This window comes from Gopherus flavomarginatus, chromosome 2 (genome assembly GCF_025201925.1).
Source record: "Gopherus flavomarginatus isolate rGopFla2 chromosome 2, rGopFla2.mat.asm, whole genome shotgun sequence".
Classification (NCBI taxonomy): Eukaryota; Metazoa; Chordata; order Testudines; family Testudinidae; genus Gopherus; species Gopherus flavomarginatus.
In genome coordinates, this window is record NC_066618.1 from 84,059,165 (window position 1) to 84,203,343 (window position 144,179).

The following is a 144,179-nucleotide window of genomic DNA, read 5'->3' on the forward strand; positions in this document are numbered from 1 at the left end:
ACAGTCCCCCTTTTGTTAACTGTTGGGTAAATTCTTTTTAATTTGCACCTGCCTCTTTCATCACAATAAACCTTGTTACTCTCGGGTTCTGTAACTCTGTTATTGCTTCTTATTCCTATATGAATCTTGTGTGCTATAGTCAATGAGCGTATATAAAAAGGCTTGGATTTTTGTGGCACTCTGGTTAAGACTTTCTCTCCCGGTGTGTGATTAGGCTCTAACTGATTTAGGCTCAAACCCACAGTGCTGTCTGTGCAGGCGAATCCAGAAGTCTGCCTCTGTGGTCCTCCTGGCAGGACTGGAGCCTTACACCTGAAGTAACTGCTCATCTTGTAGAAGGAAGTGGATGGTCATTGTCTGTAAGATGAGGGTGACCATATGTCCTGTTTTGCCTGGGACAGGCCCTTTTTTAAGCCCTGTACTGACTTTTTTGGCAAAAGTGGGCATTTGTCCCATTTGCTCTTGCTGACTTGATCAGTTGACAAGAGCAAATGCCCACTTTTATCAGGAAAGTGGGGTGCAATGCGGAGGAATGTGCAGGGGGGTGAGGTGTGATGCCCGCTCCGCGCAGAGGGGGGAGGCAGGGTTCCAGTGAGCAACGACCGCTTCATGGAATGGGGGTGGCAGGGCTCAGGCGAGCAGCAACCCCAGCCTTGCGCGGAGGGCAGGCAGAGCTCGGGTCAGCCTCATGGGGGGAAGGGGGGAGCGCGGCAAGGGGTGACCTCAGGCTGGTATCATATGGTGTCCTGTTTTCCCTTTGGGAAATATGGTCACCCTACGTAAGATGCTTTTATAGGAAGCTGGTAGAAAAATACCAGTTATTCTTCACGGGGAATTGAGGGGGGCGGAGAAATGTATTTGTTAAAAGCTCCCATGAACATTTACAGTGGTTTTTTTTAAATAAAAAAAGGAAACCAAAATAATTTTACTTTTGAAAATCCTTTTACTGAAAACATTTCCGTTTCTGGTTTTCCATTAAGAAAGTGGCAAGTGTTGTCAAAAATGACTGTTTTCCATCAAAAGTTTTGTTTGCCAAAAAGCCATTTTTCATCTCAATTACTTTGACAAAAAATTTCAACCAGCTCTGTTGCTATATTTGAAGGAATTGGCAACTACCATATAATTACAAAATACTGCTGTAAATAGGGTGACCATATTTCCTTATGCTAAATATAAGATACCTAGAAAAATTACAGTTATTCAAGTGAGTTCAATAACAATCAATCAGAACCATGCAGTACAAACATTCAAATTAGTCAATTTGTTGAGCCCCCATTAAAGAGAAATACTGTATAGTTGGATTCTTTTTATTTACCTTCTATCTTTAAGGCTTTAGGGTTCACACAGGGAGGGGTGACACAAACACTCTCTACCTCCCTCCCCACAATCACATGGGGAAAGGTGACACACACACACTCCTGTACACCTGTGAAAATGACCAACCTGACCCATGCTATCTGCCCACCATGCCTGACTGGGCCCCCAGGATAGACCTGCCTCGCCTGGTACCATGTCTTCCCACTGCAGCACATGGGTGGGGGGCAGACAGGGTCACATGCCCCACTCCACAGATTTCTGTCAGGGTTCACACCAGAATGTGGCCAACAGCAACCTTTCAGCACTGCGTGGGAGGGAAGGGACGGGAACTGCTTCCAGCTGCAGGGGATGAGGAGGTGGGAAAGGGATGACCTGGCCTTGTCTTTGCAGAGCTCATCTCTCCCCTGGCTCCCTGGTGGCTGGAAGCAGCTTGTCCCTTCCTGTCCACACAGTGTTGAAAGGCAGCTGACACCTCCAGGCTGCTGTTGACCACCAACATAACCCAGACGCCTCCTGTCCCTGGGCTATAGAGCAGGCAGGAAGGGGTTAAGCCTAAGGATGCATTGTGCACCAGGGCTCAGGGAACCTGACTGCAGGAGTGTCAGCGAACCCAGACAGAAGGGGCTGAGCAGGGGAGGGTGCCTAGGGGACAGAGCAGCCCGTGCTCTCTAGGAGCAGGACCCAGGGCCAGGGTGGGGGGGAGACAGATGAAGAAGGTATTAAGCCCCTGCCTGGGGGCTGCTGTGGAGCCTGCAGGGTTAGGACACAAACAGGCTGGAGATTACTTCCCCTATCCCCCAGCTCCATAGTGTAGCTGAGGGGTAGGGAGGCTTCCCCATGCCAGCATGCTCTATGGGGCTTTGGCACATGCAGAGCTTGGCTCCTCCTAATTGCTGTGGCCAGTGTCCCAGGCCAGAGGATCTTGGACTTTCCCAGGGTCCTGGCCCAGCCAGAGGCAGGGGGGGAAGGAAGGAAAGAGCCTGCTGGCCCAGCGGTGGGGCGAGGCAGGTTCTCTGCACAGTGCTGAGAGCGGGGTGCGCCCTGCTGAGGGGGGGGTTATGGAGGAGCAGTGGGACTGGGCGTGGGGGTGAAGGGTCAAAGCAGGGAGAGGACAGTGAGAAGGGGAGCATGTAAAGGGCTGCCAGGTGGGCAGCAGAGGTGACACGTAACCGGCCACCACCAAGTACCTGCCCACACTCACCAGCCACCACAATTCACAGCCACTACTGGCTGGAAATGGAACAAGGCCCTGCTGGCTGAGAGCTGGCATGCAGTAGGGGGAGCGGCCCGCCCCATGCGCTGCAGTTTTGCCCTGCCACCAGCCTTGCACACGCATCCCCATTGTCGGCCACTGGACCTCACCACTCGTGGGCGGGCAGCTGACAAGAAGGGATCCAGCCAGCAGCAGGACCTACCAGTACTCATGGGTGGGGAGAGATAGAAAATACTGGACAATTTGCCTGTTTTTAAGAAAAAGTCAGGACGCCTGCAGGAGGGCTTAAATATGGGACTGTCCCTTTAAAAATAGGACATCTGGTCACTCTAGCTGTAAACTAGTTCAGTATTTAAAAAACAAAACCAAACCAACCATAGCTAAAGACCCACTCTCTTCCCCAATTAAATCTAGATTGTAAATAAAGTTTTTAACGGGCTGGGTCTTCCAGTCACACCAGCACAAAGAGTGTGTGTGCTGTCATAAAGCGGACTTCCTTTGACCCTGTTCCACTGTAGGGTATATGGAACTTACTGGCACAAGCTGGATCAACCCTGAGGCTATTGTATGTAGCCATTATCAGTCTGCCGTGCTGAAGTTTGTCGCTTACCTCAGAATGTAGTCAATCAGACCTCCAGCGGACTCTGCCACTGTGCTTTTAGGATTTCCTGTAATCTGATGGTGTAACTAATACTCTGCCAGAGAAAATACAATGTCAGAGTTGCACGGTAATTGACAATTAGGTTCTTTTGATCAAACACCTGCTTAGAAAAGCTACTAAAAATGTTGAGGGCTGTGCTGTCTTCTGGTGTGTTCTGTATGGGTGTGTACAGTAGAGGAAATGCCTTAAGCCCAGCTTGAAGCATCCTTCTAGAACTCAGGCTAAAGCTGCTCCTGTGTGCTTGAAACATTGTGATGTCAGGATACACCTGTGGGGTTCATTAATGTGACAATTCATACACTCCTGTGGTTATGCAGGGCAGATGCGGCTGTCTCGCTATCCATCTGGGATGGAGGACAAGCCCCCTTCCTACAAGGCCTCTGGAAGGGCACAGTTCAGGGGGAATTAGCACTCGGGCTCCACCACTTGGTGGGGTAGAGTAATCAATAACCTCAGAGCCTAGATCCTCAGGCAGCGCAGGTGTCATAAACAGATAGTTAAGGGTTAATAGAACAGGAGTACTTCATGTCTCTTTTGACTGTAAAGGGTTAACAAGTTCAGTGAGCCTGGCTGTCACCTGACCAGAGGACCAGTCAGGGGACAGGATACTTTCAGATCTTGAGGGAGGGAAGTTTTTGTGTGTGCTGTTAGTGTTTGGTTGTTGTTCTCTCTGGGTTCTCAGAGTGACCAGACGTGCAACCAGGTTTCTCTCCAATCTCTCTGATACAGGCTCTTATGTGCTCAGAATAGTAAGTACTAGGTGATAAGGTGAGTTAGGCTTATATTTGTTTTCTTTATTTGCAAATGTTTATTTGGCTGGAAGGAGTTCAAATTTGTATTTTGCTGAAAGGATTTTAATTTGTACTTGTATACTTAGGCTGGGAGGGTATTCCCAGTGTCTACAGCTGAAAGACCCTATACCTATTCCATCTTAAATTTACAAAGATAATTTTTACTGTTTTTCTTTAATTAAAAGCTTTTCTTGTTTTAAGAACCTGATTGTTTTTTTTTAATTCTCGTGTGAGATCCCAGGGGACGAGGTCTGGATTCACCAGGGAATTGGTGGGGAGAAAGGAGGGAAGGGGGAGAGAAAGGAATTTCTCTCTGTGTTAGATTACTTTCTCTCTCAGGGAGAGTCTGGGAGGGGGAAAGAGAAGGAGGGGGGAAAGTGAATTTTCCTCTCTGTTTTAAGATTCAAGGAGTTTGAATCACAGTAATCTTCCAGGGTAACCCAGGGAGGTGAAGTCTGGGAGAGGCAACGGTGAGGGAAAGGGTTTACTTTCCTTGTGTTAAGATCCAGAGGGACTGGGTCTTGGGGGTCCCCAGGCAAGGTTTTGGGGGGACCACAGTGTACTGGGCACTGGAATTCCTGGTTGGTGGCAGCGTTACAAGTACTAAGCTGGTAATTGAGCTTAGAGGAATTCATGCTGGTACCCCATCTTTTGGACGCTAAGGTTCAGAGTGGAGGATTATACCATGACAGCAGGGCACCAAATAGTTAGACTCTGGCCTGTAGTCAGGACAGAGCAGTGCTGTCTATAAGCTCAAGCCCTCAGGAAAGGCAGGCAGCAAAGTCTATATGCCCAGACCCCCAGACAAAGCAGGGCACCAAACAGTCAGGGGTCCTGGCTGGCTCTGGCAGACTGCCAACAAATACAGGCCTCTTGGCCTAGAGTGGGGAGCCTGCCAAACCCGGGTAGGGTGGCAAGGGGTAGGAGGACACAGGCCCAGCTGGCTTCACCAGGTCCCAGCCCAGAGCCCTAGCAGGGGCAGATTGTTCCGCCACTGGGTCAGCGGGGATCCACCCACAACATGCTGGCCAGCTGTCAGTCAACACCACAGCCAAACAATATTCAGCTCCCCGTGGCTACTTCCTACGCTTCCATTCAAGGGAGGGTACTTGGGTCCCGGGATCATTGTTCATCTCGCCAGGGTAAACAGCTAACAGCAGCCCCAACAGCTCCGGCAACCCTTCTAGGTCTTAGTTGCTGTAGTGGCCGCTGTTGGGTCCAAGCTCCAACAGTGCATTGGAGATATCCTCCTCCGGTGATCCCTTTCCAATTGAGCTGGAGGGCCCAACTTTTATATTTCCAGTTCCTGTCCTGCCCCTCTGCTTCTGGTGGGATGGGCATGAGTGTCCTGGCTCTACCCCCTAGGAGGCAGTCCTGTCTGTCCCTTCCTCCATCTGAGAGGTCATGCCCCTTCACTACAGGTTACTTAAAGAAAGGCAGTAATTGCAATGTGTGGTTCAGGCACCAAGTGACACTGATTGGCAAGAGAGTTCAGTAGGCCCATTTTCTTGTTTCCCTAAAACAATTCTGTATAATACTGTTTTTTAAAGCAAAATTTTTGTCATCAGTTCTGTAAATCCCTTTGTGCTCTCACAATTAGTTGAAATGTTTTGCATGATGACCTAATCCTTCCTGCTTTGCTGCTTAACTGTATGCTTTGAAATTTTGTGATTTTTAACTAGGTAAATCCAGTCACCTTTTGTATAAAAGAATAGATGCAAGGAACCACATAGCAAAGCTTTCGGGGGACTGTGAAAGGACTCATGAAGCCAGAATATCTATGGATCATGACAGACACATCAATGACAGGTTGTGAGGGTAAACACACTCCAAAAATTCTGCTTAGGTCACAGCCAGGGGGAAAGTGGATGGCAAGCTAAATACCCAGTAATCCAATCAGTTAGCTGCATAACTATAACCATAGCTGACCATATAAACCCTCCTCAGAAAAACTGATAGTGATGAGTATAAGAAACAAGAATTTGATATTGGCAGGAAAGCGGCAGGACTTTATTGAATGTGGATCATAAAAATGATAGCTCCAGTCACACTTTTTTGGCTATTCAGGGGGAAGATAAATCCCAATGGACCCATTTTTTGTGTAGATTCCAACTTCCTTCTATGAATTCCATGATAAAATAGATATAAAGAGCTAGACCTACAAAGGGGAATTAGGCTCAACATTACAGCACCCAACTTTAGGCGTCTTGCCATTCAACAGAATCCTCACTCCTGGGCTAGGCAGTCGGGCTCCCTGTATAATGTATGTGGAGAGTTATTCACCTAGGAATGAGATACACAAAAAGGCAGCACTGAGCAGGGAGCTGCCAGAAATGGAAAATGCCAAGGAGAAGGATATGGGATAAGATCTGCACCTAAAGAGGTTTAGGGCCAGATTTAAAAAGATATTTAGGTGCCTAGTGGAATTTTCAAACACACCTAGGGCAGTGGTCCCCAATCTTTTTACCTCACGCCCCTCTTTATTGCTGTCCATGCCCCCCAGGAGCCACGATTGGGAGTGAGGCCACAGTCAGGGATGGGGCTGCAGCTGGGCTGCGGTTGGAGCTAGGGCCACAGCCGGGACCCAGGGACCAAGGCTGTCTGCAGCTGGAACCACAGCCAGCCCGCAGTTGGGCCAACAGCTGGGGTCATGGCTGGGTTTGGAGCTACAGCTAGGCTGGGAAACAGGGGCTGAGGCCACAGATAGGGGTGGGGCTGGAAGTGGAGCTGCAGCCGGCGGCAGGTCTGGAGCAGGGCTGCTTTCTCTCCACTCTGTGGGGGCTGGCCCCACCATGCTCCCCCAAACATTTCTCTAGTCCCCAAAGTTTGGGGACCACTGATTTAGGGTGAAATCAATGGGTATTAGATGCCTAGGTGCATTTGAAAATCCCACCTAAATATCTAAAAATCTGGGCTTTAGGCAGTTATTTCCACTAAGGAGTCACAGTCATGAATCTTCTCTTGGAGTTTGGTACCTAAGCCAAGTCAGCCATTTCTCACAAAAAAACAACATAAAACACAACATGATGGTCATGCTCTCCTTCTATACTCATTTCACCAGAAAGCAAGAATAACTCTCTAGCCCAATGGTTAGGGCACTCACCTGGCATATGGGATGGCAAGGTCCATGGCCCTGTTCCAACTCAGGCAGAGTAAGGATTGAACTTGGGTTCCCACTTCCTGGCAGTGTGCACTAAGCACTGGAGTATAGGGTGTAAGGATGTATTTTGTATGGGGCCTGACCCAGTAGAGCTACTCTAAGGTTGGGCTGTGTAGGTGAGATAGGTGGGGGCATGCCTAATTTGTGAATCCTGCTGGGGTTTGGGCAAGGACTAAGCATCAACACTGAAGCATGCACACAGCAGCCTACCATCAGAAATGTAGGCACCATGGGGACTTTACTGGTGGAAACTTAGGACCTAGGACTTTAGACACCTACAAGGTTAGGTGGCAGCTGAGTCAGGGTTCTGAGGTTCTCTGCTTTATACTTCGGCACCTAAGTCCTTTTGTGGATCTATTCCTAAGTTTGCATGAGTCTAAAAGTTAGAGCATATAGTATAGAAAAATCATAAAATCATTTATATACAAATATCTTTATTTAAAAAGTTACACAATTCCAGAAGGCCATTACTACTATATATTATAAACATATGCCATAAAAAAGGGTACAAATTGTATTACCATAGCTGCCATACTTGTTCCCTAACAGTATTACAAATTCTGCAATACATCAGATAGGCTATCAAGTGGGTCTGACCTACTTCTACACTTCACGGCTATCAAGGGGGAGAGTATTGCAGAAAAGGAAGCCTTCATTTTCCACAAGGAATGAAAGGAGCAAGAGTTGAGGTCATCTCTAAAATTACTTCATCTCTGGAAAGAAGTGAATTTCCTGAGTAAGTCTAAATAGGGCAAGTCAACACTCTGTTTTCTGGAGGCTCATCATTAAAGGTTTGATTGCCCTTTTCTCTTCTCTTCCTGAAGAACTTAAAATAGAAGCTACTCTGGAGTATTAGGTTACTTTTAATTAATAATATCTGAATTTAAAATCACTGTCATTTAGGCCCTAGTTAATTACAGTAGAACCTCACTAAACTTTATACCCTATAGTTCAACACAAAAATGGTCTCTCCCTTCTTCTCAGCAAATATTTAATAGTGAAGTGCTGTAGTAAGGAATTGCATTACTAAGACTTCATTACTTATACAAAACATTACAAAATATTTACTGACACTATCAAATAGCTAAAACTAAACTAACATTTGTCCAATTAATATTGTGATGCATTATCAATACTCCCCCCTCCCCCCATTTTGAATATTCGAGTCATTTGCAACACATCTCCAACTCTTTAGGGCAACTAATGAGGTTCTACTGTATTCTTACAAGATGTTGCATACATTTAAAACTCTTGATATGGGATGGACTTCTGTTTGATAGAATTTTTTGTTATGCAGTGCTTAGACAAGTCAGTCAATGAGGTCATTTTCAACAACACTAGTGCAGAATGGTTTCTTGTCACTACAGAAGTTCCTGTTTGAAGCTTATTCAGTGAAAAAAAAAACATTTGTTTTGAGCACTTGAAATCCAGAAAGAGTGGAACAAGGGAAAGGAAGAAAATATTATGCCACAAGATTCCAAATATTCACAGTACTATTTACAAATCAATTAACTATTAAATTGCCATTCTTGCTTTATTGAAAAAAAACCTTAATATAAAACATGTATTTTTGAGCAATAAAGAAATATGAATCAGTTCACAACTTGACAAGTGAATTTCATCATTCCAGCATCAACATTTAGACATCCATAAAAACAACAGGCAGAAATTGTTTAGGTACTAGTTGAATTTGTACCAATTACCTTTCTACAAATTGAGGTAATGTGAAAAACCCCTAGCATTAAAAAAAAAAAAGAAAAAAAAGCATTGACCTGAATTAAAGTACAAAAGGAAGCAAGAAATAGCGAATGTTCCAGTGAAAATTAGTCATTTTTCCTGTACAAGCACAAAGTTGAAAGGAAAATCCTGCACCACCTATGGATAAAGCTGTAGAACAACTTCAATAAGTGGAGGGGTTAGAAAATTGGCCAGATGAGCTGAAGCAGACTGTTCTACTAAAAACCACCACCTGGTACATTACAAAGACTGAAATAATAAAATATCCTGAGTACATCTGATGAAGGGCTCTAGTTAATAGTGATGAAGGACAAGCTTTACTTTTTAGAACTCTCTCTTTAAAGTCTATCAACATTTTAAAATGATTGGTTTTGGAAATTTATTTGTTGTTGTGGCTGATCAAGGTTCTTGACATGATTCAGATTTTTTAATTTCCTTCAAAAAGGTATTTTCAACACGCAATTTTTCAACCTCCTGTAAAGAGAGAGAAATATGGTACTCAAAATTAGAAGAAAGTCTGTCTTCAAGAGATTATACTTATTCTAAATTGTAAAAAGAAAAGCCACTAAATGACATTAACAACTAATTTTTGCAAGCTGTACTACTACTTTAGTGTTTTATAACTACAGGAATAATTAAGAAAATTGAACAATACTGACATTGATGAAACTGACTAGCTAAGAATCAAACACTGTTGCATGGAATTGCAGGATGCCAGGAATAGTTAAATAGGGGAATGAGAATTCTAGTCTCCTGATCAAGCTTTTCTACCTCAAATCATTTATTTAATCTGTACTCTAATTTCTGGGACACATACCTCAGTAAGCTTGGCATAATCTTTCTTCAGTTTCACAAGATACTGAATCTTCTGGTTTAGGTTTTGGTGACCTAATAACTTCCCGTTCTCCACAGCAAGAAACTCTACTTGCTTCCTTAGCAAGTCCATCTCCTGTAATTAAATAATAAATTAAATACAAATGTGTGTCTTTTTTTGACATGTTCAGATTTTAAGAAAGCTGTTTCTTGTGAAATTGGCAATGCTGCTACCGTAGAACCTCAGCGTTACGAACACCTCAGGAATGGAGGTTGTTCACAACTCTGAACAAAATGTTATGGTTGTTCTTTCAAAAGTTTACAACTGAACACTGACTTATTACAGCTTTGAAACTTTACTATGCAGGAGAAAAATGCTGCTTTACCCCCTTTTTTAAAGTAGTTTACGTTTAACACAGTACTGTACTGTATTTACTTTTTTTTTGTGGTCTGCTGCTGTCTGTCTGTGTACACCCGGTTCCAAACAAGGCATGTGGTTGACTGGTCAGTTCATAACTCTGAGGTTCTACTGTATTTAAGTCTGTTGTAGCATATAACATAGCTGTCGGTCCATCCACCAATTGATACCTACTCGTTACTCACTCTCATTGGCTACTAGACTAGATTTCTCTAGAGGACAAGTACAGTTGGCTGATCTGTATTTCAGATCACATGTTTGCATAGAACTCCCCTTGGCATTTGATTACTACACTACGAAATACAATTGAAATAAAAATAATCTCTGAAGTAAAAAGCTACATTTTGGGAGGAAGTCCTGGATTCCTTTACTGTTTGCTGGTTAATTCACAATATTGACTATTTATCATGGGTTTGTCTCCCAGTCAATGAGGTTCCAGTGAATACAATTGGTGAAAGGAAGTCACACATTGCTTATAACCTTTTCAATTTTGTGTCTCTCTTCACAGGTTTCTTCTAGTTTTGATCTCATTTCTTCTTTTTCCTGGAATGTTTTTGACTCCAAAGCTCTTGTTCTTTCTATTTCCATGGTCATTTCAAGATAGGCATTCTCTGTGCTCTTAAGGGCATTTTTGGTCTCTGCTAATCTGCAGATATAAAAGTATTATAAAACACGTCAAATTAACCACGTTAATGCATTCACATCACTCCTCTATATCCCATCACATTCTTTTATTAAAAGGTCCTTTTGGCATACATGCCCTGGTATATGTTAATAGGTACTGTTTAACACTGGTACATAACCACCATCTTCAATTGCCTGATCTTTTAAGGGTATGTCTACACTGCAATTAAAAAGCTGTGGCTAGCCTATTCCAGCTGACTCAGGCTTGTGGGGCTTGCACTAAGTGTCTGTTTAACTGTGGTGTAGGCATTCAGACTTGGGCTGGAGTGCACACGCTAGGACTCTGCAAGGTAGGAGGACCCCAGAGCTCAGACTGCAGCCTGAGCCTAAACATCTACTCTGCAATCAAACAGCCCCTTAGCCTGAGCCCTCGGAGCCTAAGTCAGCTTCATGGCCCAACTGTGGTGTCTAATTGCAGTGCAGACATACTCTAGCTAGTGTCCTTCACTTGGAATTCAATGCTGGGCAGAAGTACTCCATTTCAAGCTTAAATTTCCAACTCTTTCAACTAAGCTAATGAAATTGGAAATGGAATCGTAGCCTATAAGAACTTTCTAGAGTGCACTTCACCCACAAAAATTCAGCACTCAGAAGGTGAACTCAGAGTCTCTTACATGAAGATTATATTACTACTACATTTGATTGCATACTGGTGAATCTCTCTTCACATACAGAATTTTGGCTCACAATTCATTCAGCCTGATGCCTTAAACATTCTTTTTCTCGATCACAAGAAGTGCTCAGGAAACATTCTGCTCTGCCAAAACCTTTCTAGCCCTGGCAGGTTGTGAAGTGTAAGATCTTAAAATGTATGTGTTACCAGTATTTCCACTGTTAATGAATATACACTTGTGAACCTATTAATGTTTTACAAAAACTTAATACAGTTTCACTTCTATTTTTCCTCCCCAGAAGTCTGAGAGTACCAGCGCTGCTGCAAAAAGCAGGTCCTGTTTCCACATTGAAGAGGAGCAACAAAACGCCTAAAGGTGAGAAGAGACACTAATAGACAATATCTTTTCTGTCTTTTGTCTGATATTTTCTCCACTTAAAAGATAACTTGCAAAGGTGGAAAAAACCAGGCCTCGTGTCTTACTGCTTCTTTATGATGCAATAAAAACAGCCTGAAAGGTTTGTTGGAAAAGGTGATTCCTCCCATCCCACCTTGCTTTTTTACATTAGTATTTCAGGTCTTTTCTACTCTAGAAAACTCTTTGGTGACCAGAGCACTAGTAAAATATGACACTCCAAGAGATAAGATTAAAAGCTGAGCATTAGAGAGGAGATGAGAATTTTTGTCTGACTGGTTAAAACACTTATTTAAATCTAGTGCTTAATGAACATGGGGGATACAAGGTGTCTTTATTAAGGATTCAACATTTTGCCTCTTCAATTTAGGTGCAGGTGCTCACAGTACATACCCTGAGACACTTACCCACCCAAGAAATCCTCTAGCTAAGCCGGGGAATTCCAGATTTGACATTCTCTATATTTCCAAGGTTAAAAACATCAATTGGGGAAAAAAATAGATATTCACGTCATCTTTATATATAAACAGCAAAAACAAAAAAAAAAACCATTTTTTAAAACATTCTTTGCCAGTCACCTTTAATTCTTTTGGCCCACTGACATTCTTCTTGAATGTAAAAAAGGAACTGCTGATGACAGCAGGCTGCATGGGGCTTTGCTGGAAGAAGAAACCACGGAAGTGATACAAATAGACTTTAATATTTAAACTCTAAGCAGCACCAAACCACTGTGGTCATAGGAACATTAGAAAACAAAACCAAGTTAAATAGACAAACTAGAAGTTCTATATAATGTTCAACAGCAAATACTGACAAAAATGTGAGGAAATGCATGGCTTAAAATCAGCTTCTTCCGTTTAGAATTTTGCTTCCCTCCCATTCCCACCATTTGAAATCTGATATCACAGGAGAAACCAATAGTCTCAAATTCCTAAAACTGCAGATTAATGGGGGGGGGGGGGGGGGGGCACCACGGTGGGCAGGAGAGTTTATGGCAATCAGAATGCTGATGTGAATGTAATGTACAATACTAATGTGACATCACGGCTAGGAACGAATGCTATACACATTACTGGAAAGCTTAATTTTCCATCTCTCTAAAGGTGTATTCATTTCTAGTACTAAAGACTCAAGATATGAACATTAAATGAAGCAATCTGCTTGGTTCCGCATACCAGCAGTGTTACTTTGACACTGATTCAACTCTTGGAAACTCTTTCTTTGTTTACATGAGCTCTGCCCTATTAAAGCGGATTTTGAAGAATATTGAGGCAAACTTGAAAACAGTTATTTGACAACTACTACATTTTGAGGGTAACAAAAAATTCCTGCTTACAATTAAAAAGGGAAACTGTCTGGTAGTTCAGGCCAAAATTTAGTTTTTAAAGACAGGTTTTAATAACTAATGACTAAATTCAGAATCGTTTCAATTTTTTACAAGTTTTATTTGCATGGAAAATATGCCCCTGCAGGGTTCATAGTCTAACTATTGCAGCACTGTTATTGCATGAGTACCTGAAGTGACATGGATTAGCTAATGATAATATCAGCACTATTTCAAGACCGATCTTCATCCATTCATCCATCCATCATGTCTTGACTATTGCCCATCCAATATGCAGCGTATACTGCTGAGTTTCTAGCAGCAGGGACTAAATATGGCTCCCCTCATATTTATATGGCATAGGGCAATCTAATGGCACTCAAATAGTAAATTGTTTATTTTCATCATTCATTGAAACTGACTGAAAGGCAAAAATTAAGTAATTAGTACAATAAATGGTGAAAAGTTACATTTTTAAAATTCTTCAGTTTTAAATCTAATGTATTGTTTTAATTCAAATAATCTAAAATAAAATATTAATTTTAACATGTGTCCCTAATAAGTGATAAGCTTTTCAAAAAAAAAAATTTAAGGCCCATATTGCAACCACTTTCTCATATGCACAGTTCCATTAAGATCAGCGGGGCTACTCACATACATTTTATGCTTCTTCATAGGACTGGCCCTCTTTTCTGAATCAAATTGACTCTGAAAAATCTTACAAATGAACAGAAAAACTACAGTTACCTACCCTGTCATAAATGTAGTTTCAAATTGTGAGGGAAATGAGGGAGAGTCAAGGCCACTCTGCTCTTTATGCCATCATATAGACCCAACGGAAACAACTATGAAAAAGAATCTGATCTCACCTACATGGACACTTGCATACCTACAGTGGCATCCACACTAAGTCCAACATACAAATGAACAGAAAAAAAGACGGTTACTCACCTTTGTAACTGTTGTTCTTCGAGATGTGTTGCTCACATCCATTCCAGTTAGGTGTGCGCGCCGCACGTGCACGTTCGTCGGAAACTTTTTACCCTAGCAACTCCAGTGGGCCGGCAGGTCGCCCCCTGGAGTGGCGCCGCCATGGCGCTCAATATATATCCCTGCCGGCCCACCCGCTCCTCAGTTCCTTCTTGCCGGCTACTCCGACAGTGGGGAAGGAGGGCGGGTGTGGAATGGATGTGAGCAACACATCTCGAAGAACAACAGTTACAAAGGTGAGTAACCGTCTTTTCTTCTTCGAGTGATTGCTCACATCCATTCCAGTTAGGTGAATCCCAAGCCATACCTAGGCGGTGGGGTCGGAGTGAGAAGTCGCGGCATGGAGCACTGCAGATCCGAAGGCCGCGTCCTCTCTTGACTGCTGGACCAGGGCGTAGTGGGAAGCAAAGGTGTGGACCGATGACCAGGTCGCCGCCCGACAGATTTCCTGGATGGGCACACGGGCGAGGAAAGCCAGCGACGATGCCTGCGCCCTGGTAGAATGCGCAGTCACCCGGCCCGTAGGGACGTGGGCCAAGTCATAGCAGGTCCTGATACAGGACGTTACCCATGAGGATAACCTCTGGGAGGAGATAGGAAGCCCCTTCATGCGGTCCGCTACCGCCACGAAAAGCTGGGGGGATTTGCGGAAGGGCTTGGTCCTCTCCACATAGAACGCGAGAGCCCTACGGACATCAAGCGAGTGGAGCTGCTGCTCCCTGCCTGAGGAGTGAGGTTTCGGGAAAAAAACCGGAAGGAATATCTCTTGGTTGATGTGGAAGGACGAGACTACCTTGGGGAGAAAGGCAGGGTGTGGCCTCAGCTGCACCTTATCTTTGTGGAAGACTGTATACGGGGGGTCTACCACAAGAGCCCGGAGTTCCGACACCCGCCTAGCTGAGGTGATAGCTACTAAAAAGGCAGTCTTCCAAGAGAGGTAAAGCAGGGAGCAAGTAGCTAACGGCTCAAAGGGGGGCCCCATGAGCCGAGACAACACCAGGTTAAGATCCCAGGTTGGAGCAGGGAGTCGGACGTTAGGGTATAAACGTTCCAGCCCCTTAAGGAATCTAGACACCGTCGGGTGAGAAAAAACAGAGCGACCATCCCCACCCGGGTGAAAGGTGGAGATAGCTGCCAGGTGGACGCGCAACGACGATATCGCCAGACCCTGTTGTTTGAGGGACCAAACGTAGTCTAAGATATTGGCCACCGAAACTTCCATAGGGCGGAGATCTCTCTCCACGCACCAACAGGAGAAACGCTTCCACTTGGCCGAGTATGTCGCTCTCGTGGAAGGCTTCCTGCTGCCCAAAAGCACCTCCCTCACCGGTGTGGAGCAGCGCAGTTCAGAGCCGGTCAGCCACGCAGGAACCACGGCGCTAGGTGCAGCAACTGCAGGTCCGGGTGACAGAGAGTCCCGTGCTCCTGGGTAATCAGGTCCGGGTGAAGGGGCAGGGGAACTGGGTTGGCTATGGCCAGGTCCAGCAGCATGGGGTACCAATGCTGCCTGGGCCACGCCGGGGCTACCATGATCACGCGAGCCCTGTCCCTGCGCACCTTCAGAAGGACCTTGTGAACTAGAGGAAACGGGGGAAACGCGTAGTACAAGTGGGTCGTCCACGGAATAAGGAAGGCATCCGCTATCGACCCGGGCTCCCTGCCCTGAAAGGAGCAGAACGCCTGGCACTTCTTGTTCCCCCCGGACGCGAAGAGGTCCACACGGGGATAACCCCACCTCTGGAAGATGGAGAGAGCGACGTCCGGGCGAAGGGACCACTCGTGCGATAGGAAGGATCTGCTCAAGCGATCCGCCAGCGTGTTCCGTACTCCGGGGAGGAAGGAAGCCGTGAGGTGAATGGAATGGGCTACACAAAAGTCCCAGAGTCGCATCGCCTCGTGACACAGGGGAGAGGATCTGGTGCCGCCCTGCTTGTTGATATAGTACATGGTCGTCGTGTTGTCGGTAAACACCGCGACACAACGACCTCGAAGCTGGTGGCAGAACGTTTGACAAGCAAGGCGGACCGCTCTCAACTCCCGCATGTTGATGTGCAACCTCACCTCCTGCGGGGACCACAGGCCCTGCGTTCTCAGGGTTCCCAGGTGGGCCCCCCAGCCGAGATCTGAGGCATCCGTTGTCAGGGACACCGAGGGCTGAGGTGGGTGGAAAGGGAGCCCCGCACACACTACGGACTGGTCTAGCCACCAGTCGAGAGAATCTAACACCCCTTGGGGGATCGTGATCAGCATGTCTAGCGGCTGCCTTGCCGGCCGGTAATGTTCGATGAGCCACAACTGGAGGGGCCTCATGCGGAGCCGAGCATAACCGGTCACAAACGTGCATGCTGCCATGTGGCCTAATAGGGTTAGACATGTCCGCACTGATGTCAAGGGGGCTGCCCGCAGTCGTTGAACGATCGCCGACAATGCCTGGAACCTCGGCAACGGCAGAAGAGCCCTGGCCACGGTGGCGTCCAGGACGGCCCCGATGAACTCCACCCTCTGCGTGGGGATCAGGGTGGACTTGTGTCATAAACAGATAGCTAAGGGTTAATGTCTCTTTCACCTGAAGCACCTGACCAGAGGACCAATCAGGAAACCGGATTTTTTCAACTTTGGGTGGAGGGAATTGTGTGTCTGAGTCTTTTGTCTGCCTGCCTGCTTTCTCTGAGCTTTGGAGAAGTAGTTTCTACTTTCTAGTCTTCTGTTTCTAAGTGTAAGGACAAAGAGATCAGCTAGTAAGTTATATGGTTTCTTTTCTTTGATATTTGCATGAATATAAGTGCTGGAGTGCTTTGATTTGTATTCTTTTGAATAAGGCTGTTTATTCAATATTCTTTTAAGCAATGGACCCTGTATTATATCATCTAAATACAGAGAGAACATTTGTATGTATTTTTCTTTCTTTTTATATAAAGCTTTCTTTTAAGTCCTGTTGGAGTTTTTCTTTACTTCAGGGAAATTGAGTCTGTACTCACCAGGGAATTGGTGGGAGGAAGAAATCAAGGGGAGATCTGTGTGTTGGATTGCTAGCCTGATTTTGCATTCCCTCTGGGGGAATAGGAAAGTACTTTTTGTTTCCAGGATTGGGAACAGAGAGGGGGAGTCACTCTGTTTGGATTCACAGAGCTTGTGTCTGTGTATCTCTCCAGGAGCACCTGGAGGGGGGAAGGGAAAAAGGATTATTTCCCTTTGTTGTGAGACTCAAGGGATTTGGGTCTTGGGGTCCCCAGGGAAGGTTTTTCAGGGGGACCAGAGTGCCCCAAAACACTCTAATTTTTTGGGTGGTGGCAGCAAGTACCAGGTCCAAGCTGGTAACTAAGCTTGGAGGTTTTCATGCTAACCCCCATATTTTGGACGCTAAGGTCCAAATCTGGGACTAAGGTTATGATAACTTGTCCATGTTGATCAAGAGGCCCAAAGTAGCAAACAGGCCGGTGATCACGCGGACATGGCTGCAAAATTGCAGTTCCGACGTGCCCCGAATTAACCAATCGTCTAGGTAAGGGAACACGTGGATACGACTGCGCCGAAGATGTGCCACAACAACTGCCATGCATTTTGTAAATACCCTCGGGGCCGAAGAAAGGCCAAATGGGAGGACTGCAAATTGGTAGTGAAGGGGGCCCACCACGAAACGAAGGAAACGTCTGTGGTGTGGCCAAATGGCAATGTGAAAATAAGCGTCCTGCATGTCGAGGGCGGCGTACCAGTCTCCCGGATCCAGGGATGGGATAATGGTCCCCAGGGATACCATGCGGAACTTCAACTTCACCAGGTATTTGTTGAGCTCTCGCAGGTCGAGGATAGGCCTGAGGCCTCCCTTGGCCTTGGGGATCAGAAAGTAACGGGAATAAAACCCCTTGCCTTTCTCGTTTTCCGGAACCGCCTCTATAGCTCCTTTGCTGAGGAGCGCCTGTACCTCCTGCCGAAGGAATTGCTCGTGAGAGGGGTCCCTGAAGAGGGACGAGGAAGGGGGGCGGGAAGGAGGAAACGATATAAACTGCAGGCGGTATCCTGTCTGCACCATGCGTAAGACCCAGCGGTCCGATGTTATTTGGGTCCACGCCGGGAGGAAAAACGAAAGGCGGTTGGAAAACGGGGGGGAAGGATCCGTGGGGGAAACTGTTACTGCGCCCTCGGGCGCACCTTCAAAATGAAGGCTTGGGTCCAGGCGGGGGCTTAGAGGAGCCTTGATTCTGCCCCCCTTGGTTCCCCGAATGCCTGCGCCTTCCACTCCTGCCACGGCGCCTATTAAGGCCCTGCCGCTGGCGGAACTGGGGATATGGCCTGCGCTGCTGTTGCTGCTGTGGCCAGAAGGGTCTGCGCTGCGTTCCCGGTGTGTGCATCCCGAGGGAGCGCATAATGACCCGATTGTCCTTTAGACTCTTAAGTCTGGGGTCTGTCTTCTCCGAAAACAGGCCCTGGCCTTCGAACGGGAGGTCCTGGATGGTATGTTGGAGCTCCGGAGGAAGGCCAGAGACCTGCAGCCAGGAGATACGGCGCATCGTTACCCCCGAAGCGAGGGTGCGGGCAGCCGAGTCTGCAGCGTCCAAAGAAGCTTGCAATGATGTATGCGCAACCTTCTTGCCCTCATCTAGGATGGCTGCAAATTCTTGGCGAGCGTCTTGAGGCAGCAGCTCTTTAAATTTGTCCGCTGCCACCCATGAGTTGAAAGTGTACCTGCTGAGCAGGGCTTGTTGGTTCGAAACCCTGAGCTGCAGCGCCCCAGCCGAGTATACTTTGCGTCCAAGGAGGTCCATACGCCTGGCCTCCCTGGATTTGGGGGCTGGAGCTTCCTGCCCATGACGCTCTCTGTCATTTACCGACTGTACCACCAGGGAACACGGTGTCGGGTGGATATGGAGGTACTCATAGCCTTTAGAGGGGGCCATGTACTTCCTCTCGACGCCCCTCGCCGTAGGGGGGATGGAGGCCGGTGACTGCCAGATAGTATTGGCGTTGGCCTGGATCGTCCTTATGAAGGGTAGGGTGACCCTGGTGGGAGCATCCGACGAGAGGATGGTGACAATCGGATCCTCGATCTCCGAGACCTCCTCGGCTTGTAGGCTCAGATTCTGAGCTACTCGCCTAAGGAGGTCTTGGTGCGCCCTGAGATCCAGCGGGGGGGGGGGGGGGGGGGGCTACTGGAGGAGGTGCCAGCCACCGCTTCATCAGGGGAGGAGGATGAGGAGACCCCCGGCAAGAAAGTGTCCAATGGGGGGTCCCCCTCAGCCCTCGCCTCTGTCTCAGGAGCCAGAGCGGAGTCTTGCTGCTTGGACCCTTCCTCTCCATCCGGGGAGGGAGGGGGGCGAGACAACGAGGCTTCCGGCACCCTGTGCTCCGCCGTCGCAGGCCTAGCAGGAAGCTGTTGGGGGCCCTGGGCTTGATGGTATGCCCATGGGGTCCAAAACCCCCACTGCTGTGGGCCTTGGTCTTGTTGTGGCGGGTCTGAAAAGAGCGCCGCCTGCCGGTCGGTGCCCAGCGCATACCCGCTGTCCGTTTGCGAAGAGACCGACGGCTGCCTAGAAGGCCACGGCGGGGCCGACCCTGGCTGGTAAGGGTCTGCGCGGGTCGGCAGCGACGATCTTCTCGGTGCCGGGGATTGGTACCGGGAGTCATAGTGGTGCCGGGATCGGGACCGGGACCGGGTTCTGTCTCGGTGCCGGGATCTGGACCGGTACCGGCCGCCGCTTCAGTGCCGGGATCAGGACCGGGACCTGCCACCGACGCGGTGCCGGGAGGTCGACCGGGACCGGGACCTGCCACCAGCTCGGTGCCGGGAGGTCGACCGGTGCGGCGAGTGACGGCGGGACTGGCTCCTGGAGTCACGGTGCCGGTATCGGCGGCTGGAGTCAGACCGCGACCGCCTGGAGGTCGATCGGTGCCGCGAGTGCGACCGGTACCGCCGAGGGGAGCGGTGCCGGGACTGCGAGCGGCGATGAGATCTTGACCTGCCGTGACGTCGGGACCTGGACCGCGAGCGCGAGTCCCGAGACGGTGCCGACATCATAGGCTTGCCTCTAGATGCGACCCGCACCGGAGGTACCGGGGGTGGCAGCTGAGTAGGCTCTGTCAAGGCAATAAGGTCCCGTGCCGAGGCGAAGGTCTCCGGCGTGGATGGGACCAGTATCTCAACCCCAGATCTTATGGGGGAGCTTGGCGGCACCGGACTCGACGGACCCGCCGGGCCCGGAGTTGACGGTGCCGGCGCCGCCGCGGCCGATGTTGAGGCCGGGCGCTCCAGTCGGGTCTGCCTGGCTGGAGTAGCAGACGCTGACGGTCTTTGTTCTGCACCCGGTGCCGGAGAAGGTCGGTGCCGGGGAGTCTTTCCGGTGCCGGTGCGATCCGGTGCCGGCGCCGAGATCACGGCCTGCGAAGCCGCCGGGTCAAGTGCCGCCTCCATAAGGAGAGTCCGGAGTCTTTGGTCTCTCTCCTTTTTTGTCCTGGGCTTAAAAGCCTTGCAGATGCGGCACTTGTCCGATCTGTGCGATTCCCCCAGGCACTTCAGGCACGCGTCGTGGGGGTCGCTGGTAGGCATAGGCTTCTTACAGGCCGCACACTGCTTAAAGCCCGGCGAACCAGGCATGAGCCCGGTGCCGGGAAGGGCTACAGCCCCCGGCGAACAACTATTTACAACCTATTTACACTTAATTACTTACTAACTAAACTTAACGATCTAACTAACAACTATAACAATAACGAGAGATAACAAGGAGAGCTAGGGACGTGGAGGACAGCTATGCCGCGCTCCACAGTTCCAACGACCGACACGGCGGTAAGAAGGAACTGAGGAGCGGGTGGGCCGGCAGGGATATATATTGAGCGCCATGGCGGCGCCACTCCAGGGGGCGACCTGCCGGCCCACTGGAGTTGCTAGGGTAAAAAGTTTCCGACGAACGTGCACGCGCGGCACGCACACCTAACTGGAATGGATGTGAGCAACACATCTCGAAGAACAACAGTTACAAAGGTGAGTAACCGTCTTTTCTTCTTCGAGTGATTGCTCATATCCATTCCAGTTAGGTGATTCCCAAGCCTTATCTAGGCGGTGGGGTCGGAGTGAGATGTGGCGGTATTTAAAACTGCTACGCCAAAGGCCGCATCATCTCTTGATTGTCTGACTAGCGCATAGTGTGCGGTGAATGTGTGGACCGATGACCAGGTCGCTGCACAGCATATCTCCTGGATAGGCACGTGCGCCAGGAAGGCTGCCGACGCCGCCTGAGCTCTCATGGAATGTGCCGTGAGGTGGCTAGAGGGGACACGAGCTAGGTCGTTGCATGCGCGAATGCATGCAGTCACCCAGGAGGAAATCCTCTGAGAGGAGATTGGCTGACCCCTCATCCGTTCTGCGACCGCCACAAACAGCTGAGGGGACTTCCGGAATGGCTTTGTTCACTCAATGTAGAAAGCGAGTGCTCTGCGTACATCTAAGGAGTGTAGCTGCTGCTCTCTCCGAGAAGAGTGTGGCTTCGGGAAGAAGACCGGTAGGAAGATGTCCTGGTTGGTATGGAAGGCAGAAACAACCTTAGGGAGGAACGCCGGGTGGGGTCGCAGGTGCACTTTGTCCTTATGGAAGACGGTGTAGGGTGGGTCTACTGTGAGAGCTCTCACCAAGAAAAGACGGTTACTTACCTTTGTAACTGTTGTTCTTCGAGATGTGTTGCTCATATCCATTCCAGTTAGGTGTGCGCGCGCCGCGTGCACGTTCGTCGGAGAAACTTTTACCCTAGCAACCCAGTCGGGTCGGCTGGGCGCCCCCTGGAGTGGCGCCGCCATGGCGCCCAATATATATCCCAGCCGACCCGGCCACCCTTCAGTTCCTTCTTGCCGGCTACTCCGACAGTGGGGAAGGAGGGTGGGTTTGGAATGGATATGAGCAACACATCTCGAAGAACAACAGTTACAAAGGTAAGTAACCGTCTTTTCTTCTTCGAGTGATTGCTCATATGCATTCCAGTTAGGTGATTCCCAAGCCTTACCTAGGCGGTGGGGTCGGAGAGAGATGTGGCGGTATTTAAAACTGCTACGCCAAAGGCCGCATCATCTCTAGATTGTCTGACTAACGCATAGTGATCGGTGAAAGTGTGTACCGATGACCAGGTCGCCGCACGACATATCTCCTGTATAGGCACGTGCGCCAGGAAGGCCGCCGATGTCGCCTGGGCTCTTGTGGAGTGTGCTGTGAGGTGGCCAGAGGGGACACGAGCTAAGTCGTAGCATGCGTGGATGCAAGCAGTTACCCAGGAGGAGATCCTCTGAGAGGATATAGGTTGCCCTCTCATGCGTTCTGCGATCGCCACGAACAGCTGAGGGGACTTCCGAAACCCCTTGGTCCTCTCGATGTAGAAAGCAAGCGCTCTACGTACGTCCAAGGAGTGTAGCTGTTGCTCCCGCCGAGAAGAGTGTGGTTTCGGAAAGAAGACGGGGAGGAAGATGTCCTGGTTTGTATGGAAGGCGGACACCACCTTAGGGAGGAACGTCGGGTGGGGTCGTAGATGTACTTTGTCTTTATGGAAGACGGTGTAGGGTGGGTCCACTGTGAGAGCTTTCAGCTCTGAGACCCGTCTGGCCGATGTTATGGCCACCAGGAAAGCCGTCTTCCATGATAGGTGTGTGAGCGAGCACGTCGCCAGTGGCTCGAATGGTGGGAGCATGAGCCTGTTCAGGACTAAGTTGAGGTCCCAAGTAGGGGCAGGGCGGCGTACAGGGGGGTATAGTCGCTCCAGTCCTTTAAGAAATCTGGTGACTAAGGGATGAGAGAATATGGAGCGGCCACCTTCGCCTGGTCGGAAGGCTGAAATGGCCGCCAAGTGCACCTTTAAGGAGGAAGTTGCTAGGTCTTGCTGCTTAAGGTACCAGAGGTAGTCGAGGATTATGGAAACTGGGGATTGTGTAGGGTTCACCCCTTGAGAAGCGCACCAGCAAGAGAAACGCTTCCACTTGGCCCTGTACGTAGAGCGAGTGGAGGGCTTCCTGCTGTTAAGAAGTATATGTTGGACCGGTGCAGAGCAGCTGAGCTCCGCCGAGCTCAGCCATGCAGGAGCCACGCCGTGAGATGCAGGGCTCGCAGGTCCGGGTGGTGAAGCGTGCCATGATTCTGGGTAATCAGGTCTGGATGGAGAGGAAGGTGAATTGGGGGGGCCACAGATAGGTCCAGCAAGGCGGTGAACCAGTGCTGTCTGGGCCACGCAGGTGCGATCAGGAGCGCCTTGTCTCTGCGCAGCTTCAACAGGACCTTGTGTACCAGGGGGAACGGAGGGAAGGCATACAGGAGATGGCGGGTCCACGGCAGGAGAAAAGCGTCCGTGATCGACCCCGGGGAGAGACCTTGAAAGGAGCAAAACTCCTGGCACTTCCTGTTGGACCTGGTTGCGAAGAGGTCTATGCGGGGAAATCCCCACCTCTGGAAGATGGAATGGATGACGTCCGGTCTGATCGACCATTCGTGGCAGAGGAAGGATCGGCTGAGGTTGTCCGCCAGCGTGTTCTCGACCCCTGGGAGAAAGGATGCCACTAAGTCTATCGAGTGGGCTATACAGAAGTCCCAGAGTCGAATGGCCTCTTGGCAAAGGGGAGACGACCGGGTTCCCCCCTGTTTGTTGATATAATACATGGCCGTTGTGTTGTCCGTGAGTACGGAAACACAACGGCCTTGCAGGTGACTGAGAAATGCCTGGCAGGCAAGGCGGACTGCTCTTAGCTCCCGGACATTTATGTGGAGTGACAGCTCGTGGGACGACCATAGGCCCTGGGTGCGAAGGTTTTCTAAGTGAGCTCCCCACCCCAGGGATGACGCATCGGTTGTTAGAGTTATCGATGGCTGTTGCGGATGGAATGGCATCCCCGCGCATACCAACGATGGGGTCAGCCACCAGTCGAGGGAGCGAAGAGGGTCGGGGGGCACCGTCACTAACACATCCGGGTGGTCTCTGCTCGGTCGGTATACTGAATGAAGCCACGTTTGGAGGGGCCTCATTCTGAGTCTGGCATGCTTTGTCACGTAAGTGCAAGCGGCCATATGACCGAGGAGTGTGAGGCATACTCGAGCCGAGGTGAGAGGGGATGCTTGCAAGCTCCGGATGATCGCACCGATCGCCTGGAAGCGGGGTTGAGGTAAGAAGGCCCTGGCCTGAATCGAGTCCAGGGTCGCACCTATGAAGTCCAACCTCTGTGTTGGAACCAGGCTGGACTTCTCGGTATTGACAAGCAGTCCCAGTCGGGAAAAGAGGTCCGTGGCGGCCTCTACATGTCGTCGTACCTGCGACTGGGAGGAACCTTTCAGGAGCCAGTCGTCTAGGTACGGAAAGACATGGATTTTCCGCCGACGGAGGTAGGCAGCTACGACGGCCATGCACTTGGTGAACACCCTCGGGGCCGTCGAGAGACCGAAGGGTAGAACTGTGAATTGAAAGTGCTGATGTGCGACCGTGAAGCGGAGGTACTTCCTGTGCGGTGGGAAGATGGCAATATGGAAGTACGCGTCTTTCATGTCGAGGGCGGCGTACCAGTCTCCAGGGATGGGATAATGGTTCCCAGGGAGATCATACGGAACTTCAACTTGAGCATCCACTTGTTGAGGCCCCGAAGGTCTAGGATGGGTCTGAGACCTCCCTTGGATTTGGGAATCAGGAAATATCGGGAGTAGAATCCCTTGCCTCTCTCGGCTAGAGGTACTTCCTCTATGGCCCCCGCCGCCAGGAGGGAACGAACCTCCTGTAGGAGGGTTTGCTCGTTAGAGGGGTCCCTGAAGAGGGACTGGGAAGGGGGGCGGGAAGGGGGTGAAGAAGCAAATTGTAGATGGTATCCATGCTTCACTGTGCGTAGTACCCAACGGTCTGACGTTAATTGAGACCACGCCGGGAGGAAGCGGGAGAGGCGGTTGTAGAAGGTAGGGAAAGGATCCTGAATTGAGACTGATAAGCCGTCCCCGGGCGCACCTTCAAAACCCGGACTTGGGGCCCGGTTGTGACTTGGAGGGCCCTTGGTTCTGGCCTCCCTGGGAGCTGGGTTGGCGTCTGCGTCCCCCGCGTCCACGCCGTCTATTGAGGTCTTGCCTCTGACGGGGTGGGAAGTATGGGCGCCGTGTTTGGGGCCTGAAGGGTCTACGCTGGGTGGACGGGGTATGCATCCCCAGTGAGCGAATAATGACCCGATTGTCTTTTAGATTTTGCAATTTTGAGTCCGTCTTCTCCGAGAACAACCCTTTCCCGTCAAAGGGTAGGTCTTGGATAGTGTATTGTAGTTCTGGAGGTAGTGTGGAGGCTTGCAGCCATGAGATGCGCCGCATGGTTATTCCTGACGCAATGGTTCTGGCTGCCGAATCAGCTGCATCGAGGGAGGCCTGGAGGGCAGTCCTGGCCACCTTCTTACCTTCCTCCAGGAATGCGTTGAATTCTGGGCGTGAGTCCTGGGGTAGCAGTTCTGCGAACTTACCCACCTCCACCCATATGTTGTGGTTATAACGTCCTAGAAGGGCCTGCTGGTTGGCCACACGGAGTTGCAAGGCCCCCGCTGAGTAGACCTTGCGACCCATGAGGTCCATGCGCTTAGCCTCCTTGGACTTGGGGGCCGGTGCCTGTTGTCCATGTCGTTCCCTGTCGTTGACCGACTGGGCCACGAGGGAGGAGGGGGGAGGGTGTACATACAGGTACTCGTACCCTCGAGAGGGTACCATGTACTTCCTCTCCACCCCTTTAGCTGTCGGCGGGATGGAGGCTGGTGACTGCCACAGGTTTTTGGTGGTAGACTGAATAGTCCGTATAAACGGTAGAGCTACTCGGGTAGGGGCATCTGCCGATAGGATGCTCACCACCGGGTCCTGAACCTCTGAGACTTCCTCCACGGGGAGGTTGATATTAAGGGCCACCCTACGGAGGAGGTCCTGGTGGGCCCTGAGATCTATTGGTGGAGGACCCGATGTTGAAGTCCCGGCCACTGCCTCGTCCGGCGAGGAGGAGGAGGAGACTCCGGGGATGAGGTCATCCTGTGCGGCGTCTCGTTGTTCCTCTGGTTCCTGCTCGTGACAGCCCGGTGAGTCTGGACGCGGCTGTTTGTCCGACTCAATCACGGGAGGTCGGGAAACAGTGGCCTCTGGCACCCGATGCTCTGCAGTAGTGGGACGTGGCTGAGGTAGGGGGGCACCCTGGGTCTGTTGGTAGGCCCATGGTGTCCAGAAACCCCACTGTTGGGCACTCGTGTCCTGTGTGTGTGGGTCTTGAAACTCTCCCAGCGGTACTTCGGGTTCGTAATAGCTACCAGCATGGGAGGATGCCGACGTGCCTCTTGATGGCCACGGTGGTGCTGCAAAGGTCGGTGCCGAGGTGCCGACCGACCTCACACCTCTGGATACTGGCGACTGGTGCTGGTATCGGTGGGGAGAGCGAGACCGGGACCTGCGACCGGCTCGGTGCCGGGAGGTCGACCGGGATCGCGAGTGCCGTTGTCTGGGTCTGCTTCTGTAGGCACGGTGCTCCCTGCGGTGCCGTGAGCTGGAGCGGTGCCGGGAGTACGAAGTTGACGCACGTGACGTCGACCGGTGCCGGGAGCCTGACCGGTGCCGGGAGCGTGAGCGGTACCGGGGTGATCGGTGCCTAGGCGATCGCCGTCGAGGTGATCGGTACCGGGACTGACGCCGTGAGCCTGAACGGCGTCTTGAAGCTGAGCGTCTGCCGGACCGCGACCTGGAGCGGTGCCGGTCTGTTACACTGACCGAAGTTGGTCTGGTCAGGGTCGGCTTGCCCATAGAACACAGGACCCGCACCGGCGGTGCCGGGGGTAAGGGCATGGGTGCCTCCGTAATGGCGATCAGCTCTCTCGCCGCGGCAAATGTCTCCGGGGTAGTAGGTGTGGAGAGCTCTACCACTGTGTGCACCGGGGAGCTACCAGGTGCCGGACTCGACGGACCTCGCGGGGCCGGAGTCGACGGTACCGGTTTGGGAGGTGCCGCGGTTGGTATCGGTGCCGGGCAATCCGCCTTCTGCGCAGGGTCTGGCTGCGGGGCGGCTGATGGTGAGACGATTTGTGCCTTCGCCGCCTTCGGCCTCGGGGAGGTGGAGCGGCTCTGGCCCGGTTTCGGTGCCGCCTTCTTGGAGGAGGTACTCGGTGCCGCGGTGCCCTTGCTCACCGGCTTGCTTGCGCTCTGAGCCGAGGGCGAAGGTGTCAAGGCCGCTTCCATTAGGAGCTGTCTTAATCTGATGTCCCGCTCCTTTTTGGTCCTTGGTTTAAAGGACTTGCAGATTGAGCACTTAGCAGTTAAGTGCGACTCCCCTAGGCATTTTAAGCAGGAGTCATGAGGGTCTCCCACAGGCATAAGTTTGTGACAAGCCGAACAGGGCTTGAAACCGGAGGAGCCGGGCATGGGCTCCGGCTCCCCGTGTGGGGGGGGGGTACCCCGATCCCCTCGCTACCACTAAAAACTAAACTAACAACACTAAATTACTGACTATTGATAACTATAAACTATCTATATACAATAATTAACTATGTACAACGAAAGCTAAATGAGCTGCTAGGGAGTGTGGAGATCAGCGAAGCCGCGCTCCACAGTTCCAACGACCGACACGGGCGGTAAGAAGGAACTGAAGGGTGGCCGGGTCGGCTGGGATATATATTGGGCGCCATGGCGGCGCCACTCCAGGAGGCGCCCAGCCGACCCGACTGGGTTGCTAGGGTAAAAGTTTCTCCGACGAACGTGCACGCGGCGCGCGCACACCTAACTGGAATGCATATGAGCAATCACTCGAAGAAGAAGGCCGTCTTCCATGACAGGTACGTGAGCGAGCAAGTTGCCAGTGGCTCGAATGGCGGGAGCGGGAGCCTGTTTAGGACCAAGTTAAGGTCCCAGGTAGGAGCAGGGCGGCGTACGGGGGGGTAGAGACGCTCCAGGCCTTTAACAAATCTGGCGACCAAGGGGTGGGAGAATACGGAGCGGCCACCCTCTCCTGGTCGAAAGGCGGATATGGCCACTAAGTGTACCTTTAAGGAGGATGTCGCCAGGCCCTGCTGCTTAAGGTACCAGAAGTAGTCTAGGACCGGGGGAATCGGGGCCTGCGTAGGGTTCACCCCCGAGTAGCGCACCAGCAAGAGAAGTGCTTCCACTTGGCCCTGTACGTTGAGCGAGTGGAAGGCTTCCTGCTGTTAAGGAGGATGTGCTGGACCGGTGCGGAGCAGCTGAGCTCCGCTGTGTTCAGCCATGCAGGAGCCACGCCGTGAGGTGCAGGGCTCATAGGTCTGGGTGACAGAGCCTGCCGTGATCCTGCGTAATCAGGTCTGGGTGGAGAGGAAGGGGGATTGGAGGGTCCACCGATAGGTTCAGCAAGGCGGTGAACCAGTGCTGTCTGGGCCACGCAGGTGCGATCAGGATTAGATGCGCTTTGTCCCTGCGTAGTTTCAACAGGACTTTGTGCACCAGAGGGAACGGAGGGAAGGCATACAGTAGGTGGCGGGTCCATGGCAGGAGAAATGCATCCGTGATCGACCCGGGAGAGAGACCCTGAAAGGAGCAAAACTCCTGGCACTTCCTGTTGGACTTGGTAGCGAAGAGGTCTATGCGGGGAAATCCCCACCTCTGGAAGATGGAATGGATGACATCCGGTCTGATCGACCATTCGTGGCATAGGAAGGATCGGCTGAGTCTGTCCGCCAGCGTGTTCTTGACCCCTGGGAGGAAGGATGCCACCAAATCTATCGACTGGGCTATGCAGAAGTCCCAGAGTCGAATGGCTTCCTGACATAGGGGAGACGAACGGGTTCCCCCCTGTTTGTTGATATAATACATGGCCATTGTGTTGTCCGTGAGTACGGAAACACAACGGCCGCGTAGGCGTCGTTGAAACGCCTGGCAGGCGAGGCGGACTGCCCTCAACTCCCGGACGTTAATGTGGAGTGACAGCTCTTGGGACGACCAGAGGCCCTGGGTACGCAGGTGTCCTAGGTGGGCTCCCCACCCCAGGGATGATGCATCGGTTGTTAGAGTCATCGATGGTTGCTGTGGATGGAACGGCATCCCCGCGCATACTAGGGATGGGGTCAGCCACCAGTTGAGGGATCGGAGAGGGTCGGGGGGGACCGTCACCAATACATCCAGGTGGTCCCTGCCCGGGCGGAATACGGAATGAAGCCACGTTTGGAAGGGCCTCATTTGGAGCCTGGCATACTTCGTCACGTAAGTGCATGCGGCCATATGCCCTAGTAGTGTGAGGCAGGTGCAAGCTGAGGTGATTGGGGAGGCCTGCAAGCTCCGTATGATCACGACGATCGTCTGGAAGCGAGGTTGAGGTAAGTAAGCCCTGGCTTGGGTAGAGTCCAGGGTCGCGCCTATGAAGTCCAACCTCTGTGTGGGGACCAGGTTGGATTTCTCAGCACTAAGAAGCAGGCCTAGCTGGGAGAAGAGGTCCGTAACGGCCTCGACATGTCTCCGCACTTGCGACTGGGAGGACCCCTTCAGGAGCCAGTCGTTGAGGTACGGAAAGACGTAGATTTTCCGCCGACGGAGGTGGGCGGCCACAACGGCCATGCACTTGGTAAACACCCTCGGGGCCGTGGAGAGGTCGAAGGGTAGGACTGCGAACTGGAAGTGCTGATGTCTGACCGTGAAGCGAAGGTACTTCCTGTGCGGTGGAAAGATGGCGATATGGAAGTACGCGTTCTTCATGTCGAGGGCGGCATACCAGTCTCCAGGATCCAGGGATGGGATAATGGTTCCCAGGGAGATCATGCGGAACTTCAACTTGAGCATCCATTTGTTGAGGCCCCGCAGGTCTAGGATGGGTCTGAGACCTCCCTTGGACTTGGGGATTAGAAAATATCGGGAGTAGAACCCCTTGCCTCTCTCACCTAGAGGTACCTCCTCTATAGCTCCCGCCGCGAGGAGGGAACGAACCTCCTGCAGGAGGGTTTGCTCGTGAGAGGGGTCCCTGAAGAGGGACCGGGAAGGGGGCGAGGAAGCAAATTGCAGATGGTATCCGTGCTTCACTGTGCATAGCACCCAACGGTCTGAAGTTAACCGGGACCACGCCGGGAGGAAGTGGGGAGAGGCGCTTGGAGAAGGTAGGGGAAGGATCCTGTCTTGCGCCTGGTATGTCGTCCCCGGGCGCACCTTCAAAAGCCGGACTTGGAGCCCGGTGGTGCTTTGGAGGGCCCTTGGCTTTGGCCTCCCTGGGAGCCGGATTGGCGTCTGCGGCCCCCCCGCCACGCCGTCTATTGAGGTCCTGCCTCTGACGGGGTGGGAAGTATGGGCTTCATGCTTGGGGCCTGAAGGGTCTACACTGGGTGGAAGGTGTATGCATCCCCAGCGAGCGTATGATGACTCGATTGTCCTTCAGGTTTTGTAATTTGGAGTTCATCTTGTCCGAGAACAACCCTTTCCCATCAAAGGGTAAGTCCTGGACTATATATTGGAGTTCCAGAGGTAGTGTGGAGGCTTGAAGCCATGAAATGTGCCTCATGGTTATTCCCAAGGCTAGGGTTCTGGCTGCTGAGTCAGCCGCGTCGAGGGAGGCCTGGAGGGAGGTCCTGGCCACCTTCTTACCCTCCTCCAGGAACACATTAAATTCCGGGCGTGAGTCCTGGGGTAGAAGTTCGGAGAACTTATCCACCTCCGCCCATGTATTATAGTTATAACGTCTCAGTAGGGCCTGCTGGTTGGCCACACGGAGTTGCAAGGCCCCAGCCGAATACACCTTGCGCCCCATGAGGTCCATTCGCCTAGCTTCCTTGGCCTTAGGGGCCGGAGCCTGTTGGCCGTGCCGTTCCCTGTCGTTGACGGACTGGACAACTAGGGAGGAAGGAGGAGGGTGGACATATAGGTACTCGTACCCCCGAGAGGGTACCATGTACTTCCTTTCCACTCCCTTAGCTGTCGGCGGGATGGAGGCTGGTGACTGCCACAAGTTATCGGCGGTAGACTGGATAGTCTTTATGAATGGGAGGGCTACCCGGGTAGGTGCGTCGGCCGAGAGGATGCTCACTACCGGGTCCCCGACCTCTGGGACCTCCTCCACAGGTAGGTTGATATTAAGGGCCACTCTACGGAGGAGGTCCTGGTGGGCCCTGAGGTCTATCGGTGGGGGTCCTGACGCTGAAGACCCAGCCACTGCCTCATCTGGCGAGGAGGAGGAGGAGGATACTCCGGGGATGAGGGCCTCCTGTGCGGTCTGCTGTTCTTGGCCTGGTTCCTGCTCGAGCTGACCCAGGGAGTCTGGTGGCGGCTGTTTATCCGACTCAACCACGGGGGGGCGGGAAACAGGGCCTCTAGCACTCGATGCTCTGAGTCAGTAGAACGTGTCTGGGGCACGGGGGGGCACCCTGGGTCTGATGATATGCCCAGGGTGTTCAAAAACCCCACTGTTGGGCACCCGCGTCCTGCAGGTGGGGGTCCTGGAACACTCCCAGCGGTACTTCGGGATCCTGGTCCCATTCATAGTAGCTACCCGCCTGGGAGGATGCCGACATGTCTCTAGATGGCCAAGGTGGAGCGGCGAAAGTCGGTGCCGAGGTACCGACAGACCTTACACCTCTGTGTAGTGGTGACCGGTGTCGGTATTGGTGACGGTGTTGAGAGCGAGACCGGGACCTGCGACCGGCTCGGTGCCGGGAGGTCGACCGGGATCCCGAGTGCCTCTGTCTCGATCTGCTCCTGGAGGCGCGGCGCCCACCGTGGTGCCGTGAGCTGGAGCGGCACCGGGAGTACCAAGTTGACGCTCGGGACGTCGACCGGTGCCGGGAGCCTGAGCGGTACCGAGGTGACCGGTGCCGGGAGCTCGACCGGTGCCGAGGTGATTGGTGCCGGGAGTCTGACCGGTGCCGGGACCAAGATCGACGTCGAGAGCATGAGCGATGCCTCGATGCAGAGCGCCTGCGGGACCGCGATCTGGAGCGGTGCCGGTCTGCTACGCTGACCGAAGCTGGTCTGGTCAGTGTCGGTTTGCCCATGGAGTGGAGTACCCGCACCGGCGGTGCCAGGGGTAAGGGCAACGGTGCCTCGGTGATCGCGATCAGATCCCTCGCTGCGGCAAACGTCTCCCGGGTAGAAGGCGAAGCAGGCTCTACCCCTGTGTGCACCGGGGAGCCGCCAGGTGCCGGACTCGACGGCCCTCGTGGGGTCGGAGTCAACGGTACCGGCTTAGACGGTGCCGCAGCAGGTATCGGTGCTGGGTGATCCGTCTTTGGCGCAGGCTCTGACTGCGAGGCAATTGGTGGCGGGATGATCTGCGCCTTCGCCGCCTTTGGCCTCGGGGAGAGGGAGCGGCTTGGAGTCGGTTTTGGTGCCGTCTTCTTGGTGGCAGCACTCGGTGCCGTGGCGGTGCCCTTGCTTATCGGCTGACTTGTGCTCGGTGCCGAGGGCGGAGGTGTCAGGGCCGCTTCCATAAGGAGCTGTCTTAATCTAATGTCCCGCTCCTTCTTGGTTCTCGGCTTGAAAGACTTGCAGATTGAGCACTTGGCCGATAAGTGCGACTCCCCGAGGCACTTCAAGCAGGAGTCATGGGGGTCTCCAACTGGCATGGGCTTGTGACAAGCCGAGCACTGCTTGAAGCCCGATGAGCCGGGCATGAGCTCAGGCTCCCGGTGTGGGGAAGGGGGGGGGGGTCCCCGATCCCCTCAAACTACAACTAAGAACTACACTAATAACACTAGATAACTGACTAACTACTAACTATATATATATGTAGTTAGTCAGGTTATTAGTATATATATGTACAACAATAAACTATAACTACTATATACAACGATAGCGAAATGAGCTGCTAGGGAGTGTGGAGGTCAGCGAAGCCGCGCTCCACAGTTCCAACGACCGACACGGGCGGTAAGAAGGAACTGAAGGGTGGCTGGGTCGGCTGGGATATATATTGGGCGCCATAGCGGCGCCACTCCAGGGGGCGCCCAGCCGACCCGCCTGGGTTGCTAGGGTAAAAGTTTCTCCGACGAACGTGCACGCGGCGCGCGCACACCTAACTGGAATGGATATGAGCAATCACTCGAAGAAGAACTGCCTCTGCCTGCAGAGAACTATGAGTATGAGTTTGGTTCAATCTCGTATGGCTTTGGCAATCACCCTGGGGATTAATGGGATTGGAGAGGCATACAGTAGCCTGTGGTTCTTTGGGCAGGGAAGGAATCTGGAGTGTTTCCCAGGCCTGTCCTGTCAAATTTCCTGGTTGCTCCTCTGATTCTGGTGAGGGGGCTCTTGCTATAGTTATGCTGAGGGGGACCAGGATATTCTCTTCATGAAGATATGTGGTGGGCCACAACTGCAAAACTGGTGGGATGGTGGATCCCACTATGACCAGAAAGGCCACAGTGGCAGATTGTGGGTGGCCTATCCGCTGCCAGTCTTATAGGGGTCAAAGGGATAGGGTGTTCTTAGGGAAAGGGTCAGCAACCTTTCAGAAGTGATGTGCCGAGTCTTCATTTATTCATTCTAATTTCAGGTTTCACGTGCCAGTAATACATTTTAATGTTTTTAGGTCTCTTTCGATAAGTCTATAATATATAACTAAACTACTGTTGTATGTAAAGTAAATAAGGTTTTTAAAATGTTTAAGAAGCTTCATTTAAAATTAAATTAAAATGCAGCGCCCTCTGGACTGTTGGCTAGGACCCGGGCAGTGAGAGTGTCACTGAAAAGCAGCTCACATGCCATTTTACCTAGACAGTAGCTTTGTATCAAATTTAGAAACTGTTACTGCCACCTATTGATAAAAAATGCTATGAACTGAATGTTTATTTTAAAAGGTAGACAGGATTTCTGGTTTGAAGCTTTTTTTGTTCACATCTTCAGTGTTAGTTGGAAAATGTCTTTTTTTTAGAAGTAAATTATTTTCAGTATTTAAAACAGTTTTTGTGATCCATTTTCAGGGTGATGAAAAATATTTAACTTACTCTGATCTAATTTTCAGTATTTCTTCCATCGCTTTATTCTGAAAAGATTCAAAATAGGAAGCGTTACAGTAGTAAAATTTAGAAGTTATGACAGCATTTATATACGATTATTTAACAGCAAGCTTCTTAGTCTTTTCTGACACTGAAATAATCTTGTAACACTGCTTGACTAATATTACCAACATTCACAGCTGACTATTAAGCGGTATGGTGTCCCTGTTATGTAAACATAATCCCCCGACTGGATGAACCACAACCAGCCAGTGCAGCTGTAAGACCGGGCTGCACTGTCTGGGAAGTGCATAGCCGAGGCTCATTCAGCACATGCCATGAGCAGCCTCCGCTGTAACTTAATATTGCTTTCTTTGGACAGAAACTTCAGGAGAGGAAAGCGGTACAAGCTGCAACTCCGGCCTTGTCTCCACTCCAGGGCAAGTTGACCTAAGTTACACTACTCCAGCTATATGTTTTGTTCTGTTTCATATCAATGCAAAATTTATAATTCTAGTGAATTCTAAAGGATACTGAGCCTGATTCAAATCTAGCATTGCTTTTACACTGGTTTAACTTGATTGAGTTCAACAGTAATAATGAAAAATTCACGGCCATGAAAAACGTGTCATGGACGGTGAAATCTGGTCTCCCTGGTGAAATCTGGTCTTGCGTATGCTTTTAACCTATATACTGTACAGATTTCAGGGGGGAGACCAGCGTTTCTCAAATTGGGGGTCCTGACCAAGAGGGAGTTGCAGGGGGGTCATGGTATTGCCACCCTTACTTTTGTGCTGCCTTCAGAGCTGGGTGGCCAGAGAGACATGGCTGTTGACCAGGTGCCAAGATTTAATGGCAGCATCCCACCAGCAGCAGCACAGAAGGGTGGCAAAACCATGCCATCCTTACTTCTGCGCTGCTGCCATCAGAGTTGTGTGGCCGGAGAGTGGTGGCTGCTGACTGACGGCCCAGCTCTGCAGACAGCAGCATAGAAGTAAGGATGGCAATACTATAGCATCCTTACTTCTGCACTGCTGCTGGTGGCAGCTCTGCCTTCAAAGCTGGGGTCCCTGCCAACAACCACTCCTCTCCAGCTGTCCAGCTCCGAAGGCAGTGACACTGCCAGCAGCAGTGCAGAAGTAAGGGTAGCAGTACTGCAACCTCTTCCCTCCCCCCACAATAACTTTGCAAACCCCACCTATCACAGCTCCTTTTTGGTTCATGATCTCTACAATTACAACACCGTGAAATTTCAGATTTAAATAGCTGAAATAATAAAATTTATGATTTTTAAAATCCTATGACTGTGAAACCGACCAAAATGGATCTTGAATTTGGTAGGGCCCTAGTAATGATGATTTACAGCAGAGTAAGAGAGGAGAATGAGAACCAGTGAGCTTGATTCGTCTACATTGGGATATGAAGGCCATATCTACACTTACAGGGCAACGATGCTGCCGTGATCTATGCACAACGCTCTCCCATCAACTTACTTTACTCCTCTCATTCCGGTGGAGTACCTGAGTTGACCGGAGAGCGCTCTGTGGTTGATTTAATGGGTCTTCACTAGACCCGCTAAATCAGCCCCCGCTGCATCGATCGCAGCAGTGTCAATCCTTGGTAAATGTAGACATGGCTTCTATGTCGTGGTGAAGATTAATCAAGCTCAGTGGATCTCATTCTCCTCTCTTATTCTGCTGTAAATCATCATTACTGTTGTTGAATTCAATCAAGTTAAACCAGCATAAAAGCAATGATAGATTAAAATCAGGCCCAGTATCCTTTAGAATTCACGAGAATTATAAATTTTGCATCGATACGAAACAGAACAAAACATGAACAGCAACACTTACAATCAGCAAGACAATTGAACATCATATAAGAAGATAATACCTTTGATAGTCTCTCTTCAGCAATTTCCTTCTCTCTCTCTTTTAGGTGCTGAATGTCAGAGTGCTTGTGACCACTGCAGAAGTCCAAGAATGAGAATTCATCTCTCTTATGTGCAAAGGGAACCATTTATAACACAAGAGCTGCACCAGAAAAAACTAGTAATAACTTGTAATTTTCTTAATGCTTGCTCAGAGTCTGATTACCATATAGTCACGAAATATAGTTCTGGAAGCAGTTTAAACTTTTATATTCTTAAGAGTTTTAGTTACCAAAAATACATTCTCTCCAAAAGAAAGATTTTTGCTATGGGCAGTGAAATCAGCATTTTAATTAAAAAACAGTTTCATTTGGTGTTGGTTTAAGAACAGAAGTGTCTAATACAGAGCTTTACTTGAAACCCTGAGGTTTATCATTAACATTTTTAGCTGCCACGATTTTGATACTCCATATAGATTGCAGAAAACAACTTCTTTCTAAGAGAACTCAAAGGTCTTGCTCAATTAAGAGGAAATGATTTTTATTCAGAATATTTAGAGACTTGTTTGAGTTTAACAGAAGATAACAAAAACACTCAAGAAACAGTTGGAAGAAAAGATAAACTATCAGAAAACAAAAAAGTGTTTATTTTTCTTTCATGAGTCACTTGTGATTATCTTTTAGATAATATTTTAGAAAAACTGTGAGAAGACATTTACATATACTAAAGGCAGGGCTGGCAGCAAGGCCTATTATACAGACTGCAGAAGATGTGTACCGGAAGAGAAAGGATTGTCTCATGGGGAAGGCAATTGAATCTTGCCTTGGAAATCTGAATTTCATCCCCGTCAGACTCCCTGTGTGATGCTAGTCAAGTTACTGACCTCTTGTAAAAAGTTTCTTATATATTCCTTATTTACTAGGTGCCTGATTTGAGACCTTGTGATCTGATTTGCAGAAGTGCTGAGTGCTAGCAGCTGCAATTAAAGTCAATGGAGCTGAGGTCTGAACATATGAAGTGCTACATACTTTGAAAAAATCATGTCCACGTGTCTCATGTTGGGCACCCAAAATTAGTTGGTACTTGACCTTCTCTTTGAGTCTCAGCTCCCTATCTGTAAAACTTTGTAATATGCTAATTTTCAATGCTTTCTAATGGAAAGGCAGATTCAAGTCCTAACTTATATCCAGTTGTAAGGTGCCACACCTTTGTATCTGACTTGTCCTTTATTACATTAAGCTTTTCCTTAATTGATTAATAATTAGTAGTGACAAAATCTCATATTACACTGATCTATGCTTCAAAACAACTCCATATTAAACATTTTGTAAACCCTCTAGGGAGTTCATCAAACAGAAAAACACCAGAACAAATGAAAATTTTGAGGGAAAAAAGAAGTCTAAAAGCAAGAGCGCAGCCTGCAGATTCAGACAAAGACCATACTTTCTACAATCTACGGGTATGCACCAGTTTGAAGCCTTTTCACCAATCTTTGCATTTTGCACAAAGCATAGAAAGTTATGTTTCTTACTGTCAAAGATGAGATGTGGAATTCTGACTCCATTTAAGTCAATGGGAAAACTCCAATTGATGGCACTGGGACAGTATTTAGTTTTGTCTATTTTTCTTAATATGGATAGTGTTTATATTCTATTACTTTTCCCAGTTAAAAGTTGCATGAACAGGTAACTAGGAGTTATAAACTTGTTTCTTTTATAACTTTACAAATGATTACAGTACAATAATTATTTCAAAGGCAATACTATTTACTGGCCATTAAAGCATACCATGAAAATAGGTTTCATTGAGTTTTCTTAGTTTAACTAGTTCTGATACTGCAAGTATAATATTACACACACCGTAAAGACGAGGAATTACAATTTAGTTTACATAATCACTTAAGGATTAGGACAGCTTTTTACCGGCTCTTCCTTTCTCTCTGATACTCTTCAAGCTGGCTCTGTAGGTTCCTATTATTTTCTGTTAATATCTGCATTTCCAGGCGCAGGTTTTCTAGTTCACATAACTGTCCCTAAACCAAGCAAGAAAAACACGTTATTTGAACACTACAACACAATTCTTGTTTTCATTTACAAGTAAACAAGAAGGAACAAATATTCTGAAACTGTTCAATGGAAGACATAATAAATTCTCTGTCAAGATCCTATCACAAGCATAATTTGGGGAGCAGGCATTGCCTCTTCGCCCCAAACGGCCAGCCTCACGCAGGCTCAGAATTTGCCCCCACACCCTACTCCACATGTAGCCCCATTGGCCTGACTGTAACCGCTCCCCCAAATACAGAAGTCAAACTACCACCTATGGATCCCATACCAATAAAGCGTGAACAAAACTTGCTTTGCAGAAAGCCAGGGTTGCTGGTAGATCAGCAACAGAGACTGCCACAAAGTGATACAAGAGACTATCTTTTTTCAATCAGCTGATTGCTCTGCTTCTTTAGAATGTTACCAGCCCAGGAAAGGAGATGATCAAGAGCAGCTTCCTGCATGGCAGTGCTGAGTGCCAAACACCAATCCACTAGGATAGTCTATATATTTCATATTAACTTTAACCTTCAAAACTACCTTTTCTGTTGATTTTACATTACCTTTAGCCTTAGGATTTCATCATTTTTAGCTGTTCTTTCTTCATTTAATTCAGATACAAGATGCTCCAGAGTAATTGCAGAAGCTCTCCTGTCTGCTATTTCCTGCTCCTGAGTTTCCAGGAATTTTGCCAGATTAACACCAAAATTAGGGGGAGTTTTTGGACTCTGACAAGTAAAAACAGTCATACTGAGAAGGGGGAGTCTTCCCTATACTGCATAAGCATACATTAAAAGATTTTACTTGTTCATGCTGTATAACTAGGAGACAAACATCAATAATGTTGTTTACTTTACAAAACAGAAATAGGATTTCACACATTATACAATTCTTTTCAATATACAGTCACTATTTCTGTACCCAGGCTAAAGATGTTTTCCCCACACACACACACACACAGCTTTGCTTCTTCAGTGAAGTAAACTACAGTACATAATTAAAATGAAATACTATACCTCTGGCAGCACTACTGCAGCAGAGTCCACGAAACAGTCTAATTGTTGCATTTTTAGTTCATAGTCACTTTTCCTCTTTTCCAGTTCTTCTGTTTTTTTGTCCAGCTATTATAAAGCCCAATCAATTAAAATTCAGTTAGCACTAAATGTCACAGAATGTTGAAAGAATTAAAGCAAAAACTAATAGTTTGTAAGTATGCAAGTTTACGCTATATATTCTGAGTACTTTAATATATTTGACTTCAGACTATGTTTTATCCTATCAACAGTTCTTCCACATTTACTGTACCTACGGTCTTGGTTCCTTGTTCCTCTCCAAGCAAACACTATTTAAAAACATTTAAACAAGGTACTATGTTAGCAGCTAATCTGCTTCTTTCTGGCTAGCATTCAGCCTCACTCTAGTCAGGGTACGTAAACGACACAATGAAAATCAAGCTGCGGTGCGTAGTTAACGTGTCAGTGAAAGGATCTGGCAGGGGAAGGCAGTGGGGAACCACTCTGGCAGTGGGGAGCTTCCAGAGCCTTTCCCTACTGCATCCTCTTGTCAGAGCCTCTCTCTGTTGCCAGAGTCTTTCCCTGTGGCGGGGAAAGGCTTCAGCAGGACATTGCAGTGTAGATGGGGGAAGCACTGTTTGGGCCAATGGAAACCTATACAAGGTACACAGAGAGTGCTTATGTGTCTCTTTACTCACCTAAACAATGCCTCACTATCTACATTACTACTTATACTCCTGTTAAGGAAATGTGCAGTGCACGTACTCTACACACTCCTGTAAGGAGCATGCAGGATAGATGTACCCTAAGGTAGGTGGATATTTGTGCTCCAAAAGATATTTGGGGTGACTTCAAATCACCCTCTTACTTTGTATCATTTACACCGTTCATTGGTTATCCACAAAAACCACCACATATGACAAAGAGGAAAAAGAAAACCCAGTTTTGTATTGTTCAGACCTCAAGTTGTCGTGTCTTTATTTCCACTCTCATGTAAAATCAAAGCCTTCAGAATTAACTCTTGTGCTAGCTTGGGACTCCCCATTAGCAAGGTTGTAAAGCTTATCCAGACCTTTGTTCAAAATCCTTTAATTTATTACTGTCCAATGCAGTGAGAAATATATTGTCAACAAAAAGCAACCAATTAAGGAGGTGTGTGTAGGTTGCAATGTATGATGTAAGTCTCTCAAAAAAACGAATAGCTGACTCTTTAGGAGGAACGTCCTAAATATTACCTGTTCTTTAAGTTCCTGAATTAAAGCTTCTTTCTTTACTAAGTCTTCTTGTGCACAGTGAAGCAATACTGCATGTTTTTTAGAAGCCTCTGTTAACTTGCTTAGCTGCTCAGTGGTATGGTTCAGGTCTTCATACAGTAGTTCTATCTGTTTTATTTAAATAGGCAAACAAAAGTAGAAAAAGTGAAATAAATAGAAATAAAATACCTGCTTTGGAGGAGTAAAGTGGTGTACAGTAATGGTTTAATAATTACAAGGGTCCCTTTCCCTCTACCTTTTTTTTGTTTAAATAAAGTCAGAACTAAAGTAAATATTCATCCCTAAAGGTAAACTTCTTATTTTGGCTATTCTTGATACGCAGTATCTTAGCCCCAGAGCAAAATTTTGTAACGAAGTTTTCAAAGGTACCTTAGGATATTTTAAAGTTACAGTTAAATTATTAGTCCATGTTTTCCATTATAAGTAGAGCTGCAGGTTTGTCATGGTGCAGAAAAAGTCATTGATACCATGTTTTCTCAGTTTGGCCATGACTCCTCTGTCTGTGTGTGTGACTTACTACAGGAAGGCTCTAAGTGGGTGTGTTGCCAGCCAAATGCAGAGGGGAGGGGTTTGGAAAATAAGCCCTCCCCACATTTATCCGCAGGGTTGGGCAGCCCCCCACCACTCTAGGCACTGTGCCCTGGCGGATTGGGTCACAGTACCACTCAGGTTAACCTACCCAGGACACTATGCCCGGAGCAGACAGCTAGGCTCAGCCAGCTGCTGCTGTTGCCTCAATGTGAGTGCAGGGCAGGTTTCTCTCAACCCCCAGGTCTAGTGCTTTCAGCCTGTGTCCCCCTGCCCCGTCCCAGGATCCTGTCTCCCTCTTCACTGACCCTAACAAGTGTCCCCACTTGGGCCCACCACCGGGGTGATAGTGAGCGAAAGAAGAGGTCCTGGCCCCTTCTGGGAGATGGGATGGAGAAGAGGTCCCAGCTGGGAAAGGAAGACATGCCAAGCCTGAGCCCTGATTGCCAGGGCGCAGCCCTGAGAGCACATTGAGAGGTACCATGCCACCCTCCAGGTCCCAGTGCCCTTGTTCATCATAGAAGACCTGGAATCTGGACTGCAGCCTCTCTTCTCAATGCTGCAGGGCTCAAAGAGGTCCCAGGGCCTCTCCTCCCAGACTTCTGCATTTGTACTTGGGCAGGGGCTTCCTCAGTTGGGCAGAGATGTGAGTACCCCACCCCATTATCTCCTGTGCAGGTAGTAGGTTTCTGGCTGTGCGGCCGCAGGCACTGCTTTCTAGGGCACATCCAATAAGGCAGGAAATGGTGGCTGCTGGTTTCCCCTCAGAGCCAGCCAAGGGAGAAGGGGAATCTCCCATCTTGTTGTGCTCTGGGTCTGAGGACGATGACAAAACTTGCCTCGGAGGTAACGCTGAACTTCATTTGTTACACAATTTATTTTTTTAAATTTAAAAAAATAAAAAATCAATCAGGGAGCAGTCAAGGTAAATTTTTTAGTAACCTGTGGCTTTAAATTTACCATGACTACATCATGATTTTTGATTAAAAAAAGTGCTGTGACAAATCTGCAGCCCTAATTACAACTATCTTGGGGTGTAATTTAAGCTAAAACAATCATGTTTTCCAGTTATACTTACCCAAATATTGCATAGTTTCAGAAGTAGGTTAGAGAGTTCAGTGTTTTTTTCCTGTTGCCTTACAATTACGGTTCGTATTACCCTATAGATACCCGAGTTGGAGCCTGATAAAGTACCTTGACCGACTGCAGTTTTGTAAGCAATTCAGTTCTGGCTTTCACCTCACAAAGACATGGTAATATAGACCCCAAATTAGTTAGGTCTAAAGCGAAGTCTGCGATCTTATACTATTCCCTAGATCCCTCATGTAGTGGATCTATTTGCAGAGAAAGGGAAGTTTGGGAGGTGAACAGTTTGTTCTGGTAGATGCAGAAATAACGCTAAGTTGCAGAATAGAGGTACTATGTATACTCCTGGAGGAATTCTGCGCTACTGTGTGTGCGCAGAATTCATGTCCCCTGCAGATTTCTTTGCTTCCCTGCAGAAAAATGGCTGACAGGGAAGCAAAAGGAACCTGCAAGAGCAGCCATGCACCACTCCCTAGCAGCACAGGTACATCATTTCAAGCACCCAGAGCAGCCGGTGGAAAAAGTTGATCACTGCAAGGCTGAGGACATCCCAGCCAGTGGTTCCTACTCTGAGCCAGGATCAGCTGCTAGTCCCAGCTGAGCTGGAGGCAGGAGAGGAAGGAACTTCCTCTTCCCCTGCAAGGAGTGGCTGGGGCTATGTCAGACCCACCCCCAGAAATCTGCCCCATCACTCCTCAGCTGCGGGAGGAGGGGTCACAGTACAGGGGAGCTGCTCCCCATCCACCCAACCCCCGTGCATCTGGACCTCCCATATGCAGACACCTCCACCAAGCCTCACACTGTACAACCAGAACCTCCCAAACTCTTCATACCTGAACCCCACCCCACTGAACCTCAACCCCTGCATCTGGAGCCCCCCTGCACCCAGACCTCCTGCCTCCGGACCCCTACCCCTGCATCCAGACCACCCCCACTGAGCTCCCTACACTTAAACCCTCACCCTGATAAGCCCCACACCCCTGCACCCTCCTGAACCCCCACGTCCAGACCCCCCACTCTCTCAGCACCCCCTTCTGAGCCCCAACTACCTTCACCTGGAAGCCCCCGCAGAGTTCCATTGCCCATGAACCTGCAATCCCCCACCAATGAACCTCTGTACATCCAGATCCCCCATACCTAGACCCCCCACTGAACTGACTGCACCCAGATTGTCCCACACAAAATCCTCTCACCCCACACTTGGATCCACTCCACACTTGGATCCTGCCTGCCCCACACCTGGTGCAGAGGGGCAGGGCCCAGGGTGTTTCTGGGGCAGGCCCAGGCCTTGTGCTGTGTCAGAGCTGGGTGCAGCTTCACCACTGAGTCCATGTCCCAAGGGTGAGTGGTGGGGAGGCTGAAGGGTGATCTCCCACCTTCATATAGCCAGTGGCCCGTGCTCCCACTTCCATGCTGGAGCCTCTGCATTTATTTACTAACAAATAAAGCTTTCAGAATTTTGCATAATTTTAAAATATTGTGTGCAGATTTTTTTATTTTTTTGGTGAAGAATTCCCACAGGAGTATATGTAGTCCAAACAGACTATTTTATGAAGACTTAAGTCAAACCTGAGCACCTTCCTCTGTTAGCTATAGGACATGCTCTAAAGAAAAAAAATGGGTATGGCAGTGAGAGACTGGATACAGAATATAAAAATAAAACAATTAAAATGGAAAAGATGCAGCCTTAGTCAAACTAACTATGCATGTTAAATTTCACTCCAGCGGGTGGAGCTTCTGGTTAAAATTATGGGTAAAGGAGAACTTTTTAACATAGCAACACAGAAAAAAAAATGACTCTGTTAAACGCAATATTCTTTTATCATTTTTAGTCAATTATACTTTAAGGACCCGAAACAATTCCCTTTAAACTCAGTTGAATGACTCTTACTAGCTCTTATAAGAGCTGGATCAAGCCTTTGGTATAGGATTAAAAAAAAAAACAACATCTTATTAAATATTTAAGAAAATATTGAAACAATTTGATGGTGTTTGCCAGGTGTTCCACTCTCAAATATTTGTACCTTTCTTTCCAACCAATGATATTTTGTACCCAAGTAAGGTTAAATTCCATGTAAATGCTTAAAACAAAAAAACAAATACATCCAACTCATCTGTAGCAGAAAATCATAATATGGTACTGATGTTAGCACTCTTACATTAACTTTATCAGCTGCCTCTTTTCTCTCCAAGGTTTCTCTCAACTTCTCAATCTGCCTCTCCTGATCCTCTATGATCGCTTTGTTTTCATCTTTTGCAGCCAGGGCACAATTATACTTCCACTAAGAAAACAGCAAAGTTAAGTTTCAGGACTATGACAATGCAAGCAAGATAGCTAAGAAAATTGCTACAAGCAACTCAGCTGTTGCATCCTGGAATCTTGAGATGACAGAACTATAAAATCATGGTTAGAGAATTGTCTGAGATAACAATACTAAAGGTCCAGTGAATATAAGTGTTACTGCTTGCTAAATCCCACACACTAAGGTTTTGCATCAGAACTAAAACTGAGATTAAATTCAATGTCATCTGACTATTTTAAGATCATATCTATTAGTGATAGTCATGCCTTGTTCCCCTTTCCTAGTTCTGTTAATATGCTGTGCGACCATGGGTCAGTCAAAGGCTCTACCTCTAGTATTTGTAAAACAGGTATGATGCTAACCTACCTCATAAGGGTGTTGTGAGTAAATGTGTTTGGAAAGTACTTTGAGATCTTCCATGAAGGCTGCAATGAAACAGAGAACTATTTCCCATAGGATAAGTGTGTATGTTGGGTGTACCTGATGTAATATGTACACAGAAAAATTATAGTTCATATTCTGAAGTTGTATGTTCATTTCTATGCTGGGTCCTTTTGGGTTCACAGTACATGTAAAATACTGCATGCGTTGCTGTATCAGTTTGCAATAAAACGAAGTATAAAAGACTGCAAGACTTCTGTTAAAAAAAGGCACACTAAAGAAGATGACAAAAAAGTCTCACAGCTTCAGTGAGAAAGCACGATTTAGTAAGTAAGGGCCCATCTCCTGCAAGTACTTATGCAAGCAAATAAGATTCTTATAATAAAGTTATTATGTCATGGGTGCTTGCAAGACTGGAACCTAGGAGTTGTCTCGTAACTACAGTTTCTTTCCTACAAATGAATTCAGTGACTTCGGCTTCATTTACTGATCTCTCAAACCACCAATTTCTCAACAAAATTAAACATGAATGTGTCGGCTGATTGAAGTTCACAGGAACTGAGGAGGTCTGGTAAGATAAACGTCTGTCTACTCACCATGCGGAAAAAGTTCAGTTTCCAAGACCACACTAGGAGTAAACTGCTCAGAAGAATACAAGAAACTCATCCTACAGCAAATTACGCTGTTCCACATTTATGATAAAATATGTAATTGAAAGTGTTCAGCCTGGCATTTCATTCCATTTTTGTGATACTCAACATTGCCCCACATCTTTTCAAAAATGGAACATACATTTATGTCCTCCAGCTCTCTTGTCAGTCCATCAATGGATTCTGTCTTGTGATTAATAGATGTCCTAAGCTCCTGGATTTGGCTCATCAAGTCAGATACAACCTCCTGCAAAAGAAGAAAAATGTTGAAACCCAATTTCACTGGACTTTGTCACTATTTAAATAATTTTTGCTTAGCCCATATTTCACTTTGAACCAAGAAAATATTTTGAGTGGTTTTTTAAATTACTTTGATTAGAGTGTGAAGGAACAGTACAATTTTTGAGGTTAAAAAACACCTCTCTTTACCCTAAGGTTTCATATAAAATGTTAAAGAGCTTATTTACTATTCCAAGATTAAAAGGAAAAAGACTAATTTTGTTGTACAAACTGTTTAGTCCCACTCTGATCCTCTTCTGGTAGGTTATGAATGTTGCTGTAAGAAGCAGGCGGAAACTTAACGGAGTGAGTCATCTTCAAGAAACTACTACTGAACTCTGGATTTATGTGTCAGTTCCCTCCAACCCCACCCAATCTTCCCAAGTTTTTCCTTTGTTATAAAAACAGAGCAAATCAGGAATTGATTGACCACCCATAACAATGAGTTCCCATATAATTTCTTAAATGTATGTTATACTCAACGATAAAAAAGTTATTCACCAAAGGAGCTTTCAGAAAACTGGTATAACTATCTTAAATGAAACACGGATTGATTTTACTGACAACAACAATTACAGTGAGATTCTTACTGTGTCATTCCTATGGTTTCTAATTCCAATTCCTCAGCAGATGAGCCTGACTGGAAACTCCCTATCAATCAGCAGGTTATAAGTTCATGACCTTGTGTTAGCTGTTTTGTCCAGAAGACAGCACAACTCCCGTTTGTCTTCCCTCTCCAGCTGTCCCCTTATATTTCCACCCTGTTTTCTCTGGTACTGTGCCAGCCTTCTTTCCCCACCTGTCTTGGAGACCCTGTGTCAGATGTATGAGAGTTTTTTTCACCTATTATCACAGTTAGGAAGGGATTGGCTTCCAGCTCTGCTGCAAATAAGTCAATTTCTTTCAGAACTTGTGAACCAACAATAAAAAGTAGCTACCTTGTCAGCAGTGTTAGTCTTCTCCAGAGAAGCAATAACCTCTTTGGCAGCAGCCAGATTCTGTTCTAATTTCTGCAACTTTGCTTCCTGGAAGAAACTTTATTTTAGTTATGGAAAAAGCCCTCACTTATCTCTTGTGTACATTTAGTATAAACCTCAACACTAGGAATAACGCAAGAGAGACAGCTGTACTGCTTAATATGCCGGAGGGCCTAGAACGTATCACAGTAGTTAAAAAGCAACTGTGATTCCTGAGACTTGAAAGCACTGAATTGGTTTTGCTATTGAACTTTAAACAGTTTAATAAAAGTTCTATTGCCATTAATATACAGGAAATCCAAGAAAACCCAGTTTTCGATTGTCAAAATGTGCTTTTATACCTGCTGCTCACATCGTGTCACCATTTCAGAGGACCGTTTTTCCAGCTGAACATTTTCAAGTACTTTCAAGAGTTCTCTAGAAGAGAAGGAATATTCTTCTTGTAAGAGACTTAATCAAAAAATAAGAAAAGACAGCTTGAAGAAGGAACAAACTATGTAGGTTGGCCTTGGGTCCCATTTAGTTCTAAAGGTTCTTTCACTACCAACTGTTTAATGTTATTCAAAAAACTAATGGTCCAGCTTGCAGCCATGCATTGCAGCTGATGCTAGACCTTTCACATACAAAAGAACATTTTTATAATGAAACTGTTCATTAAAAATAATTAAAAAAAAAAAGTAGTGCTGTCTTTAGTGGGTAAAGACACGACTAAAAATTCATCAAGTAATCATCTCTATACTGCCTGGGGATAAAAATCTCTAACAGGCTTTTCTGAATGGGTGTTTTTAGGTGAACTGAAGGTGTTACTGTTGCCTCATTGGTTTTTTATTGTTTTCTCTTTTTAGAAAGAGAACAGATATCTTAGATATTAAAACATTTTTCTCTTTATATTAAGAGATGGATAATGGCAATTACAAAATATATGAAAAGATACATCATGCATAGTGATTTCAGAGGTTTAAAGAACTCACCAGTCTTTGGGCCAAATTCATTCCTGGTAGTTAACTCAGAGGTGAATATTTTCCACAACAATGCATTTAGAAGGTTTGCATTTTTATTTTTGGGAAAAAAAATGTATTTTATGGCAAGAATTACAAAAAAATGAAACTTAGCATAGGATGAAACCATTGACTTCAACTGTAAATCAAACCCACAACAATACTCACTTTGAATTATGTTCTTTGTCTTCTTGTAATTGCATTGTTAGTTTTTGATTACGTCCTTTTTCAGTTTCCAAAAGTTCCAAAAGATTCTAAAACACACAATTTTTTATAACATTCTGTTTGAAGTATATTGATAAAAATATTTTAAACTCTCTTCTGTTAAGAGGTCTTTGGATATTTGGTACCAACATATATATACATACACATACACAATTTCTAAAAAAATAATTTAAAACCAAAAGATTAGAAAGGAGGAAGAAAAAATAAAACAACTCTCAAAATGCTACACAAAGCATACACAAAATAGAAAAAAAGACTTCTTGAACCTGGCCCTGAATAATTCTAAAGGTAAACTCTAGTGCATGCTGACAAGTCAGCAGTTCTAGTGCCAAACACCTCAGTTGTCATTATGAGAGATAGCAGTCCTATGGTTAGATAGGATCCTAAATTATTTAAGACTTAAGGGGCACAAATTAACACAATTTTCAATTTAGATTTTAATTTTTTCAGTAGTAATACTATAGTTATTTTTAAAAAGGAATTTCTAGTTTCCAGTCTGTCAGTTATTTCTTTAAATGCCAAACAAGAGACCTTGAAACAAGTATGCTGATCAGGTAGCCAGCATACAACACAGAAAGGAGGCAAAAGCATTTACAAAAGCCCTTGAGCAGCCTTGTTGCTGTGTTCTGCAATCACTGAAGTCTGTGAACGGTTTTCAAGGAAAGCAGCAATTAACCAGCAGGACAGTGATCTAAGGCCAAGAAGTAATAAATCGCTATGACAAGACCATTATTGCCAATGTATAAAAGCACCAACTTTCAAATATTTCAGAGATGCCACTTTTAGCCGGAATTGAAATGTGAACCCTCCAGGGTATTCCTCCCAATATTCATCTCAAAAGCAATGCCCAATTTCTTTACCAACTAGCCCATCTTAATCAAGCCCTGTCAAATGATAATGATTTCTTTGGTAGACAACAGAACTTTAGCAGAAGGTGACTGGATGTCTCTTATAACCAGTGGTTTCAAGAGTCAGCTGGAAAATTAAATAAACTTCTGAAGTAACACCTTCAGATAGGACCACTATCAAAATAGTGAACTTTTTTGGCCTAACATTGGTAATGTCATTTTAATGAGATGAGTTACATAATTTGATTAAATGAGAGGCGCAATTATACTGTGTAACAGCTTTGGTTTTCTTACATGAAGCTCGGTTTTCAGTACTTCGCTTTCTTGTTTGTTGTCTTCAAGCTGCTGCTTCAGCTGATCAGTTTCAAACTTCATTACTTCCTGTAAATTGTCATAGTCATCCTGCAGACTTGTTTTTCCTTCAAGAATCTTTTCATGTTCTAGCCTTCATAAATATTTTTTGACATTATTAGTAAACAAGAATTTGTACAGGACAATAAAAATAACTCAATTATATTTTAAAAGCTATAAATAATCCACAGAATGCAGTCTTGTTTTATAAGAAATGGATGTCATATCAAGACTTACAGGGTTTGGTTATCTTATTTTTTAATCACAATTCCCAAAATATTAAGTGACACTTCAAGTGTTTTAAACAGGGCTTTAGAGTGGAGCCCGGAGCTGGAGTGTGAACCAGTAGGTTTTTGCCTGGAGCTGGAGTGGAGCAATTCAAAAATTTGATTGCTCCAAATCCCTGGTTTTAAGGGGCATTGGTGGAGATGGTGGGAGAGAGGCTGTGATGTTTTGGTTATACAGCCACTGTTGCTTTCCTCTAAAATGAGCCAAGATTTACACCCTTCAAGGTTTTAAGTGATACTTCAGTCACCATCAGTCATTGTTTATCTGCTGATGGTAGTGATTAACATATTCACACGTTTATTCAGTTACATTCTCTCTTACCCATGTACAGGTCATTTGTCTCACAAGAGCTTTCTGCATATTATATAGCTTGATTTGTTTTCTTTTAAACTGTTGCCTTGAGGAATATTTAGGTCACTTAATACTTAAGGTTAAAAGTAAAAAGTTAGAGGGGCTATGCACCTGCTGACAAAGGTTATGAAACAAAAAAAAATACAGAGCTGGTAGATTGGTATTTACTAGAGCACCTCTAAAAGGGTCAGTCTCTTAATATTTAATTAGGGGCAACAGTGAAACTATGTCATCAGTTTTGATGCATGGTTCTCGGTCTTCAGTATATTGTGTAGAAGATGTCACATGCCACATAAGATGTAATCCCAATAGGATGCAATAATGCAGTCAAGACCACTTATCTTGCTTAATGGAAAAGATTTCCCATGCATTGAAATTGTGTTACTTTAGTGCAAATGGGCCTGTTTAATATCACTTGCTATTGAATGATAAATAAAATCTTACCAGTTTCCTGCTCCAAATAGCACTTAATGTCAATTACAGCATGTAGTACAGAAAGATTTTCAATCCTGAATTGCCAACTTTTGAACAAACTGGTTTTAAATGTATGTTTTCATTTTAGTTATATGGATTTTTCGATGCACACAATGTGAAACAGTGACATCGTGGGCAAACTAGAGTGAGGCTTTTAATTTTAGCATAAAAAGAATTGAAAAAAAAAAAAAAAAAAAAAACAGGCTTCCTCAGCAAATTCTGTCTACTTAAGGGAGGTCAGAACACTTACTGGGGGAAAAAAATAAATTAAAAAAAAATCACATTTACAGTAGAACCTCAAAGATACAAACACCAGAGTTATGGACTGACCGGTCAATGGGACACCATGTGAAACTGGAAGTAAATAATAAGGCAGCACCAGACCAAAAAAAGCAACACTGTACTGTGCCTGTATTGCATCTTTAAGGTAGGCACATTTGTGCTGCCTGTCCCCACTCCTCCCTCACGAGGGGCAGCCTCTTACAGCAAGACACTGCGGCTCTCAGCCCAAGGCAGTTGGAGCCGGCTGAGCAGGAGCAGTGCTGGGGTTTGCGCTTTCACCCTTGCCACTCCTCACCTCCACTGGATATGCTGTTTTTACACACACACCCTTGGGCTGGGAGGACGACACACTGTTTTTTCTCTCTCTCACACACACACGGGAGACAAGCTTGCAGATTCATGCCAGCACTGAGTTGGGAGCTCAGCTGCTCCTGAAGTTTGGCCTGGAGTGTCAGCTGCTGAGCCTGAACTGCACTTTGTTCAGAGTTACAGACAACCTCCACTCCTAAGGTGCCGTAACTCTGAGATTTTACGGCAATGAAAAAATGCTATGGGCACAAATGTTGAAATTAAGGGGGTTTTTCTGTAGTCTCTTAATTTCACCACCTTTTTTCCCTATCATCTCCTAAATATACAGGAAATAGTTGAGCCTGTAAAAGGAGGGGGGGGGGAAGAGAGAGAGAGAGAGAGAGAGAGTGTGTGTGTGTGTGTGTGTGTGTGTGTGTGTGTATATACCAAAATACAGTGCTTAACTTGAGCTCTGCTTTATAGGAATGATTATTTACAGTGAAAGTTAGCACAAGCACAGAATTAAGAATCTGGATGCACTCTCATGTGGAAGGCTTAGAAACTTCCACTAAGAAGGAAGTGACCACATACCTAACATTATCCAGTTGGAGTTGTACATCCATATGTCTCATAGACAGTTGACTCATTTCCTTCTCTTGTTTTTCTCTGAAGGTGTTATACTCCATCTTTACAACAGACAGCTCCTTGTCTGCAGACTGCAGGACAATGCGTAAGTCATGGACTTCACTTTTTAATACTGTCAAAAACATGCAGAAATGTATAAAGTTTTGTTAATTTATAAAACTGCTCACTTGCAGATGCAATATCAGAGATGTTATAAAAATCTTATGTGAAAGTTAAAAACTACACACAAAACTCTCAGTAAAAATGGTCATTTCCTCAAAAAACTGGGGGAAAAAAAAGTTAAAGAGAAAAAAGGAGGTAAAGAAGGGTCAGTGAAGTACTGACTTGTAGAAAAAGTGTACACAGAATCAAAAGGATGTTGGGGGGCGGGGGGGTATGTAATTGTAAGTCAGAATTGTAAACTAAATGCATGCTAACCCAATTTAATTTTATTGCCAGTGTAATCTTGAGGGTAGATTTAGAACTTGCTTATTGTTTAAGTGTTAAGTTGTATTTTAAAAAGTCATCTTACATATCTTTACCTGTTAACTACACTCACGAGTTTCAAATATTCTAAGCTAATCATGTATGAGAAGTATGGTGTAGTATGGAAAAAGAAAAGTCCAACTGCTTCTATATTAGCTATATCAGGAAAATGGGTTCAAACATTACTATATTTCTAATTGTCTAACCAATCTAACTGAAATGTCAAAAATACATAGGTATGCTATGGCTATGCCCTCAGAATATAATGCAGGCATTCTAGTAGATTGACACCAGTGGGAGTTAAGACAAGTGAAGACAATTTTTAAAACCTTAAAATGATAGAAGGGAACAAATAAGAATGAAGGTTAAAAGTTGCTCCTGAATCTGGGACTGCAGCTTGGTAGAATGATCGCGCGCCTTTTTCCTTTTTATTATTATTTTTAATTATTTTAACCTTCTAAAACAATATTCCATATTCACTTAGGATGAATAATCTCATTCCATTGTCTATAACTGGAGATCCTGTGATATAGAGGAAGTCAGAGTAGATCTGGTGGCCTTTTCTGACCTTAAACTCTATGAACAACTATGCAGGTTGATCAAGACTGGACAGGAAAAGTTAGGACAGAATTATATATATCTCATTACCCAACCAAAGCAATTATTCAGCATTTGTCATAGTAGCTTCTAAACATGAAACCTCTTGAGAAATTCAAGCATTTCAGTGCTACACAGACTTACTATCAGTCTTGCTCTGAGTGTCTTGAAGTTGTGTTTTGAGAAATGTTATCTGTCCAAGGAGCTCCTGCTGTTCTTTATTCCAGTCACTTCTTTCTGATGAGAATAGCTTTAGAAGAGAAATAAAATTTAAAAATGGAAGGGGAGTATAGGTGTGTATAAATCATAGCTGAAATAACAGAAGTATTTTTATGTGTTGTGTATTTTCCAGCTCTATGTAAGATGCATTTCTCTGTATGCTGAGAGAGTAATTTTGGATATTTATAATCAAACCAAACACATGAGTCCTGAACATTCAAGTGTGTTATGGTTGTGAATAGCTTAGTAAATTGGAAGCCCATAGAGCAAGAACTATTGAGGTAACTGAGGAAGCAAATTGAGATAAAAAAGGATCTATCAGCCTCACTTTAAGTACCTGTCACCTGACAATTTAGAACTTCATATCTGCTCCTGAGCTGAAGTAGTGGAAGCAGGGGGGAAGACTGATGCTCTTCTCTGTCAATCTCATCTTCCCTTTGCCAGACTCATCTTTTCTACCCTTCCATTACAACTCCCACTATACCACAAAGAGAGCATGTTATGGCATTACCCTAAAATCTATTCCTTAATTTTACTGTGAGATCACCATTTATAAGCTCTGCCTATCAACAAAAGTGAATTGTATAACTCAGTGGAATAATTCCTCACACCTAAATTGCATATTTTGTCTTCAATCAACTTTACAATCTTCCCAAACCCTTAATGATATAGATAACCACTTTAGGGAGGTAAGGGGGCTGAAGGGATTAAGTGACTCAACTCAAGGTCACAGATGGGGATGCTCTATGGTATGTGTTACATAGTGCATTGTGCATATATTTCAGAAAAATATTCTACACAACTGTTTTAGTTTTGGTTAGTTAGGCTGGGTAGATCCACAAATAGAAAAATAAAGAAAGAGGACCTGTAAGCTTTATATAGTAATGACAACTTTGTTCATGCACAGATAGAACTAGGAGTATTTTTAGCACTGCAAAATTTTAGGGAAAATATTTTTTGTGACAACTGATAATTTACCACACATGAAATTGGGCAAAACACACCACCAGTAGGTATCTTGGGTGCCTCATCATTTATACATTTCATCTATGATTAAACAGATTTAAACAGTTCAAAATAAGTTTTAGAAAGCACAGATGCTGGCTGTTGTCTAGCTGGTCTTTCTGCTCAGTTTTGGTGTTATAATTTTAACAGTTTTGCCTCTTAAAAATCCAAGTAATTCACTAAAGAGGGGCCAAAAAATAGATGCAAAATGTGATTGATACGTACTCTCTCACAAAAATCTGATTCACACAGCTACCTCACCTCCTGCATTTGTGCAGAATGATGCTCCAGTTTATCAATATGTTGCTGAAGTTTTATGTTCTTACTTTCTTCCTCATCTAGCTTGATCTGAAGAGTGCTCAGTTGTTCCTGTAACATGGCAGACATGCATAACTAGAAAGCTTTTCTTTCAGTTATTTTCATATGTCATAAGGTCAGACCGGCTGTGTACACCAAATACAAAAATCTTGACTATTTTAAGTCTTTATGGCTTGAAGCAAGGACAGTCAGAGAGATAACTATTGGTTTATCAGTACCACAGGGATATCCCTTACTCCCAGTGAACTTCCAGATCTTTGGGAAATCCCTCAAAGCAAAATACAAACATGGGACCCAATCCTGCAAACATGCACATTCTTAACTTTAAGTATGTGTGTATAAGTTTAAATGGAGGGGCCTGATCCATCAAATTGCTCTTCAGAATAGACAAAAATGGACTAGATTTCTGAGATATATGAAATGTTTGAGGGCAGTTCAGCAAGGAGTTCTATTATATAAAAGTTTTCATATTAATGAAAGTCAGAGCCACATTATCTCAGACACTTTGCTTTTCTCTTCTATGGCAAAAGCATCTCTTTTCAGGAAATTTAAAAGAAGGATAAAAGGACTGAGGTTTTACACAGTTTTTAAACAGGTTCTCAAATAATGCAGTCTCTTCTAGCTTTGAAATAAGCCACAGTTTTGAATGATGGTGGCCCTTCTGCCTGAGTCTCCCTGTGATTGAACAGTTTGGTTTGAGTATTGAGGTTTAAATGCCCTGGAGCATGTCATTTCTGCTAAACTAAGATTTCTCACAAAATATAAATGAATAATATGTAAACAGAGAAAATGCATAACAACTTTGAATTAAAATACCCAACTCTTAGTGGCATTTACACTGGAAATGCTAAAAAGGTGCATAAGTACAGCATAGCATGCTACTACACATCACAATAAATTACTAAAATATTTATTAAACATTTACTTTGGTTTTATAAGTGAATTGTTACATTAAAACAAAAGTTATTTTTGGTGAAAAAATGATATTTCTCAATGGACTATCAAAACATGCTTTTGTAAAACGAACAAAAACAAAAAAAACCCAATTACATATACACTTCCACTCTTATTCTGAAGATTTACCTGCACCATTCTGAGCTCCTCAGCAATGGCCTCATAAGCTTGTTCATTCATCTCTGGAGGAACTGGCTCATTGAAAATATTATCCATCACTTCCCGTGAACTCTGAATATCCATGGAATCACAGACAAAGATTTCTGGGCTTATTCGTGGCACCAGACGAGACCTTAGTTGGTAAGCCTTTGTTGGAGTAGTCATACTCTGTTGCAGAAATTATGAAGTAAGCATTGGTTTAAATATAAAATAGCCACAGATTATAGTTAAGGCTAAGATTTTGTCACAGATATTTTTAGTAAAAGTCATGGATAGGTCACAGGCTTCCATTAATTTTTCTTTATTGCTCGTGACCTGTCCTTGACTTTTATTAAAAATATCCATGATAAAATGGAGAGTCACTGGGCAGCTACGGGGACCAGCTGGGAGCTCTGGGGGCTTGAAGCTCCAGGGTCCTCCTCCACCCCACAACTCGGAGCTTTGGGGTCCCCTTCTGCCTGTAGTGGTTGGAAGCTGCAGGGTCTGCCTGGCACCTGTGGCAGGGAGGTGCTGTGGAGTCCCCCTCGCCACTAGGGAGATCTGTGGGCCTCAGGTGGCGGGGTACCCCAGAGCTCCTGATCACTGCGGGTGGTCGTGGGACCCTGCAGCTTCCAGCCACCTGAAGTCACGGAGGTCTTTGGAAGTCACAGAATCCATGACTTCCGTGACAAAATCGTAGCCTTAATTATAGTGTAACATATTTCATAATTCTATAAACGAAGTACAGGATAAAGTAAAACGGTCAAAGCTGGTCAATTATATTCCACACAACTGCATGTTTTTTCTGATTTGCAACTCAGTTACAAGCAGTAGTGCATCAGGAAGTATTTCAGAACAAAAGACAGAAATGAAGATATCACTTTAATCATATAGTGAGCTCATATACTGAAAAACTTGTCAGGAAAAATATCTTATACTCTGATTTTTACTAAAGAAATCTTTTGTTTCATCCAACTCAGATGTAACTATATACTGCTGTATTTACCACCTCTCTAACAGATTCCTGTACCTTAATAGTTTCTCTGTGCATTTTATTCAATTGAGAGACTTCATGACGTTTGTGTGCCTTGGTTGCCTCCAAAATATTTTCAAGATGCTGGTTTGCTTTCTGAAGGGATTGAAGTTCTGACTCCATTTCCAGATGCCTTTTCCTGTTTAGACACAAGATTTCACCACAAAGCCCAAAAGTCATCATGCACTCTAGCATCATTAGTCTGACAGTAAGGTGCTGTGTAACTGTCATACTGAAAAACAACCCCAGACACTTTCATCCAAGCCATTAAAATATTTCAATTTTTAGACTATGCTATTTCTAGGATCAGTGGACCCCATTAAAAGAGCTATTAAAAAGCTGCTTTGTGATCAGATAATTAACAAAATACATGCACACTTAAACATAGCCTTAAAATGGAAAAATCACTCCCTCCATTATCCAGCAACACCTGAGTTCAGAGCTTCTTGTTTTCTCTAAAGAGCAGATTGCATCTTCCATACCAAAACTTTGTGAATCAGAGACCTGAACTGAAGCTTGACAAGATTAATAAAAACCTCTAAACATTCTTTTCAAGTATTGTTAAGATAACATTCTTAAGTATTTATTTTTAACACGTCAAAGTAATTTATTAAAGGTAAGTAGAAATTTGGGAAGATCTTCACTGTGTAATATTTAGTAGTTTTGTATGTCAGTAGCGTGATAGCTGGCATCATTCACACCATTGCAGTGTCAAGAGTCTCGTGCAAGCATGGATTGTTTGTGAAACTGTTTAGTGTTATCACCATCCACTTCCCATTCTGATCTCAGAGTCAATAACAAAACTTCATAAGCATCAATAGGAGCAGGATCTCAGTTTATTGCTGCTCAGGACAGAGTGGAAACTGGTGCCAATGTATTTGCTGAACCATTAAGTTTGTGGGTAAAACTATTAAAGCTTTAATATATGGGTTTTTTAAATGCAAGTTCCTTCATGGCGCCTCTCCCCTGCCCACATTCTCCACCTACCAGACTGGAGGGAGGGGAGTTCGGGGCTTCTGCCCTGCGGCAGGGTGGTGGGGCTAGAGGCTTCTGCCCAGTGGGGAGGGTGGTCTAGGGGCTTCAGCCCTGCGGAAGGCATCTGCTGGGGTTCAGGGCAAAATCATGAAAAAGTAAAACACAATGGGTTCAGCCCTCCCTTCGTAGCCAAGTCGACTTCTACTATGTAGATAAGAATTTGGGGAGACTGCATACCATAAAGATCTGCTCTCCAGGGACTCCCTACATCCTAATGTGAAGAAGCAGGAGCAGGGTAAGTGGATCTCCAACCATACAAGACTAATGTGATGTCTGTAAACTGTTGCTCAATGGACTGTGATGCTATGGGGAGGATTGTTTTCTCTTTCTCCCCTCACTCTGGCTCTCTCTAGAAGACAAATTAACTTGGGCTGTATTCTGGTCCAGAATTTGACTGTAAAAGAATATCAATACATGTATATTCTAGCAAAAATATATTTTGCAGAAGAATATTAGTTTAAAACATTTCTACATTGTTTCCTCTCACTTGGTTAGCTCTTTAAATTCTTCATATTCTTGTTTTGAACTTGCCAGTTCACTCTGAGTATGCAGCAGGCGTGCTTTCAACCTTCCAAAAGACACCAATGAATGGCTTTCTGTTGAGGTAGTGCTGGAATACAATTGATGACCTAAGAAACAAACAAAGATATTCTCTGATATCATCCTGAACAACTCAAAATCATAAGCTCTATCAACAAAATAAGAACAATGTTTTGAACATTCCAGCAACTCAGACTAAGCCAGATGGACACTAACAATAGTCCACATGAACATAAGCACTATGTAATTTTTTTTTAAATTTGTATTACTGTAACACCTAGGCAGGAAGCACAATCTCACTGTGTTAGGTGCTGTGCAAACAAAGGGAAGGACAGTTCCTGCTCCAAAGAGCTTACAACCTAAACATGAAAAAAAAAAAAAAAAAAAAAAAAAAAAAAAGAGAACAGATGGATACACTCAGATTGATGGAGAAGAACAGGTAAACAGTTAGACAACATTGGTCAGTATGACAGACAATGGTTGCAGCACACCAGTTGTTTAGCCATTGCTAAAAAATTTGACATCACAAAAAAGGATGAAATAGAAAATGAATATGTATTGCAAACTACTACACAGTATTATCACATGCACTGAAGGGCACTTTTAAAGAATGTTTTCAACATTACCATGTGGTAGATTCAATTGATGAAAAGTTTAAAAATTAAAATGTAAGTTTTGCAAAAGTGTTTCACATTGAGATGTGTGCATTTTGTATTATGTTTAGACAGATTGCTCATGCAACATTTTAAGATTTTCATTTTAAAATATGTTAAAATATTAATTTAATAAAGAAGAATGTTAAACCATCAAATTCATATGATCACCAGAAGCACTGCCACTGAAAATATTTTAAATGCTAAAGAAAATACTTAGGGTTTCTCAAAAATACACTAATTATTACATTTTAAATGAGTATTAGCTTATGAAAGGAATATGTCATAGTGTATTTTTACCTCCGTTATTTTTCTCTATGGCTGAAGCCTCCAAGAAAGCTTTTTCTAGTTCTGCAATGGTCTGAGCATCAAGTTCTTGAGCCCTTTTCACTGATTGTAAGGAACGAAGTCGTTTGTTCTCCTCTCTGAGGCTGTGATTCTCCATGGCATACTTAGCAATTCGTGGGTGTTGTTCCATCTATGCATATGTGACATGCAGGTATTTGTTGAAGTGTTGCAAAAAAGCAAAGTAGTTTACAAAAAAGGCTATTTCACAGAGGAGTCAGTATATAGGGCTGCCAATTTGCCATCTTTCACAAGCATTAAATTGAAAAGGAAAAGGAAAAGGGGACTTTCCTAAACCACAGAGGACTTTTCAGATTTCTTAAAGAGCTGGCAAACTGGTTTTATTACTTCACTGGAATTTACTCTCAAAATGCGTATAGATGAGTAAGTAATGATCAAAGAATTCCTGCATATACTCGTTCATTAGCCTGTTCATTTATAAAAGTCGACTCCCTGAGATAGATAAGTAAAAACAGCAAGAACTGTACGAGTCTTTCATAAGCCAACTCTATATTTCAGGAGTTGGAAAACTTTGGCTCCCAGCCCGTAAGGGTAAGCCGCTGGCAGGTCCGGATGTTTTGTTTACCTGAAGCGTCCACAGGTATGGAGCACCTCAGCTCCCAGTGGCCGCGGTTTGCTGTTCCCAGCCAATGGGTGCACCACTTTCCGCAGCTCCCATTGGCTGAGAACAGCGAATCGCAGCTACAGGGAGCTGAGGGGCTCCATGCCTGCAGATGCTCCAAATAAACAAAATTACGATGTATTAAATATTCAATTCAATGATTCCATAGAGTTTAAAATCATCCAATTTTGGTGTAGACTCATTTATAAGCTGACCCCCGCTCTTTGATGCATCACTTTTTTAACCCAAAATATTCGGCTTATGAACAAGTATATATGGTAATCAGTAAATTCCATTTTTAAACATTCTGTAGTATTGCAGGAGGGACATAATTTTAATCCTGATCATTACATATGAGATTCTTTCTCTAGAAACATTAGGATCACAGTTTAGCCAAGAATATGTAGGCTCAACTACAGAATTAGTAAAGTAGTCTGTCTTTCTGTTCTATCTTTAACACAGGGCTGAGTTTCCTAACTGTAGCGGTAAGAGCTTTCCTTAACATCAGGAAGTCTATCAGTGATTTAAACCAAATAGCATTAAGTATAGTAATTTCATAGTTTAGAGAACTGGGTAGATTTTGCTTATGATCACTGTTGGTTCAAAGGTATCAAGGTCAGTTGTTTTGTTATCTTTTAACAGAAAAAAGCTCTCTTTTTCTGTTGTTCATTAGGTTCATCAGATTGTTTTGGAATGGAACAATACGTAAAAATATTTACCTGTTCTCTCAGTGTCCGCAATTCCTCCCTCAGTTCATCGATGAGATCATCTTGCTCTTTGGGCACTAAACTGCCATGAGCTTCTCTGTGTAATCTCTCCAGGCGAACTATATGGTCCTCCCGGAATTTAACTATCATTTTATTGGACTGAATGAATTTCTCCTTTTTGCCACAAAGATCTTCTAGTTGAGCAACTTTTTCTAACAAAGTCTTAAAACAATAAATACTGATTTAGTAGTTAGGGGTAAAAAGGACAATGGCAATCTCCAAATAGATGTATTTATCACAAACTTAAACAAGTTATACCATACTACCTATGACAATATTTTATGTACAAAATTAAAACATTTTATTATCCCATTCATATTTTTGTAAGTGAAACTGAACTTGTGACTTTTTTTCTTTTTTTAAATCAACTCATTATGGGGCACAATCTGATTATTAATCAAAAGTTTCCTATGTTTTTTCTTTATTAAACTTGGACATTACCTTAAAAATTCAAAATTCTACCAGTTTATAATCTCTCCTCCCAGTAACTACACTTTGCTGTCTTTGTAAACAGAATTTTTTATTTAACAAGGCAGGACAATCTCAACTGCAGTGGAGCTTCAGGAGGTTTACTCACCCTTAGCATGAAGCAAAAAATAAGCAGGATATGCTAGAAAAAAGGCAGTGAATTCTTACCTTCTTTTCACTTTCAGATTTCTCCAAGAACAGCATTGCCTCAAGAAAGTAGTTAATGTAATTTGTATTTTCCTGACCTTGTCCACGAGCAGCTTAATAGAAAGTTAAAGAATGAAACACCATATTCAGATTCAAATTATTTAAGTTTTCCTTCATGTTTAACAACTATATTTATAGCATTTCCAACACTTCATTTTTCCCAAAGTAACGTATTGAACATTTGTACAGGCATATTTACATTAAAGTTATAGAACACTCTCTAATGATACTATTAGGGTCTGTCAATTTATGAGATACAAAACTTTACTCACTCAAAATTGACATGCAAAGTTGTACCTAATAAGTAAAGGGTTTTTGAATTTAGCTTTTTCAAAACAAAACAAAAATTCATGTGTTCAACTAAGGAAGTTGCAAAATATGGAATTAGCTTCAGATGCCTTTTTAGCATTTTATAACATGAATTTGGCATTAATATTACATTCTGTGCATAATAAAGTGGACTATTATAGATATTTATGGGATACTAATCACCATAATATCTAAAGGGCAAAATAACTATCCCATTATGATTAGAGCTGAGTGAATAATTGATTTTTCAGCTTGGGGGCACAACCAAATAAGGTGAAAATATTCCGGTTTGACTCAAACAATTTTTTAAACATTCTTTTCTTCAAATAAAAAAAACTCAAAAAGAATGTTTCAAATCAACCAGAATGTTTCAAGTTAATTCAAAATTAATTTTTTTTCCCCAGGTTTTTCAATTAGTTTCAAGCTACGGCAAAATATTTTGATCGATTTGAAACAATCTTTTTTGCGTTTCTCATTTCATTTTGGACATTTCAGGTGTTTTCATCCTTGTGTGTGTTGTTTTTTTAAATTGGACAAATTTAAAATCAAAATGAGATTTCAAACTGAACAAACATTTCAACATGAAAAACTTGAAACAAATAGCTTCAGTTGAAAAAAGCCATTTGTCAAATTTGACGAACAGTTTCAGACCCTCCCACCCCCCAAAATCAAATCATCAAAAAAATTTCTAGTTTATATATATTTTCAAATGCCATTGCATTTTACAATCAACTGATAATGATATGCCATATCTTTATTTCTACAGCTCAAAATGCAGGCTAAGATTCTTAATTGCTTAGACTATGTCTATTGTGTCAGTTTTCAGACAAGATTTTTCTTTTCTTAAAATGTATATGATAATTTGTAACAGATTTAAAACATCATCTTTTAGTTTTTCCAGCTTCCAAGGTATTGCAACAGATGTGATATGAAACTATTGAGATTTCTGCCTATATCTAGACATGATAGCATGAGTGACTGATTTAATATCACATGTTAACCATTATCACATATTTTTATGATTTAAACTCTAATCCTGTACGTAACAGCAGATGTGTGATTTTTTTTTCCTTGCAAAAAACTGAGCAAGGATGTTTTATATTAGCCAAGTCTTTTAAATGCAGTAACTCCTGGAGCTGGATTGAAATCCCTTGCGTCTTTAGAAGATCAGGCCACAATTGGTACAGGAACACAATAAGAGAATTACAAGGCCAAGATTGCTATCATAGTAATAAAATACTTTGGGGTAGCATATTTCAGTGAGGGAACTACGCTCAGTGGGAAGCTGTATCAGGCTCCGTGCAGCAGATAAAACAGTTCAGTGAAAAGCTACAAGTAAAGTTTGAAGAGTAACAAAAATCCCATTAACTTTATTCTCTATGGAATTGTATATAAAAGACTAGCTTTTTATTTTTATTCCCACAAAATATTGTTTCCTAGAATTACATTCAGAAATGAACAAAACTGGAGTAAAAGGAAGCCAGAATCAACAGGCTTGTGCAACAACTTATCTAATGAGAAAAAACAGAACCCCTCCACATTACCATCATAAACAAATGTTTTGGTTTATCTCAAGGGCTTAATTTCCAGCACTTCTACGAACTAAATGCCTAGAATTTTCTTCCAGCTTCAACAGCAAAAGTCAAACTATATTAGAAGTTTTGCCTAATGCACACAATATGGTAAGAGTAAAACAAAAACAAAATGTTCATTAGGTTAACACAGGTTCCTGAAAAATTAGACACATTTGCTATTATAGGTGTGTAAAATAGTATGTTGTGCCTAAGCAAAATGCAGTCCTTAAGGCATACAAACTATGTGATGTTATTTGTTCTGCAAGTCAATAACAGAACAGTTTAAAATCTCCTTTTTGCTCTAGAATGCAGGAGCTTTCTATTCTTTTGTTTCTCCTACCTCTTGACATAGAAATATCTTGAGTAGACTGCCCTAAAGTAAGTTGAGCAAGTTGCTCTTTCAATTTCTTCACTTCAGCTTGGAGCTGGCTCACATTCCCTTGGGTGTCTTCGTTTATCACAGCCTTTTTAGGAATTTTGAAAGAAAATATTAAAAGCAATGAATAAAAGATTACATTTTTTATATGAAGTAACATCAGAAATGAACAATCTATTCTCAAGGTCATTAGAATCAAATATTGGAAAGCAGTAGATAACTGCCTGTACACCTAACCATTTTAAAAGAGAAGAATCTTTGGGAACAGGACAGAGCTCAATTTCTTTTTCGAATATCTTGAACTTCAATAGTTTCTTAATATCTGAAAATCATTGACACTTGAAAATTTAGTCTACAGTTTGCTGAACTAGAATTTAATCCTGAAAATTTTAGGCTGCACAAAGGCAAACAGCACATAACAGACTACATAGCTGCAAAATCAGAAGCTAATATACATTCAAGCCCACTCAAGAAGCAGAAAGAACTTAAAAGTTACCACACATTTAAACATGTAATAGCATGTTGTTTAGATCCAAAATTTAGACAGGAAAAACAAAGTATTACAAAGCTTTAAAATAATCTTGAAAGCATTTAATTAAAGCTTTATTTGAATTTACACATTTCCATGGAATGCTGCAGATTCAAAGAAAAAATAACCCATGAAAAACAAACGAATGCAAATAGAATGTTGCTATTGTCCATGCTGAATAAAATATAAAGGACAAACTGCAGAAATAGTGAAAAATACATTCGATTTTTTAAAAATAAACAGTTTTAGTTATTCTAAACGAGGGGCGAGCAAACTTCTTGCACTGAGGGCCACATCTGGGTGGGGAAATTGTATGCAGGGCCAGGGCAGGCGACTGGGGTACGGGAGGGAGTGCAGGGTGTGGGAGGGGGTGCGATGTGCAGGTAGGGGCTCAGGGCAACGGATTGGGGCAGAGGAGGAGTGCGGGTATATGAGGGGGTTCAGGAAAGGGGGTTATAGGTACAGGAGGGGTGCAGGGTGAGGCAGGGGACTCAAAGCAGGGAGTTAGGGAGCAGGAGGGGCACGAGGTGCAGGCAGGGGGCTTAGAGCAGGGAGTTGGGGGGCGGGGTGCAGGACGGGTTTGAGCTCCGGCCTGGCGCTGCTCACCTAAAGCAGCTCCAGGGTGGCAACGCATGCACCGGGGCCAGGGCAGGATCCCTGTCTGCCTGCCCTGTCCCTGTGCCGCTCCAGGAAGCGCTGCAGCCCCTGGGCGAGAGGGAATGAAGGACTCTGCAAGTGCTGCCCTTGCCACGCCTCCAGGTACCTCCTCCAAAGCTCTCATTGGCCGCAGCTCCCCATTCCTGGCCAATGGGAGCTACAGGGGGCGGTGCCTGGAGGGAAGGGCAACACACAGCACCACAGGGGGCAATCCCGCGGGCCGGATCCAAAGCCCCGAGGGGCCAGATCCAGCCCATAGTTTGCCCACCCATTCTAAACCCAAGCAAGCAAATTTGTTTTTGCAATATGATTTTCATTTGAGTTAACCATAGTAAAACGCTTCTTAAAATGAATTGGTTCACATATAATATGACAAAATATTGTATTTAAGTCATGATAGTAAAGATATTAAATAATTTTTTACCTTGTTTTTAATCAGCTTTGCTCGTTGAGCAAAATTAAGGGTAGACAGAGTTTCACCAAAACATCTAGATCCAGGATGAACATTTGCAATTATGCATGTTTTTGCATTACCTCCAAGGGAATCCTGTTTGAAAAATATGAAAATAGGCTTAAATTGAAGATTTTTGGTTACAGCTATAAATTAATAATTCTTTCACAAGTTGTCTGGTATGTAATTTTAGACTAGAATGGGTTTACTTGAAAAATCTCTACATTTGTTTGTGAAGCTTTATTTCAAAGCTGGTTATGAAAGGAGGACACAACCTTAAATATAAATAAGAGTTTAGTTTCAAGAACCTTAATCTTGTTATATTGTGAAGGGATTTGTAATTAAACGAGGATCATTTCAGAAATTTAGAACGGGGCAGTGTGCTATCATTGGCAAAAGGAGACTCAGGAAATCTGTAATGAGATATCAAATATTTCGCTTTAGAATTCTGGTCAATAGCAATTGAAAGTTATTACCACCTTGAAGGCCAGCCATTTGGCTACCTATGTGAAATATGTTGATTACCTGGCTATATTTTCTACTGGATAAGCATCATCATCACAAAAAAATCACTCACAGACACTTGTTGGTAGTCTTAGCAGACAGGCTGGAAACTGACTGATCAAAGAGACAGCTAACTTCTCACTGTTAGTGATCTTTAGATATGTTAGTATTATTTGTTGAGTGCTGGCAGTGCACTTATATCTGTACAGAATAGAACAGCTAAGGTATCACCTAAGGCACTTGCAATCTAAGACCCCAGTCCTGCAAGAAGACTCTCAAACTTCAGTGGAGTTCTATTTGGGGGTAAGAATCTGTTGTTGTGGATCTCTTTATAAAAAGAGTGGGGAACAAGAAAACAATGGACACAGACAGAATTTCAACTTTTTATACTTATATGAATGAGAGAGAGAGAAAAATTCTTAAAATAGAGCATTAAGACCAACAGAGTGCATGGAAAAAGTGTTTGGAGAAGGAATGGGTAGAATGCTGTCATAGTGGAATAAGGAACAAATGTCTGCGACATCACTAATACTACCATGGATTGCAATCAAACTTGGTATTTGATGTCATAGAATGAATTCTGGTTAGTGATGGTATTCAACAGAGAACACTGGAATTCACTCAATCCTCATAACTGCTTTGCAGTTTCTCTTTAAAAGAGCCCTTCATACAATGAGAATACTCGTCTTCTAATCTTCAGGAAGTTTCTGTCACTAATACCAGCTACATCTTGCTAACATTTGGTGTGGCTACTTTAAGGATAGATAAAATCTTTAAGGTTAGAAGCATTTCATGTCAGTGACTATTACACTTCTGTGATATACAGGCTTTTCCATACTGCAGGGGAATAGCGCTTATCCTCCACGCTCATTAAAACAGATTAGCGCACACGCACACACATACACACTAAAATAAAAGCACAGATAACTGAAGACATTCACTGCATCAATATCAATTTGATATTATCAATATCTTTTTCAAAGTTTCTCTTTTTCCTTCTTCAAAAAAAACCTTTGAGCAGAGAAACGCTGAAAAGTGTGTTTTTCAGATCCTTACAATTCATCCTAAGACCTTACTACAGGCAAAATGATAATTTAAAATCCTATGGCATGTAGAAATTGATTTTCCAGGAAGCGTTAGCAACAGTGAAAGCAAGCAGCCCAATTTTACAGAACTGAGCTCAGTTTCTCTTCTCAGTATAAAAATCTTTTTAAAACTATTAAATGAAAACTGAACATTATATGTTACCCGTAGCAGAAAAGTGAGCTTTGAGTCCCTGTAGCAAATGTGCCTTTGTTTTCCATTACCCACATCAACAAGCGCTGTGATCACTTGGCCCAGGCAGCTTAATGATCGGTTTATGTTACCTGCCTCCTAAAACATACAAGAGAGTGTAAGTGAGAAGACAACTGTCCTGATTAAATCAAGGTGTTTTTTAAAAAAATCTTTAACTGAAGAGAAAAATAAAGTAACTATAGATATGCAGCACCAACCTTTAACCTGACTCCTTCAGTATGGGTATCTTTTTGTCTCTCAGACCCTGCCAAATCCACCAAGTTCAGCTGGGAGGATCGGATGTTAACAACCTCACCGTTCTTCTCCATTGAATCTACAGTAATAGTGAAGACCGCATGCGATCTTGAGGATTCTCTGTTCATTGAGGTAGATGCTACACGGCGATTTCTCCAGCCCATAGTTAACACCTAAACAGCAAGAAGAGACAGCAAATAGCACCATCTAGTGTATTTCAGAGTGATCCCAATACTCAGATACAATGGGGGAGACAGAGTAAACATATTCCAGTATGAGGCCTTTCAATAAACCATTACAACTACTGACTTTTAGCACCAGAATATCTTCATATAAAAATTTAATACAGTTGGAAATCCTAATGAGTATCACAATGTTTATGATTTGAACATCAGTTTATAGGTTTAGAAATAATTATTCACTTTCCTTCACTCTTGTCAACCCAATTCCATGTTTAGACTAAAGAAATTGTAAAAAATTGCTGTGCTACATTTTGACTGCCAACTCACTGATATGACTTTCCAAGTCTTTGCTATATAAAATATCCTTCTGTTTTCCAAAGTTCTATTTCCCCTTTTTATGTTTTTTATAGAAATATGTTAACACTGTACAAATAAAACCTTTTAAAACCACAGACAAGCCATGTGCTCTGATCATTAGAAGAGTAAGGCTTACTCAACACCTGGAAGTACAGTGTGAAGGATATCTGGAACAACAGTGTAGTGGGACAAAGAAACCTGCTACTATACCACTGAGGTCCACTGCAAACATCAGCAGATGATTAACATCAGTGCATTTTTATACTCCCCAAATCCTACAACTTTCATAATCTCTAACATTCATCTAGGACTGATGTGGAACATGCATGCTTTGGAAAAAGTTAGAACAAACAAAATATTTCTCTGTTTATAGATGTTCTATTTCTACAAAATATTTTTCAAAAGATACCAGCATTTTATTTGTAGGCACTTTAATTTTTGCTAGAGCTAATACTGTACAATGTTGCTGATAAAACAATGTCCAGATATCAAACAGCATGAAACAGACTACCTGATATGCTTCAGCAGCGGAGGTTAACACCTGCTCCACAGCACCGACTACAAAGACTCCCTTCTTGATATGTTCCCTGAGAAAGAGTCCAGCTGAAGCAGAATCCAGCAAGTCAAATATCTGTTCATTGTAGATTTCAATAAACGAGCACTTACAGAGAAAACTCTTACCAGTACCAGCCTGTAAAACATGAAAATTTTCTATTATAGATGTACAGCTTTTATGAGACCTGGTCTCTAACACAGTATGGCAGCAGTTTGTTTCACTTCCTTCATAAAGGTATAAAGTTATTATTGATGTATATTGTACCTTAACACCATTTATGGTGCCCAAAGGACAATTTTTTTTTACCTCGAAAGATTGCTACTTTCAGTATAGAAATTTAAATCTTTCCATTGGCACTTGTAGCTATCAATATACAAAGGATACTATAATAAATGTAAACTGGTAAAGTAGATGCAAGACAGCTATAACACATGAAACTTGAGCACTAATCAAAATTTAATTTATTCAACTACTTCATAAGCAAGACATTCCTATGACCTCAGTAATACAAAAGTTTTACCTTTTCTTTTTCACGTTCAATTAGAAAAAAGAGATATTCAAAGCTTCGAGGAATAACTCCTCTCAGGTTGTGTGTGAAATTATCAGAGTCAGATGGTCCTAAAGAGATTTAATTAAAAACATTTAGTGGTTTAATTAAGAAATGCTATTCAACAACAGCAGTTGGTTGGTACTTATATATACCATTATACAAAACTGCAACTACCAGTCTTTTAACCAATCATTCACAGCAAAACAAAGGCCATGTCTACATCTAAAATTTTGCAGCGCTGGTTGTTACAGCTGTATTAGTACAGCTGTATAGGGCCAGCGCTGCAGAGTGGCCACACTTACAGCAACCAGCGCTGCAAGTGGTGTTAGATGTGGCCACACTGCAGCGCTGTTGGGCGGCTTCAAGGGAGGTTCGGGGAACGCGAGAGCAAACCGCGGCGAAGCTGGTCTCCTTTCCCGGGTTTGCTCTCTCGTTCCCTGAACCCCCGAACAAGCAGGTCTCCTTCCCTGCGGTTTGCTGGGTGGTTCGGGGAACGCGAGAGCAAACCGGGAAAGGAGACCAGCTTCGCCGCGGTTTGCTCTCGCGTTCCCCGAACAAGCAGGTCTCCTTCCCTGCGGTTTGCAGGGTGGTTCGGGGAACGCGAGAGCAAACCGCGGCGAAGCTGGTCTCCTTTCCCGGTTTGCTCTCTCGTTCCCCGAACCCCCGAACAAGCAGGTCTCCTTCCCTGCGGTTTGCTGGGTGGTTCGGGGAACGCGAGAGCAAACCGGGAAAGGAGACCAGCTTCGCCGCGGTTTGCTCTCGCGTTCCCCGAACAAGCAGGTCTCCTTCCCTGCGGTTTGCAGGGTGGTTGGGGGAACGCGAGCGCAAACCGCGGCGAAGCTGGTCTCCTTTCCCGGTTTGCTCTCTCGTTCCCCGAACCCCCGAACAAGCAGGTCTCCTTCCCTGCGGTTTGCTGGGTGGTTCGGGGAACGCGAGAGCAAACCCGGGAAAGGAGACCAGCTTCGCCGCGGTTTGCTCTCGCGTTCCCCGAACAAGCAGGTCTCCTTCCCTGCGGTTTGCAGGGTGGTTCCGGGAAACGCGAGAGCAAACCGCGGCGAAGCTGGTCTCCTTTCCCGGTTTGCTCTCGCGTTCCCGGAACCACCCAGCAAACCTCAGGGAAGGAGACCTGCTTGCTCGGGGTTCGGGGAACGCGAGAACAAACCGGGGAAGGAGACCAGCTTGATTACCAGAGGCTTCCTCAGGTATGCTGGGATACCTGCTTATTCCACGGAGGTCAAGAAAAGCGCTGGTAAGTGTCTATATTTGATTACCAGCGCTGGATCACCAGCGCTGGATCCTCTACACCCGAGACAAAACGGGAGTACGGCCAGCGCTGCAAACAGGGAGTTGCAGCGCTGGTGGTGCCCTGCAGATGTGTACACCTCCTAAGTTGCAGCGCTGTAACTCCCTCACCAGCGCTGCAACTTTCTGATGTAGACAAGCCCAAAGAAAGAAGAAATCAAGTTACTTCTCGAAAAATCAGTTGATTTTGCTTTGTCAACTGACATTTAAAAAGATGTAAATTAAATTAGTGCCTGTGAACGGCTGAGAGATTTACAGCTCTGGATACTAAAGTCTATTTATTCAGAGAATAGGTGCACACACGGACCAAGAAGTAGCAGTGCAAACTTCCCACCAATGTGCCTGCCTCAACCATGGTCTGCAGAGACCATTTCAAGTATTGAAAGTAATTCAGTTGCCTTGTTCATCCAATTCTTAGCAAGTCCCTGAGCCATGCACTCCCTTCAGTTTAGGGTTTTGGCAACTGTCCCTCTTTAAAAGTAAAAAGGGAGACTAACTGTTATATTTAAAATAACCCGTGCTATGAATAGCACAAGAATAATGTAAACTCCTTTTATATACAGATGGACCTTTAAATTCAAGATTGGGAAGGCAGCCTTTTTGAAAACGTCCATATATCTCTATCTATATTTAACATAGAAAAGAGGTACCTACCACAGTATTTTTCCCAGAAAGTGAGGGGTTGGGAACCAAAAAAGGGAAACAAAAAGATGTTTTTAAATTTTTCTAAAACTACTCGACTACAAACATTTGATTTCATTGGGCTATTTACTTCAGCTGGAAAATAGGGAATGGACTTTTTCACCTCAAAGAAAAGAGGGCAAGATAGTACCCATCCCCATTCTCTGGGAATGTTGTGAGAAATACAGAAACTGCACTAAGAGTGCTATGCAATCCCAAAAGCAGAAAGATTAAAAAATTATCTGCAGACGAAGGTAAAACCAAATCACATAATTTACAGAGCATAAAAAAAGTTCTAAAACTAAACCATATCTCAAAACTAGTATTGAGAAAAAATCTTTATATAAATGAGTCTTTTATACACTTACCCATCATAGTAAAAGTCTTTCCTGACCCAGTTTGGCCACTAAAGAAAAAGAAGAGAACAAACAAAAATCTCAAATAAGCAAAATTTATTCTAGCAGTGACATCCCTCATTGATCTGCATCTTTCATGCAAATTGGCAGTTTGACATGGACAAATTATTTCTCATAAGCTGAAGATGTAAAAACACATTGTAAACTTGAAGTCTATTACTGTTGTAAGTAGTGTTGTTGCAACCATGTTGGTTCCATGGTATTAGAGAAGAAGCTTTGTGTAAGCTTGAAAGCTTTTCGGTCACCAACAGAAGTTGGTCCAATAAAAGATATTACCTTAACGGCCCTAATGCCCTGAGACCAACACAACTACAACCACACTGCATCAGATAGATAGCCTCAGAAATACTGATTTAGAAATTAAATACTCTTCTACAAGTCAGTTGCAAAAAGTTTCACCATGTCACACTTTGGAATGCTGTATCAAGTGAGAAGGCAGCTTTTTTTTTTTTTTTTAAACAAATACACCAGAGTATGAAGTTATACCCTGATACTTAAGTTGGTATTCATTCATGCGAGTAATTTTTTACAACTCATGTTTAATATGAAATAAATATAAATGTCTTACTATGCAAAGATGGTTCCATTGTAACCATTCATACAAGATTCAACAATGTTTTTGGCTACACTTGAAAACACTGCCTCCTGATGAGAAAAAGGACAAGGAAGCTGGCATTAAGGTTTCATAAACATGAAAGACTTTCTACAACACTTTCTTCCCCAGTATTTTCCACACTATAAGAAAATTATAAAACAATGTTACATACAGAACTGTGTGTGTTTATATATTAAATGATACATAGCCAGGCTAGATGCATCAAATGACTACATCCCCTCCCACCCCCCAAAGCAAATGCACCAACAATAGGCCACACAACCCTTTACTAATGCTGACTGCAAAACAGATAAGTGAACTTTGTTATGGTACTGAATCAATTGCTCAGTGTTATGGAACTGAATTGCCTAACTACTACTCCCATCTATTGTCATGTATTTTTCTGTTAAGCCTACAGCAGTTGGCTTCAGTGATAATTTGCTTATACAGAATGTTTCTCTAGCAGAGTCATACATTATAGGCCCATAATCGCCTATCATTAAGCACAATTTCCCACCAATTTCATTGTACAAATGCAAAGAGCAATTCTTAAGAAAACTTTAAAAAAAGAAATTCTTAAAGCAGTGGAGAGGAAAATGAATTTGCCGTGATAGCGTAACTATAACTGAGCTTTGCCAGCCTGGTTACTGTAAAAATCAGGGAAAGAGATACTGATAAAGATATTGTATGGTTATTGCAACCATTTTTTTGTATTTTAGTGAGCTTGTCACTTTAAAGACATTACCTGGGTTGTGTCTATATTTGCAACATGATCAAAAGTGAAGATCTTGGGCTCAGGCTTTGAATGTAGACGAAGAGTGTTTGATGAAAGAACTGATAAGCACAAGCCTTGATCCCCATCAGCTAATGCAGCTCCCTCTGAAGGGGGACGTACTCTCACATAGACCTTGATGGCATCACCTTCCGTACTAATGAAGGAATATTTATATATAAGGTTGTCTGAAAACATGTCTGTCAGCTACTTGAGAAAATATATGAAATTAGAGAAGTCAGACTGACTGGAGAAACTCATGCAGAGGTTTATCCTGAAGTTGCACTAAACTAGATAACCTCTATAAGAGATTAGGAACAGATCTACTGCAGGGGGCTTATTAAACAGCCTTAAATCGATTTAACGCTGTACCCGTCCACACTACAAGGCACTTTAAATCGATTTTAAGGGCTCTTAAAATCGATTTCTGTACTCCTCCCCAACGAGAGGAGTAACCCTAAAATCGATATTACTATATCGATTTAGGGTTAGTGTGGATGGAAATTGAAGTTATTGGTCTCATTCTTTTACTGAGCTACCGAGAGTGCACCGCTCCGGAAATCGATGGTAGCCTAGGACCATGGACACACACCACCGAATTAATGTGCCCTAGTGTGGACGCGTAAAATCGATTTTATAAAACCAGTTTTAATAATTTCGATTTTATGCTGTAGTGTAGACGTGGCCTATGTCAGCATGCTGTCTTGTAAATTCAGACAGCAACAGATTCCCCTGCCCCCCCCCCTCACATTCACAACAACAGCATTCCACAGTAATGGAGTGCTTTGTCCTGGAGCAGATAAGCATGCCAGCCATCAGAAATGGAGCTTTGAAAGGGGACATCCACATGCCTGCAGCCGAGTTCAAAACAATGGCAGCTTGACTTCAAGGGATTATGGGACGTTTCTGGAGGCTAATCACAGCACAGTAATGCAACATGTTGTCCACACTGACAGCTGAGCGTTTCAGCAGGGACACAGCAAGCTTTATGCTTCTTGTGGAGGTGGATTACGAGGAGCGCTCCAGCTGCAGGGTCCAGGCACTCTAAGTGCCTTGCCAATGTGGATACCTCGGGAGTTAGGGTGCCTGGGGCTAATTTAATGTGCTCTAACTTGCAAGTGTAGCCAAGCCCCTAGAAACTGATTATAGACTAGCATCGCAGTGTTAGAACTGAACTTGCTTAAAGGAAAAAAATATGGTTGGAATAACTAAATATGAAAGTGGGAGGGATAATTGCAGTATCAAATGATGGGATGAATTGAAACAATACATCATATACATATCAGACTTTCCCCATACAGTCTTTTAATGTTAGCATATGAGAAATTAATATAAAAATGAGCAAATAGTTTTTTACCTTGGTGTATTTGACAGAGGCTGTGTGGCATCACGTGCATCTCCTGTTTTTTTTTGTTTTTTAAAGAAAAAAACATACATCAAACTGTCAAAGAAAATAATTTATGACTATCATTAAAAAAGTATTGCAAGTGATATCAAGGGAGTTAAAACTGGAAAAATTGTCTATTTGAGAGCACTCTACAATCAGTATGATCTCAACTCTACAATTGTTTGCACAAGGCCAGACCACTGCAACTGTGTGGAACACCACAGAAGCAAAGATGCAACCAGTGCAATCGGCTGCAGAATTACAGTCATATCTATTTGGGTGATATTTCTTAGATGCATAGACTACAATGGACCATTGTGATCAGCTAGTCTGACCTCCTGAATAGCACAGGCCATAGCACAGAACATTAAGTCCGGATTCTATTGTTTACACTGACCATTGCCCTTCCACCTAGTTGCAACAAATTAAAAAGTCTCTCTCCTGTAAGTGGCTACAGTTTGCCCCCTCCATGCTCAGAGCAGTGTCTGTCTCCTTGTCCGTTGCCCCACCCCCCGAGATACTCCAGCCCGAGTCAGACTTGCCCCATCCTGTGCAGAAAAATCATTGTTCCATGGAGATGGGCCTGTAGTTGAGAGACAATCAAAATCGAGGAGTCCAGACTGGTCTGGATGCACCTTTCCTGAGCAGGGCGGTTGTCTAGGATGTGTCATAACAGGCTGCCCTCAGGCATGTTTAGACTTTCGTTCAGCACTAGCTAGAGGCTGGCTCACTTCATTGCTTCTGAAAGCCAACCTGACTGGGTTCCTTGAATGCCTCCATTCTCCCCCACAAGCTCTCAGTGCTATTTCTCTCTATTTCTAACCTTTTGCAAATCCTCACCCTCCCTATCACTTCCCACCTACCTCAGGGGCTCTGTGTCCTCTTATTCACCCCTTCCACCATGCCAGGGGCTCTGTATCTCTCCCATGTCTCCCACCCCAGGGGCTCTGTATAGGTCCTGCAGGTGCCTCTCCTCCCTTATCGTTGTTCTCCCGTCTCTCCCTTTCCCCCTATTCCAGGGACTACCCCTCCATCACGTGCCACTGTGCCTCGTTCTTCCCCAGGCCAGGTGCACTGTGTGTCCCCCATTCTTCCTCCCCATTTCCCCACCCCTTGTTGTTATTTCCTGGCTTTCTGCCTGGGAAACGAGTCCCTCAGGCTACCAGCATTTCACACGCCATTGAGACCCCGGGCAGAAGGGAAAAGTCGTTCAGCTGACTGCAGGGGCCTCACTCAGCTGAGCCACAAACGGAGCTCGGGATTGGATGGGGCAACCCCCCCCGCCCCAAAGACAAATATCGGCAAAGGAAACGTCCCCCAGCAGCGCTGCTGGCACAGGGCGGGCTGCTCGTGCTTGTCACAGCTCACAATGGGAGCGGCTGGTAAAAACCGTTAGGGGAGAACTGGGGGGGGGGGAAGGGCACCGAAGCTCTGAAAACCCCCGAGGCGGCAAGACTGAGGCGCGGGGCGTTAGGAAACGTGGCCAAGCCCTGGCGCCAGTTCAGAGCGCTCACTCCCCGCGAAAGGCCCGTCCCCGCCTCACGCGACGGGGAGCTGCCGGAGGCGGTTTCTAAGCAGCCTTTTATGACCCAAACGGAACAAACACAGACCAGCCGTCGAGCGAGCCGCCGGGGCACCGCGCAGTGACCCCGTCCTCCTCCCCCTCTCACCTTTGGTCCCCGGAACCATTGTCCGCGCAGCCCCCGGCGCCCTTCCTCGCCTCCAAACCCCGTTGCGCCCGGCGCGTGCCCCTCCCCCAGCACTTGGAACTCTCGGCGGCTCAAAATGGCGGCCTGTTTGAATTTGGCGCTAACTGCCCGGGGGGCAGGAAGGGGGAAAGTCATCACGGGGGCGGCCATTGGTGTGTGTATGTGTCTGTAAAACCAGCCCCTGTGACGTGACGCTGGCGAGTGTAGCGTCTGCCGCTCCGGCGGAAGTGCGTCGTTGCTCTCGCCGCCGCTGCGCCTGTTCCTCTGGCAGCCATGAGCAAAAAGACGCAGGTCTCGTACGTGCCGCCGGCCGAGCCCGCCTTCCTGAGCCGCCTCAAGAGGCAGGTTGGGTATCGGGAGGGGCCCACGGTGGAGACCAAGGTAATAAGCTGCTCCTCTGGGGGTCCGGTCACAGCCCGTCCCGCTGCCGAGACCCGGGGATGGGCTCCCTGGAGACCAGGTGAGCCCCCCGAGAGTATAGCCGTCTCCCCCCGTCCGCTGGGAGCTGCCCCAACCCCCTCCCGCCCCCCGGGGGAGACAGCGCCCCGCCCCGAGCCTGGCGTTCGCAAAGCCGGAGTCCCGTTGTCCCGTGTGTGACCGGAGCTGCCCCCCGCCGCGGCCTGGGCAGAGGTGTCGGGAGCAGCCGCGCAGGGCTCCCCACTCAGCAGGGAGAAGTGTCTCCTCAGCCCCTGTTGACGTGTCTTTAAGGACCTGACCCCATGGCCTGCTGCCAGCCCTGCGCTGCTGTAGGGCAAGATCCCGTCACGTTAAATCGAAGCGAGCTCTCCTCAGACGTAGGAGGCCCCGGGAAACCAGTTGAGGTCAAGGTTTATTTCAGAACCAAGGGCTGTCACCAGGGCTGTCCTTTCCCCTCTTGCATCAACAGCCAGTTGCACTAAGCAAGTGAATAAAGTCCTTTTAAAAAAAAATCAACAGAAATTGGTAAGCTTCAAGCCCTAAGATGTGTAATAGGGAGTTTTTAAAGGGACACTCAACTTAAAACAGTTAACACTTGTGTTAGGCAATTCCTAAGATCATTTTTCTTAATGATTTTCCCCGTTTTTCATTTGTTTACATTGTGCATTAACACTCTGTGTAGTCAGTTTCACTGTTCCCCTTACAGAGTCAGTTACTCCTATTTATTTGTGTGGGTTGCTCACACAAGAGCAGAGATGAGTAAATGGCTTTTAAAATGGGAAACTGCCTAGAAAATCACAAGTGGGCAAGAGGGACATAGGCAGATGTAGACTTGGACTCTAAATACATGCTGTGTGTGGCATACCTGAGATCACTTATTCATTGACGTTTCAAAAACTCCCACACCCCAATCTATGTCTATGCTGGTTATGTACTATGTATATATCTTATTAATTTGTAACTGGCACTTGAAATCCCTCATAACCGAAGCCTGACCCCAGAGGTACAGTACCTTCCTTCTTAACTTGTGTAAATTTGATTTTAAATATTAACTTGAATAAGATTTTTAAATGTGAAATTACTTTTAACTCACTGTTTCAAGTAAGTGCTGTCAATTAATACTGTTATTTTTAGAAGTGTGTGCATAATTTAAAGCAGCTTTCCAGACTGCCCTGAAGCTTATAACACAAACTCTCTGTACTTCTTAAAACAAAAATGGTCCTCTCCCTCTGTTTTTCTATCCTGTTCAAGGGGAAAAGAATCTAGCCCCAAATGAGCTGCTTCTCTCTCTCCTCTTATTGTGTTTTCCTGAATCTATCCTGTTTAAAGTGAGGACTTGAGTAATTTTTACTTATAGTGGTACTGTCATCTTTAAAGGTAGACAAGTGAAAAACTGAGTTAATTGCATCTAAGGGCCTGATCAGGCACTAGCTTATAAGTATCACACCAGTGCTCTAGTTAACTGAGTAAATATTATTTAGCATTTGTATTATAGCACCTAGAAATCTTAGTCGTAGACTTATTGTTCTAGGCCACTGTAAAAACAGAATAAAATGACTGTCTGTAGAGCATCTCATATATTCTACTCTGCTCCAGATTTTTGGGAAAAGACCAGAACAGTAATAAAAAAAAAAACAACACCACACACAGCAAAGTTGTCATCACTAACACCTAGACTCAAGGATAGTAACCAAGACAGTACTTGCACTCTCACTTCTGTTTGCCTCTTTATCCATTATATACAATTTCCTGTTACCTTAGTGGGCTAAAAGATTGCAGCTCAGACTCTTCCAGCTTCTGATTGCTAATGGCCTTTAGTAGAAACACCTGGCTCCTAGGTGCATGAGTTTTGGCCCAAATGAACCTTGAGGGAAGAGAAGAAAGGAAGTAACCTGGCCAAACTGAGCTGGCCTCCTAAAGTACTTGACTGGCCAGTTATAAAGTTATTTCAGATACTATCCCTGACCTGAAATCCCTGCCGATGTTCTTTAAACACACATAGGGATACTGTGTGTGCCTAAAGTGCTGTCAAATGCATAAAGAGCCTGATCCTACTAATATTAAAGTTAATGAAAAAACTCCATTTTACTTTAGTAGTACAGGATAAGATGAAAGTAAACAAACTAGGAAGATATTTCTTCATACTGAATGATTAGAGAGAAATAGTAATCTGAGATGTTACTTTTAACAGCAAGAAAAATAATTTTATATACAAAAGTTGATAGTTTTCTTCTTTAGCTTCTAAACAATATTTTAAAATCCTGTATTGTCATTTTTGTGTTTATAATATTAAAAAAGCTACTACCCTACCTGCTTTACTATAGTCTGCTTTTGCAGAATTTGCCAGCGGAGGGAGCATGTTAACCAAAAAGAGCTGTTTCTGGAGCTTTGCTGTTGTAAAGGCTGATATTACCGATTATTCTAAAAAAGTAAGCAACCAAAGGGGGGAGATAAACTCCGATCAACACGGCTAACTGAAAATGTTAATGTTTGCTCAATAGAAAATGGAGAGCATTGCTATGGAAAGGAATCTCTTTAGGTCTTAAGAGGGTTTTAAAAATAATGGAAAAGGGCAAAATGTTACAATAATGTTTTTTGTTTTTTTTAAATCAAACTTTAACATAAATACTTCTGTGATGATATGCTACATCATTGAAAGGTAAGTAATGTGGTTCTGAGCATGATGTTAGGCTGATAAGTGTGTGTCCTGTTCTCTTGGATGATTTGACTATAACTTTGGGCTATTTGGGCAGTCCTTGTTGAGAGAGGTTGACACTGATGGCCAAATCGCTCTCCTAGCTGACCTTACCACAAGAGTTGATTTGATGTGATGATCAGAGTTGCTTTTATTTCTGTCTCTCATCTAGAGAGAGCAGCTCCCAGCTCCTGAGGAAGATTGTGAGAGTGGCAGTGACAAAGAGGATGAACAACCCCAAGTGGTGGTACTGAAAAAAGGGGACCTGACCCCCGAAGAAGTGATGAAAATTAAACAGGAGATCAAAGATGCTTCAAAATCAGGTAAGTACTAAGACCTAATGAATTTTAGAATATTAATCTTTTGTTTTATATAGCCCAAAACAAAGAGACAGTAAGCAAATAAAGGAACAGGCTTGCAGAAGTAAGATTAATTTTCTACAGTTTCCTATTACCTCTCATTCACAATTCTTCATTTAAATAAATTGCTCCAGTGGTTCCCAGGCTGAGCTCTGTAGTTCACATAGCATTTACCTATGATCTCCAGAGACCCGACTAGTTACATGATCCTGGCTCTGTGGTTCCAGCTGTGAATTAGCAATAAGCTGAAAAATACCATTGTTTTGTGAAAGTCATTTTTGGTTCCCTCTCCCCTTCCCTTAACGAATAACAAGTTCAGTAGTGTTTGGTTTAACATTTTTTTTCGACTTTAGTGCCATTCTTATGTATTTAAATGAACATAGACAGAACTTTAAAATATATGATCCTCAAAACATTAGGGTCTAATTTAAAACTGTGAATGAAAACTTAACTATCCTACAATGCTAAAAAAGAAGTGATGAGCGTATCACTTATTATGCCTGTTAAACTTACAAGAAACAGTAAGAAAGTTATAGAACTCTCTAGAAGCCTAGAAAGGAAGAGGTCTCAATAGAGTTATAGGTGATAGAAAAGAAGGATGTAGCTAGTGTGTGTAATCAACTGTCATTTGTGCAGATTTGAACTGCTAGTGGGATTTGGGTTGTTAGAATCTGGAGGCTTCTGGAGGTAGGCAGGACATCTGTTTGCATGGTTCTCTATAGAACTGGGTGGTTCATCATCTTTTTCAACTTCCACAATGTTGAATTCACCTGGTACTAGTTTCTCTTTCTAACACCAGGAAATGTGAAAGCTGATCAGTACTACATATTGGTAATTTAATGTATGGTGACTAACAAGTATCTGAATGAATTATCCATTCAACAGGCTTAAAATTGAAAGAAGAGGGAGCAAACAAGCAATTGAATATATTGAAGTAAATAAAATAAAATACTTCTTTAGTAAAATGTAAACCTTGACAAGAGTTGTCTCTCAAGATAGATTTGTTTTCCTCCCAGAGTACAGAAAATCATTTTCTTCAGACTGCTTAAGATCAAATGTTCCATTTTTAGAATAAACCAAAAGGCAGATTTGAATTTAATAAGAAAATTGTAATCTGTGACCCAAACATTATTTTGAATATAGCTCAAATGAGCAATCTAATTTCACCCTAAATATACTCCTCCAGACAGATCTTAACTCACGTACACTACAAGATGCTGCAAGCGATAAAATAATGGAAAATTAAAGGAGGAACGAAAGGAATCCAATGATTCAAATGCAAGCTTGTTGCTTGAACATGAGAAATCATTCAGTAATGGCAACAAACAAGTACAGGAAAATATGTTCATACTTAATGCTGCTTTTGATTCTATGTCTGTAAAGACAGCTATAGAAAATTGTATCCAAGTTGTTGAAAAAACCATTCAGGAATGCAAAGAAGAAAATGACAATGGGGAGGTCTCTCTAATTTATTGGACAATGTAAGTATTATGAAATGAAATAATTTAATGAGTGAAGTTTTCTTAGAAGGTTGATTGTATGAGTATTCAGAATAATATTCAAACATTGTCAACCCTGAACACATTTCTAAAACACACTGTGGAAGTTCAGAAATTCCTTCACAATGATAGCTGCTTCATGGTGTGTTTTTTTTGTTTGTTTTGGTTTGGGGTTTTGTTTTTTTTTTTTAAGTGATGCCCCAGCTTCACAGATGATGGAACTCTCAAAGTTTGTGGCTTTACTAAGTAAACTGAAACTAGAAGAAAGCATGAAAAGGACTTGGTCACACATAGCATGCAGTTACCCAACAGGCGACTATTTTGAGAAGTTCTAAACTTATAAAAGGAATTGAAGGAGGTTTTGGAGGCTTTGACGATTTACCAGATGATGACATTGCTATCTGAGTAGAAATCTCTTAACAACCAAGAACTTGAACTGCCAAGGGGGGGAAAAATGATCCAGAGAAGCTAGGAATTTTTGCCTGTTTTTCCAGTATGTTTTCCTTCCTCCCTCCCCTCTAATACAAAGGCTGAAAAATGAGCCCAAAACAGAAAAGCTAAAATGTAGCTGCTGGAATGAAATCTTGAGTTCCTTCTTTCTTTTCTACCATTTAAAATAGAAGATACAGTTTTTGTAGTCAAAATTTGTGCTTGTGAAGGAGGTTGTGTCATAGTTATTTGCAGCGAAATTATGGGAAATTATAGAAGTAAAATTACAGAAGAGAAGACAATTTAATCCAGAATTCTGCCAGTTTTAAAAAGATTTTTCATTCCTGTCCAGCCAGTAAAGCAATGACAGTTTTTTTTCTTTTTTTTTTTTTTAATTAGTAGAGCTTCAGGATTATGTTGGTCTGATCTTCATAATAGGCTAAGTACTTAACTTGAGAAAACATTATTTGCTTCTTATCTCTATTAAAAAGAAAATCCAAAAAAATGGTGGGCCTTATCAGTTAGTAGACTGGAGGCGGGGGGAGAACTCTATTTACAGAATTGCAAACTCTTCATTTCTGAGACTGTGTGAACAGGTTTATGTTTATTTATAAAGATATTTGTTACTCAAGCATAATGTGCTTTGTGTTTCATTTTGTATAGGTTTCAGGGGTTCTTCAGATAAGTGGATTTTTTTTTTTCAGCATGTCAAAAACCTCAACCACTGTGAAAATTACATTAAATGGTTTTTCGGGTATTACTTTTCCATGTAAACAATTCATATAGCATCCACGGGAATCTCAGTTAACCACTGTAGAGGAGAAGTGGTCTGCATAATCATATATGGAAAGGGAGGTGGTCCACACTATTAAAAAAAAAAAATCTGAACTGATCTGCTCTAATGGGTAGAATAATAATCTGTGTGGAATAAAAGTAATATCTTTCATAATGTCCGTCCCTAATGCAGATTCGGTGAAATTTTTAATTGAGAGAGGAAAATTAAAACCAGACAAATTTAAACTTCAAAACACCACATGGCCGTTTATTAACAGGGAGAAAATCACAACTTGGGCTGGGGAGGAGCACTTTTACCAACTAACAGTACTATTGGAACAAGAAACCTTTACACAACCTGAAGCAATCTATTTACATTTATCAACAAGAAACCAAATGATTCAAAATTAACTGCTCTTTAAAAAAGGTAAACGAATACACCAAATAAAATAAACCGTGTGCTCACTAACCAAATACTACTATCAAATACACCAATTAACTTCAATAGCAGTTATTACAACAACTCAGTTCTTACATACCATACATACACAATTTACATCAGATAACAATATATGCAGTTCTGTACCAAATAAGAGAGGGGGAAAGAGAAGAGGCTAAGCAAAGCACAGACAGAAAAATTAGAAAGCAAGTACCGTATTCCAGGCGCAGCTGACCAGCAGAACAGACACCAGAAGCATACCGAATCCGTAGAAGATAACGCTGAAAAAGCAATAAAACGACACGTCCCGAGCCGGCTATATCCGGAGGAGACCCCTGCCCAAAGGGTTGATCAGGTCCTTCAGTCAGTACGTGGATACTCCTGCAAATCCTGGCACGAGGCGTGGTTTTATTCAAAGGCCCTTTTACACTTGTCAGGATCTGATTGGTCCCCAGCTCCTACGCCTTCCAGGTGCCGAGCCGTTGCCCTCTACGTAGATAGGATTTGCACACGGCACACTAGAAGCTGCACCCAGCACACTAGCATGGTTTTGCACACAACCTTAATCTGACCGTTTGAACTGAACTACGATTGGTCAGACTGGATCTCTTTGCCCACGGCACGCTGGTGTTAAGCACGCAGCACTAACCTGACCCCTGGGTTACCAGGTAGAAGAGCAGGAGACTGCACACGACACTAGCCTGGCCCCTAGGTGACCAGGAAGAAAGAGCGGGAAAATGCACACGGCACTTTAATGTTGCACACCACACCTTAGAATTGCACACAGCACCACGGTGTTGCACGCAGTACCAGTGTGACCTTTAGATGACCGACAATTGGCCATACAGACGCCATGTTGGAATAAAGACCTTAGGGCTGCGACACATAAATAGGGTCAGTGAGATGATATGCAAACACACCTATACGGTTTTGCCACTGTAGCTTAGTCCTGAGCTTTAGCATCTCTCATTTATCTTCAGTCCTAAGCCTTTTGAGTAATAGCTATCAGTTGTGGCAAATTGTGTAGATTTTTGTGATGTGGCCAATAGTAGCAACTTGGGCTTTAGAACCGCTGTTGCAAGGGGCCATGTACTTGTTACAATCAGGCTCTGAGACACTTCACTGTGATGACTTGTTCTCTTGCATAGACATTGCATTGTCTTAGGCTGCTAATGCTTTGCTTGAATGCCAGTGCAGTTAATATCAATGAGTTCATCTCCTGCCTTTGTTCTGTTGACTTGTGTTAACGATGGGAGCAAACAATGCAAGGGTTAGCATTTGCTTCTGTGCTAGCAGATTTCTGCTGTGAAAGGGCCACATGTGAAAGTTTCTACTGCCGTGTAGATGGCTGTGGTGTGATGGCACTGCAGCTCTCTTTAATCATCTTTACCCTGCCAACCTCATTTCCAGTTACAGGGATTCAAATTCAGGTCTCTGTTAACCATTGGTAGGTTCAGCTGGCTAGCTCCACTCTTTATTAGAGGTTTTGAATATTGTGCTTGTGGTTTTTGCCAGTTACTTTTCATGTTTAAAAATAGCAAAGTATCATGAAAAGATTGTTGTAGAGCAATTTCTTATTTCTTACTTTTTATTTTTGAAGTTGTCAACCTCTGAGTTGACAGTGGAATGAATGTAATTATAATAGTGTATATCACAAAAGACAGTTCATTAACTTGTATTCATATGAAGACTGAATGGAGATGGAGAAAGAAAATGCCAGAATTAACATTCCATTTTACCATATCGGGATCAGAACAAAGGCAAACAGGTTCCAAGCAACTTGTGCCCAACGACCAGATGTGGATGGGGGCTGATTTACACTCAGGGTATTGTTGAAAGCATTCAAAAGTACCTAAAATATCCAGGTTTGACGTTCTGCCTTCTCATTTAATATGGCCACAGTGATTCTTCATTCCAAAGGTCCCTGCCCACAGACATCAGGTTGGGATATTATTCTGGGATTTTCTAAACCTCATTTACATTCCTCCCTATACAGCTTTGTTCACTAACCAGTTTGACACGACTGTACCTTTTATTTCAAGCCAGAGTCCTCCCTGTGATTGGCTTTTTCTGAAACTGATGAACTATACCCTTGCATTAATCTGGAAAAAATAGCTGATTTAATGTTCCAGCTTCACTTAGCCTCCTTCCAAGGCAGAGCAAAATTTAGTAATGCTCTTACATTGGCTTTTTGGAAATACAGTCATGGTGAGCACTTTAGCTATGATTAACCTTTATACATAATCTTCTCTACTGAAATCATTTTATCTGTGGAGGACTTGCTAGAGGTTTTTAAAAAGTTGCTATTTATTTACCAACCATCTTTTTGCTTAAATTTCCTTTCATGCAGCATTCTGAAAAGAATTATTGTAGGGTCAATGGTAATAAAAATGGTTCCATGAAAAATAAGATTGCAGAAAAGTAAAAATGGTAATTGATACAAGATACCTTGTCCTTGCATTCACTATAATCTCTAGAACAGGGGTTTGCAACCTTTCAGAAGTGATGTGCTGAGTCTTCGTGTAATCACTCTAATTTAAGGTTTTATGTGCCTGTAATACATTTTAACGTTTTTAGAAGGTCTCTTTCTGTAAGTCTATAATTTAGAACTAAACTATTGTTGTATGTAAAGTAAATAAGGTTTTTAAAATGTTTTAAGAAACTTCATTTAAAATTTAAATAAAATGCAGAGCCCCCCGGATCGGTAGCCAGGGCTCGGGCAGTGTGAGTGCCACTGAAAATCAGCTTGCGTGCTGCCTTCGGCACACCTGCCATAGGTTGCTTACCCCTGCGCTAGAATTTATTTTTCTGGTGCTTTTCTAGTTCATCTGGTCTCTGGGACATTCTGATGTATGCAGAGGACCAAAGCTTAGAAGCAGGTGTCCTTACTCATTTGAAGTCTCTTAATATTATTCCAGGCTTGTTCATTTTGCTTGGGGGAGGGAGAGGGCGCGCAGGAGGGAATTCTGCCTGCTCTCTTGTGGGTGCATCAGAGAACTCCTTTCTTGTCTGAAGGAGCTATTTTAGCACTTCTAGAGGTCAAGCTGCTGGTTAGCTGGTCTGTAGCCTTAGTAAGTGGCCTTGAGTTTAGCTGTTTCTAAAACTTTGTATTAAATGTCAATTTTGACTTCCAAAAGTACATCAAAAGTTTGCAGTAACATTTCATTTCCTTTAGATTACCTCCTTAAATGAGTGAGGCTGATTATGTGAGGAACGTCAAATATCACATAGTTAAAAACAGTGGTTTGGAGAATTCCTGTAATAAATGGTTAGTGAGGCAGGTACGGAGATGGAGGGAGAAAGCTGAAGAGTACTTTTGGGCTAAGTGAGAAAGCTCTGTTATAAGAGTACATTAATCAGTTATAAAACAGTTGTATCCAAACCTCCAGAGTCATGCAACCACTGAGAAATTCATCAGTGCTACAAAACCTCTTTAGTCATTCTCATTAAAGGGGCACTTACAACTTGAAGTCCAATCACATTTATAAGAGTTTTATGTATTACATGTGACCTTGAGTCCCTGTGAGCTTTTTCTGGCGTTTGTGTCTTCTGTTGCTGTGTGACTGACCCATGTAAATAGAAATTGACTGACTTTACAGGAAAACTGATGAAACTGACTACATAAGTTGCTATCAAACAAAAAGTAAGCAAACTAGAGAAAAATGCTACTTTCCACTCTGACCCCAGTCTTTGTTTTATAGTTTTCTTGTAAGGTGTGACTTGTAACAAAAAGGCAATCCACATTTTTTAGAAGATGACTTTTTTTTTTAAAGTTAGAATTTTAGATCAGTTTTTGAATGCAGTCCTCTTAATCTTTCAAAATATGGATTTGGGATCCAGGTAAAAGAAACTGTGTCATACAGTGCTTTAAAAAGAGCCTGTTAATGCAGTTTAGTCCTTGTTTTCAGAAGTAATGCTTTACATTATATTTTGCATTCTTACATTTGCTTGTCTGCTCACTTTTCTGCTGTCTTCAACTCTTTTTCAGTACATTGTCAGAAATCCCACTTTCCCTGATTTGTAGTCCTGGTGTTGGCTGTTATCGGGTTTTGGTTTAAGAACTTCCAACACTGAGGTTGATTCTTTAAGTTTTTCACTGACCTTTTCCAGGACGCATTTTTATCAATTTTTGGAGGTCATCAACACAAATATAAAAGGCAAGAAAGACTAATCAGTCCAATGTAATATGAGAACGGATGAGATGAAGTTTATTACTAGCTAAAAGAAGGCATTCTTGGCAGACATTAACAAATCAACACTGCTTTCCTTAAGCATTTTAGATAGATTTGATTTAGGATCTCATTTTCCTGTTCTCACTCTTTCCACAGATTTCTTAGGTAAGACCATATTTGCCATATTTCCTCACCTGATTCATTCTCTCTGTCTAACATTACTGACATATTTTAAGTGAGAATATAGGGCTGCCTGAAATTGATCTTTTTTTTTTTTTCCTCCTGCTGGAAGGAGTGTCCTTGAACATCTAATAAAAACTTAATAATGTCTTTCCAGGCAGAAATCTAAAATCTATCTAGCTACTTCTGAATACTCCATAAACAGTATTCAGTCCTTGAAAGCCAGTGCTAAGGAAATTACAATGTTGCTGTTTGCCTGATCCTTTGCCCTTTCTCTAGCATACCCTTCCTTATAAAGACCTCAAACCAGGTTAAAAAGACCTCTGACCAGTTTCTCCACTTTACACATGGGGTAACAAAGAGGTGAATTGGCTTGTCCCAGGTCACACACCAGGTCAACAGAAAGAAGAGCTAGTTATAGAACTTGAAACTTCTGACCCACCATGCTTCTGTACTAGACTACACACCTTTGCTATGTTCGTTCTTCTAGAATTTCCCCATTGGGAACTAGACAGACTGAAACTGTCATATGTGGTTTATACTGACTCCTGGAATGATGTTATTAAGTAGTCAGACAAGGTGGGTGAGGTAATATCTTTTGTTGGTGAGAGATGCAAGCTTTCAAGTGAGATACTATTCAGCCACTTCTTAAAAAAAAGAAAAAATGCTAATGGAGTTGTCCCTCCACAACTCTATCCTTATTATGTACATTCACTTCATTCCTTTGTGTTCAGTCTCTGGGTTAGGCTACGTGCTAAAACTTATTCCGCCAACTTATGCACACAGAATACAGTGAAGAAATGTAGTGACCAGAAAAACTCTCAAGGCTTTTTAGTCCCAGACTTGATTTGATTAAACTGTTGTTTATATTATGACAGACAAATTATTGGTTCTTATTTAAAAAAAAACAAAACCTGTCACTCCACAGAAATGCAGTAATCACTGTGTTTGTAGGACTGAGCAAAGCAGATTTTGTGCTGCTCCTTTGCTTTTGCAGCAGCAATTTATTAGTGAATCCTATTCCCAAAACTGAATGACATATATTGATGGTGGTATGCATAGAGGCCTGGATCCTACAGAAACTTTTATACTTGGTAACTGAGTGTACTCACATGTATAAAGTTAATCAGGTGTGTAAGTGTAGTGGGGTTTTTTTGGTCACATGCCACAGAAATAGACGATCTTGTTAAACCAAAGCTGTTTTTCCAAATGGACTAAAGCTCAATGTTTGACAAATACAAAAGAATACTCAATAAAGGGAATTGTTTAATTATTAAACATCTGAGAGCAAAATCTAAAAAATAGAGAGATGGGGCATCGGAAATGTTTTTAAGTCTCTTGTATCAATATTTGAATGTGATGATATTTTTGGTAGTCAAGGATGGGGTGTATTTTTGGTGAAAACCTAACAAATCTTTTCCATCCATTCCAGAGCCAAAGAGTGAATGCTTCTTAAGTTTATTTTTGTATATTAAATACAGGACAAATTAATAAACAATAGGATGCATGAACAACAAACTCATCTTATGTATAATTCAAAATAGGCCTGCTAATAAACATGCTTATATTACTATAAAAATCATATCTTATTCACATTTACTTTTGATATTAAGTTACTGGAGGGCTTTTCTTTGGCCATAATTTTTATTAATGGGAACCACCATTACATTTTACAGTGCACAAGTTTACTCTTCTTCCAAAACCAAGAAGCTGCTGAGTTGATTCATTTTGTGAACAGTATTATGCCTGTAATACCTGCTCCAGTATAAGTCATTGGCAGGATTGGAACTCCTAGTCCTTTAAAGGTTATGTTTGCTCCTGGAGAAGATTTGTTAAGGTGAGAGAGTTTTGGGGTTTTTTTAGGTGATGTTTCCTCTATTACTCATAAATTGCTAAAATAGCGATGTTGTCTGACCTGCTCTGTGGATGCATATCTGAGTTATTTGGATCCTAAAAGTATTAATATAATATAAACACTGTTACATTGTTTATACAGTCTTAACATGCACTTTAAACGATCTTGGTCAGTTTCAAATAAGATTTCACAAGGCTTTCTGTAACTGAAAAGTTACAGTGCACCTCCTCTCTATAATAAACGTCATGATATTAGTGGTAAAAGGGCACAGAGTACGTTATTAAATGGGGATCAATAAACCACAACCTTGTCAAACACTGCTATTTCATGTCATGAGGAAGTTTCTATTGCACAATTGATTTTAAAACAAATTATTGTACTTAAGAAAAATGTGCACAGCAGAATCTCTGATTCATGAATATTCTTTTGTCTATAAATCGTTTCAGTTGTAAGCCACTGCAGCATGAGGCTTTGCTTCTATATATTTATTCTATATATTCATAACGGTAGTTTTACATTTATCAAAACAAGATGGTACATTCATGCAGCAGTTGTTCTCATTTTGGTAATCCCAGAATATCTCTTTCTTTTCAAACTCTTATCTTTGTTAGCACAGGTAGATGAGTAGAATTCATTAATCCTCACACATTTTCAGGATCCAGTGTGGTGACCATGCAGATACACTGTAGGTAAATGCATAAAGTAAAGAGACCTTATGAAGTTGTTTGCAAAAGTAGTAATGTCAAGGTTTTGGGGTCTTTAATCTCAAAGCAGCAATTGGACATAGTTTATGGAAGTATACGCACATCATCTACCCTTTGCCACTAAGATAAATTTATCATATGTAGTTCTTCAGAGAGCTTGATGAGACATTACCGAGGATATACTATCGCCATCAAGGGGTGAAATTAAGGCTGAGAAGTTAAAGGCACAATTGCTCTCTACTTTTGCATGTGGATGGAGCTACATATAGGTTGTTTGCAGGAGATTGTTTCTAGCTCTGCAGCATGCTCTCTCTTCTCCTTATAACTCTGACAATATCCACAGAAGCCATGCTACCGTGGGACAAGAAATGGGTCAAACAGATTTGTGGATGCACTCCACAGAGCAACCACGTGTGTGCGTCAAGGAAATTACTCCATGATGACTTTATAGTAAACAGGAAATGGGACACTTTATTTTGGTGATTTTTTTTTTTTTTTTATTTCAGAGGTCTTCTCATGCTGATTTTAGCTGAGGAAAAGTGAAATTCAGTATGTATGATCATATAAAAGGAAATCTTGATTTTGCTATCTTTTGTTATAGATGAAGAACCAGAGCCTGATGATGGGAAAATTGTGTTCAAGAAGCCAAGTAAGCGTTCATCAGAAGAGAAATTTTCGGGCCTGACTGCAAGTTCAAGTAAGAAGAAAAAAGAATCAAAGAAAACTAAGAGGGACTCAGCACCCCCACAGAATGCAGCTAAACAAATTAAAAATAGCAGCCTTCTCTCATTTGATGATGAAGAAAATGATGATTAGGAGTTGTGCATGTTCTTATGTTTTGCATACTTTCCCTTACAAGCATTAGAGCAAAAATGAGGTGCCTCTTTTAGGTGGAGAGTTAGGGCCTGCTTCTCCTTTTACATTGGAGTAAATCTACTGATGTCAGAGGAAGATCATATAGAACTGGTGTGAGGTGAGAGTCAAGTCCTAATTTTTCAGTTCAGATGGTACTGCATGCACAGTATTTTGGACTGTATTTTTAAAAGAGAACTTAAATGTGTGTGCAAAATAAAACCCATACAAATTGCTGTTTAAGATCCCATATATTAGCAAAATATTTGTGTACATGTAAAACTTATTATTACATTTGCAAACAAAATATTTTAAAATCATTTCCCCATTTATTTATTTTTTTTTCTGTTTACTGAGTGGCCAAAGTCCTGAGTTCATAGTTATATATTTTTGTTCTGTTAGAGTTGACCTCCCTATAACAGTCAAAACAATATAAAGACTTGGGGGCTAAAATCTTTGACCTTTACTCAGGTACAACTTGAAATTCTCCCTCCCCTCTCCCTGCCCCCCATATGTGTGGGCTGAATAATTGGGTCTGTGTCTTGTAGTCCTTATGTGTTTGACTCAACACCTAGTAAAGCCATGGGAATTTTGACTGCTGCCCTCAGTGGATGCAGATGAAGCCTGCAAGCACTGACTTCAGTGGAATTGCTCTGTGAATCAGAGTTACAGGATTGGATCTTTAGTGATTGCATCAGATCTTGCACAGGAAAGAAATCTCTGAACTGTGAATTTGGGAGATTATGTAGGGAAAGCCATTTAGTCCATTTTGGATACCATGGTGATGGGCTGTGCATAAAAAACTAGATAAAGTATTTTTTTTTTGTAATTATGTCTATGTAGTCATGATTATTTGGGATCTCAGCTTGTAAAATATTTCATTTCACTTTTAAGCTATAGAAAACTGTTTGTGTAGAGTAGAAACATTGTAAGCAGGAACTGTTGTGGAAAGCTGCTGATTTTATAGTATGAGATAAAATAAGTCATGAAGTTGTGTAGCTGGGACAATATCTAATTTGTGAACTCTTCTACTGTCACGTACAGTAGGTGAAAGTCACCATTCTTAAATGGCTTACACAAAAAGGACTTACTGAGATTCAAGATAACATTGAGAGCTGATGTGGTTTCCAACAACAACAAAATCCTCTTGAAAATACTATGTCCTTTGAAACTGTTTGGACGTATTGTATGTTCTGTAATTATATGTGACCAGGAGCTGATGATAAGACTGCTGCAGAATTATAGGATAAGAGACCAGGAACCCATTTCCTTGGTTATGTGACAGAACATGTGAAATGAATGGCAATGCAGAGCTTCATTAAGGAGCTGATCTAAAGTTGCTGTATGAGACAGCTATTTTTAGTTTAACTCTGTTAATGTTGGTATTAAAACATTAAATGTGTGATAAATAATTTTATCTTTTGTGTATATTTTATAAGTGGTCAAATATATTTATATTATTTCAGTAGGTGACATAGTTATCTAATCCATCTGATTTGAAGCCATTTATACTCTAAATCAGTGAATATGGCCATCATGAAATTTTATGTTGCCATACAGCACCTGCAGTGGTTCCAGTACCAATGACATCTCAAAACAATATTTTCTAATATATGTAATTTAAATGGGAATGTCACTAGTGCATTTATGGATTTGGTTTGAATTTTTCTAAATATGTTTTCTGCCCATATTTAGAACATATATCAAAGAAAATCACAGCAAATAGTTGGTAAGTTATGTGTTGCAGCTAGTTAATTATGTGCACTAAAAACTCATTTGAGTCCAGTTTTTTGGAAAACATAATATAATGAAAAATCTTGTTTAGAATATCTACAGCATGTTGCCATGAACATTTCAACATATATTTTCTTGGACTGAAAAAATAAATACTTTAATTCAGTAGCTCTCAATCTGAACAGACTATTGTACTCTTTTAGGAGTCTTGATTTGTCCTGTGTACTCCCAAGTTTCACCTCACTTAAAAACTTATTTGCTTACAAAATCAGACAGAGAAATACAGAAGTGTCACAGCACATTTACTGAAAATTGGCTTACTTTCCTATTTTTATCATATAATTGGAAAATGCAGGCAGTCCTTGGACTTACAACACAATTGGTTCCTAAAAATTGCTTTGTAAGTTGAAACATCATAACTTGGAACCACAGAATATTCCATTGCAGGACCGAGCATCATAAGTCAAAACCAATTGTTGTAGGTCAAATGAGGGTATCCATTCAGAAATGTTATAAGTGTGCCGTTCATCGTATGTCGAACATCATTAAGTTGAGGACTGCCTGTAAAGCAATTGGAATATAAATATTGTACTTACATTTCAGTGTATAGTATATAGAGCAGCGTAAATACCATTGTATGAAATTTCAGTTTGTACTGACTTCACTAGTGCATTTTATGTAGCCTATTGTAAAACCGGGAAATATCTAGATGAGTTGATGTACCCCCTGGGAGACTTCTGTGTATCCTCAGGAGTACATGTATCCCTGGTTGAGAACCGCTGCTCTAACTCACTAAAACCCCTTTGAAAGAATGAGTTAATCTGTGAGTACAGCAGTGCATATTAAACTTTTCTGGACCTATTTGTCAGTTTAAAAATACTCTTTACATCTTTCTCATACAGCCTGAACGCTCTTCACATTAGCTGCAAGGCAATTCCAGGGACATGGTTATCAGGAGATAAATGCTTGCCAAGGGATCAGAGGGAATTTGGATTTACCTAAAAATTACAAAGAGCCCCACAAACTTACAGCTGATTCTGCATGTTCAAAATAAGGCTCATAAGTTGTTTGAGCACGTTGAATAAATACACTTAAATAGAACTCCTTATTGTGTAGTGAAAGAAATTTGTAAGTTTAAGAATTATTTCCAAGTATTAAGTAGTATTTTTGAGTCGTCATACCCTACTCGGTACAGTATTAGATGCACAGGCCACTAAAATGCAATTAAATTGAAATGGGCTTGCCAGTTTAGTGAGAAAATAACAATGAAAGTACATGCTGGTCTTGAGGCAACATATCAGGGAAAGGAATGTAAATGTAGAATCCCAAATTCTTTCCTTTAAGATCTATAGAATTCCAAACAGGAGAACTTTGCCTTACTTGTATTGCACCTACTACTAACTATATAACTAGTTGGATATATTTAATTGGAAAGTGAATGATACACATGCAAAAATAGCTAATTAAACATGGGAATTCACTACACTTAATGTGACACACCAGGAGAATCATACACACTGTTAGCTCAACATGACACCTACATGGGAACTGGGATTCAATCCCTGGCTCTCTCACTGGCCTACTTGGTGCAAGTATGATGTGGTGTACTCTCCCCACCAGCCCTAAAAGAGATTAATTAGGCCAGGTGGGCCCAATCAGCCAATTAAGCTGCAAAGCGAAGAGATTTAGGCCATGTGGAGGTTGGCAGGGAGGAAGTTTGCAATCTCTTTCCTTCAGGTAAGGGAGAAGGAAGTGGGGATAGGAACCCATGGGGAAGGGTTTACCTAATAGGCCTAAGAGACCGGGGTCTGACTAGGAAAGCTGATGGCAGGGGGAAGCTTAAAGAAGCACAGGAAGAAGTAGTCCAAGGAAGAGAGCAGTTGGGTTGGTGAAGTCCCAAATCTTAATTGCTTACTATAGAGCCCTGGACTGGAACCCAGTGTAGAAAGTGGGCCTGAGTTCTCATACCATCCATTGCAGCATAGTATGTCTGGAGCTGTGAGTGGGAAGACTGCCTGAATCACTGTGGGAGTGACACAGGGCAGCAGGCATGTAAACTGCTTGTGCTGAGGGACTTTGGAAGACTCCCCTGGAAGGGGAAATCACAGTGTGACTTGGGAAGGCACAAAGCAGACTCCATGAGTGGGAGAAGAACTGCAATGATGGAAGAGAAGAAAGGGGGTGCTTAACCGGGCAGAGTTAACCACCAGAAGGAGGTGCCATCCAGAGGTCAGTAGAGTGCACTATGATAGGGAGTCACTTCATCTTTCTCTGGGGGAATATGGTATCTATCTCCTTTGTAGGATGTATTGAGATCTATGGATGAAAAGTGCTATAGAATGGCCAGGTTTTATATTATTTGAGGATATTATTGGGCAGACTCTTAAGACCGGTTGCCTAATATGGAAATCTCGCATAGGTTTCAGTTTGATGTTTAAATAAAGGCTCCAGGAACTTTTCTTGCTTCATTTGAGACAATGAAACATTCATTGGTGACCATGCTAGTAGTTCTACTTATTTAAGCAGTAAGTTGATTCTAGCTCAGCAGACAAGAGCAGCACTACTATGATAGATACCTAGGTTTGAGAGTTACTTTTGGCGTCTGTGATTCTCTGTCAGGTTGCAGAACTGGAACTGTCTTGCCTTTCTTGAGCAATTCCTAGTAGTTGATTTCAGAGCAGCCCTCATGCTAGCCTTGAAGGAAGCTGATTGCTCTGTCTGCAGAAGGAATAGCACCTTTGTCTAAAAGAGAGACAATGGAAAAAATAAAAGTAAAACAGTGAGAATCCTCAGTATGCTGACTGGTTAAGCCTTATTAAAAGCAGATACAAATACATGTGCCAAAGCAAATAAGAAAATGGTAACAGTGTGGGGACGTTTCCCAAAAGAATCTGCTCCTGATTCTATATTTAAATTGTCTTGAGGTTAATTTTATCTCCAAGTAAGACCAAATAAATCAATGAGGACTTGTAAATGATTTTCACTGGACTAACCAGAAGTCAGAAGAACAAGAATCCTATTCCTACTGTGTCTATATCATAGAACAATAGAATATTAGGGTTTGAAGAGACCTCAGGAGGTCATCTAGTCCAACCCTCTGCTCAAAGCAGACCCAACACCAACTAAATCATCCCAGCCAGGGCTTTGTCACACCAGCCCTTAAAAACCTCTAAGGATGGACATTCCACCTCTCTAGGTAACCCATTCCAGTGCTACATTTCCTAAAGGAAACACCTTATGCTGTAGACGGTGGAGAGAAGGGTGTGCTTTGAGTTTGCCAGGAGCACCAGAAGCCTGTATTTAACTGTGCTTTAAATATTCTTGATAAGCTTCAATACTTGTTTTCATTTACAGTGCTTTAATGTATAATCCTGTTAAGAAGATGCAGATTTATAATGAAGCAGGACTGTCATTGTTTCAGTTGAAAATACAATACTGAAAAGGGAAAGAGTGATGCTTCATATAGTTACAGAAGACTGATTTCATTTTCAAGGACATCTGGAATGCTTGAAAATGAGTCATTACTTTTGGTGTAGCACAAGAGGTATGATATGCAGTCTCAACAAGTATTCTCCAATGAAGCCAGTTAATACAGTAATTTGAACCTTGATTATGCTATCCTGTTCCTTTTTCCCCTGCCAAAAACCATGCATGAAGTGGATGCTCTGTGCACTAATCACACACAAGGCGTGGAATATCAGCTGCCTCTGCAGCACCATGCTACTGTCTCCAACCCCATATTGAGGTGATATTCATTTTTAAGAAGACATTTTCCGTGCTGTAGATTTCCCCCCTTTAAGAGAGTTCTAGGTACTGTGAATAGCACTGGAATTAGTATAGAGGAATAAGATCTCTGTGTGAATGGCAGTGTGCTGCAGTGATAGCTCAGGATCTCAAAGATAAATTAATTCTTGGGTCCAGGCTCCTGGTGGCATCCTGACTCCACGCACTTTGCCCCATGGAAAATTTGGTGAAAACTCCATGAGATTGAATTTGTGGAGTTTTCCTCCCCCTTAATCTCCTCCTGTAGGTTTTCCATGAAGGGACAATTCAGTACCTGTTTACTGCACTCATGTCTTTCTATCAGTTTATCAGGACAGCTTGTAATCTGAACTAGAGTGACAGCTAGCAGTAGCATTAAGCACTGGTCACCCTCCATGTGGAGAAAGAGCGTGTACAGTAAAGTGGCTCAGTTGCCACTCTAGTGTTGATGGTGAAGGATTCCATCCCCCTTGGCTCCCACATCATTCCTTATTGCAGTGATTCTTAAACAGGGCTCTGACCCCTCGGGGGGTCACAAGGTGGTTACATGGAGGTCATGAGCTGTCAGCACCGTGGAGCTGACAGCCCTGAGACCCTGTTAAATTAAATTACCCACCCATTTTTAATTTATAAGGGGGGTCACGCTCAGGGGCTTCCTGTGTGAAAGGGTTCACCAATACAAAAAATATGAAAACCACTGCCTTAGTGTAATGCTAGTTTGCTAGGGCTATTTGTAGTAGGGAGAATTTAGGCCACAGTCTTATGTTCTGTAATACATATGAATTAGTATAGGAGGTTGTTGTAGAAACTCCGCTGGGTAACAGTGATCACTGCACAATTTTAATTTTGATATCATGAAAGCAAGTTACTTCCTTAGACACAACACCGTAACAATGAACTTTGAAATTAGCAGGCTGAAGGGCACAGTAAAATACTTAAAATACATACGATCTGCCTGGAAGCTATTTAAGAACATCATATTATAGATGCAGATGTTTTGCATACCTCTAAGCAAGAGCATGTAAAGGAGGGAGAGTGAAAGTGGTATGGTTACATAGAGAAGGATGAGTTCAGGAAAGAGACAATCTGAACAAAAGATGAGGACCAAGATTTTCAAAAGTATCTAATCACTTTGGGCCATATTATTAACTATTTATATTACTGTAGTGCCTAGGAGACCTAGTCATGGTTAAGGCTATGATGATGTCACGGAAGTCACAGAATCCGTGGCTTCCAGAGACCTCCATGACATTTTCTGCTTCAGCCCTTGGGCCACAAAGCTGGAGCTGTCAGCCAGCGGGGGCCCCAGAGCTCTCAGCTGCGGCAGGCTCCCCACAGCTGCCAGCCTCGGAGCGCCGAGTCATGGCAGGGGGGCCTGGAACTCTGAGCTGCCATGGGCAGGGGGGACCAGGGATCTCCTAGCTGCCAGCCAGAGCTCTGAGCTAGTGCTGCAATGAGGGGACCCTGCAGCTCCCACCCATTGCGGGTGGCGAGGGGACTGTGGAGTTGCAGCAGCGGTGGGTGCTGGACCCTCCACTCTCCATTTTGGCACAATTATTTTTAGTAAAAGTCACAGACAGGTCATGGGCTTCCATGAATTTTTGTTTATTCCCCATGACCTGACCGTGACTTTTAAAATAACTGTGACAAAATCTTAGCCTTAGTCATGCTTGTGCTAGGTGTTTTGCAAACACAGAAAAGATGATTCCTATCAGAAAAGGCCATGCCCCTGCCATCTAAAAATCACACCACTTTGGATGAGTCTTCATTAGAAAAAAATGTGTTCTTAACTCAAGTTAGCTAACATGAGGGTAAAATCTTAATGAAGACAAGGCAATCTAAAGTTTTCACACAAGTTAACAGGTTAAGTTAAAGGCTCCAGGGAAGCCTAGGGTTCACCTTGACCTACTAACATGTTAAAACTACAACCTGCCTTGTCTTCACTAAGATTTTACCAAGATGTTAGTTAAGAACACGCCTTTTTTCTTCATGAGAGCAAGGCCTTTTAAGACCTGAAAATCACCAGTCATTTTTGAAAATCTTAGCCAAAGGATATAGATATAACAATAAATAAATTTAAACAAAATCTACAGATATATTAAAAGGAAGAAGGGCAAATGTGGGACAAGCTTCGGCCTGGAACAATGTTTGCACAAAACAGATGCTTGCCATGTGATGAAAATGAAACAGGGATTTACAAAACGTTTTGTATTGATGTAGAAATAGGTCTTGAACAAACATTTTGTAGTGATAAAAAGAAGCCTGAATATTTTGATTGATTAAATGAAAACTGGGACATTTCATCATATGTCCTCAAAGAAGTTCTTGGGACAGCATGACGTTGTCTCCAAAACAGTAACTGTCCTAGTGAAACTAGGACATGCTCTCTTCAAGCTTAAATAGAGAAAAAATGGGAGAAGAGATGGAGCAGCTGTTTTGGAAATATATATTTGATCTGCACCGTTAAGATGGGACTGGAACATAAGAATCATACTGTTTTCTTCTGGCCAGTAAAACTGTAGCAAAAATATCATTTAGTTGTCAGTCTCTCCTTTTTTCCTCTGACATGCCATCTATCTATAGAGAATAAATTAAACATCATTCTGATCAGCTGCACAGTTTTGTAATTTAGGGGTTGCTAATAATTTATGGAGTACTGGATGGAATTTAAATCAGTTTTATGATTGTGGTAAATTATTGCAGACAGACTAAATTTGTACGGAAAATCAACAGACTTCAAGCTGTTTAGATTCTAGTGGACAACAACCAGATCAAACATTCAAGGCAGGCCTTTTCAAAGGCACCTACGGGAGTTAGGTGTTCAATGCCGGTGGAATGTTAATGAAAATTGAGCATCCAACTTCATTAGGCTCCTTGAAAATTCCAGCCTTAAATGTTTTTTTTTTAATGATTCCAAATGGTTTTAAGTAATTTGTAAAAATCAAAATTAGGAAAAGGAAAAATGAAAAGCAATAATTTAATTGAATTGGGTTTTGCTTAGCCTCTGCTTAAAAAGATTCTAATTTGTAAAATCTAGTTCAAATGACTCCTGGGTCCAGAGCAGTGACTACGTACTGGATTGGGTGGTACTTATCAGATTTCCCTCTGCAACATCAGCCTTGGTTGCTGGTTATTACCCTTAGTATGTGTCTTGATCTTTCTATCAGTCCGAGGCTGTATTTGTGAGATCGGGGACGGCTCCAGGCACCAGCAAGCCAAGCGCGTGCCTGGGGCGGCAAGCCACAGGGGGCACTCTGCCAGTCACCGCTAGGGCGGCAGGCAGGTTGCATTCGGCGGCATGCCTGTGGAGGGTCCGCTGGTCCTGCGGCTTCGGCGGACCTCCCGCAGGCGTGCCGCCGAATCCGCGGGACCAGGGACTTCCCGCAGGCAAGCCGCTGAAGGCAGCCTGCCTGCCGTGCTTGGGGCGGCAAAATATCTAGAGCTGCCCCTGTGTGAGATTTACCCTGCTTCCAGAACAAAGGATCAGTCTTATAGTACAATATAGTGATTGAGGCCCTTTAATTTTTAGTGAGGTTCGAATTAAAAGTCATATGATTAATAAACATTTGCATATTTTCAATACTAATATAGAGGAAAATTAATTCATAGGCAGAAGATCAACACAGGATCTATGAAGCATTTATGTCCCACTTCACCCTGGTTTGTAGCCCTCTGCACAGGAGAGTGAGTTTCATCCATGGGAAGATATTTTGGAGTCTTTTCATTGTATCAAACCAGAGAGTGTTTATTAACATTTCCAAGCCACAAGCTGATTTTGTTTGTTTCATTGTTCAGGCATGTTTTCAACATCCAAAATAAATTGTCAGATCATTGAAGGCTTGGACTTCATACACTACAACTGAATGGGAATAACTTTATTGAACACATTTACTCTGGCTTGACATCAGGCCAAATTCTCTGTTGCTGTGACTGTTGGTCTCAGTGAAATTACAGCAGCAGAGAAACTGGCTCCTTGTTATTCTATAATATGGAGCAGACATAACTAAAACAAATTCTCCAAATCCTTTCCCCCGCATAGGTAAAAACTGGTAAGGATTCTTTGGGTGTAGCCTTTACCTTGGTTGTTCCCAACTCCTGATCAGGAAGACGTGGTCTTTCTAGGATCTTACCATTAAATTTAAAAGGCAAAGTATGCTATAACAGTGTCTGGAATCTGACTTGAACTGACAACATCCAAGAAATTCAAAGATTAATGTTGGCACCCCATCCTTAAACAACCAAACTTGACTACCATTTAATAGGAATTGCAGCATATATTGTAAGAATTATAAACAACAACCAATTGTTCCCAGACAGTACTTAGGGGTGATACAATTAGGTCATTTATGTCCAGTTCCTGATCTCAGTTACACTGATGAAATTACAGAGTAACAGTACTGAAATTACTGCAGATTTACACCGGTGTCCCTGAGATCGGAATCTTACCCAGGCTGAGAGTATTCACTGTGAATTTCCTTGCTCTTCTCTCTTCAAATCAAAGATGTAATAAGCATCATTTTTTGGCATTTAACATTCTAGGTGGGGTTAATCTCATGTACTAACCTATCATGGTTTGACCACATGCTATGCTTCCACTCACTTATTTCATTGCATCCTTTCCCAGTTCAATTTATCATCAGTCCAGTGCTCTTGTTTCACTATATGGCTGTGTGAAATCACTAATATCACATTGTATGCATTCAGTACTTTTCCCCCTCTTTTTCAGACAGTTTGTATTCTTCCTGCTGCTTCTCTGTTGCTTGTTCTTTTATTCCTGTTGATAACTTTCATTTCGTCTCCTTTTTGCATTTTTCCCTTCAAGCTGTACTTATGTTACAAACTGCAGTTCAACAGTTTAGCATTTGGACTCTATCCAAATATTACCAAATGCCACATCTTTTAATATTAGGCAGAGCAGCTTGAATTCTCTTCATCATTGTGTCTTTTAGAACACTTTGGCATGTTTTCAGTGCCAATGCAAATGGGGAAAAAAGTTAGATAAATAAAAAGAAGGGACCCGGGGAAAGGAAGCTAAAATACTTGGGGGGGTGGGGCTGGAACACTTTCCCCCCTATTTTAAGCTTGTATTGCATGATCCAGATGCTCAGCTAGTGTAAATCAGTGGAGCTACATCAGCTTGCACAAGATGAGGATCTAGCAACATGGCTTTAGTGACTGGTTGTGCTTTTGTGTTCAGCTTGTGTTTATGCAGTGAAAATCACAGTAATGCCAGGCTGTAGTGTTCATAAATCATGAGTCAGGCCTCTACAAATCAGGAGAGGGTCTTAAAAACTATGAGATATTTGCAGTAATTCACTTTGGAGTTTTATTTAACTTTGAATCTTTAGGGTTCATGTTTTCAAGATTTTGGCCACAACCCTCAGAGCTAGACATTTACTTTTTCATTTTTTTTATTATAACTGTAATTCTCACATAAACATATGGCTTCGGAAGCTGGGGTTTTAAGAAAAACACCACATATCACAAAAGTTGGCCATCCTGTCATTTGTTGTCCTGTCATCGAGTTGTCCTATCTTGTGTAACCCTTCTGCCCCTCTAGTTGGCAGCAACAAGGGCCGGGTTCAGTATCCAGGGGTTCCGTTTCAGTAACACAATGCATAACCGGCTCAAGCCCCCACCCAGTGACCTGGGACACTCACATACCACACCCCCCTGGGCGCCTCTAGGAGGCAATACTTCCCCTCTCGCAAGCACGGAGTCTGAGTGTAGCAAAATATTTTTTAATAAAGGAAGGAATCAATGCGGCATCCCATTGGAGAAACACCACAAACAGGGTTATAACACAAACCATAAACAAAAACCCACCTCCAAGTACGTTTGGCACTGTCCTTTTTCCGCTTAGGGTTTTAAGTCCAATCACCCCAAAGTCCAACAACCCAAAAGTCTCTGGTCAATGCCACCCCAGAGTTCGAGAGTCTATCTGTAGAGGTCCCTCCCCCCAGCCTGGGTAGAAAGGGGCACCTTACGTGGTCCAGGGCCAACTGCCCTGCCTCTCCGTGGGTTCTGCTTCCGCCTTCTCCACGAACTGCTCCGCTTCACCAGCCGCTCCACTCTGCTCCTCCAGCCGTCCTCAGGAACTGCTCTGCTCCACCAGCTGCTCTGCTCCATGAGCTGCTCTGCAAAACTGCTCAGCTCCGCTCACTCTGTGGGCCGCTCCACCCGTCCCACAGCTACTCCACTCTGCCAGCCACTCTGCTGCCACCAGCTGTCCCGTGATCCGCTCCAGCCGTCCCCGCAACTGCTCCACTCCGCCAGCTGCTCTGTTCCACAGCATATCTTCAGGCTCCCCCACTAGCTAGCACAGTACTCAGTGCTCTCAGCTCAGTCATTTCAGCTTTTTTGTGATTTCAACTCTTAGTGATCTCAGCTCTTAGTGGGGGAGCCCCAGTGCAAGTGCACCATTAGCCCAAAGTGAGTTCAGCTCAGCAACCTGTATTTAGATTCTTGAGGGAATAAAAAAATCAACTCTGACATTCCACAGTGGAGAGAGGAGGGGGTGCAACTGGTGCTTCTGGCTCCACAAGGAGCCTGCACCACCAGGCACAGATACCTGTCCCCAGCCTCTCTACTTCACTGGGTTTTGGAACCCATGACCCTTGTCTAGCAAGTACCACCCAACTGAGGGTGAATCATTTGTCACCAAGCAGTCCCACCGCTCAGCAATCTGGGATAGGGTAGGCGTGTCTATGCAAATAAACTCTCTGACATTCTTTCCACCAGATGTCAGGGTAGAGCTTATCCTGACTCTGCTTACATCCTTCCCCCAGCCAAGAATTTGTCGTCCCGACAAATCACATTCCCTACTATACCAACTTATTGGTCCCCTCCAAAAGGCATTAGATAGCCCACTTTAGCTTTCACAAACCTGTGTGCTAAATGTATAGGCTACTCACTAATCACCCCAGGTGCATCGTAAGTTAACCGTTTCACTGGTCTTATTACCCTGTCTCGCCTATTAAGAATCTCTGTTGCTATGGTAGGGGGGACATCCTCTTGAGTGCCGGATGGGGAGGTTTCCTGTGAGTTCCCCTCAGATACTGGCATAGGCTCCTGCATTTCTAGTTCTAACAGTGGAGGGTCGCAGGTGCTCTGGACATCCTCCATCTGTATGTCACCATTGTCCAATAGCCTGTGTAAGTCATTACACGGGGGTCCCACCAGTGGCTCAGGGATGTCAGGAATGGGCCTAAATACTTCTGCCATAGGGTTTAGGGCGGAAGAGGATGTGCTCTCTTCTGATTCAGCGGATCGAGACTGAAATCTTGTCTTCATCCCAGGATACACCATGGTTGTGTCTTCCTCCTCAGACTCACTGTCAGATGTGCCGAGTAGGGGTAGGTTAGCTGCAGGAGGCCGGCTGTCCACATTGGAAGGTGGCTTTGGTACAGCACCTTTGTTCTGCCCAGTTGCTCTGTTGTGGCCCATCTCATAAGGGCTGCTTACCAATTCTCCCACAGGGAGCAAAAGGTTTCTATGCACGGTTTTGGTCTGCCCTGGACCCTCTTCAGGTTTTATCTTGTAGACCGGCAGGTCTCCTAGCTTTTCCATCACTAAGTAAGGTATTGCCTTCCATCTGTCAGCTATCTTGTGTTTGCCAGCAATACCCAAATTTCTCAGCAGGACTCTGTCCCCTGGCTGGAGCTCTTGCAGACGTACCCTAGCATCATATCGATGTTTGTTGCGGCTTGCATTCTTCTGAGCTGCAGATGTAGCTAAGTGATAAGCATCCCGCAGCTTTTCTCGTAGACGGGATAGATATTGCTGGTGAGTTTCATAGCTATCTCCATCCTCGGATACACCAAAGCACAGGTCTATGGGTAATCTTGGTTCTCGCCCAAACATTAAGAGATATGGGGTGACTCCCGTAGCGTCGTTCTTTGTGGCGTTGTAGGCGTGCACTAGAAATGCGACATGTTGGCTCCAGGTTGCCTTCTGCTCTGGCCGCAAAGTCCCTAACATATCTAACAGGGTTCGGTTGAACCTCTCTGGCTGAGGGTCACCCTGTGGGTGATAAGGCGTTGTCCTTGACTTTTTAATTCCTGCTATCCTCAGCACCTCCTTCAGAAGGTGACTCTCAAAGTCTCGTCCCTGATCCGAGTGTATCCGGGCTGGGAATCCATAAACTGAGAAATATTTTTCCCACAGTACTCGAGCAACGGTAGTGGCCTTCTGATTACGTGTGGGATATGCCTGCGCATATCGCGTGTAATGGTCGGTCACTACTAGGATGTTCCCAATATTCCTCTTGTCCACTTCTAAAGACAAGAAATCAATGCAAACCAGCTCCAGAGGTTTGTTGCTGGTGATGTTCTTCAGATATGCAGCCCTCGTGGGCAGAGTTTTCCTTTGCACACATCGCGCGCAGGTCTCACATTTCCGGCGAACATCTTCAGCCATCCGTGGCCAATAGAATCTACTGCGGATAAGTTCCAGGGTCCTCTCCATCCCTAAATGTCCAAAGTCATCATGCAGGGCCCTCATGGCCAGGGCTCTGTAATCTTTTGGCAGCACTAGTTGATTCCGTTGCTTTTGTAGAGGGTCTGTGGTCGTGCGGTGTAGCACTCCCTGAATCAGTTTTAGTTTGGTCCATTCTCTCAATAGTAGTTTGCCCTCTGGGGTAGATGGGACAACCTCAGCTGGGCCTCGCCCCCCTCTTTTGGCAAGTAGTGTATCACGAATGTCAGCATCTTGTAGTTGGGCCTCTTGCCAGTCAGCCGTATTGAGCATGGGCAAGGGAGATTGGTCCAAAGCAATATAGTTCACTGAAGCAGAAGGCACGCCTTCAGGGGGTAGGCCCAAAGCTTCAGCAACACATCCATGAAGGCTCTCAGGGGCCTCCGGCTCTCGGCGACTCACACTGCAAATAGCTCTCACGCCATCCGTGGGTATCACAGCAACATCAGGTGCCTGCGGACGTCTGGACAAGGCATCTGCATCTACATTGCTCCTCCCTGATCGGTATTGAATGCTGAACTCATAGCTAGCCAAGGCGGCCACCCATCTCTGGCCTGTAGCATCCAATTTAGCACTTGTTAACACATAGGTCAGTGGGTTGTTGTCTGTCCACACCTGGAACTGAGCACCGTACAAGTAGTCTCGGAATTTCTCAGTGATGGCCCATTTCAAGGCCAAGAACTCCAGCTTGTGGATGGGGTAGCGAGTTTCACTGTCAGACAGTCCTCGGCTGGCAAAGGCTACCGGTTTGCGTTTGCCTTCCACTTCCTGATACAGTACTGCTCCCAGACCCTCCAAACTGGCATCAGTATGCAGGATAAACGGTTTGCTTGGGTCAGCAAAGACTAGGACGGGAGCATGAGTTAAGCGAGTAATGATTTCCCGAAAAGCTCTCTCACATCTTTCATCCCACCGCGGCCCAAATGGTTCGAAGGGGCCATAGTGTCTCTGCAAAGGCGGCTTTGGAGGCCTCCGCTTATTCTGGGTCTTAGATTTGTTCTTGTTGGACTGGTATCCCCTGGTAAGATCATTCAGAGGTTTTACAATCGTAGCATAGTTCTTCACAAATCTGCGGTAGTAACCACTAAATCCAAGAAACGTCTTGAGTTCTCTGTAGTTAATGGGACGTGGCCAGGTAGTGAGTGCTTCTATTTTATCGGGGTCAGTACTCACACCCTCTTGGGACACGATGTGACCTACATACTTCACTGAGGTTTGGCAGAACTGGCATTTATCAATTGAAAGCTTCAAACCGTATGCCTCCAACCTGTCGAGCACTTTAAGAAGTCTTTCTTCATGTTCCTCCAGGGTTCTTCCAAACACAATCAGGTCATCCAAGTAAACTAACACCTGCAGTAAATTCATGTCTCCCACGACTTTTTCCATAAGACGTTGAAATGTGGCAGGTGCTCCAGAAATCCCTTGGGGCATGCGTTCGAACTGATAAAACCCTAATGGGCAGATGAAGGCTGTCTTCTCCTTATCTTGTTCACCCAGAGGGATCTGGTAGTATCCACTCCGAAGATCCAACACAGAGAACCACTGACTACCCAGCAAACAGTCCAAGGCATCTTGTACTCGAGGCATGGTGTACTGATCAACTGTAGTGCGCCTGTTTAGGGTGCGGTAGTCAATACACATCCGGATTTTTCCACTCTTCTTACGAACGACCACAATGGGTGAGGCATAGGGGCTTTGTGACTCTGTGATGATACCATTCGCGATCAGCTCTTGAAGATGATGGCGCACGTCTTCCATCTCAGAGAGGGCAATCCTCCTAGACCTCTCCCTGAAGGGTCGGGGATCTTGTAGCCTGATATGGTGTTCCACTCCCTTTGCACATCCCACGTCCCACTCATGTAGTGAGAACACCTTGGATCTCTCGCAAAGCTTCTTCCTCAGGCGATCCTTCCACTCCTCAGACAGCGGTGAGTCCCCGAAGTCAAACTTCGCAGGATCTATCATTGGAACTTCAGCTTCACACTGGGGTCTCACAATGCTTTCAGGCTCAAAAATGTCTGCAATCTTCTGCCCTGGTTTTACAAACACATCACGGCGTGTTTCATTAGCAACCAGTATCGTCACCTCCTCCTGGGCTTCAGCAGGTAGGGTTATGACTCCGCTGAGAACCAGCACTCCTTCTGGGAGCCCTCCCTGGGTTGGCTGCTCTACCACAGCTAATGTTCCCTTACTGCCTTTTAGGCAGGTACTCCTGACAATCACCTCCTTTTCTGACATGGCAGGCACCACTAAAGGGACCGGGCCCGCATACCTCAGTGCTCCGACTGGCAAATCAGGCATCACTTTTCTCGTGTCCTCAATTTTTCTGTAAGCCTCGGCACAGTGTGTTTGTATCACCAAGGTATTCAGATATTGGTCTCCTGCTTGCTGTCTGCAGTAATCGGCCAGTATCCTAAAGAGGCTGGAGTTGGTCCCTATTAGCACAGACACATCAGAGGCTCCTTTGGGGTCAGGGCATATTAAAGCAGCAGTGTCCACCTCCTGTCTTACCCCAGCAATCTCTTCTGGGAATTCCAGGTGTACTATGACATAGCCCTGATAAGGGTATTCATCCATGCTGAGGCCACACAGACCAATGCCAGTCAGTGGCTGTATGGGCAGGTGCCTAAGCATCTGTTGGTAGAATGACTGAAATATAATAGTCACTTGAGATCCAGTGTCAAGCACAGCTTTACACTCCGCCCCTTCAATCCTCACCATGACCTCTGCTCGAGGCCCTATCAGTCCTGCAGGGATCCCAGCTGGTTGGTCTCTTCTGGAGGAATCTTCAAATCCTCTAGGCCTAGATGGTCTCCGTCCCCGGACCTTCTGGCAGCTACTGGATCTCTCCCAACTGATCCTCAGCTTTTCATACACTAAGGAGGGGTTCTCTTCCTTATGGCAGTTAGCAGCACTGTGCCCATCCTGACCACACCGGTAGCAAAAGAAGTGTCCTTTCCCCATTCGGCGAGGTGGGACGGTGACTCTAGATACTGACTTCTCTATCATCACAGTCTGAGGCTCCTTATTCCGGGAAGTCTTAGCTTGGTCAATGATGCTTTGCAGCTCAGCTATCCGTTCTGTCAGGACCTGCATTTGTTGGGCAAGTTCCTCTGTGGTGCTCACCATCAGTACACTGGCCATTGGCGGTGGTGTCGTACTGGCTCGTTCCAATGTTTGGGCTTCCCAACACTCGCTGGCTGCCTGCCTTTCTTCTTCTTCCCTGACCTCCTTTATCAGCTGGGAGTAACTTGGGGGATGTTCCTGCCATTCTCTTAGTCGGAGATGAAGTAGGATTGGGTTCCGATACTGAGTCCCTCTTACAACTTGAGCCAGTCTGGTCTGATCCATCTGCTCAGCAGTCACTGCTCCCCTCATAACAGCTCTCTGAAGTAGTCTCTCCAGCCTCTGTATATAGGCTGAAATTTTCTCACCCCTTTGCTGTCGGGAATTAATGAATTTACAGTAACTGTCCTCAGGGCCCTCTACGCTCCCAAAGGTATTATCAAGGGCCTCTAGGCAGTCCTTCACACTGACCTCAGGGTCAGTGAGCTTCAGGGTGCGAATTACATCTAATGCTGGGCCACTAAGGCTCTCTATTAGACATCGTCGCTTTTCTACATCGGGTACGGCCCACTCCCGCAGCATTTCAGTAGTATGCTCCGACCAAAGTTCAAACTCCTCTTCCCCATCAAATAACCTTAACTTACGACAAGAGTTTGACGTAGCATAGGCCAACACAATCTTTTCCAATATATGCCCCAGTGCTTTTGCCCAATCATAGGCTGAGTCTGCCGCCCCTGAGCTAGAGGCTGCAGGACTGGGGCCCAACAAACCCGACATATTAGCCATTATACAAACAGTAGTTTCCTCAAAATATAAACATAATTATTTCCCAATACAGTGGAACACTCAACAAGTGCTTGCGAGGGGTACTGACCCAGGGATCCCGGACGAGCCCCCAAAAATGTAACCCTTCTGCCCCTCTAGTTGGCAGCAACAAGGGCCGGGTTCAGTATCCAGGGGTTCCGTTTCAGTAACACAATGCATAACCGGCTCGAGCCCCCACCCAGTGACCTAGGACACTCACATACCACACCCCCCTGGGCGCCTCTAGGAGGCAATACTTCCCCTCTCGCAAGCACGGAGTCTGAGTGTAGCAAAATATTTTTTAATAAAGGAAGGAATCAATGCGGCATCCCATTGGAGAAACACCACAAACAGGGTTATAACACAAACCATAAACAAAAACCCACCTCCAAGTACGTTTGGCACTGTCCTTTTTCCGCTTAGGGTTTTAAGTCCAATCACCCCAAAGTCCAACAACCCAAAAGTCTCTGGTCAATGCCACCCCAGAGTTCGAGAGTCTATCTGTAGAGGTCCCTCCCCCCAGCCTGGGTAGAAAGGGGCACCTTACGTGGTCCAGGGCCAACTGCCCTGCCTCTCCGTGGGTTCTGCTTCCGCCTTCTCCACGAACTGCTCCGCTTCACCAGCCGCTCCACTCTGCTCCTCCAGCCGTCCTCAGGAACTGCTCTGCTCCACCAGCTGCTCTGCTCCATGAGCTGCTCTGCAAAACTGCTCAGCTCCGCTCACTCTGTGGGCCGCTCCACCCGTCCCACAGCTACTCCACTCTGCCAGCCGCTCTGCTGCCACCAGCTGTCCCGTGATCCGCTCCAGCCGTCCCCGCAACTGCTCCACTCCGCCAGCTGCTCTGTTCCACAGCATATCTTCAGGCTCCCCCACTAGCTAGCACAGTACTCAGTGCTCTCAGCTCAGTCATTTCAGCTTTTTTGTGATTTCAACTCTTAGTGATCTCAGCTCTTAGTGGGGGAGCCCCAGTGCAAGTGCACCATTAGCCCAAAGTGAGTTCAGCTCAGCAACCTGTATTTAGATTCTTGAGGGAATAAAAAAATCAACTCTGACATTCCACAGTGGAGAGAGGAGGGGGTGGAACTGGTGCTTCTGGCTCCACAAGGAGCCTGTACCACCAGGCACAGATACCTGTCCCCAGCCTCTCTACTTCACTGGGTTTTGGAACCCATGACCCTTGTCTAGCAAGTACCACCCAACTGAGGGTGAGTCATTTGTCACCAAGCAGTCCCACCGCTCAGCAATCTGGGATAGGGTAGGCGTGTCTATGCAAATAAACTCTCTGACATTCTTTCCACCAGATGTCAGGGTAGAGCTTATCCTGACTCTGCTTACACTTGTATGGACTGAGAGGGTTGCCATTACTTTCTTACAGGTACCATAATAGTCAGCAAGCCCTACTGCCTCCCTTTCCCTTGTGCTTCATTGGTCACCCTTGACTCTTGCATACAGACTGGCTATGTTCACTGATGTTCCTGGCTTTTGAGCATGCCTGCCTTTGACTTCAGTAGGCTTTAGAGCAGACCAGTAGAGTCTATGGGCAGGAGCAGTTTTCTATGGCTGTTTCACTTTAGGCTTACAGTATGTGTAAGTGCTTTAGTAATAAAACTTCCAGGAGATGAGTGGAGGACAAGCGAGGCAGAGTTTTGTCTAGATCACCACTACCTTCCCCTCAAGATCACATCATCATCTTTGTAGTGCATTCCTCATGCATTAAGTGTCTGTGCTTCAGTGTACTCAGGGGATGAAATTCATCCCTCTGCCGTGAGCCTACACAAATTCCATGCACCCCTTAAGTCATAGCTAAGGTACATAGGCCTTGTCCTGGCCTTTTGCACAAGGACGAATTTCACCCAGGGTGAGCTTATGAGTGCTTTCTTTTTAAGTGCCTTGCATTACATTCACCTTTCTTCTCTTGGGTGCACAGCACATCAGGTGGGATTATTTAGCTACAAAGAGGGGTTTACGTTCTTTGCGCTTTTGTTACGACTGCCATTGAGAGGAAGGATGGTCTTGTTGTTCAGACCCCAGACTGCGCTCTGGAAGCTCTAGCGTTCAATTCCTAGTTCTGCTGCAGACTCCCTCTGTGATGTTGAGCAAGCCCCTTAGCTGCTCATTGTCCTCATTTTACAGTTCATCTATGTGTTTGTCCAGCACCTGTCACAGAGAAGCCCTGATCTGGGTTAGGGCCTAGTATTGGAGTATTCAAACCATGCACTGATAAGCAAGGGGTTAAGCAGCTACTCTGGGATCAGGCAGCTCCACCCTGCCACACCTGCAAAGTGCGCATGACTTGGAGAAGAAGCACAAAAAGAGAGCAGCCCAGGGCAGCAGCCAGCGGAGGTGAACTGATCTACACCTTGAGCTCCTGAGCTGTGCAGGAGCACTTGCTGCCTGAGGCCTGGCTGTAGCAACACTGTCAAACTCAAAGGGATGGGACTTCTGAGTTTAAGAAGGTCTGAGCCTTTATTTGATTCCCAGGACTTTACTTTTGGTGGTACAGGACTCTTCAGAATGCTACCCTGTTGCTGGACTTTTTATATATGCTGAAAAGGGCAGACATAATACACGTGACATGGCCGAGGGCTGAGTCACAGAATGGGCAGACCACTGCAGAAAGAAGAGAACCTGCCATGCCATCCCCTGGCAATGAGTTCCACAGATTGACTGTGTGTGGTGTAAAGAAGTACTTATGTTTGTGTTAAATCTGCTGCCTATTAATTTCATCAGGTGACCCCTCTTGTTATGTGAAGGGGTAAATAACACTTCCCTATTCACTTTCTCCACACCACTCATGATTTTATAGACAGCTGTCATATCTTCCTTTAGCTGTCTCTTTTCTAAGCTGTCTCTAAGCTTTTCTAAGTATTTTAAAACACTCAGCTTACTACTAATGCTGAGACAGGTGATAACTGGAATTGCCCTAACAGGAGTGTGTTTCTATCTGTGTCACCAAAGTAACAGGGCCAGAGTACACCAGCAGCCTGGAAAAACATGGTTACACTTGGATATAAGGTGGTCATATGTACACATACATACTATACATATATGCCCATACACACTACAAATATATATGCAATATCCATATAATTCATATATATTAATTATTTGGGAGTTCCTCTAAGGCTCAGTCATAGTATTACATTCCTCAGTCATAGCCCCGGGCCTAACATTCCCAGGCCCACCATAAGGGACTGAAAAATAATTGGATAATAAAATCTGCCTAACAGTCGTACAAGGGAATGTGCAGACTAAAAAGACAGATGGGGCATGAGTGTATGGATGGTAAAATAAGGTAACCAGGGAACAGTGTTTAGCCCACTGGGTTATCTTTAGTCCATGCATTATGCTTTTCTGGGACGATGCGTAAACATTCTCCCCATAAAAAGGCAAAGAGTGGGGGAATGTAGTAAGAGGAGGCCCTAAGATATAAACCTTGGTATCAGAGACCCGGTATGAGGCCTGAGGCCTGAACTAAAGTAATGGTCAAGACTTTGCTAACATAAAGAAAAGTTAAGCTGTGAGCCAGAGGCAGGCCCTGCTCACAGAAGATGGCAAGGAAAGGGCTGATGCTGCAAGAAGAAAAGTACCTAAAAGGTACTGAACACTAGATAACAGAACATTCACATACTTGTACATTCCACACAGATAACAAGGAACAGACTGACCCATCCCAATGACAGGGGCAAAAGGGTAATATGATGGATAGAGTTGTTTTGTTCAAACCAACATGTACAAGGTGAGAGGCGGCACCTTGCTACGTAGGGGGGTTGCACCTCAATATGTCAGGAGTAATGTGTAACTTGTTTGTACCTGTGTATAAGAATGCATCCCTGGGGCAGTGTCTGGGTCCAGCTGAGGGGGCAGTGGAAAGTCCCGCCACTGACTGAGCTGAGTCCATTGCTGTCATAAACAGATAGCTAAGGGTTAATGTCTCTTTCACCTGAAGCACCTGACCAGAGGACCAATCAGGAAACCGGATTTTTTCAACTTTGGGTGGAGGGATTTGAGTGTCTAAGGTCTTTGTTTTCTGGCTGCCTGCTTTCTCTGAGCTTTGGAGAAGTAGTTCTATTTTCTAGTCTTCTGTTTCCAAGTGTAAGGACAAAGAGATCAGATAGTAAGTTATATGGTTTCTTTTCTTTGGTATTTGCATGAATATAAGTGCTGGAGTGCTTTGATTTGTATTCTTTTGGAATAAGGCTGTTTATTCAATATTCTTTTAAGAAATTGACCCTGTGTTGTATCATCTTAATACAGAGAGAACATTTGTACTTATTTTTCTTTCTTTTTATATAAAGCTTTCTTTTAAGACCTGTTGAAGTTTTTCTTTACTTCAGGGAAATTGAGTCTGTACTCACCAGGGAATTGGTGGGAGGAAGAAATCAAGGGGAGATTTGTGTGTTGGATCGCTAGCCTGATTTTTGCATTCCCTCTGGGGGGAATAGGAAAGTACTTTTTGTTTCCAGGATTGGGAACAGAGAGGGAGATTCACTCTGTTTGGGTTCACAGAGCTTGTGTCTGTGTATCTCTCCAGGAGCACCTGGAGGGGGGAAGGGAAAAAGGATTATTTCCCTTTGTTGTGAGACTCAAGGGATTTGGGTCTTGGGGTCCCCAGGGAAGGTTTTTCAGAGGGACCAGAGTGCCCCAAAACACTCTAATTTTTTGGGTGGTGGCAGCAGGTACCAGGTCCAAGCTGGTAACTAAGCTTGGAGGTTTTCATGCTAACCCCCATATTTTGGACGCTAAGGTCCAAATCTGGGACTAAGGTTATTACATGGTGGCAGCGGTGGGATGATATAGACAGAATCCAGAAGCCAGTGGAAATATTTTATTTTTCTCTTCTCTGCTAAGGGCTTTTTAGCAGAGAGAAACAGTTGGTTTTAAAAGGGAACCAGAGAGAATTTTTTTTTTCTGCTCTCTCTGGCAGTTTGTGGCTTGCATGTTAAGGGTCTTTTGTCATGCAATAGCCCTCCCATTAGGAGGCAAGTACCGGCACTTATATGCATGCAAATAAAGTGGTTTTTCTGGTTTCCCTTCATTGAACATTAGCTAGAGAGAGAAAAAGAAAAAAGCACTGTTGCTAGGCAGACTCCAGGAGGGAACAGAGCCTGCAGTTCAGAAGATAAACACCGGAGGGCACCCCAACACAAGAAAACAGGAACCATGACTTCTAAGGCAAAAATTGATGCCGAAGAACAAATCAAAGAAGCTGAACACAGGCGACAACTGGAAATAAAACAAAAAGAGATGGAGATGAAAGAAAGAGAAGAACAGATCAAAGAGGCAGCCTACCAAAGAGAACAGGCAGCCTACCAAAGAGAACAGGCAGCCAAAGAGGCAGCCAAGGAGGCAGCACACAAAAGAAAACTAGAAGAAGAAGAGGTGGCCTACCGAAGGAAACAAGCAGAAGAAGAGTTGGCCCACAGAAGTGATAAAGAAAGCTAACCCCAGACCCAAAAGCCAGGTCTTGATGCTGCCAAAAATTAAATCAAGACAGTAGGCCTCCATCATACTAACATATAGTAAAGTAAGAAAAGCTGATTTTCCACTAACTCTCCTGAGGCTCACTCTCTGATTTCTCTATACACTACTATTATCACACTATTATGCTATTAAAATGCTGCCTTTAAGGGATTAAACTAATATAAAGTCCCTTGCATTACTACTGAAATAGACTAATAACTGCTAGGTCACTATAGTTTATTAAGAAGCTTGTGCACGCACAAAAATAACCCCAATGTACTTGGCCAAAGGAACAAACATGTATTTTTGAACCCAAGTTCCTCAAATTTTGCTTGGGAGCACAGCTGCAGAAATCGCAAGTAGGTGGACACCAGGTGCCAAGATCCTGACAAACAAAACAACCTGTAAAAAGGGGAAGTTGCCAAGGGCAAGCTTGCAAAATTAGCTTATTTTATATGTTTTTAGGAAATGGTGTCATTGTATTAGCCAAATATGGTATATTCGGATGCATAAGTTCATATGCTAATGTGCGGTTTTTGGCTATATAAACCCAGGTACCACTGCTGTAAGGTAGAGCGACTTCCCCTTGCTAGGGGACTTTGTCGTCTCTCCCTGCATATATGCTTGTATTCTCTGATTAATCAATAAAAGAGCCTCAGGCTGTCTGATCAACTCAACTGAGTGGTGGTCCTTTTCCACGACAGAAGGAAGCAAGAAGAAGAAGAGGTGGCCTACCGAAGGAAACAAGCAGAAGAAGAGTCGGCTCACCACCGAGAAATGGAAAAACAACAAAAAGAGAATGAAGAGAAGGAAAAACAGAGAAAACATGAACTGGAGTTGGCAAAAGCTGGGCTGCCTGTGCCAGCCAACCCTAACAACCCGGCGCCAAATATTGCTCCACAGCCCAGGAAATTTCCCACCTACAAGGCAGGTGATGACACCGAGGCCTTCTTGGAAAATTTTGAAAGAGCCTGTCTTGGGTACAGCATTCCCGAAGACCAGTACATGGTAGAATTGAGGTCACAGCTCAGTGGACCTTTAGCAGAGGTGGCAGCTGAAATGCCTAAGCACCAAATGAATGACTATAAACTTTTCCTAACCAAGGCCAGATACAGGATGGGGATAACCCCAGATCATGCCCGTCGGCGCTTCAGAACCCAAAAGTGGAAACCAGAGGTGTCATTTCCCAAACACGCCTACTACATTGCAAAAAACTATGAGGCCTGGCTAACAGGAAACAACATTCAAACCTTGGAAGAACTGAACCTCCTCATACAAATGGAGCAGTTCTTGGATGGTGTTCCTGAAGACATCACACGGTACATACAAGATGGAAACCCCAAGAATATCGCTGAGGCGGGGGAGATTGGAGCCAAATGGATGGAACTGGCAGAAAGCAAGAAAGCTACTGTCAAGGGGAACGATTACCCCAGGGGGCACACAGACCATAAACCCTACAACCGAGGACAGCCAAAGACCCCACATACCACCCAAGTAAAGCCACAGATACCCTACCCTTCAACCTCACCAGTCTCCAGTAACTCACCTCGGCCCAGTGACCCATCAGATGGAAGATGCTTTAAGTGTAATGAACTGGGACATATCAAGGCCAAGTGTCCCAAGAACACCATGCGAGTGCAATTCATTACACCACCATCACACCAAAGATCCCCAGGCCCGGATGCCTCTCAAATACCCTTGGAGCGAAGGGAAAATTTGAGAGTGGGCGGAAAGAAGGTTACTGCGTGGAGAGACACGGGGGCACAAGTGTCAGCTATCCACCAATCCTTCGTTGACCCCAAATTCATCAACCCAAAGGCCAAAGTTACAATTTACCCCTTCATGTCACAAGCTGTAGACTTGCCTACAGCTCAACTGCCTGTCCAGTACAAAGGCTGGTCAGGAATGTGGACTTTTGCAGTCTATGACAATTATCCTATCCCCATGCTACTGGGGGAAGACTTGGCCAACCAGGTGAGGCGGGCCAAGAGAGTGGGAATGGTTACACGTAGCCAAACCAGGCAAGCTTCCAGACCCATTCCTGTTCCTGAACCGTCCACAGAGGCCCCGTCTGTGTTACCAGAGACCCAGACAGAGGTAGTGGACCCAGATTCCATGCCTACCACTGAAACAGCCACAGCATCTCCAGTCCCAGGCCCGGAACTGGAACAGCAACCAGCACCAGCAAGTGCAACTACATCTTCAAACTCAACGCCAGAGGGCGCCAGCGAGCCAAAACTGGCAGAAGCAACAGACAGCCATACCCAAAAGGCTCAGCCAGAGCCTGAAATACCCTCAGGTGCACCAGCGGAGAGCGGTTCACCAACAACGGAAACAACCCCATCACCTACATCGCTTCCAGAGGGACCAAGCCCAAGTCCACAGTCTGAGGAAGAACTGGTGACCCCAGCCTCAAGGGAACAGTTCCAGGCTGAGCAGGAAGCGGATGACAGCCTTCAGAAAGCTTGGGCGGCGGCACGGAGCACCCCACCGCCTCTCAGCTCTTCTAATCGATCCCGGTTTGTTATAGACCAAGGACTTTTATACAAGGAAATTCTTTCTGGTGGACACCGGGAAGAATGGCAGCCGCAAAAACAGTTGGTGGTTCCAACTAAGTACCGGGGGAAGCTCTTAAGCTTAGCCCATGATCATCCCAGTGGCCATGCTGGGGTGAACAGAACCAAGGACCGGTTGGGGAAGTCCTTCCACTGGGAGGGGATGGGCAAGGATGTTGCCAAGTATGTCCGGTCTTGTGAGGTATGCCAAAGAGTGGGAAAGCCTCAAGACCAGGTCAAGGCCCCTCTCCAGCCACTCCCCATAATTGAGGTCCCATTTCAGCGAGTAGCTGTGGATATTCTGGGCCCTTTCCCAAAAAAGACGCCCAGAGGAAAGCAGTACGTACTGACTTTAGTGGACTTTGCTACCCGATGGCCGGAAGCAGTAGCTCTAGGCAACACCAGGGCTAACACTGTGTGCCTGGCCCTAACAGACATCTTTGCCAGGGTAGGTTGGCCCTCCGACATCCTTACAGATTCAGGGTCTAATTTCCTGGCAGGGACCATGGAAAAACTGTGGGAAACTCATGGGGTGAATCACTTGGTTGCCACCCCATACCACCATCAAACCAATGGCCTGGTGGAAAGGTTCAATGGAACTTTGGGGGCCATGATACGAAAATTCATCAACGAATTCTCCAATAATTGGGACCTAGTGTTGCAGCAGTTGCTGTTTGCCTACAGGGCTGTACCACATCCCAGTTTAGGGTTTTCACCATTTGAACTTGTGTATGGTCACGAGGTTAAGGGGCCATTACAGTTGGTGAAGCAGCAATGGGAGGGGTTTACGCCTTCTCCAGGAACTAACATGCTGGACTTTGTAAGCAACCTACAAAACACCCTCCGACACTCTTTAGCCCTTGCTAAAGAGAACCTAAAGGATGCTCAAGAAGAGCAAAAGGCCTGGTATGACAGACATGCCAGAGATCGGTCCTTCAAGGTAGGAGACCAGGTTATGGTCTTGAAGGCGCAACAGGCCCATAAGATGGAAGCATCATGGGAAGGGCCCTTCACGGTCCAAGAGCGCCTGGGAGCTGTAAACTACCTCATAGCATTTCCCAATTCCTCACTAAAGCCTAAAGTGTACCATGTTAATTCTCTCAAGCCTTTCTATTCCAGAGACTTACAGGTTTGTCAGTTTACAGTCCAGGGAGAGGATGCTGAGTGGCCTGACGGTGTCTACTACGACGGCAAAAAAGACGGTGGCGTGGAAGAGGTGAACCTCTCAACCACTCTGGAACGTCTGCAGCGGCAGCAAATCAAGGAGCTGTGCACCAGCTTCGCCCCATTGTTCTCAGCCACCCCAGGACGGACTGAACGGGCATACCACTCCATTGATACAGGTAATGCTCACCCAATCAGAACCCCACCCTACCGAGTGTCTCCTCATGCCCAAGCTGCTATAGAACGGGAGATCCAAAACATGCTACAAATGGGTATAATCCGCTCATCTACCAGTGCATGGGCATCTCCAGTGGTTCTGGTACCCAAACCAGATGGGGAAATACGCTTTTGCGTGGACTACCGTAAGCTAAATGCGGTAACTCGTCCGGACAACTATCCAATGCCACGTACCGATGAGCTATTGGAAAAGTTGGGACGTGCCCAGTTCATCTCTACAATAGACTTAACCAAGGGGTACTGGCAAGTACCGCTAGATGAACCTGCCAAGGAGAGGTCAGCATTCGTCACCCATGCGGGGGTGTATGAATTCAATGTCCTTCCTTTCGGCCTTCGAAATGCACCCGCCACCTTCCAGAGGCTGGTAGATGGTCTACTAGCTGGACTGGGAGAATTTGCAGTTGCCTACCTCGATGATGTGGCCATTTTTTCAGACTCCTGGCCCGAACACCTACTACACCTGGAAAAGGTCTTTGAGCGCATCAGGCAGGCAGGACTAACTGTTAAGGCCAAAAAGTGTCAAATAGGCCAAAACAGAGTAACTTACCTGGGGCACCAGGTGGGTCGAGGAACCATAAACCCCCTACAGGCCAAGGTGGATGCTATCCAAAAGTGGCCTGTCCCAAAGTCAAAGAAGCAGGTCCAATCCTTCTTAGGCTTGGCCGGATACTACAGGCGATTTGTACCCCACTACAGCCAAATCGCTGCCCCACTGACCGACCTGACCAAAAAGACCCAGCCAAATGCAGTTAAGTGGACTGATGAGTGTCAAAAGGCCTTTACCCAACTTAAGGCAACGCTCATGTCTGACCCTGTGCTCAGGGCCCCAGATTTTGACAAGCCATTCCTAGTAACCACAGATGCATCTGAGCGTGGTATAGGAGCAGTGCTCATGCAGGAAGCAACAGATCACAACTTCCATCCTGTCGTGTTTCTCAGCAAGAAACTGTCTGACAGGGAAAGTCACTGGTCAGTCAGTGAAAAGGAATGCTATGCCATTGTGTACGCCCTGGAAAAGCTACGCCCATATGTTTGGGGACGGCGGTTCCAACTACAAACTGACCATGCTGCACTAAAGTGGCTTCATACTGGCAAGGGGAACAACAAGAAACTTCTTCGTTGGAGTTTAGCTCTCCAAGATTTTGATTTTGAAATTCAACACATCACAGGAGCTTCTAACAAAGTAGCTGATGCACTCTCCCGTGAGAGTTTCCCAGAATTCAGTAGTTAAAAAGTGTTCTTAAAATGTAGAAGTCTGTTAGTTATATACTTAGGAGTATATGTAAAGGTGTATGTGTTGTATTAATCTGTTTATTTTCAAGTTCTAGAAGGAAATCGCCGCCAGTGAGCTTCCCCACTGTCTGCAATTTGGGGGGCGTGTCATAAACAGATAGCTAAGGGTTAATGTCTCTTTCACCTGAAGCACCTGACCAGAGGACCAATCAGGAAACCGGATTTTTTCAACTTTGGGTGGAGGGATTTGAGTGTCTAAGGTCTTTGTTTTCTGGCTGCCTGCTTTCTCTGAGCTTTGGAGAAGTAGTTCTATTTTCTAGTCTTCTGTTTCCAAGTGTAAGGACAAAGAGATCAGATAGTAAGTTATATGGTTTCTTTTCTTTGGTATTTGCATGAATATAAGTGCTGGAGTGCTTTGATTTGTATTCTTTTGGAATAAGGCTGTTTATTCAATATTCTTTTAAGAAATTGACCCTGTGTTGTATCATCTTAATACAGAGAGAACATTTGTACTTATTTTTCTTTCTTTTTATATAAAGCTTTCTTTTAAGACCTGTTGAAGTTTTTCTTTACTTCAGGGAAATTGAGTCTGTACTCACCAGGGAATTGGTGGGAGGAAGAAATCAAGGGGAGATTTGTGTGTTGGATCGCTAGCCTGATTTTTGCATTCCCTCTGGGGGGAATAGGAAAGTACTTTTTGTTTCCAGGATTGGGAACAGAGAGGGAGATTCACTCTGTTTGGGTTCACAGAGCTTGTGTCTGTGTATCTCTCCAGGAGCACCTGGAGGGGGGAAGGGAAAAAGGATTATTTCCCTTTGTTGTGAGACTCAAGGGATTTGGGTCTTGGGGTCCCCAGGGAAGGTTTTTCAGAGGGACCAGAGTGCCCCAAAACACTCTAATTTTTTGGGTGGTGGCAGCAGGTACCAGGTCCAAGCTGGTAACTAAGCTTGGAGGTTTTCATGCTAACCCCCATATTTTGGACGCTAAGGTCCAAATCTGGGACTAAGGTTATTACAATTGCCAAGAGGCATTTTCTCGTAATATGCCCTGAGCTAGAGTAAAAATCTACAGGAACTATCATTGTGTCCATACGGCAATAAAACTAGCCAACGTGCCTTCGTACCTTACTAGACTCTGTAGTCATTGGGGGTTCTCTTCGGATCTGCTGTGTCAGCTATCTGCAGAGCTGGGGTAGCACACAAAAGGGAACACACGCTCGCAGCCGAGTGATATCAACATTGAACAGAGCAGAGCACCACACCGGTAGCATCTGACAACACACCACGCACAGTCAATCTGTGGAACTCATTGCCAGAGGATGGTGTGAAGGCCAAAGTACAACTGGGTTCAAAATAGAACTAGATAAGTTCATAGAGGATAGGTCTGTTGGTGAATATTAGCCAAGAGGGCCAGGGATGCAACCCTGTGCTTTGGGTATCCCTAAACCTCTGATTGGCAGAAGCTGGCACTGGATGATGGGATGGATCACTCAGTAATTGTCCTGTTCTGTTCTGTTCATTCCCTCTAAACTACCTGGCACTGGCCACTGTTGGAAGACAGGATACTAGACTAGATGCACCATTAGTCTGACCCAGTGTAGTCATTCTTACGTTCTTAAGTGGACAAGCAGGTGGATGATGGTAGCAATCATTATGGACTGCAGGGAGCAAATCAGTAAGATACAAGAACTGAGGGGGCGAGTTGTAAAAGGCTTTGAAGGTGAGTTAAGAAGCTTGAAGTTGATTTGATGTAAAGATTCGGTTTGGTGACATGGTTAGAAGCATGGACAGGGAAGATGATTTTGGTGGCTACATTTGGATGGGCCATCGGGAGAAGGCAATGTGGGTTTCAGGGTGGCATTTTTCCTAGAGATGTGACCAAGCTGTAATGTTTGTGTGAAGATTAGGATCCATACTTAGCTAAAGTTCAGAGGTGGGTCAGGTATTGGGGGTTTTGGTTTGCCCCTCTCAGTACAGAGATAGGACTGAGCTACAAAGTTTGAATCCAGATTTAGATATGAACTATCCCAAGATTCAGGCATTTTGTTGCAAGTCCAGCTGTAACTCCTATCTCACTTCTAGTAGGGGGAAGAAGCCCTGCCCCCAGGGCCGGTGCAACCATTTAGGCGACCTAGGCAGTCGCCTAGGGCGCTAGGATTTTGGGGGGGGCATTTTCTTCAGCAGTGACCGTGGCAGCTGGATCTTTGGCCGCCCCGATCACCGCCGGCATTTAGGCAGAGGGAGCTGGGGCAGGGGAGCGCGGGGAGGGCTGCCTGCAGCAAGTAAGTGAGAGGGAGCGGCATGCAGGGGAACTCCCTTCCCCAGCTCACCCCTGCCCCACCTCCTCCCCGAGCACAAAGTGGCTGCTTCACTTCTCCCTAAGCTGATTGGCACTGCAAGCCTGGGAGGCGGGAGAAGTGAAGGGGCTATGGCGTGCTTGGGGAGGAGGTGGGGCAGGAGTGAGCTGCTTCACTTCTCCCGCCTCCCAGGCTTGCAACACCAGTCAGTTTAGGTGCCACAAGCCTGGCAGGTGGGAGAAGTGAAGCAGCGACGGCGTGCTTGGGATGGAGGCGGAGCAGGGGAGAGCTGGGATGGGGGCGTGCCTCAGGGTGGGGGGTGGGAAGCTGCCGCGGGGAGGGAGCCTCAGGTGGAGGGGGAGCTGCCGTGGGGGGGGGCGCCTTAGGGCGGAGGCTTGGGGACGGGGTAGGGCGCAAGGAGGAAGTTTCACCTAGGGCACGAAACATCCTTGTACAGGCCCTATCCTAGCTAAAAGAACAGGAGTACTTGTGGCACCTTAGAGACTAACAAATGTATTTGAGCATAAGCTTTCATGGGCTACAGTCCACTTCATCGGCTGCTACTCTGAAACCTATCCTTGATAAATGACTCTTTGGGAGCTCACTGAGCCATAGCAGCGGTGACAATAGTCATTTACCTCTTGCACCAACACTGCCATCTGAGAAGAAAAAAATCACTGTTTGGAAGTGGCTCACACATAATGATTTTGCTCAGTAGTTCCCGCCACCAATCTGTGGTAAGATAATAGCAGCATAAGTTACATATCAGGCACACGTCGTTCAGATAATTCATGGGACTGAATGTAAGCGGTAATGTGTGAATTGTTTCAATCTGGCATTCAGCTGATGCAAAATAAGTGTTAGTAACACACAAAAGGTAGAGGAAAAGTGTGGAGGGAAGCAACTGGAAGGTGAGCGATAAAGGAAAGGAGGCTACCGCTCCTCTGCTTTCCCTTCTTGTCCTGCCACATAAGCTACACTTATTTTGCAAATACACTGAAGTCAGAGCCAATTACTTCACAACTGCCGCTAACATCACTGCAGAATTTTGCTCAGAGACTTCTGGGAGAGTTTGCAACCAGTTACACCAAGGTCCAAATTCTGCCTTAATTTACACCTGAAATCAGTGGGGATGCCAGGGCAGAATTTTGTCCTGCTTCAGCTGGTTGTTTCTTTAGTAAGATTAATCAAAGCTGGGAGTGAGGGAGAAGACTTGCAGGTCCCCATTGGTCAAACAGTATCTTTTTTAGGTGATGCAGGCCTAGTGCTTGCTCTACATGAGCTATTGGTACTGTAGTTAGAACAACACCACAATGACACTGGCTTTCCACATCTGTGCCTGCTGGAGAATCTGCTGGAGAAAGGGAGCATTCAACAATTCCACAACAATGAGTCTGTCACATCTTTAGGATGAGTCCTAAGCTCTATAGAATTGGCAGCCACGTATGTGTGTTGGATCATCAGAGCCCTTATGTGAGAGTTGGAGGGTACCTACCAGTAGAACCAGTGTGATTCATCTACACAGAGGACAGCGGTGGCTCCAGGCACCAGCGCTCCAAGCGAGTGCCTGGGGCGGCAAGCCATGGGGTGCTCCCTGCTGGTCCCTGCAAGGGCGGCAGTCAGGCTGCTTTTGGCAGTGCGCCTGAGGGAGGTCCGCCGGTCCTGCAGATTCAGCAGTGGGTACACTGAAGCTATGGGACCGGCGGACCTCCCGCAGGCATGCTGCTGAACCTGCAGGACCGGGAACCTCCTGCAGATGTGCCACCGGCCAGTTGAAGGCAGCCTGCCTGCCATGCTTGGGGCTGCGAAAAAGCTAGAGCCGCCCCGAGAGAGGGGGCAGCATTTGGGGAGTGCCAGGCAGGGGGAAAATACACCTTGGACAGTCTGGAAACAAGTTCATTGAGTGCACCATAGGTAGCTTTATAAAGGAGATGTTTGCAAGAGCCCTGGGAGCTGTAGGGGCAGGGCAGGATGATCTGTTGTTGCTCAGATCCTCATATGCTGTGAGGGTGTTAGGCTGCACAGCAGCTTCGATAGAGCAGCTTGCCAGCTGTTCCATGGCGTTGGGAGAGGATTCCTTCAATTCTTTTCCCTTACAGGTCTCCTGAGCACCTGCCTGAGATATTTGGGCTAAATGCTGAGGACCGGATTTGCTTATCGTCAATAGCTCAGCACCTGCCATATCTAAAAACAAAACAATCTGCATGAAATAAAACACTAAAAAGTGCAAATCATCTTGTAAGTTTTCAGCATTTCTTTTCTACCAGAAAAGGGGCAAAATTTGTGTGTGTTTTAAGCAACACTCTCTGCTGTGTTTTAGCAGCTCTAGACATTGTCTGATTTGCTTTATGACTATATTAGGATTTCAACTAAGCACTAGACTGTAGCTGTGCCTTTATGTAGGTAAACATAATTCTGTTATTGAGTAAAGAGAAAATTACATTTTAATCCCACTTGCTTTGCTACCACTCCACTAAAAAGAAAAAAAACCCACCTCCAAATGGACATTCTTTCTCATTTAAATAAATTCTGGTCATTTTAATCTGGCTCTGACTGTCCATGTTTCATCACCAAATATTTTGTTATTTTTCCTTCACTCCCCCACCTTGATTCTGAATGTGTCTTACTCAGTATCATAAACTGATGAGCACTGTCAAAAAAGGAGCAAATAAGATTTTATTCATTCTTACCTCTTGACAATAACTTGAACTTGTGAGCATGCCTCTCACCCAGTCAAGACCCAAATGTGGGATGAAATGTGTTCTAGTGGCCCAAAGTGAGGGATTAAAAATTACTTATGCAGGACACTTAGAAGGCTGGGGAATTCCAACCTTAACGCAAACCACTCTTTCTATACTGTCAGCCCCATGATTCTTTATTTCCAGTGTCAATCATTTTTAACAATCAAAGTGAGGGGACCGAACAGAGTGCTCTTGGGAATAAAATCAGAAGATGGCCCTTGAAATGAGGGACCTTTGAAAGACATCATTCTGAGACAAATGGACATCTCTTTACTGATTGCATTGTTAGCTGATGCCTTTGCTTCCTCCCTTCTTGCAATGAGGCTAAGAAACTGCAGGTGGCAGCAGCACACCATCCAGGACAGAGCTTCCACAGCCCATCTTTTCTATTCTGCAGGAATATGCCACTGCAGAGCTCAAAAAGTTCTCCTCTGCAGCAGGGGAAATCTTCCTAGGCTATATTTGCTTTTAAATGGATTATATCTGGGTTTTCTTTATTAAAGCTTCTAATATCTGGCATTCAAAGAATATAATCACTCCGGACTATCAGTGCTGGTACTGGCTTGTATTAAATTTTCCGTTGTCTTCCCAGTGAAATACCTTTTTCTCTTGCTTGCTTTCTTTTTCTGACCTTTCATCTCAGCAGGGGGTCTGACTAGAAAGAGGGTTCTGGAAACGCTGTGCGTTTTTCATTAGGTTTTTCAGCATAAGTGTTGCATGGCACATTTCCCCCCACCCCCATATCTACAGTAACACCTGCTGCTTAGGTTTTATTTAATTTGAGATGAACGAGAAACAAAGTACTGCCAGAACCGAGATAAAAAAATGTCAGCTTTCTGTAGAGTTTTTTATTAGTATTATTATTTTCTGTTTAGATTCAGCAAAATGGAATTCCTTGTAGCACCGAGGAGGCCTGCTGTGCATTCTTTTTCTGTAAGATTGTTCTTAAACACTGACATATGTTATAGCAAGGTACATGCTATCCAGGGGGTAATACTACCTGCTCCTGTGCTGTAATGAGCCACAGAAGAATTTTACAGTAAATTCAGGGTGTGTTAGATGTTATAGCAATGAGTTAGTGGGGAGTTGCCGACACAGACTCATGCACTGCCCTATGTCACTGAACAGTCAACAAGGCAGTCTTAGAGCAACCTATTTGATTCTCACCCTGACATACATACACGTCTGATGGCTTCTGAGTTACTTGAGGGATGATGGGAGAATAAGGATAAAAAAAAAGACTAACAGTGCTCAGCAAGACAGCCTTAAAATACTGTAGAGAGAACGCAGACTCAGGTGATGGCCAGGACAAAAATGGCTTCTTTTATCAAGCCCTAATAAAGGTTACCTACCGGATCCTAACTCTGGGCTGGATCATGCCAACCCTTACACGCATTGGTGAGCACTTGGTCATGCTAGAAGTCCCTATTGACTTCACTGAGACTACCTGCGTAAGTGCTCACAACTGTAATAGCAGCCCTATGTGTTTGCTGCTGTCTGAAACGTCCCACCATGAATGTTTAAATCAGGCAAATTCCCTGTGATTAGACAGATCAGATTCCTCAAAATATAACCTATCAGTCATGATTATTTATGACTTATTTAGCAGCACAAATGTGCCTAACACTTCATTAAGCAAAACAAAAACCAGAGTTAAATATTTAAACCATCAGCTAAAGTGATATTTGTAATGCAAAAGGGAAAGCTCTAATAAAACGTGATGTCCATTATATCATAAAGAGCAGTGGAGTTCAAATCAATGTATTGATATTTGTAAAATTATAAAATTAAATTTCTAACCACTAAATGCTTGAAAAAGGATATTTGGTCACCCCACATAATGTGATTACATCAAGCCTGTATGAATATAAGACATATGAGAAAGAAAAGACTTAAGCATCCTGGGCTGAAATGATTGGAGTTATATCAGGGAGGAATTTTATCATATATCTTTGGGTCTGAACTCTTGTTTATATACAATAGGCAGTGTATCCTACTGGAGAGAGCATTGGACTGGGAATCAGGAGACATGGATTCTATTCTTGACATTGTGCAAGTCATTCCCACATTTTGAGCCATGTAAAGTGGGGTGAATGATACTTACTTCCTTTGTAAAATGCTTTGCGAGCTGAAAGGTGCTATATCAGAGCTAGGTACTATTACTATTTTTATTACGTTTCCTATTTTCAGAAAAGTGTTTGTAGTTTTCCGTTTTGAAGGAAACATAATTTAGCTACTGGTATACAGCAACGCTCATGTTATGCAATTAAGTCACGTTGCACTCAGCCTCTATACGGGTGCATGAAAGGAGCAAAGGATCCCCACCACCACCACATCAGAACCAGACACAACTGCTGTCCATAAACTCTCCTGAGTGTAGTTTACAAAAAAATCAGAAGAAAAACACTGTAAAATAATTGTGATTTCCCCATTTTTCTATCCTCAAAATGTTAAGATTTTCCAAATTAGCTCTATTGCTGATCACAAATATGGGAAACAATATTCGTGACAAAAATTCATGATTTTTTTGGTCAAAATTTTGAATTGCAAAAAATTTCAACCAACTCTACTTTGCTAATAGTTCTAGTCACCCCAAAACAAGGGAAGGAGGAGCAAGGATCATACTCAGAAGGAAAATAATGTTGCACCCCCCTACAAAGGTAACAATGGCTGTGTTCACCAGGATCTGCAGGAAGCTTTGCACCTGCTTGAGGCTTGATGCCCCTGGGAGCTCTCACTGGTATGTGTTCCTTGTGCAGGATTGTGACTTCCTGCCATAAATGAGACCTAAATGTACAAAGCATTCCAGATATGAACAAGCCATTGGCATCATCCCACTACCTTGAAGTTAATGGGACTTCTGCCATTGACTTAGAGGGAGCAAGACTTGGGGCTTATAATTGTTGTCATGCATGCACACACAACTCTGCTGTAGCAGCAGCAAAGAATCCTGTGCTGTGTGTGTCAAATGCCTGGTGACATGGTGTAGTTGGTTTCTGTGAAGATTGCATTGAGGTGCTCCAATTCTAGCCAAAAACAGGACAAGACAAGGGCAGACTGCTAGTCTTAACTTTTATTTCTCCCCTGCTCTCATTGGATTGTGCTGCAGCAATAATGCTACTTCCATGAACTGTAGGTTTTTGATGTGCTCATTTTTTCTCTCTTTTTCTATTGCGTTTTTTTAATGGAAACAAGAGACAAACAAGTGGCATGATAGCCACTGTAGCAACTCTTTAAAGCCCCAATTTAGCCAAGTACTTAAACACGTACTTGCCTGAATTAGGGCCTAACTCGGTTATAGATCATAGAATGCCTTTCAATACTATGGTTTGTGAACTCTATTCAGATACTTTCTTAGAATGTGGCTTATCAACCTAAATAAAACCAACAGACTGACACGTGGTGCCATTCTGGTTTGTCAAGCAACTATGTAGGCCAACATTTTTCAACTTGAGACTTCAAAGTGAGGCATCTAAATTCATAATTAGGTGCCTAAACATCCATGTTTAGCACCTAAATCTTGTGAGATTGTATTTTTTTAATGCTAAACTTCTTAGAGCAGAGACCATTCCTGTGCCTGTATGCCAGCTAGCATAAATGGCCTCAGGTACTCTCAGATTATAAATATTTAGTGCTAGTAACAAATAAATATGTAGCCTGATTTTCAGTAGCGCTGAGCACCCTTAGCTCCTATTGACTTCAGTGAGACTATTTATCAGGAGTACACATCCCCTGAGCAAGGGTCTGAAGGATCAGGTACTTTATTGTTGGTTAGAAGTTCCCACAATAAAGAGAGACAAGGCGGGTGAGGTAATATATTTTATTGGACCAATTTCTGTTGGCGAGAGAGACAAGCTTTCGAGCTTACACAGAGCTGTTCTTCAAGTCTGAGAAAGGTACTCAGAGTATCACAGCTAAATATAAGATGGAACAGATTGTTTAGCATAAAGCAGTTAACATATTTCAAGGGACCACTACTATAGTTTAATTACAGGATATAAATGTGGTAATATTAGTGTTGATAGCCAAGAAGATTCAGTGTCTTTCAAATGATATGTTTTGACAATGATCTTGTTATCCACCTCTAGTGGTCATCAGATTGAAACTCAAGCTGTCCTAGTACTTTAAAAAAAAAAAAAAAAAAGGACAGAGAGGATAAATTCAGTCCCCTGGACCGTATTCCTGCCCCCAACAGTCATGCAAAAATGTTTACAGGATCAGGTCCACCATTAAAACATAAGTTTAAATTTCAGACACAAGCATCTCCTACTACATGCATAGGCTTCAATATTGTACGGCCCAGTCACAATCAAGTTCACTTGATCCAAGTGCTCCTTTATAGAAAGTTATATTTTGCAAGAGCTAAAAAATAACTAGTGGTGTGTCACATCCAAGCATGTGCATAATTATTGCTGTTCACATGGCTGCCCCATTTGCCTAGCCGCTCCCTGTTTACAAACCATGTATTTGTAAAGGCTTGAGAGACCTTGTCCATGAAAGGTGCTATGGAAATGTAGAATTCTCATCTTGTTCATTTGAATGGAACTCCATGTTTTCGGAAGAATGTACCAAAAGCATTCAGCAGGTATGGCTAGGACCTGCATTTCTGCAGGTCCTCATCCAGACTATTTGTCACAATCCAAGTATTCAACAAGGATTTTAAATCAGCACTCTCTTCCCCACCCCCTTCTTTTTCTGCTCAGGATAGGTCTGCCTATGACTATAAATATTTGTATTGGGCAAATATTTCAGTGGATTTATAACACCTAAATTGATAGTTTCTATGTAATTAATTTAGGTGTCTGTTCAGCTGCTGATTCATGTGCACAAGTTCAATTAGCATTAATGGGAGTTATGCATGCTTGTCGAGGGCAAAATAGAACCTGTAATAATGTAACATGGAATGTTATATAATTACTGCTGTAATTACATCATGCACACACATCACTTCTACTTTGCCTCACTAACAGCCCTTCAAATGCAGCTGCTAACCACCGATTACACTACACTACAATGCAGAGGTGACCATTCGTTCTTTGTCTCGGTGCCCATCCACTGAGGATATAAATAAGTAAATTAGTAACCAGCAGTCAGCAATTTGTAAAGCTAGAAATCTCTTATTCTGGGTGATATTGTGAGTCAGAGACAATCACAAAAAGCAAACCTCAGCAGAACTGCATATCATCCCTCCTTTTGTTAGTTTTATTTTATTAAAATCCAAGCAAGCAGATTACGAACACCTTTGGCTTCCTGATCAAAAGAGATTTAAACATGCATAAAGGGCACTTTTCAAGGAAATACTAAAAATAGCTATATTGGGAAGACTGTGTATGTATATGTCTTTCTGTGTATGTATATATGTCATTGTGCTATACTCTCTTTAAAAAGAAAAGTCATACCTTGTGCACAGTTGTGAATTACTGTAATCTGAAAAAACTGAGAAAGATGAATTCTTTCTAAATATACAAAAATACAGACTGGATAAATGTCATCTCAGGGCATGATGTACATATAAAATTTCTAGCCATCATGAACGATTGTTTCTTGGAGCAGCTAGTCCTGGAACAGACAAGGGAAGACACAGTTCACAAGTCCTAAGTGGAGCACACGATCTGGTCCAAGAACCACTCAGTAATAGTGACACAACAGTGACTGTACTGTAGTTAAATTTAAACATCCTTGTATGGGGGATAATACCAAAAAACTCACCTCAGTAATATTTAACTTTGAAAAGGAAAAATACATAAAAATGAGGATTCATGTTAGAAATTAAAAGGAGCTGTGTTGTGGGGTGTTCACCCCACACTTGCCCTGAAGATGTTAATGTAGGCTATGAAGGGAGTCAATTGCCCAGAGAGGCCACAACTGAGGGGAATCAGGTGGCTTAAGTGATCCCTTGACTGAATGAGGGAGCAGAGGAGGAACAAGCTGGGTTTATAAAAGCAGGAAGCTGACAGCAGAGAAGAGGTTGCAGGGAAGTGGTCTGCAGTTACTCCCTGGGAGAAAAGAGTTTGGGCTGGTAAACCCAGAAAGGGGTGGAGATCCACAAAGGTAAGAAAGGCTCAGGGGACAACCAGGATAGCATGGGATAGTACAGACCTTGAGTGCTAAAGAGAGGGCCCCTGTGCTGAAACCCAGAGTAAAGGGTGGGCCCAGAATCCCCTACCAACCACTGGGGAAGTGGCACAGACCAGGCAGAGGAGAGCAGACTACAAAATTTAATAGTAAAATTTTTTTTAAAGTGCATCACAAGCAGGAAGTCTGCCAAACAGGCAGTGGGGCCACCAGCTGACCAAGGTGTTAAAGGAGCACTCGAGGGAGACAACAAGGCCATTCAACAGAGAAACTAAATGAAGAGGATGTGGAGGGAGATACATCAGAGCTATCCCCTTGGGGCAACAAATTTTAGTCCTGTCCCAAACTGATGTGTCAATAGAAGAGGTTTTAGAACAGATTGATGAATTAAACAGAAATAAGCCACCAGGACAAGGTGGTATTCACCCAAGAGTTCTGGAGGAATGCAAATATGAAACTGCAGAACTACTTAGAGTGATATGTAACATATCACTGACACAAGCCTCTGTATCAGATGACTGGAATGTAGCTAATGTAACACCAATTTTTTTTAATGGCTCCAGACAAGGTCTTGGCAGTTACAGGCCAGTGAACCTAATTTCAACACCGGGCAAGTTGATAGAAACTATAGTAAAGAACAGAATTATCAGATATCTAGATAAACATGGTTTGTTCATGAAGTGTTAACACAGCTTTTGTAAAGGGAAGTCTTTGAGGGTGTCAATAAGTGCATGGATAAGGGTGATCCAGTCAATATAGTGTACTTGGATTTGATAAGATTGATCACCAAAGGCTGTCAAAGAAACTAACAATGGATAAGAAGGAAGAACCTCTCATGGATCAGTCACTGGTTAAAAGATAAGAAACAAGAGAGTAGGAATAAATGGTCAGTTATCATAATGGAGAGAGGTAAGCAGTGGGGTCCTTCAAGGATCTGTACTGGGACCTGTGCTGTTCAACATAGTCATTAATGATCTGGAAAAGGGAGTGAACAGTGAAGTAGCAGCATTTGCAGATGATACAAAATAACTCAAAATACTGAAGTCCAAACCTGACTGCAAAGAGTTACAGGCAGTAGCATTGGAATAATTTTTGTAGTGGGGATGCTGAGAACCGTTGAACCAAACTGTAAATCCTGTATATGATGGAATCCACTGCAAGGCAGGAGGTGCTGCCACATCCCCCAGCACTCCCTAATTCCAGCACCCCTGGTTACAGGGGGAACTCAGAGTGGTGTGACCGGGCAACAAAATGGCAAAAGAAATTCAACAGTGATAAGTGCAAAGTAATGCCCGTTGGAAAAAATCCCAACTATCTATCTATATCTATAGTGATGGGTTCTGAATTAGCTGTTAATGTGCAGCAGTGGTCAAAAAGGCTAACAGTATATTAGGAAAGAGTTAGAAAATATCATGCCACTGTATAAATCCATGGTGTGACCCACACCTTGAATACTGTCAAGTTTTGGTTGCCTCATCTCGAAAAGGATACAGTGGACCGGAAAAGGTTCAGAAAAGGGCAACAAAGATTATCAGGAATATGGAACAGCTTCCGTATGAGGAGAGACTAAAAACATTAGGGTTGCTCAGCATAGAAAAGAGACGACCAAGGGGGGAACACATTAGAGGTCTGTAAAATCAGGAGTGGTGTGGAAAATGTGCATACAGACGTGCTATTTACCCTTTTCCACGTTACAAAATTCAGGGGTCACCCAATGAAATTAATGGACATCAGGTTTAATACAAACAAGAGGAAGTACTTTTTCACACAATACACAATTAACCTGTGAAACTAGTTGCTATGGGAGGTAGTGAATGGCCAACTGTATAACTGGGTTAAAAAAAGAACTAGATAACTTCATGGAGAATAGCTCCATCAATGGCCATTGGCCAAGATGGTCAGGGATACAACTCCATGTTTTGGGGAAGGGGCCTAAACCTCTGACTGCCGAAAGCTGGAAGGGGAAGATGGGTGGATCACTCCAACAGCCCTGTCCTGTACAGACCCCCTGAACCTGTGATACTAGCCATTATTAGAGAAAGGACACTGGACTAGAAGGACTATTGGTCTGAGCCAGTATGGAAGTTCTTATATTCTTAGGTAAAAAGCAATTTCCAGCTGGTGCATGCTTAGTACAGATATATCGACCAAACAATTGACCAATAACAAAACACACAGATTTATTGCAAAGAATTTATTTTAATACTTCTGCTTGTATAGATCCCATATAAAAATGTTTTTCAATGCTGAGCTCTCGTTCCAGGCTCTATAGTGACATCTACCTAAGCAACTAGTACTAGAACTGTCTTAATATGAACAAGGAAATAAACAAATAGATTCATGTTAATTTCAAGCTCCATTAAAAACAACAACAACAAAATCAATGTTTGCCAAATGGGAAAAAAATCAATAGAGAAATTTTATTTTCAAGCTTTTAAATGAGATATTGAAAGCAATAGAGAGTTTAAAAAATAAAACTACTGTAGAGTTCTTGACAGTGTCCTTTGAAGCTGTACTGCAAATAGGAATAGGAAAGGGATCAATGAAGTTTTGGATGCTGTAAGAACAATCATTAATAGCAATATTGTTCTGTCTAGGCACATGGAGGCACACAGAAGTGAAGTGATTTGCACAAGGTCACAGGCAGAGCCAGGACTGGACTCAGTCTCCTGACTTCCAGTCAAGTACATTGAACGAGAAGCAGTGACTGAGACAAGGCACTGGAGAGCTGATGGTTACAACTATCAGGTGAAATGCACCTTTCAGGGGGGTCTTCTGGATGAAGGATGATCTTGTGGTTGAGGCACTAGACTGGCATTCATAAAATCCAAGTTCAATTCCTGGCCCTGCCCCAGGCTTCCTATGTGACCTTTTCCATCTGTGAAATGGGAATAATACTTCGCTGTCTCGCAACACTGTTGTGAGGATAAATCCATGAATGTGTGTGGGACTATTTAAGAACATAAAGAGAGAAAGACGTTTGGAAATCAAAATAAACCAGGTTAAATTAGCCTTTGGATCCCAACACATTACACTAGAACCTCAGAGTTACAAACTGGCTGGTCAACCATACGCCTCATTTGGAACCTGAAGTATGCAATCAGGCAGCAGAGACCAAAAAACAAACAAACAATGCCCCCCCTGCAAGTACCATACAGTACTGTGTTAAATGTAAACTACTAAAAAAATAAAGAGAGTTTTTTAAAAAAGATTTGACAAGGTAAGGAAACTGTTTCTGTGCTTGTTTCATTTATATTAAGATGGTTAAAAGGAGCATTTTTCTTCTGCATAGTAAAGTTTCAAAGCTGTATTAAGTCAATGTTCAGTTGTAAACTTTTGAAAGAACAATCGTAACGTTTTGTTCAGAGTTACGAACATTTCAGAGTTATGAACAGCCTCCATTCTCGAGGTGTTCATAGCTCTGAGGTTCTGCTGTACATAGAGTCTGTTACATCCTAGAAGCAGACTAGACTCCTTTCCTTTTAAGAGAAGCTGTGCAGAGGATTTATAGTCTCTTAAGACTATGGCAGGAATATTTCCCCACACTCTGATATTGAGTGGATGTTTTTTCTCTCAACTGTGTCGTCTCTAAATTGCCATAGTAATCAATTTCTGGAAAATGACAATTTAAAGAGAGAGAGAGACAGAATGAAAGAGAGAGACCATCCTTTTAAACTCTACCCCTTGACCAAGTGCGTCCTCAGTAGACAAATATAAGTCCCTGTTTGATAGAGTTTAACTAAGTGAGCCAAAGTGGCAAGTACCCTATGTAAAGGAAAGAGACCTAGAGCTCTTGACAAAATAGAAGTGTAGAGCAAGGTAAGATCTACCCAAAGAACTAGGGCAGGTTATTCCGTAACTTCTTACATCTTCCTCAGAAGCATTTGCTACTGGCCACTGAGAGACAAAATCCTGGACTAGACAGACCATTGGTTTGACAATTCATGTGCTTCTAATTACAAAAGAGAAGGTAGAGGGTCATGTGTGTCCCTGGACAGGGATGTGCATTATGAAAGATGTGTGGTCTAAAATAGTAATGCCGGTCTAAGTAAAGGATATAGTATGTGCCTGTGCCTGGACCCATAGTGCCACTTGTCTGCTGGGCACCTGCAAAAAGAACCCTGGAGGAGGAGAACAAGAAGATAGGTCCTAAACTGCAGAGTTTGAGGGCAACTCCCCCAGGCATGAACTGATCAGTTCTATCTAGTAAGGAAACTGTGAAAAAGGGAACAAAATAATCAGCTGTACAATGCAGACAGGCAAGGCAAAACCTCATGATGATGACAAATGGTTGCAACCCCTTTAAAACACTATTAAAGATATAGACAAATGAAAGTAGAATGGAAAAATCCTGCAAAAAAAAAAGGGACTGATGACAATTCAAGTATTTGGCAATATGCAGATTTGTTTTGTCAAGGCATCAGTTGACTGCAGTCGAGACGCATCCTCTGTTAAAAACAGCATGTGAACACCTCACCACCACCACCACCTCACTACCATTACATCATTTGGCCTATATTTTAAATGGTGTTTACTTTAAATCTTGATTCAGTTGCTGCATCTTGACATCTTGTCAACTGGCAAATGTAAGTAAAGAAGTGAAGGGAACACAGTTAAGTTGATATCCTAAATGCACACAAATTCCACATGCAGTGGCAACAACAAAAAAATAACAAATATACTGCATGAAAATCCTCTTAAGTTCCTTTTTTTCAGTTCTAGCCCTATGTACAACAGGAAAAAGTCTTAAAACTAATCCGCCTAATATTCCAGCATAGGCATGGTCCTCTTATGGGTCTCTCCATATCTCCAGACAATCACAGCTACTGCTAGTAAATTAATGGCTGGGAGAGAAGGGGGAGGGAGAGAAGAGGAAAGGTAAAGATGCATAGGTGGCCTTGTCTACACCAAAGCCAAATATTTTTATTGGAGCTTTTTTACATTCAGCAGCTGACAGCTCTATATACAGTAATTTTAAAAAATGGCTTAAGAACATAAATAGTGGGTCAGACCAAAGGTCCATCTAGCACGGTATCCATTCTTCTGATTACCCCTGGAGGAATTTTGCTCCACTGTGTGTGCACAGAATTCATGTCCCCTGCAGATTTCTTTGCTTCCCTGCAGAAAAATGACTTTCTGACATGGAAACAAAGGGAAGCTGCCAGAGCAGTCATGCGCCACTCCCTAGCTGTGCAGGTACATCATTTCAAGCACCCAGAGCAGCCAGTGGAGAGGTAAACCCCTGCAGGGCAGGGGAAATCCCAGCCAGTGGCTCCTACCCTGAGCCAGGATCAGCTGCTAGTTCCAGCTGAGCTGGAGGCAAGAGAAGATGGAACTTCCTCTTCCTCTGCAAGGAGTGGCTGGGGCTATGTCAGACCCACCTCCAGAAACCTCCCCCGAGCAGCAGGAAGCTCAGCATCCTCTTCTACTTCCTTCCTCATCACTCCTCAGCTGCAGGGGGAGGGTCACTGTGCAGGGTGCTGCTCCCCATCCACCCAATCTCAGGGGTGTCTGGGATGGACCTCCCATCCCAGACACCCCTGCCAAGCTTCACCTTGTACACCCAGAACTCCCTTAGCCCTCCATACCCGAACTCCACCCCACTGAACCTCAGCCCCTGCATCTGGCGCCCCCCTGCACCCAGCCCTCCTGCCTCCAGACCCCTACCCCTGCGCCCAGACCACCCCCACTGAGCTCCTTGCACTCCAGCCCCAACACTAACAAACTCCACCCTCCTGAACCCCCCTGAGCTCCCACCTCTAGACCTCCATGCCACCAAGCCCCACTCTCCCAGCACCCAGACTCCTCTACTGAGCCCCAACCACCTTCACTTGGAAGCCCTCACAGAGTTCCATTGCCCCTGCACCTGGAACCCCTCCAATGAGTGGAAGGGGGAAACAGGGAGGCATGGGGCCAGAAGGGCATGCAGAGCATGAGGAAGTGAGGAATGTGGGGGACACATTCCCTTGCATGAGGGAAGGGGTGGAGATTACAGCAAGTCTCTGAAATAGGAGAACGGAGCCAGGAGGTGGCACACAAGGAACTTGCGTGGGAGAATGAAGGGATGCCAGGAGCCCATGGTCAGGTGTGTGAAATGAGCTTGGCCTACAGAAGCTACCCTCTAGTGTACTCACTGCTTATAGGTTTTTTTCTCCTGCAATAATGGTTCATCTAGCAAGTTTTCAGCAGGTCTCAGAAGTCATGACAAGAATGTTGGCTTCTTAGATTATCCATCTGTAATACCGTTTCCACTGGAGTCTCACAGTCTGGAAACTTCTTCCAGCTTGTAACTCATCTTTCTTTTTTCATTTTTACTCTGGCAGTATTCTTTGCTTTGTTAAACTTGTGTCTTGGATCATCTCATTGCTGCATAGATCTTGGCAATTTGGACTTCTTTTTTTGGTCTTACATGATCCAACTTCTAAACTAGCTCACTTCTGGGGGCCAGACATCTAGCTGGTGTAAATCAGTGTAGTTCCAATGGAACTACTCTGGTTTATACCAGCTGAGAATCTGCTTTGGCTTGTCTCCCTCTGTATGGGTTTTACTTTTTGGTGTAAGGCAGAAATACCTGGTTCTTTCCACTCTACTCTCTTTAGAGGTACAGCTGTGTGCTAATTACCTCTCCAGTCCGCTAGGAGGAAATATAAAGGGATATAGAATGCTTCTACACTCCAGGAACCAAGTTCTGCCCTCACCATATAGAAAGAGAAATGCATGGGCCCTTTTCTCTTCTCTCTTACATCAGTTTTACATTCCTTTAATTCTACTCACCTCAGTATAGTCACTCCTAATTCACCATGGTGTAAGTGAAATTAGAATTAGGCCCATTAGCGTTAATGGAATTATTCTGGATTTACATCATCATTAACACGGTCAGAGTCTGGTCTTTCACAATGATTTTTAAAGGCCTTTCTAGGCTCCAGATAGTGCATCCGCCATACATACCCTTCCCCTAGACCTACACCACTGCTACATAATTATTTTTCTTATTAGGGAGGAAAGCTGCTTTGGAAAATAGAAGCAGATTCCAAACTAGGCTTTTAAAATTATTATTATTTAGTTATTAAAAGATGAAAGTTGCATAGTCATGGCTGAATCAACATTCAAACCTTTGACTGCATCAATGTCCAGGGAAGGTTTGAGGACTATTATTACACTGATTAATTACATTTCATGGGTGTATTGGAAACACTTGGCTTAGTCCTATGCCTCAATGCATATCCAAGGTGTGCCATTAATCTGCCTGACTGTACAGTCTGTCCTATCTTATTGCTTAATTAAGACTCTTCAGTAACTTACTTGTTATTAATACCTATTTATATGGAGCTAAAGATTCATCTATTTGGGGATGAGTTATTGAACTGCATTATATGAAGTAAATCAATAAAATATTACTGGAAATGAAAATTACTCTCTCTCTTGAGCTTCAAACCTTTCATAAAGGTACAAAGAAAAGACATTTAAGTGAGGCACAGAAGCTAAGTTTCTGCTTTGCAGGGGTGCCAACTTAATCACCTTTCCTGTGTTCCTTGGTTGCTGTAATAAAGCTATGACATGCTGGAATGCTGATAAGAAGCTGAACTGCCTGGCCCGAGTCAGCTGACCTGGGGCAGGTTTCCAATTCCCCTGTCGTAGTACAGCAGTGGCTCTCAAACTATTGTACGGGTGACCCCTTTCACATAGCAAACCTCTGAGTGCGACTCCCTTTATAAATTAAAAACACTTTTATCTATTTAACACCATTATAAATGCTGGGCAAAGCAGGGTTTGGGGTGGAGATTAACAGCTCCCAACCCCCATGTAATAACCTCATTACCTCCCGAGGGGTTCTGACCCCCAATTTGAGAACCCTGTAGTACAGGTCTAGTATACACTGTCTCCTGTGTTTACTGCAAAACCAGCAACTTCAAACCAGAGAGACAAGGTAGGTAAGGTAATATCTTTTATTGGGCCAACTTCTGTTGGTGAGAGAGACAAGTTTCTGAGCCACCCAGAGCTCTTCTTCAGGTCTGGGAAACTTATTCTGAGTGTCACAGTTAAATACAAGATGGAATAGATTGTTTAGCATATGGGACCACTTCACCTTGAAGCTCAAAAGTGTATCTCTCACTAACAGAAGTTGATCCAATAAAAGATATTACCTCATACAGCTTGTCTCTCAATATCCTGTGACCGACACAGCTACAACTACACTGCAACCTCAGACTAGTCTGTTACAGGAGTGCTGTGTATCTGTATATGTGGAAATAGTTGGTTAATAGAAAGTGCCAGTAGATGGTGCTCAGTAGCAGGGCCAGCCTTATGGGTGGGCAAGATGGGTGACCCCCCAGGGTGCTGTGATCAGAGGGATATCGTGGTCAGGAGTCAAGGAGCAGGATAAGTCTGGGGTGCAAGACCACTGAAGGGAGCTTGGGGAAAGGGGAGAAAGCAGCAGGCCCAGGGACTATGAGGGGATGGGAGGGAATGTGGAAAGGCAGCAGAGGCCAGGGGCACCAAAATATAAGTTCGTCCAGGGAACTGTTTTCCCTAAAGTCAGCCCTGCTGAGTAGCATAATTCCTGGGTTTTGTAAAACCAATGAAACTTCTTGTTAGATACGGCAAACAACTTCCTCTGAGCAGCTCTTTCCATCAGCTAATACACTTTTTCTTAAAATAGTTTGTTCTCCAGTGCCCTGTTCAGCTGATCCTGGTGACTTTCACAGTCTGACTAGGGATGTTTTTTTGGGAACTGAAGCTGACAGTACACAAAGTGCTGTCTAATGCACCAACAAAACAAACTGGGAAAAAAGCCACTTTGTCTTTAATATTCAGTGATAGCAATCTTAAGGGTTATTTGTATAATAGTAAATAGATTTCAAGTTGATGTTCCCAAATCATTGATTGCTTATCTGATCCATTGGAAGTTTGGGACAATTCTTAGCACAAGTTTCTGATTTAGCATCCATTACTACAATGAGTTCCAGAGGTGTAGGTGCCAATCTGCAAGGATTGATTGCAGGGATGGGGCGTGAGGCATTGTTAGTAAGATACCTCTTTCCTGAGATGCTAACTCTAAAGACTTCTGATTGAAACAGTACTCCCTGGAGACATGTCTGAGGCCTGTCATGTGACAAGGGTATTAACCCTCAGGACAATGTCCCAGGTCATGTGACTGGGGTCATGAAGTAAGTTTCAGGTTCTTGCTAGTACTCCTGTTCTATAGGCAACTTGTACACCTGTTGTTTATCTGCATTTGTGTACTGTGGACAGCATGTGTGTGACTTACTATTTCACTATGTGATGTTGCACTCTATATGATTTTATAAAAATATGCTAATGAGTGTGACTATAATATAACTGGAACATGCTTCATGCAAAAGGTCTCTTGTAAGGTATCATTACAAAGTTTATAATCTACTGAGCGTGGTCATCCTATTTGTATAAATGTATCACTCTTGTTTCAGAAACTAGAAATATGAAATATAACTCTGAGGCTCTATTGTAATTATGCAAAGGGTGGGCCATTAATGGTGGTTTGGAATCTTGTTAGGTCCCATCAACCAGGACAATTGATTGTAGTTGGCTCTGTTTTACTTGTAAGTCTTCCTGTATACATGTGTGCTGGCAAGTAGATAATGAAGTCTTACAGTGACATATGATCATGTCACCTGAACTGGAATCCATCTTTAACCTGATACTTTTCCATTGAGCAGGAGGGGGTGGGAACCCAGAGGGACAAAGGATTTCTGCCTTATGCAAAAGATATATAACAGAACAAATGGGGCAGCCATCATGAGAAGTTCCCTAGCTACCACCTGCGCTGGAACAAGAGCTGTACCAGGGGAAAGGATTGTGCCCAGAGTAGGAAGGCATCCAGTCTGTGAAAGAAACTTATTGAAACATCTCTGAGGGTGAGATTTTATCTGTAATCAGTTTATTACTGTATTAGGCTTAGATTTGCATGTTTTATTTTATTTTACTTGGTAATTCACTTTGTTCTGTCTGTTACTACTTGGAACCACTTAAATCCTACTTTCTGTATTTAATAAAAACACTTCTTACTTATTAATTAACCCAGAGTATGAATTAATACCTGGGAGGGGGAACAGCTGTGCATACCTCTCTATCAGTGTTATAGAGGGCGAACAATTTATGAGTTTATCCTGTATAAGCTTTATACAGGGTAAAATGGATTTATTTGGGGTTTAGACCCCACTGGGAGTTGGGCATATGAATGTTAAAGACTGTAACACTTCTGTAAGTTGCTTTCAGTTAAGTCTGCAGCTTTAGGACATGTGGTTCAGACCCTGGGTCTGTATTGGAGTAGACAGGTGTGTCTGGCTCAACAAGACAGGGTGCTGGAGTCCCAGGCTGGCAAGGAAAGCAGGGTCAGAAGTAGTCTTGGCATGTCAGTTGGCAGCCCCAAGGGGGTTTCTGTGATCCAACCCGTCATACACTATTTCAAATTCATGTGAGTGGAATCCATCTTTAAAGAGACCATATCACACTGATTTCCAGCCTGTTTTTTTTCTTCCCCCATATTATACCATGGAGCATACTGAGCCACTCCCTGCTACCATGAGACCTGGCACAGTGACATATCCTATAAGCTATTGTGGGTGGCTGTTAAAGAAACTCCAAAGTTTAGGCTATTGTGGAAAAAAAAAAACCTAAGACCTTAGGTTTTTTCCCGATTGGTTCAGAGTGCAAATAAATTAAAGACACTCCCTCTGAGAAAGTGAGTCAAATGGCTAGTTTTACTGAGGCACCTGAAGCAGATTGGCTAGACTCAGCGGATCAGGAAACCAAAAGAAGTACCATGTGACTTCTACAATGATTTGACTTCCACCAGTTAGAAACACCCATTTAAAGCTGGCTGAAAATTTTCATAGACAGCCTGATAATGCAAAAGCTTATGAGTCCAATATCAATGCAAATATCACTGATACAAAAAAATATTTGCTTGAAGAGATACCACTAGAAAATTTAGAGGTTTCTTAATTTCACATCTAAGTTTTGGGGTGTTCAGATCAGTAGTTTTGGTCCAGGTTCACTTCTGATATTAACTGTGGGGAAAGAGACCAGCAAGGAGGAGAAAGAGAAGAAGTAACTGTAAATCATTTAGACATTTTATTATTAGCTAAGTTTGATATTCCTCAGCTGCCCTTTTCCTAACCTTTCCCTCCCCTACCTCCATCCTTCATTTCACTGAGATTATTCTGTATGCTTGAACTGTTCCTTTACAAAAGCAAAGTACAAAATCTTGAGACATTTGGCCCTGGAAAAGAAATATGCTTTAAGTAATATACAGGAGGAACAACCCCAGGAGGGGTTGGGGCCAAAAGGTTGTCACAGGAACTTGTAGCCAAATAGAACACCTTTAATACTGACTGAAGTTTTACCAGCCCTGCCATAGCCAATCCTTCTCACCTCTTCAATCATATTTGAACATTCTAGCAGCCTTGGCACTTCAGTGAAACTTTATTTAGCCACTTGTCTAGCTTCTTTTTTCCCACAAAATATTGGCACACACAAAAGGGTGAACACTGCCAATCTCACACAGACCCATTCTTACACAGTAGTTATTAAACATTTTACGCTCTGTTGGAAACAGCTTTAATAAACCTCCACCACCTCAGATTTTTCAGTGCCCCTTCTCCATGCCCTTCCTTGTTAAACATGCAGACTCATGAAGAAAAATACCAGTGGTGTTGGTATACACATTCACCTATGTGGTATAAGCTATAGGAAATGTATGTTTGTGGCTGTAAATATAATATACCTTTATACAACAACATACATAGATATCCAGGGTCAGATTTTCAATTTGGCCTTTATTGACCCTCCAATCTCTGTGGGTATAAAACTGCCAGCACAAATAACTAGATGCTGTTTTGTGCTGGCAATGTAGGTCACTTAGGGTCTTAAGCCATTTTTTTGCAGTTGAGTCAGGGACATGGGCATGTCTGTGAGGGAAAGTTTTACTAGTTAGACAGCTATAACCCCCTGTGTGGACACTCTTCTGCTAGCAGCTTTTTTATTCAGTTTAATTTCAGCCCATCTTAAGTGACCTAAGCTAAATGAGAAAATGGCCCCTTTTCTACCAGAATAAGAGTGTCTACCTGGGGGAGAGGATTATACTATTATAACTATATCAGTTTAAATTCACATGCTATTTAGTACCAGTATAACTTTCCAGTGTAGACAAGCTCCTAGCCACCAGAGTGACCTTAACTACAAATGGAAAAAGGTCAGGGTGCAAAATGACAACTACAGTTGTTTGCACTTGCAACAATGGAAGCTAGTGTCAGAAAAATTGCCCTGTAATTAAATATACGATATGCACACATACTATCATAGCACATATATGGTAGCAATATATATGTGCTAAACTGCAGAACCATGGGCTAATTGTATCATGACCTCCTCACCCACCTGTCCTCAGTTCACTTTAACCATTCCCTCTAATGACTACTTTTTGGATGGGATTTCCAGTGGGAATTGCACACCTGGTTTCCTAACTGTCTGTCTACACTATAGTGAAACACTCACAGCTGGTCCATGTCAGCTGACCGTGGCTTGCAGGGCTCAGGTTGTGGAACTGTAAAATTGCAGTGTAGACGTTCAGGCTTAGGCTGGAGCCAGCTCTTGGACACCCCCCCCCCACCGTCAGAGGGTCCGAGAGCTTGAGCTAGGACCCCATGAGTACAGAGGGTCCCAGAGTTTCAATGTCTACACTGCAATTTACAGCCCCACATGGCCCAAGCCAGCTTATTCAGGCCAGCTGCAGGTGTTTAACTGCAATGTAGACATACTCTTAGGCAGCTTTGGAAACCTCACCCCATCCCCATAATTCTCAGAGCAGGGTTTTCTACTGCAGCCACTTTATCTAATTTCCCCACAAAAATCTTTCACCTCAAATGTAAAATCACTCCTCCCCATCAAAATAAGTCACTGGTCTGTTTTGTTATCTGAGCTATATTCAGTCCTCAGCCTGTCGCAGTCATAAGGGCAAGTATCTCATGAATCATCACTGAAGCTATAAATGGAGGCTTTTTAGGAAAAGCTAGGTAACATCCTTTGCAACTAGATACATGTCACAGTCTTCAGGCAGCTGCCAGGCTCCTTCTACTGGACAGGCACTGAAATGTCTTTAGGGCACCACCATCTGCCTAAAGAGGAGACCCTATAACACAAATCGTTAGATAGTCTTTTTTGGCTGATGGGGATGGGCTTAGCTCCCACTCCCTAGTCTCTGGGGTCTGTTCTTGGTCTGTTCTCAGATGCTTTAACCCCCAAAGGGGTAGAGGATAGCAGCATCAATTGACTTGCCCTGGGGCTTGCCAAACTTACTTACTTGCCAGTATACCAGGGTTATTGTCTCCTTATAATTGCAAGGAGGGCTGGTAACCAGCCTGCCTGTACACCGTCAGGAGCTATAGAATCATCATCTGCTCTGTCCCAGCAACTGCTGGAAACGTCTTGATTTTAAGCTCTTATTCCCCTCCTTGACAAGATTGACAGAGTCAGCCTTGCACACAGCAGCTCTTTACCCCCTTCATCATCGGTGCAGGGTTTATACACTCTGTCACAACACAGCAAGTGTTTCTAGCCATGGCAGTTTGAAAATATCAAGGCTGTAGACTCGTGACATTGTGATGATAGAAAAGCTATTTTAGAGAGCACTTAGATGGTTCTAAAATGTATTGGTTATAATTTCCTCTCTCTCTTAGGCCTCTGCTAAGGCAACATAGCTTTATAGGTGGAAGGATTAATAAAATATCTTTTGATAATATTTCTTAATTAATTTTTTTCTGCAAATTCTGTGCTGTAAACAAAACAAGACTATGTGGCATAGTATAAAAGTTTGATTGTCACTCACTTGGAATCACTTGTATAACTTACTTGTGGCCTTGTTAATCATGAATAAAGGAGGCATCTGACACTTATGTCAATAATAGCTTTATGCTACACCAACCCATTCTGTATCTACTACCTATATCCTTAGGTATACATACAAAGCTAGGTCCTCAGCTGGAATAAATTGGCAAAGCTCTACTGAGGCCAACTAAGCCAGAGCCATGCTGATTTCCAACAACTGAAGATCTGACTCGTACTTGATATTATCAATTATTAGATTTATTATTTGTTGAGTGTCAACAGTGCACTGTGTTGTGCAGATCAAGGTGCTTGCCCTATTATCTAATCAGACTTGGAGCGCCTCCAGATATGTGCTGGAAATGGGCTGGGAGATCCTTGCTTAAAACTCATGACTATAGAGAAGGGTGAGATGGTTTCCTTGCCCCTAGTGGATTTTATACCCTATTTGGGTTCTCCATGATAAGCTATCTCTAGCAGGTATCCCTGGGGTTCTGAGGAGTGTATTTGTCAATGAAGTATCAGAGGGGTATCCGTGTTTGTCTAGATCTGTAAAAGCAGCAAAGAGTCCTGTGCCACCTTAACATCTGTTAGTCTATAAAGTGCTACAGGACTCTGCTGCTTTGTCAATGAAATAAACTAGCTTGCATCATATTGATATTTTAAAAAAAATCCTGGGTAAAGGAGCAGACAGAGCTCTTTACAGGGTCTTTACTTACTCACATTTCAAGCTACACAATTTGAACATTGTGCTATACTGTCACTATACTAATAAGAACTTTTTTTTCCTAAAAAAATATAAACATTTCCACTGAGTGCACTTTATCTAAGTTCATTTGCCAATACCTGGAAGTTTCCTCATTGAGTATATTAGTGAGAAAATTATTTCCATTAACACATATGTCACTCAAATACCCAAGAAACACTTTGAAGAAAAGATGTATTTGTTAAAGATCCCAGCAAAACCACTCTCCCTGCAATTATAGGCTGAAGATCAGCAGGCACATCTCTGAACTCTCCAAGGTGTCTTCCAGCAGTGACATGGAAGACTAGATTTGACATTCCTGATTTCTGTAAGGTGAAAAGACAAATAGAAAATTAACCTAGTAAGCCTTCTTTATTCATCATAAAGATGCCCAAATTGACCCGATATCAGTTTCCCCTCCCTCTCCCTTCACAGGTCTCCTTTCAAACCTATTTATTTCAATATTTCATGAAAAGATTCATCAAAGGGTAAATTTGCAGTGCTGTTTAGGTTGCCTGAAACCTCTGTGCTATGTTTTGAAAACAGCAGGGTAATTTATGCATATTGTTTGTCTTTGAAATTTAGCTCTGCTTAACCTGTTCCCTTGACTCTGACAAGGAGCTG

The 144,179-nt window shown here is 43.9% G+C and overlaps 3 protein-coding genes across 3 annotated transcripts; 1 reads left to right on the plus strand and 2 right to left on the minus strand.

Moving 5' to 3' along the window:
* Window positions 1–7,565: 7,565 nt before the first annotated feature.
* Window positions 7,566–75,133, minus strand: KIF15 (kinesin family member 15). Its single transcript, XM_050937881.1, has 35 exons — window positions 74,932–75,133; window positions 73,232–73,274; window positions 71,848–72,031; window positions 71,076–71,152; window positions 70,460–70,497; window positions 68,079–68,176; window positions 67,514–67,693; window positions 66,427–66,636; window positions 66,182–66,307; window positions 64,403–64,525; window positions 62,757–62,880; window positions 60,495–60,586; window positions 59,811–60,020; window positions 58,425–58,602; window positions 57,419–57,560; window positions 55,894–56,035; window positions 54,855–55,052; window positions 53,715–53,822; window positions 52,374–52,479; window positions 51,114–51,279; window positions 48,783–48,933; window positions 47,584–47,669; window positions 46,759–46,834; window positions 46,379–46,465; window positions 45,304–45,408; window positions 43,987–44,109; window positions 40,175–40,321; window positions 38,943–39,047; window positions 38,490–38,654; window positions 37,804–37,913; window positions 35,905–35,977; window positions 34,021–34,058; window positions 10,591–10,756; window positions 9,697–9,828; window positions 7,566–9,353 (listed from the first exon to the last, which is right to left on the minus strand). The coding sequence occupies exons 1-35, from the start codon at window positions 74,948–74,950 to the stop codon at window positions 9,279–9,281; spliced, it is 4,203 nt and encodes a 1,400-aa protein (XP_050793838.1). The 5' UTR covers window positions 74,951–75,133; the 3' UTR covers window positions 7,566–9,278.
* Window positions 21,215–29,286, minus strand: LOC127043859 (uncharacterized). The gene is made up of 2 exons (XM_050938081.1): window positions 27,881–29,286; window positions 21,215–21,748 (listed from the first exon to the last, which is right to left on the minus strand). The coding sequence occupies exon 1, from the start codon at window positions 29,279–29,281 to the stop codon at window positions 28,364–28,366; it is 918 nt and encodes a 305-aa protein (XP_050794038.1). The 5' UTR covers window positions 29,282–29,286; the 3' UTR covers window positions 21,215–21,748; window positions 27,881–28,363.
* Window positions 75,134–75,180: 47 nt separating the features above from the next.
* KIAA1143 (KIAA1143 ortholog) lies at window positions 75,181–91,255 on the plus strand. Its single transcript, XM_050938106.1, has 3 exons — window positions 75,181–75,351; window positions 78,255–78,405; window positions 89,095–91,255. The coding sequence occupies exons 1-3, from the start codon at window positions 75,244–75,246 to the stop codon at window positions 89,307–89,309; spliced, it is 474 nt and encodes a 157-aa protein (XP_050794063.1). The 5' UTR covers window positions 75,181–75,243; the 3' UTR covers window positions 89,310–91,255.
* Window positions 91,256–144,179: the final 52,924 nt, after the last annotated feature.

Bases quoted from the DNA above. Each gene is read 5' to 3' on its own strand.
- LOC127043859 (XM_050938081.1), bottom strand. From the start codon at position 29,281: ATGAGGCCCTTCCAAACGTGGCTTCATTCCGTATTCCGCCCGGGCAGG.
- KIF15 (XM_050937881.1), bottom strand. The intron at 60,021-60,494 runs GTAAGAATTCAC...TATTGTTTTAAG, and splicing joins AATCTGAAAGTGAAAAGAAG to ACTTTGTTAGAAAAAGTTGC. The intron at 55,053-55,893 runs GTACAGGAATCT...TTTCTGCAACAG, and splicing joins TGCACAGAGAAACTATTAAG to AGTATGACTACTCCAACAAA.
- KIAA1143 (XM_050938106.1), top strand. From the start codon at position 75,244: ATGAGCAAAAAGACGCAGGTCTCGTACGTGCCGCCGGCCGAGCCCGCC. The intron at 75,352-78,254 runs GTAATAAGCTGC...TCTCTCATCTAG, and splicing joins GGCCCACGGTGGAGACCAAG to AGAGAGCAGCTCCCAGCTCC. The intron at 78,406-89,094 runs GTAAGTACTAAG...CTTTTGTTATAG, and splicing joins CAAAGATGCTTCAAAATCAG to ATGAAGAACCAGAGCCTGAT.